Here is a 144,179-nt window from a genome sequence, read left to right as displayed (position 1 = left end):
TATTCTACCAACCTTTTTATCTAATAGTTTTTGTTAATTCATGTTAATTGCCTTCCGCGAGTAATAACACAGCTGTGATACAATAATGTTTGTTATTGAATATTCATTAGAAATTGTATGTGTTAAACAACACTTCCCACATTTTAGCAGACTAACAATTCAAGACAACATTAATTTAACAATAACTCCACACAAAAGCCCATGCTTAATATATATCGCAAAATTTTATAATTTCAAAGAAGAAGCTTCTTAGCCTCTGATCAAACTTAAAAAGAATTATGAGATATTAAATCAACTTGACAGAAACAATGACCTATGAAAGGAGAGTTTCAGTATTTTGTGGGCAGCAAGACCATACAAAAGAATCATATACTGAATAAATACGGTATATAGTTTTGCTTATGGGAAAAATAGAATGTTGATAAATTGCAAGTTCACTGACAAAAAGGAGATTTATTATGTCAATTTATTGTTTATGTCCTTCTATTAGCACATATAAAAAGAAGCACATTTAAAGCTTGTATAGTGTTGATAACGACACCTGTTGCAAACTGTTGCTACTAATTAAATTGCATTTTGTGGATCTGCTGTGTCTAATATGTGACACATTTATTAACAGCTGCCGGAATACTAAAAGTGAAACCAGTTTGAAACTGCACTACGGAAATTGGCTTTTAATGCAGTAATACTGAAATTTAAATAGTTTACAACAACCTTATGCATGTTTATGCTTTTGGTTTTTGTCTATGCGTTATTGCACATTTGTTCCAATGATCCACTTTTTCTTCTCCCTTAAAGTTTTTCTCTGAAGAACAAATGGTTTAAATCATCATACAAACAATAGCTGTATCACCTTGAAACCCACTGAAGTGTAAGTCTGGATGAGAGACCTCCTGGGGGTGCTCACCCTGCAGTCTGTGTGGGTCCTAAAGTTCCAGTATAGCGATAGGAACACTATTCTAAAAAGGCGCCGTCCTTTGTCTGAGATGTAAAACTGAGGTCCTGACTCTCTGTGGTCATTACAAATCCCTAGGTGCTTCTCACAAAAGAGTAGGGGTGTTACCCCGGCATCCTGGCCAAAGTTCCCATTGGCCTTTACCATACGGGTTCGTAATAATCCCCATTTATGAACTGGCTTCACCACTCTCTTCTCCTCCCCGCTGATAGCTGGTGTGTGGTGAGAGTATTGGTGCACTATGGCTGCTGTCACATCATCCAGGTGGGGCTGCGAACTGGTGGTGGTGGAGGGGATCCCCATTACCTGTAAAGCGCTTTGAGTGGAGTTTCCAGAAAAGCGCTATATAAGTGAAAGGAATTATTATTAATAGCATTCAATTTAATAATACACCTAACGACTGTTGAGCAAAGCAGCTTGCATTCACTGCATTCCCTGTGCTAAGGCAAATCTTTTAACTTTTCAATGGAGTTCAAAATATGACTCAATTCAATTCCTATTTTCTCTACAAGAAGCAAAAGGGTACAGTTAAAACAATACAGAAGTAACGCTGAAAATAAAAACAGTCATCAAACATCAAAAGCAGTCAGCAAACAACATTAAAGAGCCACAGAGTAATAAAAAATCTATTTCTTTCTTCATACAGAATCATGTAGCATTTTTTTGTTTTATTTTGGAGTAGACTAAAAAACACAGATGACACACTCACTTCCTATTCCACGCGTATTGAATAAATATCGAGGTCTCTGCCACAGTGGTAATTCCATGCTAAACATTCTGAAGTATGTAGGAGAATGTATGAAGGAGAGACTATTTAATATATGTAGATGAAGCTGACTGTATGATTTTTACTTTAATAAAAATGTGACAGGCCAGCCTCTCCATAGAGGCTCATGAGGGATGACCAACGGACAAAAAAAACAATGGAATGGTAATACTATGAAACAAGCATTTATTACAAGTCAAGGTCAGAAGACACACACATTACAGTATCTACCAAACCTAACACCAGTGCTCACTGTGGAACACTTTATATGTCCATGTGAGAATGAACCTCTCACTCTTTACTCTCTAATTATTTAACTAATTCCCCCTTTTTGAATTTATATACAAGTAATTGTAGCTCAAATGACCTCTGGTGGCAAATCAGCTGGAACTAATTTTGCAATGCTGCTGGCCCATGAAGAAGGCAGGCCTGCTTTCCAACCACAGATACTCGGTGATTTCCGGAAACGGACGGAGATTACAGAGAATAAAGGGTAAAATGGTGGAGAAAAAAATGTGGAAAATCAGAACAGGGCTGGACCCAGGCAAAGATAAAGACTTGTTATTCAGACAGTAATAAGCCACAGGGAACATTCAAGTAGGGCAGTGTCCTGATAAATTTTAGTAACTGGAGTTCGAGATTAGAAATGAGAAAGCTCTTTTGTTGAGGATGCAAGGAGATCTTAGTACTATCTGATAGGTCATATAACAGAGTATCTTCCTCATGCCAGTTGAGGCGTTTTATAGGCGGTGAGGTTTGATGAGATGAAGAGCTGACTCGGTAGAAGGAGGGGTGAATCGCACGCAACCCGAGCATGTAGAAATCTGAGTGAGTTCTCTTACGGCTACCGTGGGCTGCGAACTTTCGATTTTTAAGAACTTTATTTTCTTTTCAGAAATAAATACATAGAATCACAAAATAGAAAGCTTTGCATTAATATACATACTTAAAATAGCATATATGAACACATCTCATTATGTTTTGAAACGGTAACAGTTACATAGCAACAATTGATCTTGTTCAGGTGCAAGATTCTTGAGGTACAGTCCTATGCCCTCTATCTTCCACAGATTTTCTGCTTCCTCCCTCCCTTCTCTCCACAGATACATTGGTGTGAAAAAGTGTTTGCCCCTTTCCTGATTTCTTATTTTTTTGCATGTTTGTCACACTGAAATGTTTCAGATCATCAAACAAATTGAAATATTAGACAAAGATAACACAAGTAAACACAAAATGCAGTTTTTAAATGAAGGTTTTTATTATTAAGGGAAAAAAAATCCAAACCTACATGGCCCTGTGTGAAAAAGTGATTGCCCCCTAAACCTAATAACTGGTTGGGCCACCCTTAGCAGCAACAACTGCAATCAAGCATTTGCGATAACTGGCAATAAGTCTTTTACAGTGGAGGAATTTTGGCCCACTCATCTTTGCAGAATTGATGTAATTCAGCCACATTGGAGGGTTTGAGCCTTAACTGCTTTTTTAAGGTCATGCCAAAACATCTCAATCGGATTCAGGTCAGAACTTTGACTAGGCCACTCCAAAGTCTTCATTTTGTTTTTCTTAAGCCATTCAGAGGTGGACTTGTTGGTGTGTTTTGGATCATTGTCCTGCTGCAGAACCCAAGTGCGCTTCAGCTTGAGGTCACGAACAGATGGCTGGACATTCTCCTTCAGGATTTTTTGGTAGACAGCAGAATTCATGGTTCCATTTACCACAGCAAGTCTTCCAGGTCCTGAAGCAGCAAAACAGCCCCAGACCATCACACTACCACCACCATATTTTACTGTTGGTATGATGTTCCTTTTCTGAAATGCTGTGTTACTTTTACGCCAGATGTAATGGGACACACACCTTCCAAAAAGTTCAACTTTTGTCTCGTCAGTCCACAGAGTATTTTCCCAAAAGTCTTGTGGATCATCAAGATGTTTTCTGGCAAAACTAAGACAAGCCTTTATGTTCTTTTTGCTCAGCAGTGGTTTTCGTCTTGGAACTCTGCCATGCAGGCCATGTTTGCCCAGTCTCTGTCTTATGGTGAAGTCATGAACACTGACCTTAACTGTAAGTGAAGCCTGCAGTTCTTTGGATGTTGTTGTTGGTTTTTTTCTGACCTCTTGGATGAGTCGTCGCTGCGCTCTTGGGGTAATTTTGGTCGGCAGGCCACTCCTGGGAAGGTTCACCACTGTTCCATGTTTTTGCCATTTGTGGATAATGGCTCTCACTGTGGTTCGCTGGAGTCCCAAAGCTTTAGAAATGGCTTTATAACCTTTTCCAGACTGATAAATCTCAATTACTCTGTTTCTCATTTGTTCCTGAATTTCTTTGGATCACAGCATGATGTCTAGCTTTTGAAGATATTTTGGTCTACTTCACTTTGTCAGGCAGGTCCTATTTAAATGATTTCTTGATTGAGAACAGGTGTGGCAGTAATCAGGCCTGGGTGTGGCTAGAGAAATTGAACTCAGCTTTCCAAAGATGTGATAAACCACAGTTGATTTATGTTGTAACAGGGGGGGCAATCACTTTTTCACACAGGGCCATGTAGGTTTGGATTTTTTTTTCCTTTAATAATAAAAACCTTCATTTAAAAACTGCATTTTGTGTTTACTTGTGTTATCTTTGTCTAATATTTCAATTTGTTTGATGATCTGAAACATTTCAGTGTGACAAACATGCAAAAAAATAAGAAATCAGGAAGGGGGCAAACACTTTTTCACACCACTGTATCTGAGATAATAGCTCTCTCGGGTAATAGACAGGGCCAGGCTACTTGCTGCCTTGACTGTGACCTCGATGCCTTTGAACAACCCTATGTTCCTAAATCTCCACAGGGCGTCTTTCCCACTGTTCACCACAGCCCAAGTCCTGTCAAACACGTCAGAAGGAAGTGTGACAGGAGAGATGCCGTATACAGATGCAGCCATTCAAAGTGCGCAGTACAGACACGTACCGCAGGTAATTGGCTGCGGTATCGCGTATCATGACGCAAGATGACGTCCATAAACGATATTAATTTTGGAACTTAAACATACAGTATATGGCTGGTCTCGGTACTTTAAAGAAAACATACACACCAGTATTCCATTTCTCCCTAAACATTTTAAGCATCGAAGTCTTTAACTAACGTGATACCGCAGTCAACAAGCATACTTTTAGAATTTGATTAAAAGGGAATATAATATGGAATCTCGTATCTCAAGAAATTAATAACGATATAATTATATTCATATATTTTTAACAAGGCTCGCCAGCTAATGTGAATCGAAACCTGTCTTGATAGCTTTTAAAGTCGTGCATGTGTAAACGACAATTGAAATAGAGAAAAAAAGACCTGACTGACAAGATTTAATTAATGCAGATCAGTAAATCAAGGGACAAAACAACCATTGCGCCCGGGTCCTCAATGGGCTTTGACGTGGATATGCATATTATATTCATGTTGCAAAAGAACTGCAACGGACATAAAAACTCCCTTGCTTTTAACAGAGCGTTCCAGAATTTCTAACTACGAAATGATTTAAACTGTGACACTTATCATTCAACCAGAGCTCGAAATATCACAAGGATCCTCTAGAGCACAGCAAGGACTGTATTAAAAGAATCGCGTATCTCAAGAAATTAATAAGATATAATTATATTCGTGTAATTCGTATAATTATATAATGCCAGCGAACTCTTGTTTTTATGTCCACTATAACAGACAATCTCCTTTGCTTTTGACCGAGCGTTTAATAATTTCCTAAAATGAAAATGATTTACTTCATTTCCCTCACGGGATCAATAAAAGTATCTATCATCTGTCTAAACTATGGGACAGAATTCTGGGGTCTCCCCATACCAGAGATTATGGTAGGGCTTCAGAATGGTGATTTAAACTGGCCCTGGTGTGTGTGTGTTTGTGTCTGTCTGTCCTATGATGGACTGGCGCTATGTCCAGGGTGTATTCTGCCTTGTGTCCGTCGCTTACTGGGATAGGCTCCAAATCCTCTGTACTGGATAAAGAGATTAGAAATGGATGGAAGTAAAGGCACTGTGTGGATGGAACTATACACAGTGTTAGAAACCCACTATGAAATGGCAGCATCTCACTGAGAATAAAATATTTTATAGTGCTGGCTTAAGGAAACAGCCTTTCCACCTCTCTTGCACATCAGTATCCATACCTAGTTATTTAAACAAATTGCCTCTAATTATAAACATCTTAATATGCTGGCTCTGTGGATCCGCATCAGCTATGTTTGCCCATTCCTTCAATTCATGTGCATCCAACACACAGTTCAATGCTAGCAACAACACAAAATCTAAAATACAATCTAAAATACAATCCTCATTTCAGTATCTATGTAAACATACAGTCTGTTAACTTCATCATCTTCATCAAAAGTATTCCTAACCCCATTAGGAAGTGTTCTTGTTATCAGTGTATTCCTCAGCTATCCCAAAATTATCTTCTTCTTACCAACATCTCTAGTCTTTTATCCTGCAATAACTCAGCCAACACTTAAATCTCCAAAAGCTGCTTGTGTTAATTTCTTGAAATCACAAATATCATGTGTAAATACTGGCCATGTAATACTCTGCATTGTGGAATAATAGTTTATTTTAAAGGGAACTACAGAAACTAAGAACTAGAAAAATCAAGAAAGGCTTTTTTTTTCTAGAATTAATAAATGCACATCCTGTTCACTGGGGAAATTAAATCCACACTGAGCAATCTTCAATATGTTCAGAATATGACAGCGAGAATCCTATCAGGGATGCATTACACCTGTTTTCAAGTCCTTGCATTGGTTATCTATCAGGTTTCGAGTCAACTTCAAAATCCTCATCCTCATTCAGTACCTACTGTACAGTATATGGCTTATTATCTGTCTACTCCCCACCTTTGTCCGTCTGACTCTGGTCTTCTAGCTGTCCTCAAGAACATCTACATTCTGTGGGTGACAGGGTCTTCTCTAGCTGCACCCCAGAGCTCTCAATTTGTATTCCCGGTGATATCAGTCACGTACCCTGAGTGCATTTAAATCTAACCTCAGAACCTATTCTTTTCAGAAGACTTAGTGTCTGTATCTGCTTCATTTTCTAATTTTGGTAGCACCTCTAACTGCTTGTCTTTCTTATATGTATTTACTTTGTGATCTGTGGTCCTTTTATCTGTTTTTATATCTACTGTATTGCTTTGAGATGCCACTTTTAAAGGTGATATATAAAATAAAGTTTTTTATTATTGTTATAGAGAAACATGATCAGTTTTCCATGGTTCAGATAAAAAGATCTAAAGCATACTAGTTTGTCACTCTTCTCATTCCCTTTGCCAAATAACTTTTCATACAAATCTGATCAATCTAACTGCCTGTTTTCTGTGCTTTCTCTATCCTGCTAGATTTGCAATTATTCTGAAAATTTTCTTCTTGAAATAACTCATTTCTAAATACCTTTTTTCACTATTAACATCTTTCAGCAACTCTGCAACAAAATATACACTTAGCACAGTTCATCCTGCTACCAACATTGAATAAAAAAAATCTAATGATTTCTATATTTATGTCTTTATTTAGTGGTTTCATTAGTGACAAAGGCTAAACTTTCTTGGAAAAATGTATTTTATGTGTTGCGGAAAAAACTGACTTGCTTTAACAAAGTATGTTTACAAATCCTTTCACCTGGCAAACTACCTGAATGCCCAACTATCTGAGAAGCCCTCCATGAAACCATGGTTGCTATTAATTCATTTAGGGCTCATTGACAGAATTGCTGGGATGTGTAGTTTTTAATTCCGTTTGAATTATAACTGTAAGTACTGTTTTCATATTTGGCCAGGGCTTTAAAGAGAAGGTGCGCCAAAATATTTCGGTGCCGTCGACTCCGCTTTAAAGGTACCCCCGTGCTGGAAGAATTTGACCTCAGAACGTTTGCCCAGCGTACTGTTAAACCAACGCATTAGCATGTTAAAGCGATTCTATTGAGGGAGTAGCCCAGCTACCACTTAACACTGTACTTCCTACTTTGAATACCTGTGAAACCGGTTTAATTCGTCACAGCCAGCACTCAGGCAGAGAGGGGGTTGAGTAGTGGAAGCAGGCGAGATTTCCAGCGAAAGACACCTCCCCCTCAAAAACCTAGTAAGCAGTAATGCTTTAAGTTGAAAATCGAGGTAGATTTTGAGGATGATAAAGAGGGTAAACTGGGATGGGAGGAGGGTTTGGTTTTGCATAAGGGCAGAAGATTTCCCTTCTGCTTTGTGTAAGGATGGTATCAAAAGCAATCTTAAGTGGTGAGAAAGCTGTGCTTAATGTGCTCAATTAAGGGACTTAAAAGTAAAAGGAGATGCTTCATATTGCTTGACTAATTTTAAAAACTAGGTTATAAATGCAGACGCTCCCTCGGTGCGCTGCTCTGGTACGCCGGCTCTTACACAGTGCCTGTCGGCCGTAAGCGTTACAATATACATACCCAACACTGCTTGTACCCATCTGTCATGCAAATAAAACACCTTGAATTGAATTGAATTGAGGGGAGAGGGGGGGAATACTAAAGCCAATACTGGCTCAATACCCTCAATGGGCTTTGACGTGCTAATGCGTTGGTTTAACAGTCCGGGTGTGGCAAGCTTCCAATGTCAACTCGACTCGATTGGAAGACAATGAACGTATTTTAGCCCTAAATGAATTAATAGTAAACACGGTTTACATAAAATACATTTTTCCAAGAAAGTTTATAATAATACGATCTATAGTTGAAATCTGAGCCTAAATATAAAGGAAAAGCATTTTCAGAGAGCAATCACGCTGTGTTTATGTAGAAAAAGCGATTAGGTTTATGAGCAATCTACCTATTCGCTTAAAACGCTATATAAAATAAAGTTTATTTAGAGATGAATGATCAGTGTCGCAGTTTAAATAATTTTTGTAGGAGGGCTTGGACAGATTCCAAGTGCATTTTTGCAATTTACGTTGCATTGTCCAATGTTCTGTTGTAATACAGGCTAGAATACAGTTACAGTAGTCTAAGCTTTATCAGCCTATTTAAAATAATTTTTTTGAATCCCCGGTGGAACACACTCCATAAGAATCAGCGCTTTTATACAGTATATCGCCTTTAAAGACATATATTTAAACACGCGTTTACGATTTAAATCAAAACGCGATTCAAATCAATATAAATGTATATTTTGTAATGCATAGGTGACTATTCATTGTTATTAAAAAGACTTAAATTCGATCATTTCGTGATACAGTATTTAGAAATATAAATTTGTTTGGTGTGAGTGAGGTTTTATTTAATCTCTGACCAAGGGAAACGTTTCATTTTTTCAAAGAAATGTTTGTTAAAAAATAAAGTCATAGTTCCATGGGATTCAATCACAGACCATGTAACATGGGAGTCAGGAAACTAACACACAGCGCCACCGGATTTAATAACACAATAAAAACGCTATAAAATAATGTGACTAGGCACAGAAAAAGTTTACAGCACAGTACAATAATAAATGCTGACCATGACTTTAGAAGCATAAATGCAGAAAATGTAGAAATGCATTAGCCTGATTATGATTAAAAAACACAAAATGAAACACGCGTTTGCGATTTAAATCAGAACATGATTTAAATCAATATAAATGTTTATATTGTAACGCATACTGTCCAGCCTCCATTTCTCTATAAAAATTTACTCTGTTGCACACACACACACACACAATAGAAGCAGGAACCGCTGTCAGAAGGGAAGAAGGTGACTATTCATTGTTATCAAAAATGACTTAGAATCGATCATGTTGCGATATTTTGAAATATAAAAGTCAATTGATTGTCCATAATATCGCTATTCTATTTTTTCGAAGAAATGTTTGTTAAAAGAAGAGTCCTGCACCAGCTGGATTCAAACATACAACCTGTGCATTGTTAGTCACACACACCTAGACCAGTAGGCTACAAGATAACTTGCATGAACAGGGAGGCGAAACAGCCCTACACAGCCCTGTCGCAGTACACAAATATAATCATACATTTATTAAATTCTTTAGATACGCGATTCCATATTATATTCCCTATTAATCAAATTCTAAAAGTATGCTTGTTGACTCCGGTATCACGTTAGTTAAAGACTTCAAAGCTTAAAATGTTTAGGGAGAAATGGAATACTGGTGTGTATTTTTTTCTTTAAAGTACCAAGACCAGCTATATACTGTATGTTTATGTTCCAAAATTAATATTGTTTATGGCCTTCACACGCGTTGCAGTATGCTCCTATTCTTTTTATGCTCAGCTACTAAGATTTCCCTTCAGTGGTAAAATTAGATATGAATATTCAATACTTAAACGGGCACAGTTAAGACATTAAATATACATATACATACTGTTTATGTTCCTAAATCAATCTCTTTTATGAGCATGTGAAAGACATGGTGAATCACTGTACTTTGCATGATTGGAAACAAATGCGTGATTGCAAAATGCTGTGGTGTTACTTTTACAAAGACGGTCAATGAAAAAAAGAATGTTGACCAGGGCAATACTTTGAGTTTACACTTACAGCTTGTCCAAGGTCATTCATTATTAATACTATTAGTAATATCTTCGTTAAAGACTGATGGCCACAGCTCAAACATGAGAGGTTGAGCTTTATTAGCTCCACCTTGCAGAAATTCCGGATACTATTATTTTGCTTGTCGTATTATAGGAGAATTTACGGTAACTAGCGGTATTTACCGGTAACTCGCGGTATTTACCGGTAGCTTGCGGTAGACTGCGTACAGCGTACCGGAAAATAATGCGGTATCGCCAGCGCATTTTGAATGGCTGCATCTGTATAATGAAAGCAGCGGTCAGGGTAAAGTGCTGCCCTGGGCATGACAGCTTCTCTACAGGAATGTCCTCCCAGGAAGACCTGCCAGTGCCCTCTTACTCAGGGTGGAGACATTTTGCCAGGCTGACTTTCAACTTTGACTCAAAATAGGGTTCATGTGATCCTACAATTCCTGAATTCCCTGAGATGTGTGGCTTTATGAAGTTGATTCTTAATGAAAGAAGCTGATGTGTAAAACTGAGAATAAGAGTTTTGTTAAAGTAATGTTTGTTATTCTTTAATGCCAATGTAAAGATCAAATCAAATGATTTTGCCAGTTTAGCACAGGCATAATGTTCCTTTAGTACACTCATTACAGTCACTGTTATTTGTTTAAATTAGTCCTATGTTATAGAGTTAGGGAGCCGTGTGGAAATGTTGTGGGTACTGAACGTATCAATTTGTTTTAAAACCAGAAAAGCCGAGCTCAAATGAGTCATTGTGTTTCTTATTAAGAAAGTCCCGTTTTGTGTCCAATCTTCATTCAGGTATGTGACTGATAGTTTCCACTGTCTTGAAGTTCATGGTTCACTTGACACTTCACAAGTCTGAAGAAACTCCATTGACTTTCTCAGTGTTCTTGAGGATTTTGAAATTTGAATCAGGTCCCCACTTTTTCTTCTTTCGTTTCAAACCTAAACAATTCACTCATTTTGACCTGTCAGGTTAGGGCATTTTTTCATACTCTTGTACTCCTGTCAGGGAGGAAACAACAAAACAACAAAATAACAAAAGAGAACCATCAAAAACTAATAAACTGAAGGAAACATCACTTCACAGCTTTGCTTCAGTGTTAACCTCTTCCCTGAACTGGGAGCCTCACTCCAGCCTGATTTTCACTTTAGAGAGCATTGGCTTGACACACTGAAAGGGGATTTTAAACTCTGCAGGCCTGCATCACTCACACTTCACCCACCTTCAAGAAATCTCAAATGTTTTGATGATCTATTTACTATTTACCGAACATATGATATCAAAGCAGTACATTATTACTATACTGTATATGTACTATATAATAAGCGTGGTTAGTACTGTACGTTAGCACATTAGAACTGTAGCGCCCTCGCTGGGTGCCTTAGCGGATGCGCACCCGGGAAATGCATGTGCCACAGTGCAGCATGAGAACCGCTGCCAGGGGACTGTGGGTCCGCAGGCTGGCTGCTAGGTGACCCTGGCTGTGCAAATAGTGATTAAAAAGGGATATGTACAGTACATAATTGTGTTGTTGTTTACCTCTGTTTCTCCCTAAGAGTTGTTTGCACCCTAACCTTGTGTACCTGTTCCCATCGATGTCCTTGTGTGTTCAACCCTTGTTTGAGCCAGATTTTATGGTCTCTGTTGCCTGGTTGCTGGTGGACGGAGGTCTGGAAAAAAGAGAATGTAAGCTCCCCAAAAGCTTGTCCTGGTTATTTCCTGCACGAACCCCATAGTCACTACATTACTTAACACAGGATTGACAACCCCTGTTTGAAGGTGATTGGGGTAAGTATTTTCTGTTTGAGTAGGGAGCTGCATCTACAAGCATTGACTGCAAATAAATAGGTAACGATTAATTCTACACTGAAAAGGAGAAAGAAAAAACAACACTTTGGCAGTTTGCTTCAGGCATGAAGAAAGCTGGACAGCAGGTTTCTCTTTTTTACTTTTCAACATGGAATTAACCTTTACTTTTACCTATTACTTGTTGTCAGTAATCAGTTATTCTGTAAGCACCCTTCCAGTTCATAGTTCCCTAATAACACACATAGTTATCTCATGCCAGGTATTCACTAGCATTCTACAAGCAGAGTTAGTGAAATAAATTAGTGAGATAGATTTGAGGGCTGGCATTTTTTTATTTTTGGTTTCTACAGTGAGCAATGATACTTGTTCTCTAGGTGGGAATGATATTGAAGGGTTCTGAAACATTTAGTTGACTTGCGATAGTGTGGAAATGTTTGTCTTCAATTACACGAATGTAAGCAGTGAAGCATTTGAAGATCAGTGTGCTTGGCAGATCAGCTAGGTATTATGCAGCCTGGATTTCTAGGAAAGGCTGCAGAAACACAATGACCACACCAGCTCCAGCCAGCTAGGTGAATTCAGTGAATACTTGGCACACTATTCCAATTCTGTGGTCAAATTCAGAGGACAGGTTAGCACCAGTTGAGGAATAAAACAAGAAACGTTTAAAAAAAGAGGCTGTCATTCAGCCCAACTAGTCCATTTTCTAGTAAACTGATCCAATGATTTCATCCGAATTAATAAAGATATTTAATGTTCTCTAACAGAATACTGTATGAGCTCTGTTGTAGCTACAAAAGTGACTCTTTAGGTAAGCATTTTACATTATCTGCAAAGTATTTTGCAACTTTTTACTGTAAATCTGATATCTACTGTATTTGACAGATAATGGTAATGACAGAGTAAAACTTTGGAGAGCCTGTATCTTGCCCACTCTTAGGCTACCCTACAGCAACATATTGTGGGTCATATACATCAGTGTCAATAGAAACACATACAGTAAGGGGAGGCAGAACAGCAATCTGCTTGAAGTGGACATAAGAGAGAGGTAAGATAAGATAAGATCACTTTATTGGCCATATACAATTTCTTGTATTAGGAATTTGTCTTTTTGTATACCCCAGCTTGCTCTCCATGAGGCACACAGACAGGGAGAGAAGCTTGTGGTCAGAGCACAGGGTCAGCCATTGTACAGCGCCCCTGGAGCAGATGAGGTTAAGGGTCTTGCTCAGGGACCCAACAGAGTAGGATTCCTCTGCCGGCCGTGGGATAAGAATGGGCAACCTTCCAGCCATAGGTGCAGATCCTGAGCCACAGAGCCACCATACCACCCTACACTGGACATTTTTATGTTTTCATGCCCCGGAGGCTGCTGGGCCAGCCAACCCATTAGGACCACTAGGGTTCCCAGCATAGTCCAAGTGCTTTTTTATTGTACTTTAGTAAACCAAGCTTATTCTCTTGAATGACCATTTATGTTGCAAACTCAAATAGGAATGCATTTACATTGTATTTTCTGTCACTGATCTGTACAAATGTTACTATAAATTATAAAGTGACACGTGACATGTAAATTAAAGAAATTAAAAGAAAACACTGAAATGTCTTGATTTGATAACCATTTACTCTCTTTCCTATTATACTCCAAAGCCCAGATCCATCTGATTTCTTTGTGAGCTCACAGAGTGGTCAATTCTTTTGGTTCTCCCGAACGTCCATTACAAACTTAATTTGTTACCATAATTGTTTTTCTTCTTCAATTCCATGAAATTAAAAGTCTACTTTTTGTACTTTAAAATATAGATGTCAAAACAAAATAGCTACATTTTCAGTGGCAGATCTCATTCAGTTTCTACATAACAAAGGAAAAACTGAAATGAAAGAGTAGAAACATGGAAAATTTCAACAACTTTTGTACAGCAGCGTATGTATTATCCCTTTTATTTTTCTTTTATATTAGAAATGGTTGTTATATCATGTACCGAGTTTCTTTATATAGACACGACTTTACTGTATGCTGGTATAATGCAATATACAGTATGTGTTCTAAGTTGATATGTTTTCTGCTGGTTGTTTTGTTTAAAAGTGTCCTGGAATGAAGGGTGGCACAATGACACAGTAGCTATTACTGTTGCCTCACAGCCCTGGAGCCCTGGATTCAGTTCTTGGGATGTTATACTCATGGAGTTAATATGTTCTCTGGGTACTCTAGTTTCCTCCCACAGTTCAAAAACATACTGTATTGATAGGTTAATTGACCTTTGAAAAAACTGGCCTTGGCATGAGTGTGTACGTCCTGCGACTAGCATCCAATCCAGGGTGTATCCTGCCATGTGCCCATTGCATGCCAGAATAGTCTACTCCTGTATTGGTTCACGCACTTAGATAATCGATGGATTCCTGGAATGACACCTGTGGGGGTACTGAGAAAAGCCTGTTATACAGAATTAACCAGATACTCAATATCCATGGCTAACATCGTAATAATTGTAGCCTAATTGGGGTTCCTTAATTTTGGAATTAAAATTTATGAGGCACAACGAATACTGTTATACAGACTATAGAGTTCATCATGTAGCATATAAAAAAGTGTGCACTTGGTTCTGGCTACAGTAAAGATGGCAAAGTTTAAAGTCGTACTTATTGACACCCCCAATCAACTTTGTAAAGCCAATGCTGTAACCCTACTGTACTACAGATGCTACAGTACTTGAACTTCAGTCTAAACTTAAAAACTTTGGTGTGATATTTGAGTCAGGCTTGACAATCGACCCACATGTGCAACATATTTTCAAAACATCATTCTTTCACCTCAGAAATATCACCAGACTACATCCTATATCATCGCAAACTGTTGCTGAAAAGCCAATCAACACATTTGTCTTCTCCTGAATTGACTAATGAAATGCTCTACTTGCTGAATCCACATTGAACATACGCCAGTATCTCCAGAATTTGGCAGTCAGAATCCTGACCAGGTCTACAGCAAGTGATCACATTACTCCTATTCTGGAGTCCTTGCACTGGCTTCCTCTGTTAAGAGCGCGTATTACAGAATAAAGGGGATCCTGGGTGGAGAAAATAGATTAAAGTTAGAGTATATACCAGCAGCCGAAATCCAAAAGACGTAGTCGATTATCTTGCTCGGATCCTTTTTGATTCTCTGAGGAGAAAGAACATATCCTAGGAAGGGAATCGTGGATACATGAAAAATACATTTTTCAAGTTTAACATTTAATCTGTTCTTGATAAGACGGGAAAGGACGTCTTGGCCATGAACGAAGTGATCTTGAAAGCTGTTGGAAAAAATGTAAATCATAATTTAAAGAAATTGACACAAATCTTTGTATGATATCACGGAAAACATTGTTCTTAAAATTCTGAAAAACTGCGGGAGCATTACCCAGATATTCAAACCAAATATTTGCTGTGTCCATGGGTTGTGATGAAGGCGGTTTTCCATTCGTCACCCTACCTGATACAAATGAGATTGTATGCTTCACGTAAATCTAATTTAGTGAAGATGGTGGCGCTGTGTATAGATTCTAGAGCAGCAGTAATTAAGGGTAATGGGTATCGATTCTTAATGGTAATTTCATTAAGATCGCGGTAATCTCCATCCTTTTTTTTAACAAAAAACAAGCTAGAGGGTGAATAATGCCAGCTTGGAGTGATTCCTGGTTATACTCTTCCAATGCACGTGATTCTGTATTTGACAGTGGGTAGATTTTCCCCTTTGGAGGAAGAGTGTTGGGAAGGAGGTCAATAGGACAGCCATAAGGACGATGAGGGGAGGGTAGGGTTAGGGATTTTTGTTTATTGAAAGCTTCCAAAAGAACACTAATAATGTGGAACTCTAGACACTTCAGATTAGAGAGGTCTCTGAAGCCTAGCTTTAAAAGCAGACGGCAGCAATGAGATAGACAATTACAACCTCAAGATAATAGTTCATTACGTGACAAAGATATTTGGGAATCATGCTGATGTAACCAAGGGTACCCCAAAAGGAGGGGGTGTGAAGGGGACTCCAGAAGAAAAAAACTGTATATTTTGAGATACTGCAGAATGAGTGAGGTGGTCTGCCAGGAAATTGGGCCTGAAGAAATGGAAGAGCCGTCAATAGTCTGGACCCAGAGAGGTGGATTAACTGGGAGTAGAGGGACATTCCAGGACAAAGGATGAGTCTAAGAAGTTCCTGGATGCTCCAGAGTCTATAAAGGCAGAGAGGGGCAGATGATTATAATTCCAGGAGAGAGTGGCCAGAAGATAGAGTGAAGTTGGAGTATTGGTAATGAATGGAGATATACTCACCCCTGATTGTAAGGTAGGCTGGGAATGTTGCCTTCTCTGAGGTTTGACAGGAAGCCCAGAAATTTGACAGCAATAGAGGCAACGACCCTCCAAGTGATGTCTGGTCTTCTCCTCTGGAGTGAGTCTAGAATAGGCTATTTCTATTGGTTGTTGAGGGGACACATAAGAAGCCGAAAAAGTCTGTGATGCTGTGAAATTCCATGACCGTGATATTTCCAGTCGCTTTTCGCGAAACCTGTTATCCAAGTTGATGATCTGAGTGATTCCTTCCTCAATGGTTTTACTAGTAGGAGGCAAGACAGTTAAATGATCTTTTAATTTCTCTGATAAGCCTTGTCGGTATTGAAAAATAAGAGCTTCCCAATTCCAAGATGTCAATGCTGCTAGAATGTGAAACTAGGCTGGGATCAGGTCGATTGAAGACGGTTCTAAGGTATTCTTGAAAAAGGCCAAAGTCATGAACCATGAGTGTATCTTGCTCAATTAAGGAGGTAGCCCAATCCAATGCTCAACTGGTGAGCAAAGAAACCATAAAGGCAACCCTTTCTTAAAGGCTGTCCGATTGGAGTTGAAAAAACAAAGTACATTGTGCCAAAAACCACGGCATTTAGATAAGTCTCCATCAAATCTTTCCAGGGTGACAGGAGGAATAGGTGGAGAGGAAGGGCTTGGTATATGAATGGGGGGGAGGGCAGTGGAGGAGCGGGAGGGGTGGAACGGTCCTGTGGGGCTTAAGCCAATTGTAAGTCTCACAACTGTCATGATAATTGGCGTAATTCAATTCAATTTATTTTCATATAGCACCTTTCACAACAAGGTTGCCCCAAGGTGCTTAACAATGCAAGTGACCATACATGTTGTGAATACAGAACAGAAAAGACCAGAAGACAACAGAGGAGAGGAACCAAAAACCTCTGAGTCAGGACAAAAAAAACTCTAGGGGTCCAAGGTCAGCTGGCTGCCCAACCCCTTTGGACATGCTAACATTATAAAATTTTTAAAAAGAAATAAATGAATGGGGGTATAAATCCACCCATCCACCATGTCTTCTGTATGTCAGTACTCCACGCAGATCTCTGTAGACCAGCAAAATCTTCCTACACGATAGCTATATCCATGATGTCCCTCTTGGATCTATGGCGGCGATGCAGCATCCAACTCAGGTAGTGCCCAGCCCAGGTGCCATCTGGACATGTGAGGAGGAGAATAGGATAGTTTGGTCAGAACAGATGTATCTGCCTGGTAGGCCAACATGGAGACACACAATGGCATGTACAGAAGCGCCAGCGGCCATAGTTGCACCAGGCTATGATGTAAGGTGTGAGTAAGCTAGTCTGAAGTAATAGGTTTTCGACTGGATTTGAATACTGAAATTGACTCGGCATCGCAAATACGGGGTAGGAGACTGTTCCATAAGCTAGGGGCCCTGTAACTAAAGGCTTTACCACCATCTGTTTTTTTATTAATGCATGAAATAAGAAGACCTGCATTCTGTGATCTAAGCAGGTGACCTGGATGGTGTACATTAATAAGTTCCATTAGATAGACAGGTGCCAGACCTCCGAGAGTAAAAGTAAGTAAAATAATTTTGAAGTCTGCCTTGTACCTGACAGGAAGCCAATGAAGAGAGCTAAGTATGGGGGTTATATGGTCGTACTTTCTGCTCTTGTAACAACTCTAGTTGCTGCATTCTGAATTTGCTGTAAGGTGTTGAAAGAGTGATAGGCGATCCTTGATAGTAGGGCATTGCAGTAGTTTAACCTGCTGTATACAAGACCATTTATTAATTTCTCTGTGTCTTGAGTGGAGAAAAACTGCATTAGTTTTGCAATATTTCTTAACTGTAGGAAGCATGTTTTCGATACTGTTTTAACATGAGAGTTAAATGAGAGCCTTGTGTCTAATATGACACCTAGGTTACGTGCTGAGTCTTTGAGGCAAATTTTTAAATTCTTTGAGTTAAGTGCTGAAGTTATAGTAGACCTATCAGTATTGTTGCCTCCAAACAACAGAACATCAGTTTAATCAGAGTTAAGTAACAAAAAGTTTTCACACATCCAAGTCTTTACGTCATGAATGCAATAAACTGAAGTGATAATAAAGTGATAAAAAGAATTGTCACTAGGTGTAAAAGAAATTTATATTTGAGTGTCATCAGCATATGAATGAAAATTAATATAAGTAATATTTCATTGTCCCTTGAGGGAATTTTTTTATGGACACCCAGCACTCCTGTACATTTAAATAGAATAGAATACAAAAAAAGAGAGAAGAAAAACATTGCACATTTTAATATTACAAAAAATAAGAACAATATTGCACATTATACTATTACAAAAAAGTTTTTGAAAATATTGCACATCATTCTATTGCACATGTACAGTATAGCACATAACGTAACATTAACAACACATCACAAAAACATATTGCACTCAAGTGGGTTGTAAGAGTCAAAATTGTGTTTATCCTTGACATTTGCGTTGACAGCTTTAATGGAGAGTGGAACACAGGAATGTTTGTATCTGCTTGAGTTACATTTGGGAGCCCTAAAACATTTGCCAGAAGGAAGAAGTTTATATTCAGAGTTGAGGATGTGGGAAGGATTTGATATAATGTTTCCTGCCTGTTTGATTAGGGATTTTTCAGATTGTCTACAGGGAGAGGTTCTGTTTCACTCCTATGACTTTCAAAGCTGTCTGGATGAGGCAGATAATTTACGATTTAATATGAACTGATAGATAACCAAACCACACTGAAATACCATAGCTGATAATGCTCTCGATTACAGAAAGGTAGAAGAGTAGCATTACTTCCTGTCAAACCCCAAACACTCTTAGTCTTAACAGGAAATATAAGTGCTGCTGAACTTTGGCACAAACACTCTCAACATAAGTAGACCAGCACAGGTTACAGTCTACTGTATATGTACACCTGAGTATTTATATGAGTCAACCTGAGTGATAAGTTACTACCTGTGAGTGATCACCAACTGTTCTGGGATCAAAAACTATTTCTTTTGTTTTATTAACATTCAAAATTAGGCTGTTGTTGTCACACCATTGCACACATTTTTGGATTTCTGACATGTACACAGATGAGCTGCTACCTCTATGCATTAAGCCAAGAACAGCTGTATCATCTGAGAATTTGAAAATGAAGTTGCTTTGACTACTGCTTGTACAATTATTTGTATAAAGTATGAACAGAACTGGAGAGCTCACCCAGCCCTGAGGGGCACCTGTGCTAGTAGATTGTGACTCAGAAAGAGTTTTGTTGACCCTGACATACTGTATGCAGTTTGTTAAAAATGAATGTTACCATTTTATAATGTTATGGTTAACAGACATTTGCTTCAGCTTACTAATCAATAGATGGGGGTGCAGCAAATTAAATGCAGAGCTGAAGTTCACAAACAGCATCCGAGCATAGGCATTGGGGTCCTCTAGGCATTTTAGAATAAGATGCTGTTAATTGCATCATCGGTACCCCGCCAGTGTTTATATGTAAACTGATGTGGATCCAGTACAGTGTTCACTTCTGAGCACAGCACGGATACCATAATCCTCTCAAAGCATTTAATCACAACAGACATCAGTGCTACCGGCCTGTAGTCATTGTTATCTGAGGGACAGGGCTTTTTGGGTATTGGCACGATGATTTCTTTTTTCCAGAGCACTGGAGCAGAGTGAGAGTCAACTGACTTCTGAAAGATAGGACACCATGCTGGTGTTAATTTCTCTGCACAGTTTTTTAAAAGAGAGGCAGTGATGCCATTAGTGCCTGTTGCCTTTTTTGCAGATACAGTATGTGTCTGAAAGATTGTGTGGTCATCTGCAGACTTATTACAAGCCTACCAGCACTACTGTCAGCTGTAAATGTATCTAACATACTGTCACATGCACCAGAGAAGTCTCGTGTCTCAAACCTCAAAAGTCATTCAGGTCGTTTGCTTTAGCCAGCTCATCCATTGTATGGAAGCTCTTGAATTGAAAAATTCATGTCAATATGTTTTCATATTATCCTACCTAGTGGCAGTATGTAGAGAGAGAGAAATAGCAATATTGGTCCTGGCACTGATCCCTGTGGTACCCCAAATTGAACTGGTGACATTGACAAAGCAGTACAATTATTAGATATTTGAACATAACGAAAAAGATTAGTTAAATGAAGTTAACCACTTAAGTACGGTTCCACATAAGCCAACCTCAAACCCAAGCTTATGTAACAAAACAGAGTGTTCAACTGTGTCAAAGGCATCACTAAGATCTAGAAGCACAAGCACTGTTGCATTCTCCACATCAATAGCTAACAGAAAATCATTTTTTAGACTCTTGTTAATGCAGTTTCAGTGCTGTGGCCTGGGGGGAAACCAGACTGGAATTTCTCAAGTATATTATTTGAGTCCAAATACGATTGAAGTTGGGCCACAACTATTCTCTCAAGAATTTTAGATAGAAATGGGACGTTTGAGACAGGCCTGTAGTTGTTAAGAACTAGTGGATCCACATTTGGCTTCTTAAGGAGTGGTCTAACAACCGCTACCTTAAATTGATCAGGTACAACGCCTGATGCAAGGGAAGTTTTCATCATAATAATTATAGGTCCTGCCAGTACTTCAAGGGAATCTTTGACTAGCTGAGTAGGAATGGAATCTAGCGGACAGATGGTTGACTTAGTCCTAATAATTAATTTCTTGAGTTCCCTTTCATGAACTAATTGAAAAACACTAAAGAGGTGCTCATATTGTTTCTGTACCAGACTTATTTGATTGTGTTTGAAGTCTGATGGTGTTCATTTTATTGTTAAAGAAGTTAATGAAATCATCACTACTAAAGTTTGATGGTGCTATAGAATTGGTCTTATTTGTCTGATTGGCTATTGTCTTAAATAGGCAGTGAGGGTTATTTGTATTGCTTTCTTTAAGTTCAGAGTAGCAAGCTGAACGAGCTCTTCATAGGGCTTTCTTACATTGTTTCAGGCTATCAGTCCATGCTGACTTTAATACTTGTAGACCAGTAGACCTCCATTTGCGCTCTCATTTGCAGCACTCGTGTTTAAGGGATCATGTGTGATAATTTAACCATAGAGAGTGTCTAGTGGTTTTGACTACCTTAGTCTTTAATGGGGCAGTTTCATCAAGGGCCTGTCTGACCACTGTATTATAGTTATGTGTGATTTCATTAACATTATTACTGGAGATAAAGCTAGCATTGTTCATCGTGTTCATGAAATTTAATGAAGTACCCCCATTGATGTGTCATGTTGTAATCGTCTTCTCCTTGGCAGCTATCAAGGGCAGCTGAATCTCAAAAGTAATTAAAGAGTGGTCAGAAAAAGAGTTATTGATGGGATGGACCAGTACATGATGAATATCAGCTCTATGAGTGATAATTAAGTCTAATGTATGCTCGCATATGTGTGCTGGTCCTGTTATATGTCGACTACAACCTACAGAGTCAAGGAGAGACAAGAAAACTTTACTGAAAGTGTCTGTCTGTATGTCCATATGTATGTTAAAGTAATCTAATATCACAACTTTGTCTAAATTAATAACTAAATCAGAGAGCAGTTCACCAAATTCAGCAAGAAACAATGCATATGGTCCTGGGGGTCTGTACACTAAAATAATGTATGTAGATGATTTGGGTGTCATTTTAAGAGGCATTGCTTAAAATGGGTGAAAGTTATTAATAGTTTTTAATTAAATTCTTACAAACTCACTGAAGATGGCTGCTAGGTCACCTCCATGCCCTGAGCAACAAGCTTGCTGTAAAAAAGTATAGCCATTAGGTGAGGCTTCAACTAAAGGAATAGTGTCAGTGGGTCTAACTCAGGTTTCTGTTACTAGGCAATGGTCAGAGTTGGTGTCAAGCACCCTATCATTAACCAGAACTGATTTGCTGCCTAGTGAGCAAACATTTAACAGTGAGCATTTTATGGTAGTTTCTTGTTTTTTCTGATTAAGGTTTACCAGTGGAATGGAGATTAAATTGTCAACACAAAAGCCCCTAAAGGAACGCCTGAATTATAATCTAGGTCTAGTGATAGTTGCAATACTATTCACACTCATATTCTGGATAGTTATGTGATTGATGGGATGCCGTGTGGTAGAGAACCTGGGTCGGAACAGGAGGTGAACTAGAGGTGGGAGTACACAGTACGCGATTTAAGATCACATGGCTGAGGCCTGGGTGGTACTCTTACTAGTCAAGCAGGCAGCTTCTCTGCTATATTTTGGGATAGAATTAATGATCCCCTCTGGTTAAGGTGAAGACCACCCCGTTTATAAAAGCCAATGCGTGTACAGTAGTTGCATGACGGCTTGAGACCATTGATGAAGAAGTCCATGCATTGAGTCTAACTCTGCTTATATACTTACGGCTCAGTATTATGTTACGCTCTGTTAAGAGCGCATATGATAGAGTAAAGGAGATCCTGGGCGGAGTATCGAAAAATAGATGAATGTTAGAGTAAAAGACGCAGTCGATTATCCTAGTCAAGGGGTCCAAGTGCCAGAACAGGAGGGAAACAGAAATGTCCAACCCAGGAACCAGAAGTCGTAATGAAAAATCCAAGTCCGAGGGTTCAAGTACCAATGAGGAGGAAAACACAAATGCCGAAACCAAGAGCCCAAATCCAAAAGACGTAATCGAGAATCCAAGCCGGGGACTTAAAATATCCAAAAAACCATAGAGAAAAACAAACGCCGAAACCAAAAGGCCGCAGTCAGGAAAATGAAGTACTAAACAATGAAAGCTCTAAGAAGGAAAAAAAACAATACTGAACAGTGAGAGAAGTGCCAGAGATTACAAAAATAGGAAGAAGCCGGAGGTGTGGTGCTGAACAGGTAAGGTGATAAGTTAAGTGTCTAGGCGAGGTCTACGCCTTCTTAAAGGGACAGAGGAGGGATTACGTAAAGCTGAGGATATATTGCAATGTATTTAATTTTGGTTAAGGTGGTTTTCAGTAGTTCATCATCACCAACTTTTTTATAATAAAGATACATTTTCAAAAGTAGTTCAAGTAAGTTGATGCGTCACCATCCATAGGCTGCAAAGGAACAAATAAAGGTTTATTCCATGCTGATTCCATGCTTCAGGTGTGGCCTGAAGAAGGCTCCACAGCCAAAATGTTGTGTTTCTTTTCTTCTCTCTTCTGCATGGAATAAACCTTTTAGACCTTTTAAAACTTTTAGAAACTGAGACTTGAAAAAATGTATGTGTCTTCCAGAACTGCATTTAAAGGGCACACATTGCCCTTTATTCATGAGATTTTTTTGGATCCATCCATTCTGTACATGTGATTCCTTGATGCTTAATGGGGTGTTAAATTGCACTTAAACAATTTAAAATCTACTGAAAGAGCAAAAAAATATAAGGCTTAGTAAATTCAATTTTTATCCAAAACCATCTGTAACCTTGGAGTCACCCTACATTATAATTAATAAATGCATTATTTATTAATACTTGATAAATGCATTAAAGATGAACAACATGCAAATTGTATTTCAAAAACAAGGCTCAGTACTAAGATTAAATCTTATTTAGTATTTTCATAACTTTAGTCATGTATAATGACTCTGCAAAGTATATTTTTCCTCCACTTTTTCAATTATGTTATATTCTGTTATCCCTTTCAAAAGTTCTGGGTGAATTTCACAAGGACAAGCTAGGAATAAGCACATCATAGCTTTACAGTGATATTTACAGCACATTCCAGCAAAACAAAAAAAAATGGGGAGAAAAACTGCAATCTTAGCAAAAACAAAACGTATTGTAGAAATATAAATGTATTGGGAAATGTAAATGTAATATACACAGTACAGTGTTACAGTACATCAATATACTGTAAATAGCAACATTGAGTAAAACAGGCAATGCCAATAACATGTGCTGGAAACAGATTTTAAATTTTGCTTTTTTATTTTAAAGTTATTTAAACATACTTACTGGTTGTCTGTTCACAGGATAGTTTCTGAGGTTTGATTTCTGAGCCAGAGCAGCTTTTGTACAGCTAGGGAGGTTTTGTACAGCTGTGTTTCACTGTGTGAGAGGTCTTGCTTCATGCTGTTGACAATAGTAATCTCCTGCATCTTCTGCCTGGATGCTGCTGATTGTTAAATTGAAATCAAAGTCATATCCAGATGCTGAGAACCTGTCAGGAACTCCAGTGAAGCGTTTGGGACCTTCATAAATCAGAAGTTTAGGTTCTTGTCCAGGTCTTTGGTGGTACCAGGCCATGTCATCATCTATCGCTGTCACAGATTTACAGTTGATTTTCACTGTGCCTCCCAGTGGAGCAGACAGAAATGTTGGAGACTGAGTGACCACAATTTCACCTCTTGACTCTAGAGAAAAAATGACCAAAGTGAGAGAAATCAAGGTGAAAACAGGAATCTCCCAGCCTGTCTGCTAGCATCAAGAACACACACAGAAACATTAGGTTCACTATATTTTTTAAAATCCATAGAATCCATAGTGACCAGCTCTAATCAAGGAGTAACAAGACCTCTTACCTTGAGCAAAGAGCACTAGCGTGCAGACGATCATCCCCAGTGAAGCCATGTCATCTGTGTGTCTCAGTGACTGTAACAGGGAAGGACTGTCAGCTTTAAATCCTCCTGAGCAATGCAACAGAGCAGTGATTACTGCTTCTGTTTAGAGCAGTGAGGCAGCACAGGTATGCAAAGCACTTTCCTGTATACAAATCCTGTCACAGACAATTAGAAGAACTCTGAGCTGTGTTCACAGCTGTAGCCTGGTATAGTGGGATAGTTATACTCACAATCTACCACTGCTCACTAATTAAACAATATCGCTGACTTGTTACTCCTCATTTTTTAAAACAACTGGTCTTGCATTACATTATATTAAGGGTTGCTCTGTCCTTGGAATGGAAATTAATGAGCATTTTTTAATACATTATTATGCTTTATTATTTTGCTTTGTAAATGTTGCAGATTTTAAAAATATAATGTATATCACTACAGATGCAGCCATTCAAAGTGCGCGGTACAGACACCGCAGTACAGATACCGCAGGTATGATGACACGCGATACCGCGGTACGTGATTGGTTGACCGACAGGGGCACTCGTGGTCCGTTGGTCTGTCGTAGAAAGACTTACTGTAAACGTCTTTACTGTGCCCGTTGTAGATATTGAATTTTGAAGGGAAATCTTAGTAGCTGAGCATAAAAAGAATAGGAGCATACTGTAACGCGTGTGAAGGCCATAAACGATATTAATTTTGGAACGTAAACATACAGTATATGGCTGGTCTTGGTACTTTAAAGAAAAAAATACACACCAGTATTCCATTTCTCCCTAAACATTGTAAGCTTCGAAGTCTTTAACTAACGTGATACCGGAGTCAACAAGCATACTTTTAGAATTTGATTAAAATGGAATATAATATGGAATCGCATATCTAAAGAATTTAATAACGGTATGGTTATATCCATGTACTGCGGCAGGTCTGTGTAGGGCTGTTTCGCCTGCCTGATCATGCGAGCTGTCTTGTAGCCTACTGGTCTAGGTGCGTGACTACCAACTGGCAGGTTGTGTGTTCGAATCCAGCTGGTGCTGGACTTTTATTTTAACAAACATTTCTTCGAAAAAATAGGTAAGTGATATTATGGACAATCAATTGACTTTTATATTTTGAACATATCTTCCCTTCTGATAGCGGTTCCTGCTTCTATTGTGTGTGTGTGTGCAACAGTAAATTTTTATACAGAAATGGAGGCTGGACAGTATGCGTTACAATATAAACATTTATATTGATTTAAATCGTGTTCGGATTTAAATCGCAAACGCGTGTTTAATTATGTGTTTTTTAATCATGATCAGGCTAATGCATTTCTACATTTTCTGTATGAACCAGCTTAGAGGTTCATACAGAAAGACAGCTTGTGTTTAAATTGAGTGTAAGGTCTTCCAATGAAAGGCGGGTGCCTTTTGCCGAAGTCGGGAGACATTGGGGGCTTGCCACACCCGGACTGTTAAACCAATGCATTAGCACGTCATTCCCGCATTCGGGAATGTAAGTCAGAGAAAGACAGTCTCACGTTTGATAATTATATTTTCTTTCTTTTCTTTCTTTCATTATTTCTTCGTAGCCTGCAGAGCACACACCGCCTCAGGACACTCCATCCCGGCCTCTCAGTTCACCACCGCGCAGGAATCTGTTGATGCTGTCCCTGCCGGCTATCTCCCCCCAGGAAGCACAGCGGAATTCACAGATGCCAGTGGGACGAATAATTCTCCCAGATGTCCAACTGCTACCCATCACCCAGGAGATGGAGGGGGGGTTGTACTTGCAGTGCATCGGCATAGACGGGAAAGCAAGAGCCGACCGCTACGCCGCCCTCGTGTTTCGAAATCTTGTGACTTTTGAAATTTACTGGGGGTGGACCACGTCTGTAAATTTCGATGGGTCCAAAGGCAAAAGTGCCTTGCAATCTCCGGGAAACCATTAGTATGATGGTGAATCGGAGATTCTCAACCCTTGCTGCGGAGAGTTCGTGATCGGATCAACGAAATGCTTCGGAGGAGGAGGCGGTCTTTTCCTCTTGTCTAACAGTCTGTCCACAAACAAAACATTCCTGTTAGACAAGAGGAATTGAAAAAAAAACAATGTTGTCAATGAAAACCGGTGTGTGTGTCTCTCCCTGCTGGATGTCCCTCTCACAAACTGCTGAATGAATAAAATAATTTTATTGAAAACGAGTTTGCGATTGTCTGGTCTTTAAATTCTGGAGATACGCGATTCCATATTATATTCCCTTTTAATCAAATTCTAAAAGTATGCTTGTTGACTCCGGTATCGCGTTAGTTAAAGACTTCGATGCTTAAAATGTTTAGGGAGAAATGGAATACTGGTGTGTATGTTTTCTTTAAAGTACCGAGACCAGCCATATACTGTATGTTTAAGTTCCAAAATTAATATCATTTATGGGCTTCACACGCGTTGCAGTATGCTCAGGCACTAAGTAAAAGGAGATGCTTCGTATTGCTTGACTAATTTTAAAAACTAAGTTATAAATATAAAAATTGCAGGCGCTGCTCTGGTGCGTCGGCTCCTACACAGTGCCTGTCTGCCGTAAGCGTTACAATATACATACAGTACCCAACACTGCTTGTACCCATCTGTCATGCAAATAAAACACCTTGAATTGAATTGAATTGAGGGGAGAAGGGGGGGATACTAAAGCCAATACTGGCTCAATGGGCTTTGACGTGCTAATGTGTTGGTTTAACGGTCCGGGTGTGGCAGGCTTCCAATGTCAACTCGACTCGATTAGAAGACAATGAACGTATTTTAGCCCTAAATGAATTAATAGTAAACATGGTTTACATAAAATACATTTTTCCAAGAAAGTTTATAATAATACGATCTATAGTTGAAATCTGAGCCTACTTTAAAAATAAAGGAAAAGCATTTTCAGAGAGCAATCACGCTGTGTTTATGTAGAAAAAGTGATTAGGTTTATGAGCAATCTAATTACCTATTCGCTTAAAACGCTATATAAAATAAAGTTTATTTAGAGATGAATGATCAGTGTCGCAGTTTAAATATTGTGAGTCAGGAAACTAACACAGCGCCACCGGATTTAATAACGCAATAAAAACGCTATAAAATAATGTGACACAGTACAGCACAGTACAACAATACTGACCATGACTTTAGAAGCATAAATTACCTTACACTCAATTTAAACACAAGCTGTCTTTCTGTATGAACCTCTAAGCTGGTTCATACAGAAAATGTAGAAATGCATTAGCCTGATCATGATTAAAAAACACATAATTAAACACGCGTTTGCGATTTAAATCCGAACACGATTTAAATCAATATAAATGTTTATATTGTAACGCATACTGTCCAGCCTCCATTTCTGTATAAAAATTTACTGTTGCACACACACACACAATAGAAGCAGTTATTAAATTCTTTAGATACGCGATTCCATATTATATTCCCTTTTAATCAAATTCTAAAAGTATGCTTGTTGACTCCGGTATCACGTTAGTTAAAGACTTCGAAGCTTACAATGTTTAGGGAGAAATGGAATACCGGTGTGTATTTTTCCTTGTGATATTTTAAGCTCTAGTTGAATGATAGGTGTCGCATTTTAAATAATTTTCGTAGCTAGAAATTATGAAATGCCCTGTTAAAAGCAAGGAAGTTTTTATGCCCCGTTGAAGTAAAACAAAATGCCTGACAAAGTATGGCTTGGACAGATTCCAAGTGCTTGTACAAATGTGCTAAAGAAATTATACTTTGAGTATACAGCTTGTCTGAGTAATATCTTCAGTAAAGGCTTTGATGCATAAATATTTCTGATAAAGGTAGGTTGTGTACTTCTGTCCAACTGAGCAATCTTGCTTTCATAATATATACCAACATTTTAATGACTGATGATTAACATGCTGTAATACACAGTTCAAAATTAAAGGCTCAAATGCTGTACATGAGAGGTTAAGCTCCCCCTGGCGGTTTTACAAGGCGACGCCGGATAGTTAGTCACGTGACACACGTGACACGCGTGATACCGCGTGATACTGTGACACGCCCACCGGGGTATGCCGTGAAATACCTCACCCATTTTGAATGGCTGCATCTGTATATTAAGATCAAGTGACATGGACATTATGATTTCACTTGGCTAGCTTCTTCGGGGAATTTTAGGATCAAGGTAAAAAGAACAGTACCTCTGTACAGAACATTACAGTTGCCAGGAAATCCATGTGGAATGACTAAGACAAAATGTTAATAATTAACTAATTAAACAGATAAAATTGTAGAGCTGCTGAATCGCAGTAAGAAGTTACTGTTGTTACATTATAGTTGCTGCTATAGTTGCTTGTAGTTTATCCATCCATTTTTTACCCATCACTGCTTCAACCAGGGTTGTGACTTATAGGTTATGAGTAAAAGAATTTGCTTTTAGGATAAACTTTTATTTTACGTCAAAATTAGTCACAACTTACTGTTACTGATTACTTCTCAGAATTATTTTTCCTCAGCTAGATTTCAGTTTTTAAATGTGACTTTTATCCCTCTTGTGGCTGTAATGCATCAAAATTTTAAAATACTTTCCCCAATTCTATCAATGGTACCTAACCATACAGTAGTAAAATATTTTGGGATGTATCTGAAAACCTTTTTTTAAATGTGAAGTTTTCCACTTTGTACAAACCTTTAGTTCAAGATTTGTTTTACTAGCATTTATTAAATACAAATTGTACAGCAGTTTAATCACATGTTTTTCACCCAGGTTTAAGGGAAAATTGAGAATAGATGTATGTTCCTGGCTAGCTAAAATTTATATATGGCTCAGGAGTCTTTCTCCTTCTCATAGTTTTCATGTTCTCACCACTACTCCAACAAGGCTGTTTTGTAACTTCACTTGCAATCTTCAGCTTTGCTGACTGCTCCTGCAGAGGGCTGCTGTGCCACATACTTTGTGCTGCCTGGTCACAGCCCTATTGAGCGGAGCACCATACTGTATACAGAGAGAACTGCACCTGACAGCCTATAACACTGCAGCATCAGACTCATTAAGAATAGACTGAAAATAAATCAAATTACTGTCCTGCTACCATTTCTGAACCACTTGACTTTTGAACCCCCCATGCAGCATGTACTGTATGGTGCCTTTAGGCATAAGGACATTTTTTTGGATTGTTTTTTTACGCCTCAGAACAAAACCACACATCCAGTATCTGCTTCACAGGCAAAAAAATACTCTTGGAAAATGGTGACTAATAGAGAATATTCCTCCAACTGTGGTAAAACCTGGTGAGTGCTTTCAGACTAATAAGGGAGGGTAAAGTTCTGTGCCAGTATTCAATGTTGTGAAAAACTTGATATACATAAAACAAAGACAAAATGAACGTTTTTTATGCTCTGTGTCTCTGCAAGCCCCTTCAATGTTGAGACTAGAAATAATAAGCAGGAGTTCCGTTGACTTCGCAGGACGTAAGGATAGGGAGGCTGACTAACTGGGGCAGAGTCACCTCAGGAGACAGGAATCCTAGAGAGCAGCTAGGTATCTGGGAGTGTCTTTTCCCTGATGGCACCAAAAAGACAACAATTTGTTTTCTGCAGGCTCCAGGCTGTAATCTCACCATTAAGAGATCCTACTCAGAACATCTCTAAAACAGATATGAAAATAAGAGAACCTATTCATCTATTCAAATAAAGCAAAATAATAATGCATATGCATTATTTAGAGGGTGACTGTAGAGGGAGAATAACCAACTAGGCCAAACGAATGAAGTCCATTTTCTACTTGAGTAAGAAAACGTTTGTCAGAAAGCAGTTGTTGTGACCAGGAATGTGCTTTCTGTCTACCCTTAAACTGACTGGTGTTGGAGGAGGATCTGAAAAGGTGCTAACTGTAGGCAGGAAGAGTAACAGAATATAAGGATCTGTGTGTAATTAAGACAGTTATTTCTCATTAGTGTATTCTTCTGCACACTTAATACTTAAAGAAATTGTGTTTAAACCAATAATTGCCAGTTAGACAAACGCATATTTTAGGTCCAGTTTAGGACCAGTATATGTTTAAAATTAAGATTTTTATCCTTCATGAACATTTACATACAAGAGAGAATAGTATGCCTTGCACTGTGGAATTGTCACATAGATTATCTATAAATACAATACAACAGGTATTTGTCTCTTTGCTCATATACAGCATTTAATCACCACTTAAAACATTCCTTACACAACAATCTGTGGGTTCTGAATGAGGGGCACAAGATGATCAGAATTGCAAATCCAATAGATGAGGCTGTGGATGACCCTAAAGTATTTATTGCTATATTTGACTGCTTATTCTGAGACCCTGTCTCTAAGCTCCAGCATTGACTACATGGGACAATGGTACACAGTGCCTCTTATTCCATCGCTCTTAGAAAAGATCAGTAAAGCTAAACTTTTCACTAAAATGAACCTGAGGGTGGCCTACAATCTCATCTGGATCCGAGACATTGGGTGTAAGTTAAGTTGGAAAAAACTGAGGTGGCCTTCCTGGGGCACATAATCTCCTCATCGAACCATGATATGGACCCTGAAAAGATTGCAACAGTGCTGGATTGGCCAGCACAGTCTACAGTACCTTGTTCACTGGAGCACCTCTCAGTCCTTTCCTTTCCAGGCAGGTACCCAAATGTCCTATTAATCTAATACTATTTATTCCCAAGATCCCACTCTGGAAGTGCTCTTAGTCATTAGTCTGCATCAATCTGACCACAGACAGTGTTCCTGAGTGATCTTGCCTACAAGTGCCAGCTTGTATTCCAGATCCTGAAAAAGACTTTGCTCCCTATACCTTGAAGCACTTCCAGACACTCCAAGTGGCTTTTTTCAGCCTGCCTCTAGAAGCCAACTTTTCTTTCACAGGACTCAGCTTTCCCTGAGCCTTCAGCTGCTTTGGTGAGCTCCAGTTGAGCCTCCCCTTCAGTCCTCTGAAAACGCCTCAAGACTCACAAACTTACTGTACATGCTTGGGATCTAGCCATTAACCCTTTGCAGCCTCCTGCATCACACAATGCCACTCCAGCCTCTAATCTCCAGATTCAATCTGTATTCCTCTGCTGCTGTTATGGTGTCATAAAAATGTACAATGCAATGCTGAAACTAACACGCATTAAAAGGATCTTGGTGTCAACATAGATTCTATGTATTCATAAATACAACACGAAGAAGCAGTAAAAAGTACAAAGAATGTTTAGATATATAGTGAAACTTGGATTTTTAATGCAGGAAAGGTTTTACAATGAGTAAAAATCCTTTTTAAAATATTGTGTTCAATTTAAATCACCATACCACAGAAAGGATATTTATAGTCTTAGATTTTTTTTTAATTGAGCAACAAAACTAATCCCTGGTCTCAGAGGATTGTCATACACAGCTAGATTAAGGGAACTAAATCTCTTAAATTTAAAGCAAAGATTAAAATTATACTGTATTAATTATACTGTATACTTGAGGGGTATAGGTTCAGTAAAACCAGGGATTATTTCACAATCAGTAGTGAAACATCACAGTGTCACAAAAGGGGAAAACTTCTGAAACAGAAAATAGCAAACATTTACTTTACTAGTTTAAGTTTTAACCTCCAGTTCTTTTATTTGCTTTTAATATTAAACATTGTAGACACTACTGTTGTAACAGAAGAAATAAGGTTCTTGATCCCGAGATGAAGTAAAACAGATGAGTTTATTGCATGCAAGGAACAATAAAGCCGAAGTCTTGTTTCCCGCAAGAAACAACAAAACCGAAGTATTGTTCCCCGTACTGTTACAAACTTTTGGGTTATATACAGTTTTCTTCTCCGTTTCTGACGTCACTCGGTCTGATGGTAAAGAGGGGGGTTAATGGTATTTGGCCAGTTTACGATGTTCTGGGCAAATGGTCAGTTTAACATTACACCCAGGGGGGTTCCTAGCTGGCATCTGCAATCCTTATCAGTTAACCCCCTTTCCTGCCATAAACCCCAGCCTGTGACTTGGAAGTCTAAACCCCCTACAGAAAAGATTAAATTCAAACCCCCGTCTTCACATCTTTCTTCATTCCCCCCTTATAAAATATGGCATACGTCAGTGTAGCCTATTTTTATACATACAATGTCAGGGCAGATCTTTCCTTTCTTGGCGAACAGGTATGTATTGCCATGACATTGTACGTTCCACGGTTATGGCAAGATGTGATAAATGTTTTTGTGCACGTGATGATTACAATTATACATATAAACAATACTATTCCTACAAATAAACACTGTAAAAAAGTTCCGCCCCAGGCCCCAAACACAGACTTTACCCAAGATCCAATTCCCCAATTTTCAGTATAATAGTCCTGATATTTCTGTCCCTCATTGTAAATGTGTTGGGCCAGATCTGAGATGTGCTCAGAATTATCAGGGATATATGTGCAGCATTCAGTGCCAATTACTGCACAAGTTCCTCCTTGGGCCGCCAGTACATAATCTAAAGCTAGTCGGTTCTGCATGGCCACTGTTCTGAGGGCTACCATCTCATCATTAACAGCCTTCAGACTAGATGAGGTAGAATTTGCTAATTCTTCTAAAGTCGAGGCCATTTGAATTAACTCTCGACTCAGAAAGTTCATGCCGGCTTGTGGAAATATTATACCTAAATAATATTCCCAATCAGCCAATTTTCTTTGTGGTCTGTGGTTAGGTCCGAAGGGGCTGTGGGTTTGAACACGGATATGAGGAACCACATATCCTAAATAACATGAGCCAGACCACTGGGCTGGCAACCATGGGTAGGCTCGTTTTCCACAAATGAAATATGTTCCGTTTGGCGCTCCCCATGCCTCTGAAAATAAGAAACTTATACCGAATTGTGGGGTGTGCCGATCCCATCCTGGAATTTGGAAGGTAGAGGTGGATATATTTGCAGCGATGGTAAGGTTGCAACGACTCCATCCAACCAAGTGCAGACCATTAGTGTGCTGAAAACATATGTTTCCCTCACGTTCCTTATTTAGAGTCAGGTATGGTGGTGTATGGCTTCTGTTATATTTAGGAGCGTAAGAGCCTGTGAAACTCGTGGGCTCTAAGCCTCGCTCCTGTAGATATTGTAATGTTGTGCAGGTTAAAGTCGTGTTATGGCAACCCCCCATAGTTGGTCATATGAAAATCTCCTAAATTATCCCTCCAAATGATCATGCCTATAACTTCCTCGCGACGCCAAGTAATGGCTCCCATAGGAAGTCCTCCCTGTACATATTTGGGTAATGCGGCACACACCCAGCAGGCACTTTGGTTGGTTTTCTTAGCTGTCAGATAGGAGATGCCTAAAAAGGAATTAATTCCATGTTCTCCTTTGTGGGAGAGATGATCATTAATTCCTGTGGAACATAGTCCTACAGCAACAATTATTGTTATAAACAGAAATGATTTCATTCTGAGTCTGTAAATGGGGATGAGGCTCGTCGGCAGTGTGGCGCGTGGATCCAGCGATCTTTTCCTTCCACTCGAACCGCAGACTCGGTTGTCAACAGGATCTGGTAGGGTCCGTCCCACCTGGGCTGGAGAACCTGTGAAGGAAATTTCCTGATCCACACCCACTCTCCTGGGATGAGGTCGTGCCCTCCTTCAGGTGGTGGTCCCCACGCCTCCAGGACCTGCTCGCGGGCTCCTTGGGTGGCCTCTGTCAGCTACTTGCAATAATACAAAGGAATGGTTGATCCATCTGAGGAAACCCCAGTCTCAGCACCTGTAAGAGAACTTGTTTCAAATTATTAAAGGCGGCTTTTGCTGCGGGAACCAAGGCAATCTTGTCCTTGTACTGCACTCCCCCCTTAAGCAGATCTGTTAAGAGTTGTGCTCACCCTGTAAAAAACATTGTACCCAGGCCCTGTTAAAATTCCACAATGCTAGACACAAAAGGGCCTTATCATAACTGCTTCTATTAGACACTCTAAAGCTGAAGCAACTCAGACTTGTGGGTTTCCTCGTCAGGGGAAGCACTCAGAATACCATCAACATACTGAGTGATCACAGCCAGTTGAAGCCACGTGATACCCTGTTCTGCATAGTCATTCTTTGTAATGCATAATATTTCAACCCAATAGATCCGGGTTTAAACCACCCATTAAAATCTGGTACTCGGCAAGTAAAACTTGCTGTCCCAATACTCCTGTGGCCTCCTGCCATCTTCCCCTATACATTGCTCTATAGTACACTGTTGAACAGAGGAGTGAAACAAGCAGGACAGTAGTGCTCCAGTATCCCCTAACAGAGAAACCAACACTCCATTAACAGTACATTTTTATCCACTGGACTGGGACAGACTTAGGGAGGCTACAAGGGATTTACAGGATCTAATCGTTAGGTAAACAGATTTTCTCACAAGACGTTATTCTCCCCAGTCTCGATTCTAAACCTACAGCGTTTCAGCATGTCTGGTTTCGAGACATTCAAATAAAACCAAATTGTTTCCACTATTGCAACTATTTTTATAAATTACAATTGATAATAATTTATAATAATACAAAAACTGTTTAACTACTTTTACGTCCACCTGTACTGTACTTATACGTTTCAGACGCTCTTATATTTTCCAATCTCCTTAAGTTGATTTTCGTCAAGTCTCTGTAGTTACGTCTCTAGCCAGTCCCGCTGGCTAAACACACTCACACCGTCATTTAGTATACCAAAACTCACAGTTACACACATACATGCCGGCACACAAATTCATAAAACACACATACACATCGAGAATATATTTTTCTCTTCGTAATACAATGTGCTGTATTCTTGTTTTACTTCTACATGAATCCTTTTAATTCCTGAAGCGCACTCCAGGTTCGCTGCATTTCTAATTTCGGGTGCGGTACTTTAGCCCACCGGTCAATATCTTACAGTTTTGGATTTGATCGTATGGGGGAAATCAGGGAAGGTAGGCGCGATTGCAGACCCCCTCGACGGGGTGCGAGACAGTGTTAGAGTGGCGCTGTCATCAACGGCGCCAGCCCCTGCTACATCAAGTCCTTTCCCACTTCGAGTGAGAGTACAGATCTGCGGGCGCCCTCCCTCTAACAGGGGAGACCCTGATCCGTCTTTATCACACTTATACCAAGTGTTATCCCAATCAGACCCCCCTTCTCCATATGGCCACTGAGGGAATTGATCCCAATTATTTTCGTTTCCTGCCTGTTTGTTCCCCTGTGGGAGAGCAGGATATAACTTAGTCGCTGGCTGCAGCACATTAACCAGTGCAGCGTGACCAGGAGTTAATTCCTTCTTTAGTTTCTCATTCTCATGTACTGCCTCTTTTAGCTTTTTTTTCCAATACTCTTTCGTAGCGAGTAAAGTATATTTTCTTCCGGGTTTTTATTTTCCCCGTAAACACACTTTTTTATGTCACATCCCAATTTCTTTTTTTTTTTCATGTATCTGCCACTACTGGTGCCGGCCGTGCACCAGGGTGGGAGCTACATGCTTGTGCTTTTGCCAATCAATACTCATATATGCTTTCTTTACAGGCGTCTTCGCCCCAAATTCCCTCTGACAAACTCAGCTTTTTCCATATTTTTCTCCTTCTTTTCCGTCAAACTTACACTTTTCCGATATTTAAATGGACCCTTCCACCACTTTCTCAAACCATCAGTTAGCGCACATGTTCGGTCTCTTTAAGATTTACTTTTGTCGTGTGTGAGGTAACAGCTCATTCAGTAGGGGGATGTTTTCACTTGGAAAAACCTGTGCATTCCTGCACTCATTCAGCTAAGGGCGTCTGTTACCTCCAGATCTAAATGCCTCTCTGAGACTTTAGAGAGGACTTACACCGCACTGTTCACAGGTAAGAAACGAGACCTCGAAAACCCCCTTTCTTGATCAGTAATTCACCATCCCCAGAACGCCAGCATCACTGCTTTTGCCCCGGGGTGGACTTACGCACTGAGCTCAATCAGGGCGATTCTCGGGTCTCAACGTCCCCCAAATCCTGCCACTTAATGCCCCGCTCCCCACTATGAGGTGCGCCCATGCCAGTGTCGCGCGTGTGTATATGTATTTCACAAACAAGGAAAACACCAAAAACATACATACATATATCTCCTCCACTCCTGCTTCCTTTAAAACCACGCCACGCCAGAAACCACGCCACTCCAATCTGTGCACGATCAAGGCGTAGCTAATCTCAGGACCCCGGGCGTAATCAAAGCCCACACCAATCCTGGATTATACGTGCATTTAATGCACCACTCAGCTCCAGAACCCCGGGCGCAATTAAGGCCCACACCGATCCCGAGCCACAGAACTCCGGGTGCAATTAAGACCCACACCAGTTCTGACCTTCAGAACTCCGGGTGCAATTAAGACCCACACCAGTCCTGAACTACATGCATTTAATGCACCACTTGCTCTAGAACCCCGGGCGCAATTAAGGCCCTCTCCGATTCTGAGCCTCAGAACTTCGGGTGCAATTAAGACCCAAACCAGTTCTGACCTTCAGAACTCCGGGTGCAATTAAGACCCACACCAGTCCTGAACTTCACGGTAAGGGTCCAAAACCCGTTCAAAACTCCACGTGCAATTAAGGCATACACCAGCTTCGAACGCCTGTACACAATACCGCGGAACCCCTGCCAGACCAAATTCTGGGCTTACAGCAACCAACCCATTACATACACCGGTGCCTTCCCCGGGCCAGAGGAATTCAGAAACTCACGTTTACTCCGTCATCTCGGGCGATTCTCGCAGGGAGCAGAGATTTCCCAATCGGTCAGAGAGAGTCGGGACTTTTAAATAAAAGAGGAGTCCTTACCTCTTAGTTATGTGCGCGCTGACCGTCTCTCCTGCCGATGGGAAGTTCTGCGCCTTCTGGAGGATCCTGTCGACTACGCCAAATTTGTTGTAACAGAAGAAATAAGGTTCTTGATCCCGAGATGAAGTAAAACAGATGAGTTTATTGCATGCAAGGAACAATAAAGCCGAAGTCTTGTTTCCCGCAAGAAACAACAAAACTGAAGTATTGTTCCCCGTACTGTTACAAACTTTTGGGTTATATACAGTTTTCTTCTCCGTTTCTGACGTCACTCAGTCTGATGGTAAAGAGGGGGGTTCATGGTATTTGGCCAGTTTACGATGTTCTGGGCAAATGGTCAGTTTAACATTACACCCAGGGGGGTTCCTAGCTGGCATCTGCAATCCTTATCAGTTAACCCCCTTTCCTGCCATAAACCCCAGCCTGTGACTTGGAAGTCTAAACCCCCTACAGAAAAGATTAAATTCAAACCCCAGTCTTCACATCTTTCTTCACTACTAATAATATTCTTGTAATTATATTCTAAAATAACAAAGAAAATAAATGTTTAAGATAGGTGATCTTTTGAAACCAACCCAAAAATGTATTTGCATTTCCCTTAAATCCCCCTCCCCTCCTTCCCCTCTTTGAGGATGTGGAGGCTGAGACATCCTGCAGAGCGAGAACTGAAAAAAGCAGCAACTTTTGTGTTAAAAGTCAAATTAAATCTGTCTCCAGCATAATACTATAACCACAAGATTAAAACAATATGCAAATAATTGCATTTTTGTAAAAAAGGCTTTAACTAGTATCTCTTAAAACTTCTTAGCTAAACCAATTTTTTTATACTAAAGAGGTAACGAGTTTCTCATTGTATCCTTTTTAAATAAATAGACAATTCGAAGAATGTTCAAAGTTTCAACTCACCTTTCAAGCTAAGTATTTAAAAAGGTTAGACTTAGCAACTTCCTGAAATATAAATTCATTGTTGTAAAATCTATTTAATACATAAACATGGAAAGTACCAGGAAATTAGATTATATGTTTTATTTTTTGACATTACAAAAATGTTGATCTACTTTAAATAGTTATAAACAAACTTCCAAAACAATATTGGAAATTCTACCGTATCACACATACTTCAATACTATTTGAAAATATTTTTGCTACCTAAACAAAATGTAAAGAAAATATCTTCCATATTTTATTTGAATTGAAATGTTTTAACAATCATAGATCCACTAATCCATCCATTTCCTAACTGCTTTATCCAATACAGGGTCACGGGGGAGGGGGCGGAACAAGGCAGGACATATTCTTGACTGGATACCTGTCCATCACAGTGTACACACAACACACAAACACATATCACAGCAGGCCATATTTCAGAAAAGCCAATAAATCTACCAGTATGTTTTTCAACTGTGGAGGAAACTGAAGAGCCTGAAACAAACCTACTCAAAAATCTGGAAAACTCCACACAGATAGCACCCCAGGAAACAAACTCAAGACTTTCTCTCTAACATTGTCCCTCCTGCATATGGAGTTCCCCCCACACCATAAGCAGCACAATAAGTTAAATTCACCGCATTTCATTTCCAAGAGTTTTTTTGCAAGGTTTGACTTCACCCTGTGACGTTGTTATATTATTAGATGAATTATTGTATTATTAACATGAATCCCATATTATGACAAGACATTTGGATGTTTTGAATATATTGATGGACCCACAATTTAATTTTAAATCTGAAGTAATTTGAGAAAAATGATTACTATTTCCTTTGTTTCTTGTTGATGTGAAAGCTGCACTGATTAAACTGTGAATGTAATGCTTTGAAATGAGATATTAGAAATAAAATAAGGGGTGCTGGGCCTTGATATTATGAGTGATTTGGGCAGGTGGTTAATGAAATGCATGTCTTTTTTTTATTTCAACATATATTGTATATATACTGTATCTACTTTATAATGTGCAGATATACTGTGATGTAACATGTAAGAAAGTTAAAAACAGTTGTTAGAATATAATAATAGTTATTACAGTATATTCTAAATAATGCAATTAACATGAGAAAGTTAAGTCTGGTTTGGTAAAAGTTTGGTTTTTGTTAGTTCACCATGTGTTCATCACACTTTACTGAACTTTACTGAGAACAGATTGTGAGAACTGGGGAGAACACTTTGAGTCCAGGATGGTTGGGATCCTGAATGTTGGGTTAGACTTTATTGTGACAGCAGATGGTGTTAATCTCCCCGATTGATGGTAAATCACCACCTATAATCCTCTGTGCTGTTGCCACAACCCTTTGTAGTGCATCTCTTTCATGCATGGTAGTATTGCTGTACCACATAGTGAGGACACTTTCTATGGTGTTGTGGTAAAAGTTCATGAGGAACTGCTTCCCCAAACCGCATTGCTTTAAGCACCACAGAAAGTGCAAGTGCTGTTGTGCCTTTTTCAGACTGGCTACAGTGTTGTGAAACCAAGCCTGGTCAGTGGAGATCTGAAGGCTGAGGAACCTGAAGCAGCTGACAGTTTCCACTGCTGTGCCATTGATGCTGACTGGGGCGTGACTCCCTCTGGGTCTCCTGAAGTCCACAATGAGTTCCTTTGTCATGTTGACATTCAGAGCCATCTACCTCGCTCCTGTATGCAGACTCATCATTGTTGTTGATCAGCCCAATAATAGTGGTAATAGTGAGGTATTCCAGATTAGATGAGAAAGATTTTGAGAGAATGTCTATGTCAGTGCACCAAAGGTTATTAATCATGAAACACACTTCACCTCCTTTATCTTTGCCGGTAGAATCAGCTGTGCGGTCCATTCTGTAAAACGTGAATCCAGCAAGTCGTACAGCGGCATTGGGAGCGCTAGGGTTTCAACCAAGTTTTAGTGAAACAAAAGACGCAACAGTCTCTTAAGTCGTGCTGAGTGTTGATGTGACAGTGAAATTTGTTGATCTTACTGTCCAGCAGTTGCACATTTGCAAGCAGGATGCGAGGGAGGCCGGCAGGCACGTTAACACACTGCTCCTCTTACCCTGCTTCCTTTTGCATTCATGTCCCTGTTTTCTCTGTGCTTGAGAAGCAAAGCCATGTACTTTCAATTCCACTAAGGCTTAATCAAAGGCTCTAAATCTAAAATCTAAAATCATATGTGATGGTTGCTCACATATTTTTTGCGTTAAAAATGAGACAAAACACAAAAATAAACAACATCAATGAGAGAGCCACACACAAGACATTGCCATGGAACAGCGCCATCTTGGACGAGAAGGTTTACAAGCAGCATCTTTGTTTAGCTTGGATTTAGTCAAATTAACGCAATAATAAAAGGGGAATGTCAAGGCCCATAAAAGGAGACACTATATGTCACGAAAGAAATGCAGTGGGTTTCCTGATTATGTTCGTAAGCTCAACAATGTCAGTGCGCCAGTCACAAAGTGATTAATTGGAAGAGTGGCTACGTGATTGATAAGAAGTCTGTCAGATGGACAAATGCCTTGATCTCAACCTGGGCTGAAGGGTGAGCACTCGTGAGAGTGCTACGGTTATCCCTGGCAACCACAGGTGGCGTCCCGCTTCCTTCTGGGTTGTGACAATGAGAAATTCATTGAGACAGGTCATGCTGTAGTCTGAGTTATACTTTACTGGACCATCATGTTCTTAAGATTGAATATACATTTATAGATTTAATACACAGCTTAAATTTGAAGAACAGGGTTAGAGATAGATAGATAGATCACTTTGTTGTCTACGTTTTCGCTTACAAGGAATTTGACATGGTGAGTTGCTCATACACTATACAAATACATACAGACATGCCATATATATACAGACACAATATACATTTCAGAAACTCAAGGAAAATATTGCATTTCAAGAATGTGTCAGAACTCTACCTACCTGTGATAACCCCATATATATATACATATTTGTAAATTATAAATAAACTGTCCATAATGAATATCCATATACAGATAATAATATTATTAATGCACAAAATGCCTGATGATCCCAGAGAGAGCCATTCACATTCCTCTCTGACGAAAGAGAACCTGGGCCCCTGCATGCTTGCCCCAACTCCTGAGTCGTGTGACTTGGGGCAGAACTGCGGCCCCCTTGATTAAAACATCAAAGATATCAATTGAAGGGGAAAAATGAAAACTTACATCATGTGGAACGGAATCTCTGATGCTGAGAAGTACTTCTCTCATAAAGATTATTCTGTTTGATTCTCCACAAACAACTTAAACACGCAAAACAAGTAAGGGCAGCACACCATGGCAGCCGATCGAGGTACCATTTTGAAGAAAATGTTATGTTGGTTACAAATACAAAATGTTAGCTACAAATATTTATAAAAAAATATAAAAACAGCAGGATCTGGCAGTGAATTAATTATTGTTAATTTGGTTTATGCTTCTTTTAGCATTAAGGATAAGAAATGGGGTGCGGACAGGTTTTCTTTTTGGACTGTGGGCTTACATGTTAATGTTAACTGTGGACTTTGTCTTAGCAAAAAGGTTTGATATCCCTGGTCTGGTTTTCACTGTACTGCAGGGTCCTGGTAACATGAGGAAAAAAAAACACTTTTTTCTCCTAATTAGCTCCTAAATGGCACTTTCTACCTCCTGTGTAAGATTTTTTGTGTATTGTTCAATTATTTTAATGGGAACTCATGGTTAAGTGCATGACATAATGGAAGAAGCTGTATACTGTATGTTAATTCCAAAATTGGTCTTAATAACCTGAATATTCTCAAGGCTGTGGCAGCAACTAATAGAACAGTTAAAATGAACCTCAAAATGTTTACATTTATTTTGTGTAAACTATTAAAAAATTGTGGATGTGGCATTATTTTTTCTTCAAGGTACACAAACTACCTGCTGATTATACAGATACAGTGCAAACTGATGCATCTCAAGTATACAAAATGGACTGATTGTGACTCAAGAAACTGTCGTACAAATTTTGTTGATCAACACTAGTGAGTTATAATTCAACAGAGAATGTATTACAGCTTTGGACCCAATAATCAGTGGCATATACTGTGGACAGTTTTGACAAACCAAAACCTTATGGAACATGTTTTTACAAAGTGACAGATGGGTTTTGAAGGTACATTATCTGGATTGAAGCCCACAAAACACACAGTAATCTCAAGACAAAAAAAAAACATGAAAGCTGGGAGAGTCGCTATTTGATTAAGCAAATTGAGTACACAACTTTGTAGCTATCTGCTAAGAACTTGGCATATTGTATTCTAATGCTTATACCTCCGTACTAAGGTACTGTATTTCTGTCATGCCCTATGCAGTGGCAAAATATGACCCTGCTGAAAACCAGGGCAACCAACTAAATATGACAATGAAGTATCCATGCCTTACTTACACATTGCATGACTTAAAACAGCATTTAAAGAGCAATAAAAACAGTTTCAGATTGTTAATAACTACTTTTTATTCAAAAAATATGTTTATTTTCCAAAACTGAAAAAAATAGTATATACAGTAGTATAGTGGCATAGTGGGTCTTCTATACAGGTGTGACAGAAAAATCAAGAGAAGGTATAAAAGAGGTCTTGTGATCAAGTAATAAAGACCTCACCAACCCTTAAATCACCGTGTCCTCTGAAATCACAATAAGGTTAAAGTGATGATTAACACAATCATTAACAATTCAAATTCAAGATAGCAATGAAGTTGATCTGAGTGAATTAAATTCACAGCTGTTATCTTTTAATGAATTTATTAGAAAAAAAGCAATACAAATAAAAAACCTCTAGAGAGAATAAGGAAATAGCTGAAAAGTAGAAAATTGGAAAAGTCAAAGGTATTAAGATAAAGGTTAACTTCAGTGTTAGAAAACTTGAATTGTAATTTGAGGCAAAAGACACAGAGTTACCGTAATTACTTATCTGGGTAAAAAATTTACACTATCGAGCATTGAACCCAAGCATTGAACAAAAGCACAAAGTAAATACGAAACATTTCTTAGGAGGTGTGTAAATTAGATAAACTTGATATGTTTCTAGTGCTTTGTTTCTGGAAAAGAGAAGCAGTGGCATCACCTGAAAGAATTCTTCTGTGTGAGGCACGGTGTACGCCGGCTTTGGAGCTCATCTGGTGCTCCTGTGGAGTAAAAGTATGTTGGATGCTGGGTGGAGAAGATGGAGCCATGTATCAGACACTGCTTTCCTGGTCCATTTGAGCTTTTTGCCACTTCTTTGTCACTATCGTCATCCCTCCTCTAGAGGGTGCTCCGACCCTTTCGTATTTTAGTTTTATTACCTTTTGTAAATTTTACCTTCTGTAAATTTTGCACTGCGACCCTCTTTTTACCAAATTGGACTCTCCTTGGACTCGTTTGCCATCGCCACGCACCCCCGAGCACCGGATCACTGCCGTCACCACAACCCCTGTCTGTAATCCGGACCTGTTCCAGCTGTGTTTTCCCTGTTGTCCTTCTCCAGTCACTTCCGGATTATACTGTCCGCATACGGTCCTAAACAATGCACTGTACGGGAGTCAGGGTAAACTCACGTGATGTCTTCCTTGGGTCTTGACTTCAGGATAACTTTCTCAGAACCTGACCTCCAACTTCTATTTTCTGGCTTGCTGATTTTATTACCCATAAGACAAAGGTATTCCAAATGTTTTGCCTGACAGAGTTCTTGTTTGCCTGTTCAAATCTGAGATTGCATATCTCACCCAAAGGAATTTTTATTACGTCCTTCTTTTTCTGTCTTTCATACAGGTTGGATATTTAGATTTCTAAACTATTCGTGTTTTGCCCGTTCATTTGATACCAAATAAACGTAGCACATTTTTTCCTTGAATAATTATGGTGTATCAGATTGTATTTTAAACTTATATTTGGGCTCACCCTTTTGCAATGGAATGAAGTAGGCAATGTGGCAACACATCCAGTATTTTGTGAGGTCTTTTACCAAAAAAATTAAAGATGCTATATTATACTGATTTATTGTACAAGCAACGTGAGGCGTGGATCCTCATTTTGCACTTAGAGGGAGATCACTCATTATTTTAAGATCAATTCAAATTTTGTATTCTTAATATTTTTTTCTTTATATTAAAAAAACTCAGTATGTTACAACCAGAATTCCCTTTTTTCATCTGTTTTGTTATGAAAAACTCATTAATTTAAGTGATATTTTTGGGGTTATGCCTTGTTTCTTAATTTTTAACTCATTTGGAAATGCATTTCATTGAGAGAAGAATTCACAGTTCCTGTCACTTTGACGAGTCACAGGGAGGATAGATCCACCATTATTCAGAGATGTTCCCTGAAGTGGGGTTGGCAAGAAAACATGTTTGTTAGCAAGAAATGAGCAAAGATACCCCAGATCAGACAGTACGACTTAAGAGTATGTAACTCTTGTTCCTGATGCTAGTAACGCTTTTATTTGGGAGAAGCATTTCACCTGACAAAAATAACATAAAGAGATATGCTGAGGCTTGTGCCTGCACATTTTGGATAAGAATCCAAAAATTCTCAGATTAACTAAAATGAATACTCATTAGAGTGTATTATTATTATTTTATTTAGGTTCAAGCAAGAGCAGCGAGTAGAAATACACATTCATGGATCTTTATACACAGACACAGAGAGAAAGAAGATGTTGAAGTGAATGACAAAATAATTTTGTGATTTCTGTGTATAAATGTTATTGTTCCACTAAAATGATGTGATACTTAACGCTGTAGTATTGTCAAACCGTAAGTTCATCAATGAAGTTTGTGAGGGAAAATGACATCCCAATTTTCACCAAGCTGTTCTAAATAGTAATTATTATGGACATTTACTATATACTGTATTGTATATCATGCAAACGCCTCTTTTTGCATTATGTTTCATGTGTTACTCTTCTACACCATCTCAACCTTTGTAGTAGCTTTTTGGTTGCCTTCTCCTTCTGAATTGAGTTCTAAGGCTCCTTGTCCAATGGCCAGGAGGTAACCAAGTGGTTTAAGCAAATATACTTAAATATTCAATAAATATTTACAAAAAAATAAGATTTGTGGATGTCATTATTTGTTATGAAATGAAAATACCCCTTTATAAAAAACAGGGATAAAGTCTAAAGAAAATATTGCGTGACAGCTCAGCCAAGCTATCACAGTTCTACATAAAATATAAAGTGTACAGATCCAGCCATTCAAAATGCGCGAGGTACACTGCATTAAAACACGATAGGCGTGGCGCAATATACCGCATCATACTGAATGTTAATTGGAAATATGATAATAGTATCCGGAAGCACCTTGTAAAAAAGCTTAACCTCTCACGTACAGCATTTGAGCTGTTGCCAAAAAACGCCCAGTTTTGAATCGTGGTCACTGCTGAGGGGCAATCAGCCTTTTCTAAGTATACGGAGTAAGAACATCACTTGCTGTTATTGTAAAAAGATAAATGTTTTAGTAATTTAACATCACTTGATAGTTATATTAATATGGAATCGTGTAACTAAGCAGCTAAAGTATCACAAGTGGATGTTTTGGAAACATTTTGAAATGATTTGTATCTGGATGAATTATTATAAGTGATGGGTTTGTGATTTAGGATTTCTTAACACAATTCTTTAAGTTAAAGGAGAGAAAGGGGTTATATTTACACTTCTTTAGGTAAGCGATTCCATATTATATTCCCTATTTAGCGGATTCTAAAAAGTATGAGATTTTTTACTGCAATAAAGAGCGCAAGTATTCATAGAAAAGGTTAAAACATGGAATCAGAGGGTGTTTCAGAATTTAAACAGAGGTCTGGAACAACCTGTCTAAGAAATAGACGTTTAATAAATTGAAGTTTGTGAAAATAGTGACAAATCACCCCGAACAAAATACAAGTTTAAAATACAAGCAGTTTGAAATTATTAGTTGTTATTGATAAATTACTTAAGTTTGAACATGTTGTGATATTTAGAAATACCAACAAATTCAGTACAGTGTCAATAATATTTACTACTTTAGTTTTTCAAAGAAATGTTTATTTGTTAAAAGAAAACTCATGGTAAGAGCTGAGTTTGAATCCCCAACCTCCAGCATACAAGTCACATGCCTAAGGCATTACACCAACACACCACTTGACAACTTTCAGCTGTAACTGAAAAGCGCAGGCAAAAGTCTGGACAAAAGGCAAAAGTTCCAGGTGATCGCGGGTGAATGAGTCAAATTGATGCACATTTACAAAGAAAGTGTACTACTGTGATAATTTGAGCTATCTGAATATAATTATATCATTATTAGTTTCTTTCCATATTATATTCCCTATTAATCAAATTCTAAAAAGTATGCGGTTTTTTACTGCGATAACGAGCGCAAGTATTCATAGAAAAATGAAGTATGTAAATATAATATAGTCAGAAAGAGCACTTGAAAACTTTTCCAAAATAACCACTGTATGTAACCGAATGAAAGACTTTAATGCTTAAAATGTTTATGAAGAAAGTGGAATGCTGGTGTGTATTTTTTATTTAAACTACCAATACCAGACATATACAGTTTACATTATATGTTTATATTCCTAAATTAATATCGTTTATGACCTTCAGACACGCTATGCTCCTCTTCTTTTTATGCTCAGCTACTAAAATTTACCTTAGTTGTCAAATTCCATATTAATATTCAATACTAAGTGGATTTAAACATGCACAGTAAAGAGATTAAATGAAACTATTGTTTCACTAACAACAGATGCATCTTGGGTGCCGCCTGTCAGCAATTTTGGCCAGCCAATCACGTACTGAGGTATAACGCACTAAACTGTAGATAATTCCGTGTGGTACGGGGTTGTACCGCACATTTTGAATGGCTGCATCTGTATACGTAAAAAGGCATTGGTTTTTTGTAGCACAAGGCTGAGCAGGAAATATGTTAATAAGCTGCTAGTACAGTACATTATTCTGAGATCAATTTAGGATGGGATGGATGTCTCTACCATTGCTTAAAAGGACATGGTTAGCATGGCTGCCAAAAAGGAATAGCAGGGTTGGATGATCTGTGATGCTCTCCCTTTTATTCCCACTGTGCTGTGATATAGACAGTTATATAAACCTTATATAGGGATTATTGGTGGGTTTTACCAGACAAGTACCATATGGATGTTTGAACAGATATACACTGTCAGCTGTCTGTTCCTAAAATTAAGCACATTGATCCAAAATGCCAGCCCACTTGCCCATCTCAGCTTTACACTGGATAGATATACAATGTTTCAACCAAACAGTCCCAAATTTTACAAAAATTAATATGATCTGGATCTTGGATTTAGTTCATGCCTAAATGTGTACTAATGTGTCAGCCTTTACTCCACGATATATATATACTGTATATATGTCCATTAAAGCAATTTGCATGGTGCTTATCTGTAGTGAGTGGTTTGGTGGTGAAGTGGTTAACATTACTGCTTTGCAGTGCTGGGTCCCTACGGTCAATTCAAGACCTGGGGTGCTGTCTGTATGGAGTTTGAATGTCTTCTCCCTGTTCATGTGGGGTTTCTCCCACAGTCCAGTCAAATGGCTTCTGGGAGAATTAACCATGGTGTGAATGTGTGTGTTTTATGCTTTATGCCTGTTGCATACCCTTTTTATGAAACAGAAATCTAAGCCAGTGTGACATCAGTGAGAATATAGGTTCAGTCAGTAGGGTCAGACTGGTGTTATTTAATTATACTGAGCTGATATGCTTATATACAGTAGGAAGCAGTCACAGAGACTATAGACTAGTAGTGCAAATAATGTCTTGCATAAGGTGCTCTTAGTGCAGCAAAGAGAGACTCAGACAGACTAGATTAACACTATATACAGTATATAGAAGAGACAGGCTCTGCTATGTACAGTAAATAGTAGTAAGAATAAAAACAGCAGACTTTTAGCAATGTAAGCTTAGGTAAGAGAAAGAGTAAGAGGGCTTTTTTTTAGCATTGGACTTATAAAATATAAAATAAAATAGCTCACAATACCTTAGCAGCAATAAAAGGTACAGTTTTAGTTCAGTTTAGAACCATATTATACTGATTATTTTTGTCCATGGAAGAGGAAAAATCATACCCAAAGAGTACAGACAATGGTTCACAAACCTGGAGGGGATTAGAAACTAAAGGGGTTATGAAAACATCAGATGTTTTCTATGGAAGGACTGATAGGTAATACATACAGTACAGTACTACATGAGTTAACAATTCTCATGGGTCCCTGTGATTCTTGGGGTGTGACCAAGGTTGGGTCCTGGAGTGTGTTTGTGACTCTTGGATGAGTTTAAGAGAGTTTGGGTTACAGTAGCCTCAGAGCTGTGAACCCAGCACAGGTCAACAATAACACCACAATTTCAATTTGTGTTGCCTGGAAACTATGAGTTACGGGCTATTAGTGGCCATTGTAAAGGTTATCATGATGCATACACCACTAACACGTAGGGCCCTGTACTAACCAGACTCCTTCTCTTTTTCTCTCAGTCCCTCTTTCTCTAAATGCTGTATTAAAGTACAGAAGTCAACACAGTCACTATATCCTTTAAAACTTCCCTAATGTTCATCTTTCTTACTTGCCCTCTTTGACTTTTTGTTCATAGGTGCCTTGTCCCTTGTATGCCCCTACATATCCACTGGTATCATGCAGCTCCTCTCGGCCAGCCTTGCCCTTTCCTTTGCCCGACTCATCGAAACGCTCCTTGTGAGAGCCAGTGAACTTGGAGGTGTCTGTGAGTCTGTCCAATGCACCCGTTTTAGCTGTTTTCTGAGGGAAAGATAGAGAGAAACAGGATATGGTAGGCTGTCAGTAATAAAAGTGATCATGCTACACAAGTGTTACAGTGAGGGAAATAAAGTAGGAAATAAAACAGCTAATGATAAGCAGGGCATGCTAAGAGGCTTCAGGTCAAAATTAAGATAATTTCACTTTATTGGCCATACACAATTCCTTGTATTAGGAATTTGTCTTTTTCATATATCCTAACTCACTCTCCATGAGACACACAGACAGGGAGAGAAGTTTGGGGTCAGAGCACAGGGTCAGCCATGTATACAGCACCCCTGGAGCAGTTGGGGTTAAGGGCCTTGCTCAGAGGCCCACCAGAGTAGGATTCCTCTGCCAGCCACAGGACACAAACCGGCAACCTTCCAGCCATAGGTGCAGATCTTTCGCTACAGAGCCACCTTATCACCTTGAGTGATTGTAGCATACAGTACAGGTGATCTGTAGTAAGCTTAGGAAATAGCTAAAACAAAAAAACATTACTATTTAAATTAAGCATTTACGTTCAACAGAGCAGGCAATACCCAGTGTTTATTTTGAAAAAGACCAAGATCTGTATAGCAGGCCAGCCTTTAAGGGAATGGAGTAGCAGCTGTCAAAGGTCCTCTGATCATTGTTATTTTCACTGACCATTATTATTTCATTTGTGAGAGCTAGTGTCCTGATAATCACAGGGACTTAATGAGTGGTGTATGAGTTATAAACAGGACTTGCACAGTTAGTGGCAGTGAGGTTTGGAAACAGCTAGGGCCAGTTTTGGTGCTGAGACAAGGGGTTTCTCTGAGAGTCCTGTTGTTGTAAGTCTTTAAAAACTCTGCAATAAAGCCTCCTGCTCATCTCCCTGTTATGTGTTTCAACTTCGATTCAAGGGTAAAAAAAATTGCGTTTCAAATTACAACCATTGTTTCTCCATTTTATTTAGTCTCTTCAATGATTAAGAGACCTGTAGTAGTGTGAGTAATGGATGAGTTTGTAGAAAATTGTGAGGGAGGAGATATTCAATTGTTCTCAAAATCACCCAATGACATAAAACCCCCCTATAAGTGAAAAACCCTGCTCACTGTGGGGAATAGTGTAAATGAAAAGGCTTGACAAACCTCACTCTGCCACTCCCCTGGATAAAGTAAAATGCTTATTGATACAGACACCAAATTTCTGCTCTCCAGAAAAGTCTGCTAGGGATATTGATGTAGATCCTGATTTGAGAGACACACTGTGTCTAAGTTGCACTGACACTCAGTATCTTGGAACTCACAGTGCTTCTCATAGTGACAGGCTACACTCTCGCTGACACTTACAGTGACTCCTACATTGGCTGGCTCCTTGCCCATGATCAGCTTGTACATTTCTTGCAGGGCCTCCTCCTGACTTTTGCCCTTGAATCTCTTTGGCGCTAGCTCAGCCAAAGCCAGTGTGAACTGCTCAAAGGTGATGACCCGAGACTTGGACCTGCCAGGAAGGAAGCACAAAAGTAGTAACACCCGCTGTGAGGACACTAGTAAAATTCAGTATCTCACTGAATCATGGCCCTACCCCCAGTTATTTTCTAGTGTTCGGGTTAATAACTTAGCCTAGATGTGTCATGCCCACCGGTTGGATCTACAGTATATGTTATTCTAAAAATTCCACAGCTCCTTTCAGCAGAGTTAGCATCAAATAGAGGACTGGCCAATCTTACACTGACATTCAAACTTTCATTCAAACTTCTGGCTCCTGAAAGAGGACCAGATTTCCTGTTGCTTTAAACACCAGGATAACCCTGCAAGTTTAAAGGTCTTCCAATCCTTGTGGTTCTCAACAACGTGGTGAACCCACCTGGGACTCACAGTGTCTGTAACTGGCATGCCCGACTGCCTTTATTATGAGCATGGTGAATGTCTATACTGACCTACCGTAGATTAAAATGAATGAAAAGGAGGATCAAACATTTTTTGAAACAGTATCACAATATTAATAAATGTACTCTCTAGTCCTGCACAATTAAAAACAGTGTCTAAGGACTTCTATTTTAAAATCTAATTATACAGTATCTCTATATTTCTATAACCACATTTCAATTGTTATAGGAACTATTATAACTATAAGTATTGCATGTAAATGTTGGGGTATGTAAATTTTTCCTATAAATATCAAGGTCAATTATATACCAAAGTGCTCACATACAAATTCAATTTTTTCTGTTTTTTTAATACTACTTCAAAGGTATCGTTGAGAGTTAAAGGACCAAAGATTGTTGCACAGTCCTGATGCTCTAATGGAACTCAGACATGCATCTCTCTTTAGTTACATAGGGGAGGTGGATTCTTATGGGAAGGTAGTTCTTAATTTACATGGTTTTGATTTATATAACATAAATCAAGAATGGCAGTGCCTGTATCAATGTGGATCTCTACATATGTTATTGTAATCTGTTCCGTACTTTACTTTGGAGAAGACAATGTCAGCATCAGTGCTGGTGACGGTTTTGCCATCGATGACCTGGCAGTCCTTGCACAGCTTCACAAAGTTTTTCCCAGTCATCTCATTCCCTGTAGCTTTGGTATCTCCATGCACCGCAAACTTCTTAAAGGTGCTCTCTACTTCTGCCAGGTTCGCCATGCTCTCTGCCATTGTCTCTATGACTGCAGATAGAAAGACACATAGCAGCTATAAAACAAATGACTGGCTGAAACAAACAAAGTTGCACATATTCCACCCACAAACATAAAAATCTGTAATTGAAACACATTGCTTTTGAGGCTATTTTTAATTCTGATATTACAATTTCTAACCTTACCAATGTGGAAATACAGATATACAAGCAGTACTGTATGTCATAAGTAAATTAATTATAACCCCCAACTTGTAAAGATTTCTAACAAGAATATACCTGAATGGCCGGTATAGTTAGAGGCACATTAATTATTTTATCTCTGACATAGTTTTGTGAAAAGAATAATAATTCAGACATACTTGGTTAAAATATTTTTAACAGTGAAAATACACACACTACACACAACATAAACATACAACATACAAGTTTCTCTATGTACAGTAGACGTTTACAGAGGAGTGTCCCAGAGGCCTAAGTTTCTAACCACCCAGGAAAATCTGAGACTCATAACAAGTATTCAACAACTCTAAACACCTACAAATGCCAGAATAAGAGATAAGATACCTTCTAATCTAAATAATACAACCTGTGGTTAATTCTCTCTGCCGAAAAAACCCAGATGCCACAAAAAAAAAATGGGAACCTACTGTATCTCGTTATTCTAAAATGAACCCAAGAAGGAGAGGACATTTTTAACTAAGGGGTTTTTCACTCAGGAAATCCAAATTTCCTAAAAACTACAGAATAGCAAGCTTTGTCCTTTGTCATGGAAACAGCCAACAGCCAAAAACACTGAATCCATATTCTGCTGATCATGTCCTCATCCGTGTGCTGTGCTGACAGATTAGCATTTTCCTAGTGCTGGCAGAATTCCTGTGAAAATGATTGTTTTAGACCAGTTCTTCTTCTTCCTGGCCAGGTTGAATAGACTTGTCCTGGACTGAAAGTGTATTTACACCCACATAGACAACACTGACAGCTACAACTACAACTGCACTGTTACCTGCCCTAGCAAGGAGCCTGTTGACTCCATGATATCAGCCACCTAAGTTCCAGGAAGATAAAGTGTTGACATTTCACAGTTTCTGAGGCAAATCTCAGTTGCAGTGTTCCAGAGAATGGAGTCTCCAATAATCACCACTTCTCTTATGTCAGGAGATTCTTGATTCCTCTAGCTTAGGATTCTGAATCTGAAATTTCCCTTATTTAGTCTCTACAGAATACTGTGTATCTGTTAATGATAAGTTCAAGTTTATTGCCTTATGTATCTGATGTAACATTGTGGGAGAGGGTGGAACTGCAGCAAGCACTGGTAAAATGTCAACGCCCCTGCTGAGCGGTGTGAGGTTAGCAAGAACTAAAAATAACACAAAGGTGAAAATTATCAAACAAAACAGTTTGTTAATCAAGGGGAGCTGGCGTGGAGCATATGGTATTTAAACCCAACACTGATGGTGGGTAGGGAGTCTTGTCTGTATGGGGCTTGTTTTATTATGTTCTGGACATTTTTTGGTTTTGTAAGTTAAGAGAGGATAATTATTTTCCTTCTCTGTTTAGAGATCTGTTTAGAGCACTTGTGAAAATTAAAAAAACAACTTTCTTTTGTTTAATATTTTTACCTAACCCTTTCCTATAACAACATGATCATATCTGATGTACTTTCCAGGTTGTTGGTGCAGTTTAACTCCACAGATTAAGTAGTTTACAGAAAAGTAGTTTCAATTCTGCACTAATGACAATGGTTTGGCACATCATTTTGACAATGACACATCTAGACAACGTGAGGAACACATTAAAAAATGCAAAAAAAAAATGCTCTGAAATATTTGTGTAATTTAAGTTAAGGGATGTTAAAAGTCTATAATGCATAAGTAAGGCCTCGTTTAGAATACCATGTAATTTTGGTCACCATGCTACAGAAAAGATGTTGTTGCTATAAAATCTGTCCCGTAAAATACAACCAGATATTTTCCAAGACTCAAGGAATGTCCTGCATAGGGTGAAAAAACTTAACCTTTTTAGTCTTCAGCAGAGAAAACCATAGGAGGACTTCACGTGAGTATTCGTGTGAGGATCATATGGATCCTGAAGGCTTGTAAGGATCCTGAAAATCTTCCTAATGTTTCAGAGAGAAAATGTAAAGATTTTGTAAAGCTGCAGTGAGTAAACATTTTTGAGAGATTTTTTTGCAAACCCATAAGCAGCTGAAATGCCCTGTGATGATAGAGAGGGACTGAAGAAATCGGTTCGCAGTTCAGAAAAGAGCCAGACTTTTATTTTAACTTTACATTTGTGCCCATCATCGTAAACAACCAATATTTTAGTGTGACGATTGTAAACCCCTCCTCTTAAGGACGCTCCAGCCCTTCCTTGCTCAGTATTCATCCCCTGCACCTGTCTCCGGTTCCTGCCCCCCGTCCTATAAAAGCCAGGCGTTCCTGCCAATCTGGGCTTAGCTTTGGAAGATGGACGCCCGGAAGCCCGCCTACCCACCTACCCGCGAGTCCAGGAGCGACTCGGCGGCATCGGGACTGGAGCATCTGGTCCCATTACCCCCCTTTTTTTTCCCTCACTCCTCCCCGGATCGTGTTGTCTGCATAGGGTTCTGAAAGAACACTTCGTTACATTTAGTTACTCTTAAATCATGGTGTCCTGTTAATGCAAAAGCCTTGAGTTCTTGTACTCAATTCCACATGCTTCTATTATTAAGGCAAACAGTAAGGATTCTAATATCCAGATTTGTAATTAAATTTAATTAAAAAATGAATATATTTTCTTAGTGTTACTCAGGGCTTTTCGGGCCCATGTTTGTAGTGTCAAAGCACATTATTAAACCTACAATTAAGTTTTATTATAGATTTCTAATAATGTTTCTGTTACTTTGACAAAGCAAGTTGGGCCTCTGTGTAATGAGGTGCAATGTATGTCTGTACTTCTGTAATTCTGTATCAATGCAAGCATGTTGCCAATATCAGACTGTCGGATTTGTAACTAATACAAATACTGAAATACTGAAAAAGTGGAACATCAAGAACATAGTTGTTGTCACCCCCTTTGCTTTGAGTACACCCTTCCCTGCAGCTGCAGAGAATGGTTTAGTTAAATTAACTTACTTGCATGCCTATTCTCAGTTGTTTTATTAGCTCCAGGCTTCAGTGTATAGAAACCAGTATACCAATGCTATTAAGAGCATTGTGTCATGGTTTTTCTGTAAGATTACATTTTAAGAATGTTTTGATGCTTCTTCTGAATGCAAAAGATTCTATACAATTGCACACGCCCCTGTTTTGTATCATTAAAGCAAATGTGCTGCTTTCACTTCTAATTGTACGCCATTTAGACTTACAATTTCTCTGTGGTAACTGTTCTACAACGCAAATTATATTGAGTAAATGCATGTAGGAACCAAAGATTTTAATTTGATTTTCATTCTTCTCATTTAGATTTTTACAAAGTATTTACATACAGAAATAAAATATATTTCCAATGAGAATTACTCAAAGACTCGCAGATAAAATTGCATCCCAAGGTGCTTCCACCAAGTACTGTACTGACTCAGAGGAAGTCAATTATTAGTTACTAACGTTTTGCTTTTTCTTCACGGGTTGCATGGTGTCAGAGTGGTTAGCATTGCTGACTCTTAGCGCTGAAGCCCTTGCTCCAGAACCTGGAGTGCTCTACTCAGCCTAGAGTTTGTATGTTCGTGCAGATTTCCTTTCATAGTACATAAACAGACTTTTTGACCAAGTGGCCTCTTGGAAAACAGACCCTGTTGTGAGTGTGTACATGACTGTGTGTGTCCTTCAATGGACCAGTGTCCCGTCCAGGGTGTACCCCACCCATTGCTTGTCAGGATAGGTTCCAGCTTCACTGCAACCCTGAACATTTTTGGATGGATTTGTTTTTGCAGTAATTGCTCCATGTAACTTCTTTCACCCATAACAGTGATTGGTTTGAGCATTCCAGGTTTGGTTAAATATATTAACTTTAAAAAAGTTTATATGTAATTTTTATTCAACTAAATTAGACATCATTGGGTGGTGTTGAATACGTTTTCACACTAGAAAAGAAAGAAACTAGTGCTGTAAAGTATGTAACGTTAAGTAATGTTAAGATAGTTTAATGAATGCTATTTATGTATTGTAAATAAACGTATGACTAGCATATAATGTACAGAAATGTGGACATTGACAAAATATGTTAAGAACTTTAAATGAAAGTTACAAGCTTTACATCGTGGTATAAGATGAGTTTGATGGTGTATATCATCCTGTGTGCTGTGCAAATCATGAAATATTGTAACATGACATATCTTATTAATTTGGAAAGAATACTAATATAATTAAAATGTTTTGTTGCTTTTTCTGTTCAAATCCCACAGCTGGCAGAGAAATCCCACTCCATTGGGTCACCGAGTAAGTCCCTTCACCCCATCTGCTCCAGGGGCACTGTATAAATGGCTGACCTTGTGCTCTGACCCCAAGCTTCTCTCTCCCCAGCTGTATCTCTCATGGAGAGCAAGCTGGGGTATGTGAAAAAACAAAGTCCTAATGCTAATAAATATATGTATAATAATATATGGGTAATAAAGAGATCTTATCTTATGTATGGGTATCAAAACCAGAAAAGTTTCACTGAGAGCCAAATTACAGTACTGTACACTGTTCATTCTCTAGAATCGATAAAACTATGCTGCTGTTAGAGAACCTCCCTATCTAAGGTTTTCCTTGTTTAAATTTGACCCAAAATTTCTCCTATAAACTTTATTGCATAAACTATTTGGATGCAGGCAGATGTTATGAGGTTGGTCCAAAGAAAAAATAGGGGGTTCCCAGTCGAAATAAAGCCTGGAGCGTCAGCGCTGAAAAAGAAAAAAGGAAAACAATTCTCTCTCACACCAAAATGGAAACCGTATCAAAAAAGGGAAAACTTCTTAACGAAAATGATTCTCCTGAGTCGCAGTACCAGGGAATAAAGATTTACTAAGGGAACTACGATCTCTAGATTTGGGCTCTAATGATGGAGCAAAGATTCAGTGGTCTGAACAGACTTAACTTTATAAGTCATCTGTCCATAAATTTCTGATAAATCATCAAAAGAAACTTATTTCTAGTAATAGTTGGGGGAACACAAAGCAGGAATACAGGTAAGATCTCCCAGAATGCGACACCTTTCCAACACGGGACAAAAAGAATTTAGAGATGCCAGTCAACCCAGCCAGCATCGTTTCAAGATACAGCCAGCAGCTGTATCGCTCTGCAGCTCACAACAGGCAGCCCACTGATGCTATAAAGGTAAAAAGGCGCCTTTCTTTGGATGAGATGTGTAACTTAGGTCCTGACTCTTTGTGGTCATTAAAAATCCCAAGGTGTTTTTCTAAAGGAGTGGAGGTGTTACCCCTGCATTCTGGCCAAATGTCCCCCTGACCTTTAACAATCAGGGCCTCCTAATAATGCCCATCTCTGAACTGGCTTCATCACTCTGTTCTCCTTCCTACTGAGAGCTGCTGTGTGGTGAGCGTTTTAGCGGACTATGGCTGCCGTCACATCATCCTGTTGGTGCTACACAATGGTGATGGTGGAAGGGAGTCCGTAATTCCTTAAAAACACTTTGGAACTAAAACATTTGCTCATGGGTACACCTGTAGTGCCCTACATAGCATTTAAACCCACAACGATCCAGTTACAAGTCCAGCCCTCTGATCACAAATTTCTGATTTCTACACTGACGTGAGTCGTGTGACAAATAAGGAAAAACCATCAGGGTACTGAATCAAAACATCAACACAGATCACATGCTTCCTTATACAGTATGCTGCTCAACAGGGCCGTTATCTGTTTTTGTAAGATCTCACACTAAACATACTATAGTTTACCACATAATATATAACAAAACACATATGATCCTCCATATACTGTACCGTATATACCTGTAGGGCAAAATCCTATGTTAAAAACAAAGCTGTTTAAGCCGTGGGACATGAAATTCAGTTCTTATTCTCAATTTCCTAGGAGATTCTATTAAATCTAGCAATAACAATAACAGTACTCAATTCCAAAGCGTAGAACCCATCTACTATTTGCATGTAATCTTATATTGTACAAAATGCTCCGTGCCTTACCTTTGTTGGGGCTTATAGCTGTTGTTGTTTGCGCCTGTTTCCTTTCTGGAGAGAGGGATGCTGAGTGTTGTCCCTGCTCCTATCTGCAGCCTCCTCCCTGTCTGTGTTTGTGAGAGAGAGAAGGCACTGGCCAGCACTGTGAATGACATCACTCTCAACCCCCCTCCCCCCTTCCCCCTTCCCCCTTCCCCCTCTCTTTATGCAACACAAAACCACACCCTGTCTCTCTTTCTCAATTTCAATTCAATTCAAGGTGCTTATTAGCATGACCGATGGGTACAATCAGTGTTGCCAATGCAAATAAAAATAATGAAATTCACATGACACAAAACAAAACATTAAAGTAAAGAAAATCTACAGACATATTACAGACATTTACAATAAAGACATATTATAAAATATTCACATATACTGTAGACAGATGGAGCATTATTGGGAGACAGACTCACTGTTCCTCAGGCTGTGACAGGAGATCACACACTGAGCTGCCAGTTCCCTCCTCCCTCTCCCAGTTGGCTTGAGACCCGTTGTGATTCTGGCAGGTGTGGGAACTCTGGGATTAGATTTCTGAATTTAGGGAAGAATGTTTCTCTGATCCCAGAGTATCTGTCATAGTGCAGTAGGAAGTGCGAAGTTTCTCTCTCAAACTAAGACTGAAGCTCAGCTGGTCCTGCTACAATATGTGACACAGCCTGCACATCCACCCACTCCCTCTCCCCTCTCTCAGGGGGGAAGCATATGCAGTATGTACAGAGCATCTTGTAAAGGCAATAGGAACCAATTGAAAGTAAATGTAGAAAATTGAAGGTGATTTATTATCAGCTGATTATTCCAGAAAGTTATGGCAGCTGCATTTAGAGGTCCAGAAAGAATATCAGTGTGATTTTATTGCAAAGAGAGTTTTTTTAGGCCAACACCATTTTAAAACCTGTGTAGGTTGCATACAGCAGCTTTATCGAAACGAGCCCAGAGTTTGGATAATTTTCTGTTCTCCATAAATGAATTACATTTTAGTTTGTGATTGCAATCCGGTGTCCTTTTTTAAAACTTCAGTGTGAAATACTCTCTGGGGTTTACTTTGTTTTTACTCCATAGGAATTTGTACACGTGGATCAAATTTGTTTTAGACTATCATAATACAGAAACCAGGAGTGGTTCTAGAATGGTGAGATTAACAAATCTGCTGGAAAAAAGTCCAGACAAGTCGAACCTTCCACAATTTAGGACCTGCTTTCCACCACAAATGCCTAGGAAGCATTTCCACCATGCTTAGAATCATAAGCGTGGCTCTTTTTTATTTTCAAACTGTAATCCATTTAAGGCTCATACTTTGTGAGTCTGAATCTCCAGCACTGGAAATCATTACAGAACTATCTAGCTGTCTCTGTAGTATGCCGGCCCTCAGAACCAGATGTGTTGCCAAAAGCAATCTTCATCTGTGTGAATACATGTATTGTTGATTGATGCATTTACTGTAGAACTTCACTGGAATAGCCAGGGTCAACAATGTGTGACCAACCACAATGATTTTGTTTTGCAATCTAGACACAAAGTTCAGATTATTCCTTATTCAAGAAATCTACAGAGACCCCACTATTCCAAATACGTAAGATCCACGGACATAAATTAGAAAACACTTACAAATAAAGTGCAACAAATGTAGCACATGCAAATGCTTAAAGCCTCCTTCATAGTATTGCATGCACATACATGTAGCCTGCATGAAAAGCAAATTAGCAATGTGTTCACCACCTAGTGTCTCAGTATGTCAATGAAAATTAAGACCACTCTGTTATACTGCTTGATCAAAGTCAAACCAGCAGTAGCTGTATGTTTTAATGGTTCATTACAATTGATAGATTATAGCGTACTGTAAGTAGATATATGCCCTCATCATATATATAAAACATACATTTTAGTTAAAAACTAATGTGTAATTATCATGAGTATTTAGCTATGTATACACATGACAGATAAAGTAATAATTATATCTTAGTATCATTCTGCAAATTTGACTACTGGTCCAAATAATTCAAACCTTCTGATTCAGAGCCCCCCACTATTCCTGCATCGTATACACCTGTCTCCTGAGGGCATAGGCCTCATCCTCGACACCTCCCATTTCCTGAGCCCGGGGTCTTGAGGATCTCGCCCCGTCATCCTAGGACCTCCATGTTCTCAGTGTGTTTGTGTTTTCCCCCTTTCTTTGGATTTTAACCTTGTTGCGTCAGAAGATGGATTTATTGTTAACAGACTCATGGACTTCGCCCTGACCTGCCTTCGGACTTGCTCGGATTTGGATTACATTCTTTGTCTCGCCCGCTCACTGTTTCCCGGACCGTCACTATTATTTTGTGCACCACTAAACCCCTGTGTGTTTTCCCATACCACGCCTCCTGTTTCCTCCAGCTCTTACTGTATCACATAGGGTCTACAACAAAACCCGACAGGGACTACAGACCCTGTCCGTAACCCTATACTAAGAATGGAGTTAGGTCTCCAATCTGTGAAAGCTCTGCAACCTGTTTCAGTGGTTTGTAGCGAGTCTGAAGATGATCTTGATATTGTACTGTACAGGCTAAGAACCAGCTTAGTACAGAGCAGCATACTAAATCCGCAAGTCTGTTGCAATGACCCATAATCTTTATGCAAAAAAAATTAGTCTGAGTTCAACCCTTTGTGTAGAAAGATATATAAACAGTAGGGCGGCATAGTGGTGGACTGATTAGCATTTCTGACTCACAGCCCTCGGGCCCTCAATTCCATAGTCCAAACGCATACTGGTAGATTAATTGACTTCTGGGAAAATGGGTCTTCTCTGGTGTGAGGGTGTGTTTGTGTCTGTGTGTGCGTTGTGATGGACTGGTATCCCTACACCACCTGTGTCACGAACGTAAGTCCCTCCTCTTAAGGGCGCTCCTGCTCTTTCCCATTTTGCCTGATTTTCCTGCACCTGACTCCTATCCAGCCCCTCCCTATAAAAACCAGACACTCCTACCATTCTGGGCTCAGCTTTGGAAGATGGACGCCCGGAGGCCCGCCTACCAGCGAGTCCAGGAGTGCCTCGGTGGCATAGGCTTCGCAACAGCATCCTGACCATCTGGGTCCAGGGCTGGGAGCGCCTGGCCCCATTACCCCTTTTTATTTCCCTGACCCTTCACCGGATCCCACATCGGCTTTTAACTTTTGTCATGTCTGTCATGGATGGATCACGCAGCTCTTGGACTATTAAAAACAAGTCCAAGAACAGTTAATCACTTTTTGCTTGTGTGTTTTACTACCGCCCTGTTGCACTCACATCAGTTATCATGAAGTGCTTCGAGTGGTTGGTCAAAGCATGCATCACCTCCTCACTGCCTGACACCCTAGACTCACTGCAATTTGCATACCGCCAGAACAGGTCAACAGAAGATGCTATTGCCACTGCCCTCTCACACCTGGCAAAGAAAGGAACATATGTGAGAATGCTGTTTGTTGATTACAGCTCAGCATTCAATACCAAAGTGCCCTCAAAGCTCGTCATCAAGCTCCAGGACCTGGGACTGAACACCTCCCTCTGTAATTGGATCCTGGACTTCTTGACTGAACGTCCGCAGGTGGTGAAGGTGGGCACCAACATATCCTCTACCCTGACTCTAAACACTGGAGCCCCCCAAGGCTGCGTGCTTAGTCCTGTCCTCTACACCTTATTTACCCATGACTGTGTCACCAGGCATAACTCAAACTCCATGATCAAGTTTGTAGACGATACAACAGTCATTGGCCTGATCACAGATGGTGAGGAGTTTGCATACAGGGAGGAGTTTGAAACCCTGGCAGTATGGTGCCAGGAGAACAACCTCTCTCTGAACATCAGTAAGACTAAAGAGATGATTGTGGACTATAGGAAACATCAGGGTGGAGACCACACACCTATTCACATCAATGGGACTGCAGTGGAGAGGGTGAGCAGCTTTAAGTTCCTGGGAGTTAACATCTCAGAGGATTTAACCTGGACCCACCACACCAACACCGTGGTCAAGACAGCACGGCAGCGCCTGTTCTTTCTCCGCAGGCTAAAGAAGTTCAGCATGCCATCACATATTCAGGCCAACTTCTACAGGTGCACTATTGAGAGCATCCTGACTGGTTGCATTACTGCCTGGAATGGGAGCTGCTCCGCACGTACTGTATTGCAGAGGGTGGTGAAGTCAGCGCAGCTTATCACCAGCTGTAAGCTACCAAGCATCAAGGAGATCTACTCAGCTAGATGTCTGAAGAAGGCCAGGTCCATTCTCAAGGACATCCCAGTCACAAACTGTTTTCCCTCCTACCGTCTGGTAAACGGTACCAAAGCATTCGGTCCAAGTCCAACAGACTACGGAACAGCTTCTACTTCCAGGCAATAAGACTGCTAAATAGCCAACCTGTAGCTCCTAAGCAAATCACCTGTAATGGCTACATGGACACTGCACTACATGTATATATTGCATACACCATGGACACATAACAGCTCTACTCACATTGAGTTTTATTCAATTTCAAAACTGTAACCTCAATTTTGTGATTTTTGTGATTCTTGTAATTTTTGTGAGCTCGCAGAAAAAGACATTTCATTGCAAGCAACTACTGCTGTACGCTGTATTGTTGTGCATTTGATAAATAAACTTTGATTTGATTTGAAAAATTTGCTTTTTATTAGGCCAAAAGCAGATACATGTATTGCATATAATGCAGGAACAAAACAATATACAGTATACCACTGAAGTGGTAGAAAATAAGATTAGTTTTAGTTTTCATCGAGAACAAAAATACAAATGCAAAAATAATTTGATTCATTTTAATATATTTATGTTTAGATTTTTTAAATTACATTTAAACCTGAAAAAAATACAAATTTAAGATTACCCAAAAACATCATTTGGTTTTAATGCTAAGTGAAATATTTTATACTTTTATATTTTTTTTATCTTTACACTGACCTTTTCCCCTACTGCCAACTTTCTGCAAACTAGTAAAATTCTTCTGCTAATCTATTAAATTAGGACAAATTAATACGTGTAAATTTCAGAAAACATGTCCAGGTACTGTAGATGTTAATTGTCATTTCAATGTGACAGGTCAATCAGAAAAAAATAAAAGCACAACAGTGTATTAATTCAATTGTGACTAAAGCAGAAAATATGTTTTTACTTTGTCACACCCTCTGCAGCCATAGGGCACTCCTACTCTGCCCTGTCTCTTGTTTCCGGTGCTTTGCTGTCCTTCCGGTGTTTCTCTCTCTCTGGGGGTATATATTTCGGGGCTTTCATTTGCCTTCGCTCAGCATTGACGTTCGGAAGTCCTGAGACCCGCCTAGCACCAGGTCACCCAAATTCTGCTACCTGAGAGCACAGGTTTCTATACAGCATTTCCTGAACAGCTCAGCCCGGGCTAACCCCCGTCTCGCCGCTACGCATCGGGTCTTTTACACTCTCCTGCCATTCCACGGTTCGTCCCTTCCCACATCCGTGACAGAATTAATTTGGGTAGGCCAAAATAAATTTAGGCACATCTCAACATTCTCCATCACCAAGCCTGCTTCTGAACTTTCCATTTTGAAGCACAATATTTTAACTATCACAGACTGAACAAAAATGAGTGTGGGGACTACAAGTGTCATGGACTATATTGACTTTAATTCTGCACCGAATGATCAGCGTCTCCATAATGTTTGATGTGTCCTTTGGTAGACACCTAGCCGAGCTCCAGACCGAGAAGGCTGCGCTCCAGAATAGGAACAGACAGTGCATCATCATATACGCAGCCAGTCCATCAATGAGCCCCAGGCAGCTAGCTCAGAGAAAAAGTCCTGATCCTTGCTAGGGGGGATTCACCCAGTCAGGAGGACTCAGATCATTGGAGAGGGAAGAATTTAAGGGGACACAGATTTCTGCCTTAGACATACATTAGAACTCAGACACAAGAGACTCTAGATTAGCAGAGGAAGGCCTTAGCATTGTCTTCCTCCCCTTACTCAAAACTGGGCCCAGAGGCAAACAGGGTGGAGGGGGGACATGACGGACCTTATAGTTCAGGATGGCTGGAACCGAAGAGGATATCAGAGCACAGAAGAACAAAGTTTATTCACTGTGATAGATGGAAGCACACCATGTCTCTTATTGAAGCTGGTTTTAGAGATAGGAGATACTGGACTGCTCCCACAGAGACTGGATTTTAATTAAAGGTTTATTCCATGCCATTCCATTTCGGGTGTGGAGCTTCATCGGGTGTGTCACACCTGAGGCTGAAATGTTGTGTTTCTTTTCCTCTCTTTTCAGCATGGAATAAAGCTTTATTGTGTGTAGGATGACTGTCTTGTTTATGTAAAGTATTAAAAGTGATTCCAATACAAAGTCCTTACTAATTGCCCAGTTAACTTGTAGGGTTTTGGATGATTTGTGCTTGTCTTGTAATCAGATTGATCAGAGTTACTGTATATACTTGCATTCTGATGCTAAATTTAATTTGATTTAATTTGTATAAGCAGTCATGTCAAGGATTTATTTTAAAAACCCTCCATAAACATGTATGATTTCACATTCCTAAGCCTGTAATATGATGTTAATATAATAATAATTTAAAAATTTATGCAAGTGAAAATGACTGAGGAATGAGGGTTTAGAGGGTCTTTAATTATTCCTCTCCATTTGGTTGCAGAATCATTTGCTGATACATATAATGACACTGATTTTTATAATTAGTATAGTACTTGGTGTACTTCACCTACAAAACACCTACAGTAACTAGGTAACTAAGGAATGGGAGGTTTGCCATCTTGAATATCTTGAATATCCTTTTCTGGAGTTCGGTGGAAATTTGAAGTGCTGTGTTCTTTAAATCAGCCAAAAGGGAGCTTCAGATTGTGAAAGGAACCCTCATATAAAATATTTTTTTTTAGTTTGTAACACGTATCTAGAAATTAAAAAAGGACTAAAACATCTGGTTCAGTTGTGTTTTTCTGCTTAGCACTTCCAATGTGGCGTACGCACCACGTCATTGTATGATTTATTCGGGAAGAAACGTGCTTGGACCCCCCAGGACAACCGCCCTCCCCAGCAATTTTCTCTTAGGACCACATAAGGATGAAGATCTTTGTCTTCCCAAAATTTTGACACCCACTGAAAATTCCTGTATTTCTTCGAGTGATCAAACTTTGAAGAATAGAACCCGATCCAGGCATTATGGAGCCGCTCCCTCCAATTTGTAAAGGACTTGTCGATGTAGAGCCTAGCACAAGCATAGCCATTCTCGGTGTAGAGTTGTAGATAAGCCTTGAAACCTGGGATTTGTTTTGGGGTTTCCCTACAAGCCTCATCCAGCTCCTCCCCATTGAACAGTGAATGTGTCTTGTCTTTGAGCAGACGTATTTGCAGACCAGGATTCATGTCCACTGCAGTTTGGAAGACACCTCTTTGTGTGCTTACATTGTGCCACGCCAGGCGATCGCCATTGCTTTTGCTGTCGTCTGCGTACAGGCCCACCCACTGGTCATTCTCGGCCCAGGGCAGGTGGCTCCAAGTCATTTGTGCATGCCCATTGCTGTTTGTCTTGACTTCCAGCCTTGTGCCCTTAGAGAACAATTCCGAACATGTTTCACTTTCAGAGTCTTTCCCCGTGGCACAGTAACGGAGATCAAAACTGAAAAAGTTCAAAAAACTTTCCAAGGTGTGGGACTGTATTTCAGCAAGGAGAGCATTGCTGAGCTGTTGAATGGCAGCTGGGGAAGATATGTCGATAAGATAGACTGCCTTTACTCCCCAGTCAGTAGAATCAAAGGAGATTATCAAACGCTCACAGTTTGCCTTCTGAAGCTCCGACACTGAGAAGTACTGACTCCTGACATAGAGATAATCCTGTTTGATGTACCAAGGTAAGGCCCGGGCCCCTGGGTGATTCTGGGTGTCCAGGTCTCCCACAACTTGATAAGAAAGGCTGTTGTTCAGGAGTGGTAGTCGGAGCTGGTGATTATGGTACTCATGGAAACCAAAAAGCCTCATTCGAGGATCAAAAACCATGTCCACATTTTCATTGTCTGTCTTTATTGCACTCTGTACAAACCAGTGCAGGAGCTTCAAGCCATGGCGAGGAAAATGGTGTCCAAACTCCGTCTGGTTTAACTCTTCCAAAGTGGTGAGAGTTGGGATCTCATGAGCAGTTGAAAACCAGGCGAGGGACAGCAAAAAAACTAAAACAAGGAAAACATAGTGCTGCACCATTCTGTGGGAATCTGAGAAAAGGAATAAAATACAATCATATTCAAGGCTCACAATGAACCTATTTTGTATGGTCAATAAAATGTTGTCAGAACAGCAAATATTAGCTGCTAATACTGTATATGTTGAGTGAGCAAAATACGTAACTAGGTAAAATAGATATTGTTTTATTAATTTCTTATTTTATTTCCCACAATTAGGATATAACGTCCTTCAGAATTAATACCCTGAAATCAGTCTATTATTCAGTCATAAATAAATACGTACAGTGTATATATATATACTGTTATTATTCAGTATAAATCAGTTTGCATATTATGGTTTTAATAATGTTAATCAAGAAAGTGTGTTGTGTATCTGGTAGAAGATCCTGCAGATTTCCTTGCAGCTGAAGTTTTTATCTATACATTTAGAGGTATGTATCATTTTGCTACAGTATACCCATTTGATCTGTGATGACCAGTTGTGATTTTTCCACTCCTTGGCTTGTAGGAAATGGTCCAATCTGTACTGATCCTCTGGTATATGGAACTGAGTTTCCTTGACAGGATATAAAAAAACAATTGACTCAAGGCGGGTATGTCTGTTCGTTACAGAAGCAAAGGCATTTTTCCAAGACATTTTCAAATATGTACACATCCCCCATTTTACTATTTTTTTATCCCAATAGAAAAATGGAAAAATCCCACTAAATCCTAAACTAAAATGTCTTTTAATTTATTTATTTCAGAATAGGTGGCTGTCAAGTACAGTATGTTATTAATATTATTGACTAACATATTCTCTAATGAAATGCAATGTCACATGTACCTAGTTCTCCTTCCCAAGATGATGTACTGTAGACAGTAAACATATTAGGAGAGTTTAGCCCAAATTATTATTCGAGGACATTGTCGAAACATTAGTCATACATATCAAAAACAAACAGAAAGCAAAAAGTATAGAGACAGAATCACAGAGGTGAGGTACACTGACACAACCATGATCACAAACCACAACGTTGGTGCTCCTTCCCAGAATGTTTTCCTTTTATTCCTTAAGAAACTATGCATTAAGGAAAAATATCCCTACAACTTGCATCATCTTGACCACCTGACTAGCCCAGATGCACCTTATGGAACTGCAATTTTAACCACCTTCAGACTAAATTAAAATAATTCACCACCTGTTAACTGGGTCAGGCTGTAGCTTTCAATAGAAGTCACACTTGACACACTGTTTGTCTAATGACAAAATCAGCTTAGACCGGTGTCAGATACAAAGCGTACATCAGTGCACATTTTGCACCTAATAGAGAAATCAGGGGTTAATGAAGTGAGCTGATTTATCTCATAATAAACAAACTGAGACAGAAAGCATCGAACTCCCAGGGAACTAGAAAATTAGACAATGAGACAAACTAGCATCTTAGTATAGTAGATGACCCCTCCTCCTCCTACTGTATAAACTCTTTGCCCTCCTACCACCTGGGAAAAGATATCGCAGTGTACGCGCTAGCTCAACCAGACTCGGTAACAGCTTCTTTCCGCAGGCTGTCCGGCTCCTCAACACTCTGGAATCACTCCAATTCCAGAAACAGGGTTTAAATCCCCACAGTGTGTTGTGTACATTGTATTATGTATTTACCTTGTAATTTGCACATCTGCACTTTGCACAATGCGTATCCTGTCTACAATGTCTATGTCAGTGTCCTGTCTGTCCCATCTGTATTTGCACCGTGGACAAGGAGGAACAATATTTCGTTACACTGTATACTTGTATATGGCTGGAATGACAAATAAACATGAACTTGAACTTACTTTTTTACCTTATTGCTACTGAACTCTTGGTAATGTGATTTAGAGAACTAAAATACAGAAAATTGACAACTGATGCTGAAAACGTGACTTGACTGTTTTTTTAAGTTAATCTGACCAATTGGCTTCCTGCAACGTGTCAGGTGACAGAACAGCAGCCCATTCCCCCAGAGGAATCTGGGGAATGTGGTCCTTATGAGGTGGTGCTCTCACAGTATCCAACAAAAATAAAATGCAATAAAACACAACTTTTTACTCCATCAGTGCTTCCTTGTAGAACAACTAGAAATGCATGGTGACAAGGAGCTAGGGTCTTATTGGATAGCTGTGGCACTTACCTCATACTGACCATTGGTACTGTTGTCAAGGCAGACTCCCAAGAAGTAAGTACTGGATTTTCCTTAAATGCAGTAATTACCTCTTGGTGAAAATAAGTGACTTTTTACATGCTGATTAACAAGAAACAGCAACTACTGTATGCACCTGAGTCACCAAACTACCATAAAGCATAATGAACTAATCCTTTTGTTTTTCTTTTTTAGTATCAGCAATAACCATATTTTTTTTCTATTTAGGAGGCATTTCTCAAATCATAAACCTTTAAAAAGCATTATACTATTCTTTGCAATTTGACAAGAGATTACTACTTTTGTTCATTTGCACCACTTTGAAGGATTGATTAAAATACTGTAAATTGAAATGGAGCTTCAAGCTACACATATTTTTGATTTGAAGACAAACTTAAAAAAAATAGGAAAGTTATTTTAAGATAAGAGAGAGATTATTTTGTTTTATGAAGCTTTATAAACCTCACACCACAGCTGAAGAAACATTAGACATTGGTTTGAACACAGACAGGGTACCAGCTTTGACAACTGAATCTGGAGGTGTTGTTACAAACGTAAAATAAAGTCATTTTGGAGGCCCCGTTCACACAGCAGTGTATAAACAGTATGTACCACAGCCAAAAATAAAATAATAATTGCTGACCTCAAAGTTGTTTTACATTAGGCAGTTCAGCAAGGTCAGCTTTGTAAAAGCATGGTCTCTCATTTCATGTTTGTTTTCTCTCCTGTATATCCAAAGCTAGCACATATTGTTAAAAAGTCAAACATAAAAATTCCAATGATCAATAAAACAGATGTTTCAATATATTTATTATTGAAGAGTTATAAAGTAGATCAGCAGTTTCCAAAATGCCAGACTGAACACCACAGCCATCAAACTACTTTTGTTGAAGTACAACTGTCATTAAGGCAGCACAGATTGAAAACACTTGTACTTAAACAAAAGTATCTCTATGTTTGTGGTGTTCAATCTGGCATTTTGGAAACTGCTGATCAACAGTCGGCACACACATACAAAAAGAAAGAATTCCATGTTAACTGTGTAAACAAAGGTTTGTGGATCAAAGGGCAAATTCCCTGAGTTTGTTGAGAAGGTTTTATGCAGTCTGTCAATATTTGTGGTTCTGTACTTATTCGAAATAGGGGTATGATTCATTCTACAAGTCAAAAAAAGTATTGAAGTACAATTAGCTGCAGCTCAGAGTGACCCAGACATTTAGAAAACAACTGCTCTCTCTTCTTCACTCTATATCCAGTTCCTAATATCTGGTCAGCATTTGTCCACTCACTTCATTCATTTAGAGTTGACTCACTCCATTAAATTGGCTCCATTAGATTGTACATTAGGAGCTCATGCTTTTTCAGTGTTAGCTTCTCATTTTGTAATATTCTTTCTGACCGTCTTAGAAATGTGAGAAATTTCTGTTGGTATTAAATCTTGCCTGGAAACATGTACATGGCCTTTAATTCTTAATCTTTTTCTTCCAATTTCTCTAAATTGTAAATGATCTTTCTTAATTGTGTATTCTCTGTACAATAAACATGTTTACAGACAAAGGGAAGCCATTCAGCCCATCTGGCACTTGTGTCATAGAACAGGATTTGGTCAACAGAAAAGTGCCCCTTAACAGAAAAGGCGAAAGAGTTCTGAGACTTTGAAAAACTGGAAATAAAAAGAATATTTTTAGTCAATAGAAGAAAATTAATCTGGGGACCCTTATTTGCATCTTAGAAGTGATGTACTGGCCATCTATGTGCAGGGTCATGTTGAGAAATATTATGAATGTTAGACCTGCCCGCATCACCAATTTGAAGCCAGCAGGTCTGCTCCAGTCTACCACAGAAGAAACACCTGGTATCACGCTCTCTACAGCTAGAGGGCGCTCCTTCTCTGTCCTGTTCCTAGTTTCCCTGTGCTTTTCTTGTCCTTCTGGTGTTTCTTTGTGTGGGGCCATATATTTCCAGGTCACCTTTTCCTCCTCACTCAGCATTGAGGTTTTGGATGTCTTGAGACCCGTCCAGCACCAGGTCGTCTCTTCCGTGGCCTGCGGGCATTGGTTTCTACCCGCCATCGTCTGACCTCCTGAGCTTGGGCTATGCCCCTTCTTGCCGCTACGCATAGGGTCTCTACAGCTCTCCTGATCATTTCATGGCTTGCCCTTTCCGACATCCGTGACACCCGGATTGGTGCTAGGGATCAAGCAAAGCAACTCTAGCTTGGTTGGGCAACTCATGCTTCTTGTATTTGCAGAGGGAAGGAGAGTCTGATCAAGAATTCATTGCAGAGAACACAGCTAAGAAAGAAACTGTTTGGTACAAATTATGAAATGGCTTTGTCTGCATAGTGTGTTTCACTTTGTGTATATATTGCCTTTCTAATTGTGAATTCTATTTCTTGTCATCTGATCAATTAATCTCTGTATAATTGTGAATTTCTACTTTTTGTTATCTTATCCATTCATCTCTGTATCTTATTTCACATATTTAATTTCATAAAAAATGAAACATCCTGAGCTACATCCTAACCCAGCAAGTAACGGGTGGAAAGCATGTTACAACCTGGATGGGACTCCAGTCCATTACAGGATACACATAGACACACAAGCCAGGGACAAATGTAAAGAAGTCAATAACCTGTGTGTCTTTGAACTGTTGTAGAAAACCAGAGAACCCAGAGGAAACCCACACAAACACAGTGAGAACATACAGCACAAACTCCACACAGATTGTACCCCAGGTCCAGAACTGAACCCAGAGCCCCAGGGCTGGGAAGCAGAAATGCTGAACACCATGCCCCCCTGCTGACCTCCTGTACCATAAAGCAAACTAAATAATTACTTTCTAAGTGACAGTAAATCGTTAAAAGAAAAACTCCTAGCACTTCTGCTCACCTTGGAAATCTTGTCTATTTTTTACTTCTGTCTTAATCAAACAAAACCCTTTGATTCTGGATTAAAATAAACACAAATAACAATGTTCTATGCTAGAATACAACATCCGTTGTCATTAACATTGTTAGCAAACAGCAGCTCATTATTGAAGACGACCACAACCAAACCGTAATATTTACCAGTCTGTTCAGTGCAAGCTAATCCGTCTGTAGTGATCCTGCATTTCCAAATACAGGAGTCAGTCCAGTGCACTGCAGTTTAGGCCACAGTCCAGCCACTCAAAGGAGAGGTCACATGTGACTCTGTTCTTTGACCATTGCATTTTGTAATGTAAATATTGCTTAACTTTTAACATTTAAAATCCCAATTAGAGAAATGATCTTTTTCTATCATTTTAAACTATAATCATATAGGTATTTCATTTATTTCAATAAATAATTTAAAATTGCCTCTCTGTTCACAAACCTACTTAATACACATATACAGTAAACTAAATGTGCACAAGCACTTAATGTGGAATTTTCTGTACTAGTATTAAAATGATTAGATGCTCATTTTTCATTGTATTTTGGACAATTGTCATAACAGTGAAAATTCAGCAATATCTTCCACAGTAAGTCTACATCCATGCAAATCAAAATACATTTTTGGTGTTTTTTTGTCACTATAGCCATTACTCCCTTCAGCAGGTAGAAATTAAATGTTTTTTTTCTCTTGGACTAGGAAATGCTAGTTTAAAATACAAATTAGGTTATTAAGAATGGAATGTGTAAAGGGAAATGCAGAAATAAAATGTACCGATCCTGTACCATGATCAATACATATGCTGTGTAACATTAAATCAACCATTTCAAAAGCATGTAATGATATGTGTGTCAAACACGTGGACTTGTGTTTTATTGCAGTACCTACAGTACACATAATGTAATGATGTGTTTACAATGTAATATAAGGAAGGAGTCAGAAAGTAGAAACAAGGAGATGCAGATGACAAGAATTGGCTCATTAGGGAGAAAAAAATGACAGTTAAAAATAATGAGAGAAATTGATTTGAAAGGTTTTTTTGCTGTTCTAGGAGAGGGAGGTGGTGAAAACAGCTGCTGAAGCAAAACAGGGAAAGACACTCCGACCAGGTGCAATCCTACTAAAGAAAAGACTGGTGAGACCTGCAGGAGGGTTATTTTGTACAGTACCTTAGTCATCCATCCATTCATTTTCTAGCTGCTTCTTCCAATTCAGGCTCGCAGGGGAATCAGAGCCTATCCCAGCAAGCAATGGGCACAAGGCAAAGTACACCCTGGACAGGCGCCAGTCCATCATAGTACTTTATTTATCTAGTTTATCTTAACCTGTGATTGGTAAGCATCCAATACAAAGTGTATTACTTTTTCTTTAGTATGATGAATAGCTGCTGTCTCTCCTTCAATAAACGGCACATTAGTGCTATGTTTCTTGATGTGATGGTAGGATTTCTGAACCAGGGTGATCACAGTAGTGCTGAAATCTAGAAACCTCTTGACAGACCTGTAGACCCATTTGTGCAGCGATTATCTTGAATGCAAGATGGAGAGCTACGTACCCATCAACAGCTCCAAGCCCAACACCAAGAATACACAGATACTCTTGCAGTCAATCAAGCTGCTGACAGGGTCAATCTTACAGAGTTCCTACTATCAAGCGGTCATGTCAGATCCGCACTCTGAAAGCACAAGATGAGTCTAGATGATGACCTAGAGGTCTTTCTTGAGGTATCTGTAAAAACTGCCAGGGCGTTGTGTGGTCAAGTAAAGAATGGATTTGCAGTTGGCACATTTCCTAACGGGTGAACTACAGAAGGCTGTCCATAATGTACCAGCCTGTCAAATGAGAAATTGTGAGATGCTCAATTGAACACGAAGGAGAAACTTCATCTAAATGAAGAAGGGAATTGAAAGAGATTTCTGTGGGAGGGGGGACATGTTGGAGGTGTGGACAGATAGGCCGGGTCTATACGGATTACCCTTAGATGGAGTTTAGCAGTGGAACTCAGCTGTCTGATCAACCCTCCTCTGGTTCAGCAGAAAAGTACACAATACTGTACTTGATTCCTATAGTAACCAATGCAAACAAAAAGATGTATGACTAAAACAAAATATGAGCCTTTAAGGTATAGTACATGTAAATAAGTAAGTTAATCTCTAGTTTCATTACCACAATTAGATTAGAATTAGATGAAGTTCTCTGAAAAGAATGAAAGGATCATGCTGAAAAACATGTAATTTGTGTCTTGAACTGAGATTACAAGGAGATCCGATTTAAGTACAGTATATTGTAATGTGAGTGACTGGGGTCAACACCGTGATATACAACTAAAAAACTTTAATGTACAGAAAGAGCAATTCCCAAACTAGTAACTCTAAAATAAAAGGGAAAACCTTTTTAGGGAAAACCTAGTTGTAACACAGTTCCTGTTACTTTACATTTCTTCGTTACCTTGGCAACTGCGTGGTTTCCCCCACCCCTCCTGGAGATATGCAGTCCTAACCCCAAGTGTCTCCCTGTAAAACGTCTACTTACTTTTAATCATTCATATGTTCTAATTCTGTTTTTAACATTTTTATTTTATGCATCAAACAACATACCGGAGCAAAACATGTATCTTTATAAACCTGCTTTGCCAGTTTTAAACTGACTTTGTCCCCTGCTGATTATTTTCTTTGTCTAACCAGAGGGTCACTGACATGCAAGGGAAAGCTGGTGCGGAGCTCAAGCCTTTGCCATCTTGTTCTGATGGCCAAAATGTGCCTCTCGAACATGATCAAACAGACAACCCCAAATGCAGAAAACTCCATGCACTCTTCTAACAGGGTTCAACGACAGGAATGACTCTGGTCCGGCATTGCGGCGGCCTCAGATCAATACCCCAGTTTAGAGATCTGTTCTTTAATTGTATCGAGGCTTAAAGGACGAGAATAAAAAGTCACGTTCCTCGCGAAAATAAAAATTATGCCCTCGTCTGAGGGTCAAAGCAAATGAAAAAAAAAAGTTCAAAACACTCAGAAACAGATTGATATCTTTATTTTCTTACTACTCATCTTATTAAGGGCGTAGTCTTTTTTTAAAGCACTTTGTACCCTCGTAAACCAGGAACATGGAGGTGCAAGCTATGCTTTTGATGTGTAAGTATTTGGCGTATGCTAGTCCCTGTTTTATGTTGCTGCAAAATATGAATATTAGTATTAATTAAATAAAACCAGAAACTAGATATTTTAAGCTTTTGGTTCTATCACCCTTCAGTACGTAACTGTAATATTATTTGAATTGTTATTTGAATTGTTTCGAATACAAGTTGGTTTGGATAACGTTAGTATCTTTAACAAGCTGTGATTTGATCTTTTTGGTATACAAACAATTTTAAAAGTTTGAATAATCTGAAAAATGTTCTAAATCTGTGTGAATTAAAGGGTGCTAAGTGTTTTATGCTAGTCAAGTCACTCACCGAGGAACATGCCTCAGCCTTGTGGTCTTTATGGTTTTCCCTGCAACATGTTATCATTTTTAGGTGTTTTTTTAAACAGAAGGCTCATTAGAGTAAATTTTATTAGAATAGTTTACCAACCAAATCTCTGAAACAATGAGCTAAATCCATTTACTAGTACTATAATTCTAGAAAAATCTATGCAAACAGAGCATTTTGGTCATCCTTATCACTAACACTGTTACGTATATTAATCATAGTAATGTGCACTAAACGTGATTTTATTAATAGTCTTTCTCAAGATGATATCTTTATTATTTTTTTGTCCTAGATACTTGCATTTTCTCCACATTCCCTGTGATAGATAATAAGGGGTTGATGACTTTTAAATCAATTTTGTTGCACAGCAACAAACTGCAAGTTTAAAGTTCTCATAGCATTTTCATCTTTTAAAAAAAATCTGGTTCCCGATTAGAAATGCTGAAATGCCAGCTGTGTGATCTTTCTTACAGACTTAAAAACAAATAACTAACATCACGAAATAACTTGTACAGAAATGTTTAATTGAATCGATCTGTAGTTTAGAAAACTGAATGTAAAACTGAATGAGGCAACTCAAACAGTTGTCAGGATGCTTTGTGATCTCCGACTTGCAGGTAAGAACCAAACAACTAGTGTTTTGAACACTGCTGAAATCAGATTAATTTCTATGGGAAAGGAGCATAACCAGGGATAAATCCACCCAAAATAATATTCACTTTTTAATCTTTTAACTTTAAACAGGTCTGAAGAACTTGTTCATATTTCATGTACATGCATTTACTATCATTTTTGTTACTTAGCTTATTTGTATACGTTTTGATTCAATAAGAATCATAACCATGTGCAGATTATAGTCCATGAGCATTTGTATAATTTACCGATATTAAGTTTTAATTTCCTCTTACTTGTCATTGTGTGCATAACGTATGTTATGTGATCTTTAGTTCAATGATCCATTCCATAGCAAACAGGGTCATGTGTATATCTATGTAAGGTAATTAGGAAATTACCTATTTACCTATCCTAAAAGGAGTTTGTGCGTTTCCTGGGATTTGGAATTCTGTTTTTTCTATGGTATTAAACTACCCTACATGAATTTTTAAAGCACTGTTTGAATTTGCTTTTACATCAGTAAACATTTGTTATTTCATAGCAGTTTCTGCTAAAAGGGCAAAGAGCTATGAAAAAAATAGTCTCTCTGAACCTAGGAAAAAATTATGCGATAAAAAAGGTGAGAAAACCTTTTACTCACAGTAACTGACAGTTTGCCTCTTTTATTGCAGCATAAGGTGAAATGGTATTATAGGACTTTTGAATGTGCTGGTTTCATTCCCTTTTGGTTAACTTCAAACAATCATGTTACCCAGCTGGGCTGACTGGAGCAATTAGGGTAAAGCATAATATCTAGCTAGCTAAAGGATACCAGAGAAGGATACACATTGCACACATGAACCCCTAACAGACTGAGGGTATAGATCCCTAATCATTCCTCCCCACATCAGAGTTTAAGATCTCCACTCATCTACTAAGTCTACTGAGGCAGATCCAATATTAAACAATATGATAAGCCTCACATTAACTTGACAAAATGAACAAAATACTGTTTAAGACCAAAACCTGTAGATAATGGCTCAGTTACTCAAGTTAAAAAAAAGAACAGTTTTATTAAATCTTGTTTGAAATATACCTCAAGGTTGAGCTCTCAGCGTTAAGTAAGTTTTGCTGTTGTTAAGTTTGACATGCTTTTTAAAATCATGTGGTAACAACCTCCCCCGTCAAGGGCTTCCTGTTCTATAGATATCAGTAAATTTTCCATCCGCAGAGGAAATGCATCAGCAAAGATAGCACTATTCCATGAATGTGAAAAGCATTCTTCATTTAACCACAGTGTTACATTTTCAAATGCCGTTTCAATTTTTAATTTCCACACAACTGTCTGCTGTGATTACTCAAGTGTTTCATGAATATCAGACACACACAGTTTCCTGTGTTAATGTCAATCCATGAGATCACATGGCCTTGCAACCTATCCATTGCAAACAGCTTAATCATTGAATTAATGATAAACAGGTTATAGAGTATATAAAATGTAAGACCACAGTAATATTAATAATGTGAAGCACAGTGGTCCAATTAACTGAAGTATTCCGTTTAGATTTGGGCAGTACATTCAATCAGTTCAAGATTATACAGTAGCTGATATGATTGAGTGCAACATATGTGAAGCTACTACTTAACATACATCATTATTTAAGTTTTCCCATAAAAACAATTGTACACTGCATTTCCCATAATAAATTGGGACATGGAATAAATTGTGACATCACATGCTTTCTTAAATTCAATGGCACAGTGTAGCAATGAAGTAATAACTGATGGGCAGACAAACAACAAATATTTTTCATTGTAGGTTACAAATACATTCACAAAATATTCACTATTACCATCTCCACATAGTTACAAACCTGTGAGTTTCAGGGAACCTGCCTTCTAGAACATAGAACTCTGTCTGCAACAGAGGCCCAAATACCAGAGGAAAAAAAAAGCTACAGTAATTGTGATTTATCCCAAAAAATATCCCACTCCGGAATAAGTCTCTCTCTTAAACTGATGGTGAACAAACAGGAATTTATTTTTCTACTTAAAGTTATCAATCACTAATCACAAGAGAGGGCTTGTTTGCTTGTTTGCTTGTTTGCTTGTTTGCTTGTTTGCTTGTTTGCTTGTTTGCTTGTTTGCTTGTTTGCTCTCAAATTACCTGAGATTCTGGTCTTCTCACTTCTTCCTGCGCTATTTACGCCCTTTTAATCCTTTCCTGGAGCTGCTGATGTCACGATCACTAACCCCGCCTCTTAAAGGCGCTCCAGCCCTTCCTTGTTTTCTCCCATTACCTGCACCTGTTCCGTATTTCCGTTCCCCCTTAAAAGCAGACGCCACTCCTGGTTGTTCATTGAATCTCGTTTTGTGAGAACTTGGGGGGCCTTGCGGCGTCTGGCTCCGTTATGGTTTTAACCTTCTGTTCCCGATTCTCCGTCCCGCTGGTTCCGACTCGGTTCATGCTTTTATTCCCTGGATGGATCTCCTGGCTTTGGAATCTACTCTTCTGTTTTGAACTCCGTTTGGGCTTTATTTGTTTGTTCGTCCTGGATTCACTTTCCCCAGGACGCCTGCTCAACTTGGACGCGCTCCCCTGTCTCCAGACCCTCTCCTGCATGTCTTTACCCAGTGTATCTTCACAATTCCGGATCGTGTCGTCTGCACAGAGCCGGAAAGAACTGTTTCGTGACAGCTGACATGATTTAATTTAATTCACATTAGTGCACCTGTTTGGCTCCGTTTCTGATACGGATATTTAATGCAGGAACTGCTTTAGCTTTGTAGTTGACTGACACTTATGCCAATATCTCCAGGAGCACCAGACCACCACCCACAGGCCAGATAGGGCAGTTTTCCCACATAACGTCTTCTTACAGTGCTATTTATTACAGTATATCAATCTACCCATTACACAGGACTCGTGGTACAACAATGACTATAACTGCCCCTCAATTCTCCCTTCTCAAATCCTCTTCTGGACTAAGGACCAGGGCTCAGGACCCTGTAAGTGCAAGTGTTTGTTTGAGATCTTGGGTGAGGGCAGAGCTGACACTCTGGGTTCATTAATGAACTGCCTCTATGCAACAAATCTGTTTTCATCTCTCCAAAAGGACTGAAATGAGAAAACATTTAACTTAACATAAACATCTTAGCAACCACCATATTTTCCAATATGTTTGACGTTACACTTAAGTGTGACAAATGTTATCAGCAGCACAGATTGCGTGTTTTCCTATGAAATCAATAAGCTAGCCCTGCAAAAGAGAATGCAATAAATAAACCAAGTGAATCATGTTTTCCACCCCAAAGAGCATTTTGGAGGGAATTATAGAACAGTCTGATATGGTTTTTGTAGTTTTTTTAACTTGATTGCTTTGTGGCTTAGAAAGCTATTGCACATGCAAGTAATGGCAACGTCTGCCATAGGTTGTAGACCCCTCCTACAGAGTGACTTCTACTATTGTGTAACAGTGTGATGGGAGAGATGCCATGGTGAGCACCATTAAAAGTCAATGCCCCGGCCGAGGGTACGGTAGCACTGGTGTGAGGTTAGCAGGGACCAAAAATAATACAAAAAGAGGTGAAAAAATTAACAAAAGGCAAAAAGAAAGTGTATTGCTGTGCCTCGTGACCTCCAGGCTGGACTTACCCTGTTTAGTGGGGTCAAGTCTGGTAGAGCAGGGCACGTAAGGCCAAAAGAAAAATTTGGTGAGTTAAAAAAGACAGCTGGGACTACAAAGGGGAGGCGTTGCCCTTCTACCAGAGCTCCGTCTCCACACTGGGCACGCCCCCGCATAATGCGACAAGGTACATAGAAGAAATATTTTTTCCATCAGGATAGAACAAAATCTTTGCCTTGTTGACGAAAGTTTACATTTGGAGTATTAATCTGAAGGTGAAGTGGTATTGCTGGAATTCATGATATCTGAGAAATAATTGGCCATGGCCAAATTGGCCATTTTTCTTCTTAGAAGGTGTGCAAACAGTTGTTTTCCCCCCACTCCTCTCCTTTTGGTCCACAGGACATGTTCCTCACACTTGAGAAGTTTCAATTAATTCTTTTTAAAAAGAGAGGAACATTTAGATGTTTCAGCAAAGAAAATGTCAAACAGTTCCTCGAAGCAGACTGGGAGTGATTTTTAAATTGATTCCAGGCGGTGATCATGAGATGCTAATGACTTTCTATGCTACCAATACTCATATCATTGAGCTACTTGTAGTTCTCATTAACCATCTTTATTAGGATCACTTGAATGTACTCATTGTGGGAATAGATTAATTGCAGAACAGTACCGTTGCAATCCATGTAACCAGGTGTGCGGTTTTGTTGGAGGTGTTTGTAACCATCGGTGAGCTTAGAAGCTAGTGAATTACTCTGGTTAATCATAATAAAAGATAAAAATTAACAGAATAAAACAGAATACAGCAAAAATAATGAGAGAAGAGGGAGAAGAAGGACAGAGGAAAAGTAACAGAGAAAACAAACACCATATCCATACTCTTCCATTTAGCTTGTCATGTACTGTAGGAGAACCTTGTTCTGATCTATCTTGGAGACAATATAATAATAATGATAATAATAATTCCTTAGACTTATATAGCTCTTTTTTGACACTCTCAAAATGCTTTACAGCCGTTGCATCATCCAAGTGGGGATTGCACATTATTGTTGGTGAAGGGGAGTTCCCATTACCTTGGAGACAATCACTCCAAGCGCTTTGAGTGGAGTGTCCAGAAAAGCACTTATATAAGTCTAAGGAATTCTTCTTAGTATTATTAAACGTTGTCTTCAGAGTTTTGAAAGACATGTACAAGATTGTTGTTCATTCTTTATTGACTGTCCAGTGATTTCTTGTGCTGACAAGTGTGGCATTACACGGGGCCCAGTGTGGGGGCAGAGCTCTGTTAGAAGGGCAACGCCTTGCCTTTGTAGTCACAGCTGTCTCGGCTTTTAGATGATGAGCAACAGCTGTGAGGGTCCTATAAAGGCACCCTAGATGCCCCCCGGAAGGGACAAGCAGGGACACCCTCGGAAGGGGGAGTTGTACACCAACAGTCCCGGAGGGGATTGCACCTGTGTATGGCAGGTCTTTTTCTTTTCTTTTTGCCTGTCCCATCTTGTATTTTCACCGTGGCAAGCACACACACACACCTTTTTTCACGCACTAAGTTTTTGTTTTGTTTTTGCCTTACGCGCCCTGCTCTACCAGACTGGACGCCACCAAATAGGGTCAGTCCAGTCTGGTTGCTGCTGTGCTGGCAGTTCTTTTCTTCCCAGGCTGTACCCCGTTAAATAGGGTAAGCCCAGTCTGGAGGTCACAAGGCACAGGGGTACACTCTCTTATGTTTTTGTCCCTGCTAACCTCACACCAGTGCTTCTGTCCCCTCACCCGGGGCGTTGACTTTTTACTGGTGAAAATATGTACACACATCGTCACAGTCTTGTTTGGCTTAAATTGTTCTCCTCAATTGTCAATTGTGTCCACACCAGTATCTCTAGTGAAAGAGATTTTTGCAGTTTCCTGTTTTACTGGAAAGAAGGAGCCAAAATGAAAAAAGGATGTTCTCTTCCTTCACAGCAGTTTAATTAAAAAAATGTATAGGTTGTGTTTTCAGGTTTACTTAAATGGTTTAAGTCTTACCACACTGATCACTGTCACTTTGTATCTCTTGGCAGTTTCAGTTCTGAAATTGGACTCGCTAAGTGTGGTGTTCCTCAGGGCTCGATACTGGGACCTCTACATTTCAGTATTTACATGTTCCCACTCCGTCAACTATTAAGATCACATGTTCTAAATTATCATTTCTATAACTATAAGGCTCTGCACTATCTGAGTTACTGTCATACTATTCCTCACCTTGCAACCTTCGTTCATATAATTCTGGTCTCCTGTCTGTCCCCCTAGTCCATCTACACTCTATGGGTGACAGGGCTTCTCCTGCTGAGCCCCAAAGCTCTGGAATTCTATCCCTAAGGATATCATAGAGCCACCTTCCCTGTAGCTCATTCAAATCTAAACTCAAAACCTTCTTCCTTAGAAGGTTTTATATTTAACAGGTTCTATGTGTCACGGATGCTGGAAAGGCCAGTCGTGGAATGAACAGAAGAGCAGTAGAGACCCTATGCGTAGCTGCAAAAACGGGACAAACACAGAGGTTTGCTCCAGGCTCAGGGGGTCAGGCGATGTTGGGGATGAGGCCTATGCCCTCAGGACATGGATGTGGGGCAACCTGGTGCTAGAAGGGCCTCGTGACATCCGTATGCTAATGCTGAGCAAGGAACACTGGAGACACAGGCACTAAATAGGAATCGGAAACCAGACACACCGGAAGGACATGAATAATCACATTGAACTAGGAATAGGAAAGAAGTGGAGCACCATCTAGGGGCTGAATGTCGACCGTGCAAGTACCTCATGTAGAATAAGCCTCACAGCACAGGGGGGAGGAAAAAACTAATTTAACTGTCAGGAAACCTCTGGGAGTGCACGCTGAGAGCAAGCCCCTCCTCCAGGATTATAGTAAACTTTATTGACATGTGGCAGATGGAGCCGGAAGTCTCTCGTGGACCATGACACTGTGTCCCCCTTTGCTTTCCTACTGTATTACAAACCCTCATTGTAGCTGTGTAATTCTGCTGTCCCCTCTCATTGTACATTTTTTTCATTTTTTTCTATAAAGCAATTCTGAGAAACCACTTTTGAAAAATATTATATTGTTATTAATATTATTTAAACTTTAATTGAGGTTTTATTCAATGTGTTTCAGTGCTCTCTGCAGCCCTCTTCCCTGGACTATCTCAAGGTAAGGAAGCAGCAGACATTTCATACTTACAAGCACAGTCTGATGTATTTTCCTTGATCCCATAAATATTGAACTATAAATATATACCCATGACTAAGTGAGTTGCTCATAAAGATATCATCAAAGGCTGTAATCTAAAAGTGGAGCCCTTCATACATTATACTGTATATGGTTAACCCACATAATATGCAAGTTATCTCATACAACAGAGCACTTTTTATTTTGGAAAGGTCTAATCCAGTCAGTCTACAAGTTACCGTTAATTGATTTTTTCTATAGATTAAGAACACATTACATTTTAAAAAGGAAGGTTTTGTTCAATTAAGGGGATATATATATATAAAATGCATAGTACACATATAGCACCACAGGAATTTAATACAGTACCTCAATGCTGCAAGGCAGCAATGCTGACCACACTGCTGCCCTAAGCAATAAGAAGTGTATATTTTATTTTTTATACATCAAGAATTTCTTGTCTAATTAATATAAATATATTTTGTAGAGTCCACACTCAGAAAGTAAGACAAACCAATTAGAATTACCAATTTGATTAGGGAGAGTTCCTCTATGTTATGACAATATATTTGTTTTAAAGATGAATATCAAATGATAACCAATTAAATAAGTTAAATAAGTGAAAATTGTATATCAGTTTAGGAAAAGATTAGTGTTTTATTTCTGCTTTATTAACTTTCAGTGTAGAAACAACACTAAAGAAAATGACTGGATTTGGGGGCCCTGTGGCTACTCTATTTCAATGTGTCGTTTTAAATACTGCTGCTTGTACTAGAGTAAAGCAACAGTTCGTAGGTGGTGAGGTGAACTTCAGAGTTGGCAGGGGAAATGGGCGGAGTGGTGATGAGCAGGAAAACAGTCCAGAGTAGTTTTCAGAAACATGGCCAAGTTCTTTGGCAAAGGGATCATGGTCCACAACACAAAGGAGCAAATCCAGGAGACCAAAGTCTGAGTAAAGCAAGGATAAAGAATTCAAGGTGAAGCAAAAGTAAGGAACACAAGATCTAGGGAACTAAACTAAGGCTCAGAGCAAACTATATAACAGAGCCCTGAGTAAAGACAAGACAGATTTTAAATGGCGTGATCCCTAATAGTGCAGATGTAGACACAGCACAGCACAGGTGGAACAGACTTCCTGTGTGATTGTGTTATCATGACAGCCAGCAAACTGACAGTTGAGTAAAGATTCTATATGTTGCCATAGTAATGTTAGCTTACTCTGCAATACCCCTGCAGCTGCAAGGATAACACCTTTAAGATTTTTAAGAAGCTGTGAATCTTGATGCAGGTGTTAGTTTTGTGTTATCTCTTTCAGATGCTCAGAGGACTATACTGACCACAGAGACTGGCTGGACACAGTTTTTTACTGAAGAGACATTTTTCCTGAAATGTGTCATGCAGAGGGATCCAGCAAAATGGACAATAAAACGAAAAAAAGATGGAAAAGTAGAAACGGCTTGTACTGCATACAGCTTGGAAAATATTCAGAAGTGCTCTTTCATATCCCCCTCTGTGTCCCACAGTGGAAAGTACTGGTGTGAATCTGAATCAGGAGAGTGCAGCAACACCCTCAATATTACTGTGTACAGTAAGTCCATCCATTTATTTTCTAACTGCTTTACCTGATAGAGAGATAATACTTTATTAATCCCGTAGGGAAATTGATGATACCGGGTTGCACTAGAGCCTATCTTGGCAAGCAACAGGCAAGGCAGGATACACCCTGGACAGGACGCCAGTCCATCGCAGGAAAAACACAGACGCAATCATGCACACACTCATACAAGGGCCAAAGCTACCAGTATGTCTTTGGAATGTGGGAGGAAACCGGTGCACCTGAAGGAAACCCATATGAACACAGAGAGGACATACAAACTTCACACAGACAGTGTTCTGAGCCTATGGCTGAAAGGTTACTGGTTCAAGTCCTGTGGCTGGCAGAGGAATCCTACTCTGTTGGGCCCCTGAGAAAGCCCCAGCTGCTCCAGGGGTGCTGTACAATGGTTGACCCTGTGCTCTGACCCCAAGCTTCTCTCCCTGTCTGTGTGTCTCATAGAGAGCAAGCTGGGGTATGTGAAAAGACTTTTTCCTAATGCAAGAAATTGAATATGGCCAATAAAGTGATCTTATCTTATATGATTTGTTCTTGAAGAAACAAATGTTAGAGTCTAATATGATTTCCTAATGTGATCCATTAATTAGGCTTAATTAATTTGGCTTAATGGGAATAATTATGCTGCCAAAGTAATTCTTCATAATTTAAAATCTAGTCTAGTAGAAGATGTACACACTCCAGGGTGCAGAGAAGCTCAGGAAGGAAGCAGGAATCAGAGTGATGGATAAGGAGGATGGCAATGCATGGAGGGAGACTGCAAGTGCCCCATTCCATTGATTTGACTTTGGGACTGGCGTTTATAATAACATACTTTATTTTATACAGCACCTTTAAAAGTAGGTTCTAAAAGCACCTAAAGCTCAGAGAAAAAAAATGACAGGAGATACAAAGTTAGTACAAAAAGCATGGGTTTTGAGTGTGTTGTAAGATGTAAATTAATTAAGTAAAAGCCCTTCTGAATAAGAAGTGTTGGATTCCAAATGCTTAAGGGAGGTGGCTTTCTGATATCCTTGGGGATAGAATTCCACAGCTTTGAGAAGACCCTGACACCCATAGTATAAAGACAAGTTTCTATCCAAGCCATTCAGAGTTTTATAAGTGAGCACGAGGATTTTGAAGGACTCCAGTACAGGAGTAATGTGATCACTTGCACATAACCATTTCAGGATTCTGGCTGCCGAATTCTGGACATGAAGTTTGTTCACTGTGGGTGTACAATTCTAGAAAAATGGGTTGACTCATAATAATTTCTTACATTTATATAGCACTTTTCTGGACACTCCACTGAAAGCACTTTACAGGTAATGGGGATCCCCTCCACCACCACCAATGTGCAATGGCAGCCATAGTGCGCCAGAACACTCACCATTAGCTCTCAGTGGGGAGGAGAGCAGAGTGATGAAGCCAGTTCAAAGAGGGGGATTATTAGGAGGCCATGATTGGTAAGGGCCAATGGGAAGTTTTGCCAGGACACTGGGGTTACACCCCTACTTTTTTCAAGAAACAGCCTGGGATTTTTAATGAGTACAGAGAGTCAGAACCTCGGTTTTACATTACCTGTTTACAGTATAGTTTCTCCATCACTATACTGGGGCATTAGGACCCACATGGACCGCAGGGTGAGCACCACCTGCTGGCCCCACTAACACCTCTTCCAGCAGCAACCTTAGTTTTTCCCCAGGAGGTCTCCCATCCAGGTACTGACCAGGCTCACACCTGCTTAGCTTCAGTGGGTTGCCAGTTGTGAGTTGCAGTGTGATATGGCTGCTGGTGCCTAGTTTTTCAGCTATAGTCAGAGACAACTTTGGACATAATCTTTTGTACATGGGGGTTAAAATGTCCAGCCTGGATCTAATATCACCTCCAATTGCATCAATTTAGATTGAAATTCCTGCACAGTGCCAACCAGAGATAGGGCTACTGCACTGGATTTATTAAGCTGGTGTTTATGGTAGAAGGACCCCACTCATCTGAGTGGCAGCTGTGGGGAAATTTGGTATGACTAGAGCTGCTGCCAAGACCATATAAGCTCTAACGTCTTGCTCAGAGAAGTACCTATAGTATGGTGAGACCACAGCGGACATCAGAGGCTGTGACATGAGGCATGTCAGATATCTCCAGCCCAGGGAAGAAGATGGAGGGAAGACGGGGAATCAGTCAGAAGTTACCAGAAGTGCAGGAGAAGCACAACACAAACCCTGTGAAGCATAAAGGGAATCCAAGAAGAGAAGTGGAAACAAGCAAACAAAGTGTATAGCTAGGTTGAAAGACAACACAAAAAAATCCAACTACAGTATCTACCTGTACCAACTGTGCTAGATAGGTCAAATGATATCCACTGGATCGATTTTTTACTGTACAAATGTATACAAAACTGTGGAGTGTACAAGGTAAACTAATAAATACTGTTTATGGAATCTTAATATGTGCAATGCAGTATGTACAGAATGTGCAACCCATGCTACAGTATGACTCACATGAAATAGGGTGTTATCTGTAGGACATTTAATTTTTTTACAATCATTTCAGATTCTACCAATTTATTTTATTTTCAATACTGCGCATTTCCGCTAAGCTAAATTGTTTGTCATTTGTTTCTACAGGTGGAGATGTCATTTTGAGAGTTAGTCCACAGCCCTTAAGCAAAGGAAGCACTGGGAATCTAAGCTGTGCTGTGCGACATAACCCTAACCACACTTGTGGTTTTCCCTCAATTCAAAATGTTGTGTATTTCAGAAATGGACTAATATTACACAACCAGAAAAACAGCACTCATGATGAAGGACATTTTAAGTGCAGAGTTAATTATACATTAAAATGTCAGAAAAGCAAGACATCATACTCTGTGGAATCACCTGACATCCTGGTGTCGATGACAGGTAGGCCCATTCATTCACTCAATACACATTCACAGGAGGTGTAATTACCCTTTTTCACTCTGTATTTTATAAAATACTTCTATTAATCAGGCAGTGCTGGCCTTTATTCCATGGCGTCTCATGAGGTTGCAAAGGAGCAAGTAATAGGTTTATTCCATGCTAAAAGAGGAGAAAGGAAATGCAACGTTTCAGCTGTGGAGCCTTCTTCTGCTGAAGAGCCTTCCTCGGGTGTCTCTTGAGGTTGTCATTTGTGGTTCAATGGTCCTGTTTTGTCTCAACTATGAGGTTTCAGTCTGTCCTTGTTTGTTGTGCCTCCATTCTCTGTCAGATTACAGAGCTGGGCCCTCCCTTGGCTCAAACAGGGGTTGTTTGTCAGTCACAGGGAGCTGGGGGTGGAGTTTAGGGTATTTAAACCCAACCCTGGTGGCGGGGAGAGGAGTCTTGTTTGTGTTGGGTTTGTTTTATTGTGCTCTGGACATTTTTTTGCTACAGATTTTTTCCTGCCATTATGGGTTCTTTTTTTTCTGTGACCATGTGGCCATCTCACAATTACCTGCAAGGTGGTTGATTGCAAAGTCCTCCAAAAGTATTGGAAAAGCAAAGATAAAAGTGTTATTTTTTTGTTTACAGATACAGTAAATACAAGATAATATACAGCTTATTTTGGGGTAATCCCATGTCTGCATTTATAGAGACTCATTCCTGCCACCAAGGAATAAAAAATTGTGAGTTATCTCATAATAAGGATAAAGCAATGATTATTTCACTGTATGAGCAACCTGTTACACTGTGCAATGACAGTACCTACAGTACAAGCTATCAACAGGTTTATTGAAAGCGTGGGTTTAGTGTTCCTGACAATGTGCAAAGCTGCAAAATACACACGGACGTACTTTCCCCTGGGGTTTATTCATAATGAAATGATACAGTATGTACCTCACATGAAAATAGTTTTAACCATGAGAACACTCACACATACCCTAAAACAAGAACAAGTGTACCCTGAAATGGATTCTACTATTTAAAACTGAACGTCAGATAATCATAAAGTAGGTATTGTATGTCTATTTCCATGACATCTTAGGCCATATGCATCTCCCAGATGGAAGCAGTTTAAATTCACTATTGAGGGCCTGAGCCACACTCCATAATGCTCCTGACCTTCTTTAGAACGCTCTGTATGGGAGTGGTGCAACTGTGGTTAAGGATCTGTGGCTGTAGCTGGAAGGTTGCTGGTTCAAATCATGCACTCAGCAGCAAAATCCCACTCTGTTGGGCCCCTGAGCAAGGCCCTCCACCCCAACTGCACCAGGGGTGCTCTATAAATGACTGACCCTGCACTCCAACCCCAAGCTACTCTCCCTGTCTGTGTGTCTCATGGAGAGCAAGCTGGGGTATGTGAAACACAAATTCCTAATGCAAGGAATTGTATATGGCAAATAAAGTGATCTTATCTTATCTCTGTTTGTAGAGGGCAGTGAAGTTTATTTGACATCCCTCAATTAAATTCCTGCTTATTCTCATTAATTTTTGCAACTTATTACAATTAATGGTACTGACGTTGCCAAGCCAACTAATGTGATAGTATCTTAAAACACTTTCAGTAATTATTTTTAATATAAATGGAATAAATAATTCTATCTACTTTGAAAGCCCATTCCTGCTGTGAGCATAGAAACCTCTGGGGAATGAGCTGGTGCTCCAGGTCACCTGCCCATGTGTTGGAAGATGTTACTGTTCAGACACCAGAAAGCAGAGACTTACTGGGTCAGTCGGCTTGAGTGACATCGGATGTCTGGAGGACAGAACGCAGTACCTCACATGCTTCATTCACCTGAGGGAGAAGGACTAAGGAATCTGTCAGTTTGAGAACTTTGGAAGTGTTTTGTGTAGTCTCAGAGCAAGATTTGAGTCAGACTTTAGTTTTAAGAAGAGTCTCAAGGAGAGTCTGATGGTGTGATTGTTTGTTTTGTAGCTAGTAAGCAGCTTAGCTGCCCAGTATGGTAAATAAGGACTAAAAACATTTAGAAATCTAGTCAAGAGCTCAGAAAGGAGATTAGACTTTTGGTTTTGGGTGTGGTGGTGTATTGCATTTTCCCTGCACTGTTGTCACAGCTGTCTCTGTGTGTCTGTTCCCCTTGACCCACCTATTTTAAAGATCTTGTTACTGTACTCCCAACAGGCTGTCACACTACCTTAAAGTAAAGTTTTCAAAGAAAAGGTTTGGCTTTTTTAATAAATGTTTACATATTTGAGTTTTTTTGTCTAATACCAGTCCCAGGTACATTTCATTGACAGCTTCTACACTCTGACCATTAATTACAATAGTTTGGAGTAGTAGTTTCAAAACATTTAAGCATGAAACCAGCAGCCGTATCACCTTGCAACTCACAACTGGCAACCCACTGAAGCTAAGCAGGTGTGAGCCTGGTCAGTACCTGGATGGGAGACCTCCTGGGAAAAACTAAGGTTGCTGCTGGAAGAGGTGTTAGTGAGGCCAGCAGGGGGTGCTCACCCTGTGGTCCATGTGGGTCCTAATGCCCCAGTATAGTGACGGGGACACTATACTGTAAAGAAGCCCCGTCTTTCGGATGATCTCGTAAAACCGAGGTCCTAACTCTCTGTGGTCATTAAAAATCCCAGGGCATTTATCGAAAAGAGTAGGTTTGTAATCCCGGTGTCCTGGCCAAATTTCTCATGCTTCCTAATAATCCCCCTCTATTAATTGGTTACATTACTTTGTTCTCCTCCCCCCTGGAGCGACGTTGGAGTATTCTCGGTTGCATTTAATGGCAATATCAGCTTCAAACCACCAAATGGAGATGGGCGTGCCGACAAGCGGACCCTGCTGATGCGGGATTAACGCTAGGATGAGAGAGACTCTGCTCTCCTCCCCACTGATAGCTGATGTGTGGTGAGTGTTCTGGTGCACTATGGCTGCTGTCACATCATCCAGGTGGATGCTGCACATTGGTGGTGGTGGAGGGGATCCCCATTACCTGTAAAGCACTTTGAGTGGAGTGTCCAGAAAAGTGCTATATAAGTGTAAGCATTTATTAATTATTATTATTTATCATTTGATAGAACTCATCACACCATTTATGAAAATCACTTATAGTGGGCCCACAATGATTTTCTAGGCCTTTTAATAAACCAATCAGCATCAGCCATAGTGCGCCAGAACGCTCACCACATACCAGCTATTAGTGGGAAGGAGAACAGAGTGATAAAGCGAATTTATAGATGGGGATTATTAGGAGGCCGTGATTGGTAAGGGCTAAAGGGAAATTTGGCCAGGACACCCCTACTCTTTTAGAGAAATGCTGTGGGAATTTTAATGACCACAGAGAGTCAGGGCCTCTGTTTTTTTATGCGTCATCTAAATTTACAGCATCTTTTTACAGTCACTATACTGGGGCATTAGGACCCCCACAAACCCCCCTGCTGGCTCCACTAACGCCCCTTCCAGATGCAACTTTAGTTTTTCCCAGGAGGTCTCCCATGCAAGTACTGACCAGGCTCACACCTGCTTAGCTTCAGTGGGTTGCCAGTTGTGAGTTGCAGGGTGATATGGCTGCTGGCCAAGAATTGTGATTTACAAGATGTAAAATGGGGGGGGGGGGGTTCTATGAGTTCTATGAGAGTTGGTGTGCTAGAAAGAGATTAAAATAAGATTCTTACTAATGTCTTGGTTGGTCAAAATGCTGATAGACAGGTTTAACCATTTGAATATTTCAGTATCTGCTCCTCTTCTTTTTTGTGTGTAAACTGCAGGTGGGCAGTTTGGTTCTGTGTGTTCTTTGTAATGTGTTTCTGCACTGTTCTCTCCAGACTTATGGCATCAGAATAAGATTTCTTCCACAGAGAGGGGTGTAAGTTTAAGGACATCTAAAAAAGTGGACTAAAAATGTCACTTGAATGATATGCATATTGTAGAATATGGTCGCATAACCCTTTGCACAATAATTGCATCACATCTGTGACCTATTGAACTCTCACTTTTTATGTAAAACTTTGAGATGCTTTGCTTATAAAAGGCATGCTAAATTGAATGTAAATCGAGAAATTATTTTGGCTAGTCTAAGATTTCCAGATTTATCTTCCAATTAAATTGTTTGCATTGGCTGTCTGTTTTGCATCATCATTATGCTATATGCTGTATACAGCGCTGCATATACCACACAATAAGTACAGAACCTTTGTCTCCTACATAAGCAGACAAAATGCTTCATTAAATGTCTTCTGTTACCATCATTAGCTACAGTACATCCCCAATAAAGAGTAAGCCAGTTCCTGTCACATGATTGTAGTAGTTTTTCCTGTATGAACAAATAGTCAAACAAGTAAAGTATGCTGTAATGATATTACAGACTAATTTACATGTTAAATAAGGGGAGTGCACAAGTTGAGAAAAGGGAGTTCAGTTGTGATCTAAGGTTGGTGGATCTTGTGCGGGGTCAGTTGTACAAAGAATAATCCAAGTGCTCACCTAACCAGTTCTTCCATTGTCTTTCTACAGAACAAATCCCCAGTCTGAATCTAACAGTACCTTCAACACCCAGAGTGACCAAAAATCAGAGTAAGTTTGGGATTTTCTTGTAGTACAGTATATCATATTAATAGCCAAAAGGATTATAAGCCACCCTTATCTTGTTAACTCAAACTCAGAAATTCAGTGATTTGTAAAGCTGCTGGAATCCAGCTCTTGAATAATGGAGTTGCTCATTCTTAGCAAAAATCTGTCCATCATGTATGTGTGGCAGAAGCTGGATAGGCAATGATTGTCTTCCTCTTTCCTTACACAGGTGAATCAGCATTTGTCCTCAGTCTGGGCCTGGGTCTGGGTATAGGTTTGGGTTTTACTTTCCTGGTCATCTTCATAATACTTTTACTGAGACACTTCAGAAACAGAGGTAAAATTCTCTTATGGAAATTATTTTCACATCTTTTTCATATCCTAGTCAACATACTGTATGACTGTTGATGCATGTAAATAAATTACTGAACTCTATACATCAATTTTATTCCATATAAAGAATTTTCCATGTATGCCATATAAAGAACAATACATACATTATCAGAAAACTGCTTATTCCTGGGGTGGGGCTGTGAATTATGACAAAATGTCTGTGAAATATGAGGTCATCTACTCTATTATTTAATGCTTTCATTTTGCTTTTTCATTTGACACCATTGACTTCATTTCAGATTCTACCTCCATCTAGTATGGTCAAAGGCCATTTTCTCCAGGAGGTGATATTTATAATGCATTTCTTCATATTTTCTTTTACTATATCATTGAAATACTTCTTCTGTCCTCATCTCGTTTGATACTCTTGGTTTTTGGGAGAAGAGAACTGTCTTTGGGGGTATGAAGGCTAAAATTCACACAACATGAGCAACACAGTGGTGCTGATGGAGCAGATGATTATAGCTTCATAGGGGCTGAGAGACTCTAACTGAGTCTCCTGCTCTCTGGCCTGACCAACTGCACACACCCATTCAATTTAAAATGTACTTGTTGTTACAAAACAGCAAAGAAGACTAGTCCAACAGTTCACCATGGATTGCGTTCCGTACTTCCCTTCCAGGGAAGACTGCAGACTCTAACCTACTGTCTTCCCACACACTATTCACTTTTGCAAGCAAACGAGCAACACTGAGCATGTGTGTCTGAAATCCTTTTGCCATCCAGATCTCACCTTTTCCATGGATATACAGTAGTATACAGTGAGTCAAGTGCATTTCTACTGTCAAGGATTTCTGAAAGGGGTGAGCAGTGGGACCCCTGTGCGAAGCTTGAGGAAGGTAGTATGAGCAAAAGTAAATCCAATATTCCAAATCCAAGTCGTTAGGCAAGAGCAAAGTCAAAAGTAGGAGAACCAGGTCGGGTAGTCAAAGGAGTAAGGTTGAGAATTTTTGTTTGATAGTGCGGGGGTAAAAACTGTCTCTGAGTCTGGTAGTCTGGGCCCGAATGTTCCGGTACTGTTTTCCAGATGGTAGCAGATCATAAAGTCTGTAGCTGGGGTGTGTGGGGCCTTTGATGATGCTTACAGCTTTCCTCAAGCACCGTCTGTCATAAATGTCCTGGATAGATGGGAGGGCAACCTCAGTGATGGACTGGGCAGTTTTCACCACCCGCTGTAGGGCTTTGCGATCAGCAGCACTGCAGTCGCCATACCATACTGTGATGCAGCCTGTCAGTGTGCTTTCTGTAGTGCATCTGTAAAAGTTAGTGAGGATCTGGGGACATATCTTAGCCTTCTTCAACCGTCTTAGGAAGTACAGGCGCTGTTGTGCTTTCTTGATCAGGCAGGTGGTGTTGAGAGACCATGTGAGGTCCTCAGTGATATGGACGCCTAGGAATTTAAAGTTACTGACCCTTTCCACTTCAGTCCCATTGATGTGGATAGGGGCATGTCTGGTTTGCAGTTTCCTGAAATCAACGATCAGCTCCTTGGTTTTGCTGACGTTGAGGGTGAGGTTGTTGTCATCACACCACGTTGTAAGGAGATTGACCTTCTCCCTGTAGGCCCTCTCATCATTGTCTGTGATCAGACCTACAACTGTGGTGTCATCGGCAAACTTGATGATGGAGTTGGTGTTGTGTTTGGCCTTACAGTCGTGGGTATAGAGTGAGTAGAGCAATGGACTAAGCACACACCCCTGGGGGTTCCCAGTGTTCAGAGTTAGTGTGCCGGAGGTGTGGTTTCCAAGCCTGACAGCCTGAGGTCTGCCTGTCAGAAAGTCCTGAATCCAGTTGCAGAGGGTGGTGTTGAGATCCAGTGCACTGAGTTTCTTGACTAGTTTCTCTGGGATGATAGTGTTAAAAGCTGAGCTGAAGTCGATGAATAGTAGTCTTGTGTATGTGTTCTTTTTGTCCAGATGGGATAGGGCAGTGTGTATGGCAATGGAGATTGTGTCATCTGTGGATCTGTTGGACCGGTAGGCAAACTGGTACGGGTCCACTGTATTTGGAATGGTGTCCTTAATGTGCTTCATGACCAGCCTCTCGAAGCACTTCGTGATGACAGGTGTTAGTGCCGCTGGTCAGTAGTCATTAAGACATGTCACTGTGGTTTTCTTTGGTATTGGGATGATGGTGGTTGTCTTGAAGCAGGTGGGGACTATGGCTTGGGCCAGAGACATGTTGAAAATGTCTGTGAATACACCCGCCAGTTGATTGGCGCAGGCTCTGAGGACGCGACTGGGTATGCCGTCAGGTCCTGCAGCCTTGCGTGTGTTAATTTTTAGCAGAGATCTCCTCACCTCATCTGCAGACAGTGAGAGCAGCTGGTCAGTTGCGGAGGGTGCAGCTCTGATGACTGGTTCTGTGTTGTTGGCTCCAAACCGAGCATAGAAGGTGTTGAGGTCGTTAGGCAGGAAGGCATCATGGGCAGGTGCTCAGATGTTCTTCCTCTTGTAGTCTGTGAGGGCCTGCATACCTTACCACATACACCTTGGGTCATTAGTGGTGAAGTGTTCCTCTAATTCCTGTTTGGGCGTGTTTTTTGCATGTTTAATACCATTGTTAAGATTGATCCTGGCTGACCTTAGTTCTGATTTATTGCCGGATTTGAATCCTGCATCCCTTGCTTTGATTAGGGTGCGAACCTCACTGTTCATCCATTGTTTCTGGTTAGGAAAAGGTCTTATTTCTTTTGTGAGTGTGACATCTTCAGCACATTTCCTGATGTAGCTAGTGACTGACGATGCATATTCCTGCATGTCGGTGTATGATCCCTGTGTGGCTGCCTCTTTAAACACACTCCAGTCAGTGCATTCAAAACAGTCCTGCAGGACCGATTCAGCTCCTTCAAGCCACACTTTCACCGTCCTGACCACTGGTTTCACTCGCCTGTGTAGCTGTCTGTATGCCTGGAGGAGAAACAGAGTGATGTGGTCTGAGTTTCCACAGTGGGGGAGGGGTACTGCCTTGTAAGCGTTCTGAATCTTGGTGTAAACATGGTCCAGAGTGTTTTCTCCTCTCGGTGGGAAGGAGACATGCTGAAGGTGTACAAATTGGCTAATTCACCTACCACCCCTCCTCAGGCATTGCAACATGCAGCAAGACTGTAAACACAAATGTCTTCAGTTAACACTGTATCAGATGAGAATATGGGCTTTTGAGAGCACTGGGAAGCCTAATAGCTAAACTGGCCAGTTCACGAGCTGAGGTTAGACAGTTGAAAACAGTTGATTATAACAATCTATGGGAGGATTACAGGGGGCTTCTCCACACTAGCTTGGCCTTGATCAGATATTGATCAGACCTCCACTGCATTTGTGTGGGTCATTGTTAAAGGACTGTAGTTGACATTCTGATTGAGACAGGCTCTCATGTGTCACGTATGAGCTCTGACTTTAAAATGACTGTACCTGCTTTGAAAAAAACATTCACTGGCTCAACAGTATCTTCTAGACTGAGCAGTCAGTTTCAGTTCAGATTTCGTTTCGTTTATTTGTGATATGCACAAGTGCAATTAAATGCTTATTTGCATGTATGCTCCAATACAAATACATTAAGAAACTACCAAACATAAACAAAGAGCATCAGCAGCAACAATAAGGTTATATACCTTCCAACCATATAACATGCAAGTGAGCACAAGCAGTGTGCAAAAAACATCAGAGTCAGTGGTAGGAGTACAGTTCCATAATCTGACAACATGCAGGATGAAGCTGTCTCTGGATCAGGAGGTTTGTGCTTGTATGCTTCTATAAATCTTACCAGAGGGAAAGGGAGAGAAACGTGAGAAACCAGGATGACTGATATCCTTCGCGATACTCCCAGCCTTCCTGAGAGAGCGAGTTGTAAACATGTCCACAACAGAGGGTAGTTATACTCCAATACTGGACTGGGTTGACCTGATCACCCCCCATAACACATTCGGAGAGGCAGCTTGTATTTCTAGTTTGTTACAATATTGCCTTTTAACATCCCTGATAGCTCTCCACAAATTATACCTTAGATAAGATAAGTTCACTTTGTTAGCCATATACAATTTCTTGCATTAGGAATTTGTCTTTTCACATACCCCAGCTTGCTCTCCATGAGACACACAGACAGGGAGAGAAGCTTGGGGACAGAGTGCAGGGTCAGCCATTGTACAGCGCCCCTGGAGCAGTTGGGGTAAAGTGCCTTGCTCAAATCGAATTAAACCTGCACAGACAGGCATTAATCTATGTTTGAAAGCAGAAAATAAACTGCTTCCGTTGAATGCCGTCTTCAGTTGCCGCTGTCATAATCAGCCAGCATGACACTAAGAATATATTTTTGGCATGACAACTCCCCCCCTCCCAAGTGTGTGGGTAGCAGGATAGATAATGTTGTCTTATAGCAATGCTGTTCCCACTCACGCCATTAAGTGCCCACACTGCAACTGCACAAGTTCTAGCTCAACTGAGGAAAATACTGATCACCATCTCCTTTAAATGCTGGAGGCAGTTCAATTCTAACACACCACAAATTGGTATTCCCTGCAAGAAAATCCAGTTCCTCTGAGAATCCAAGAGGACATAAAGTCACAGTTGCCACAACAACTGCAGGTACATAATTCCCTTTACTGTTATGGTCTTATACTATCATAGGAATCTGCAGGATGGGTAGAAAAACTGCCCTGATAGTGTCATGACCAATCACCAACTGTGATTTCCTAGCAACTACAAAACGAATTCCTTATTCTCTTACTCTTCTCTCTCCATCGATCCCTGCAATCTGACAACATTACCAATCACTTAACTCCAAGCAGTCAGGACTTTAACTTTATTTAAGATGCTGGCCAAGACTGAGTCATTATGTAACAGAATTCTGCCAAAGAGTTTCTATGCAACAAAAACAAATCTTGCTGCTAAACTGGCAAACCAATGATTGGTTATGACACTATCAGGGCAGTTTTTCTACCCATCCTGCAGATTCCTATGATAGTATAAGACCATAACTGTAAAGGGAATTATGTACCTGCAGTTGTTGTGGAAACTGTGACTTTATTGGGCAGTGTGGTGGCTCTGCGCCTGTGGCTGGAAGGTTGCCGGTTCAAATCCTGCAGCTGGTAGAGGAATCCTACTCTGTTGGGCTCCTGAGCAAGGCCCTTCACCCCAACTGCTCCAGGGGCGCCGTACAATGGCAGACCCTGTGCTCTGACCCCAGGCTCTCTCCCTGTCTGTGTTTCTCATGGAGAGCAAGCTGGGGTATGTGAAAAGACAATTCCTAATGCAAGAAATTGTAAAGGGTTAATAAATTGATTTTATTATTGTTATAATTATTATTATTTTGCCTTATCAACTAAATTAATACAGTTGAATTATTTTGTCAAAGTTCTGAATATCAGAGCAGATTCAGTAAAGTTCAATGGCTAGGATAAATCAAGGTCCACCCAACCAGATTACTTGAGGCAGGACCCTAGTCAGACACTGTGCATGGACTGTTTAAAAAAAAAAGTTCAGCAGGCTGTTTACTTCCTTGGAGAGCTGTCTCCAGCCACAGCTAAGTGAACCTCTCCCTCCCACTCTCTCTGCACAGTGGGACAGCCCTGGTACAAAGCCAGCCAGCTGAAGGAGTCTGGAGCATTACAACAAACCCAGCCAGCTCCATCTTCAGGGAGAAGATTGAAACGCTTGAGGACACCTTTGGCCAGTAAGTTAACTACAAAAAACATCTCTAAAGCATAGTCAGATTGCAATTTTTAAGAGTTGATTTACTTCTCTAAACATGTTCAATAAACTTTAGCTCCCAATGGTAAATTTACGCATCATTGAGGATATGAATGTGATCAACTACATGAAACTTAACTTAAACTTAATGTAGACATTAACAAACATTCTACTTGATATACTCTATTTAAAAACTGATATTATTAACTTTTATCTTAATCACTGAGTGAATGATCAACCATTTCTATTACAGCAAATTGATTTACAAATACACTACATTTTATTACTTTTTGGTTTGCTGTGGATGGTTTAAAATTGTATATTTTGAATCCATGTGAAAGACTGCTTTTTGTTGTGTTTGATTGGTTCCAAACAATGGGTGTCATAGTGGTTAGCATTGCTGCCTTGAAGACCTGGGGTCCAGGATTCAATTCCTTGGGTGCTATCTGTGTTATGTTTTCCCTGCATTCACATACAGTATGTTTCCTCCAGGTGCTCTGATTTCCTCCCACAGTCCAAACACATACTAGTAGGTTGATTGGCTTCTGGGAAAATTGGCCCCGGTATAAGCTTGTTTGCGTCTGTTGTCTGTGTGCCTTGGCCTGGCATCCTGTCCAGGATGTATCCTGCCTTTCACCTGCTGCTTGCCTTGCTCTGGCTCTGTACTGCAACCTTGTACTGGATAAAGCAGATAGTATATGGATGGATGGTTCCCAACAGCCATCCAAGCCCTCATTTAGCCCTCATTTACTGATTTCTAATCATTTCAAAAACCCTCTCATTACTGCAGCTGCATTCTCAAACAGCAAAGCTGGAAAGTCTTGAAGGCAAGGTGGCAAAACTGGAAGACCACTCATAACTGAATAATATTCATACAGTGGTTTTACCAGAGGAAATGGAATGTGAATTTTTACACTGGCATAGAAGGCATAGGAGCTGATAGAGAAGAAAGGGGATTTTCTTTCTTTTTGAAGGGAACTATGTATGGAAGGACTTGGTTTTGCATTGATTTTTCATTTTTGTTTCCTTGCTGTAACACTGCCGGTCTCCAGGGTCTGCCAGCATCTAGTCTGTCTAGGTTCTTTCCACTTATGCCTGCCACTAAGACTATCGGATAGCCTCAAGGTTGTTCTGGTAAACTGTTCGGCATCCTCAGGAGGGAAAGGCGTGACCTCGCCCAGGCTGTGTTAAGCAGGGACGAGGGAGTACTGACCTCTTCTGGGGCAGTAGAAGGCAGTGACAGACATACCTGGTGCAGGGGAGCACATCACTGCCGAAGGGGGACCGGAGAGTGTGTTCCAACTACAGGGGGATCAAACCCCTCAGCCTCCCTGGGAAAACCTATGCCAGGGTACTGGAAAGGAGACTCCGCCCGGTAGTTGAGCCTCAGATCCAGAAGGAAGAATGTAGATTCCGTCCTAGCCGTGGGACAGTGGACCAACTCTTCTCCCTGATGCAGTTGCTCTACGGGGCTGCATGTGTTTTGTGGATTTGGAGAAGGCATATGACCATGTCTCTTAGCATGTGGTGTGGGAGGTGCTGCAGGAATATGGGGTATCGGGCTGACTCTGTGACAGTGTGAGGAGCTTGGCAATCCAGGAGAGCCTCAGAGTAGACCCACTGCTCCTCCAGATCGAGAGGAGCCAGTTGAGGTGGTTTTGGCATCTCATTAGGATGCCCTCCCGGTCGGCTTCTGCTGGAGCTGTCTGCAAACATCACCTCCCTCATCAACCTGATTTTGATTCCTATCCCTGTTTCCTGTCCCAGTGCTAATCTTCTGAGGTGTGACAAATTAAAAGACTAGGTTTCAGAGCAGTGTCCTGTCTGCCTAATGAAATGTTTTGTTAATTGAAAACACTTTTTTCTTGGGCTATCCTCAGACAGAGTCCCAGCAGCTTGCAACACTGAGGTTGTGTACGAGAATGTTGTAGCATTCAAAGGTAAGACCACTTGCAAAAATATACTCTATTCAGACTAATATGTTGTAGTGGTGGTTTGGTATTATTATAATTTATGTAGCATTGCTGTGGTTAAACGTGTTGTACAGTGTTTCAGTGTCTAACTAATGCTATGAGCTCCTTCCAAATAAAACAGCTGGCTATGGAAGTTATTTTGTAATTAATGAAAAAGGCTACCTTTAAAGAAATTTGCTACATTTAAAATAACATGGAAAAATTAGACATCAAAAACTAAATGAAAATAATAGAAGTTACTGATTAAATTATAATGTATAGTTTACTAAGTAGTGGGTGGAGTGATGGCTGGAAGGTTGCTGGTTCAAATCCTGTGGCTGGCAGAAGAATCCTACTCTGTTGGGCCCCTGAGCAAGGCCCTTAACCCCAGCTGCTTCAGGGGCACTGTATACTGTAAATGGCTGACCCCAAGCTTTTCTCCCTGTCTGTGTGTCTCATGGAGAGCAAGCTGGGGTATGTGAAAAGACAAATTCCTAATGCAAGAAATTGTATATGGCTAATAAAGTGATCTTGTCTTACATGGAGCTTTATAGCTGTGATACTAAGACCTGTACAGTAATTGTAACCTCTAATAACATTCATACTTTAGATACCTTCTTAGCCACAGAGCCACAGCTCCACCCTATGTATTAAACTATTATACTCCTACTGGGAACAGATGATCTGAGTGCTGCACAGAAGTGAAACAGGACATTGAGCATCTCCTAGGGAATTGTTTGAAACTCACTGGTTCACAAACGGGGAGCTAAGTCTGCAGGGGAATGAGATAGGAGGAGAATCCGCAGATCAGCTACAGTAAGTTGCAAGTACATAGAAACTGCTAAGGATTGCATTGCTGGGGGTCCCATTTGACTCACACTGTGAGAACGTGTCAAGGTGACTCTGCCCACCTGAGGCTGGGGAAGTGAGCTTCACTTACCCCTACAACCAAAAGAGAGTCCCAATGCATAACAAAAAAAAGACAAACAAAGATAATAATGGAAAGAGAGGAGCTGAGGGGTGGAGTCTATGTGAAGGTCACTCAGTTTAGAGGAAAAACATCTAAGGCTAAACCCATGCCCCCACTGCAGGCATGCTAGAAACAGACAAATGGACACCTAAAATATCTGAGCAAGAATAGTAAGTGTAAAAGTTGACAGCAGAAGAGGACCAGAGGTCTAAGGCTTTGACTTGATGGAGGTCCAGCTGATCGCAGATGTGGCAGCTCCAACTCTGGAGTGTACAGCTGGTTGTAGAGCCGTATGGACTAAAATTGACATATGTATTGAAAAACAGTGTTTGGTTAATCCTGCTTGAAAGGGACAAATTAACAATTGCTATTGGATGTTCTGAAAGAGAGATACAGCATTGATAGAGCTTGCAGGAGGGTCTAAAATAAATTACATTTGGTATATATATCGTGTTAACAGCTATACAAAAATTTTGGATTTTCTCTTACCAACATATGAAACATTCATTCTAGATTTGGTGTCAGCCTTTTATTGCTGAAACACCTTCTTTTTCAGGCAAATGGCTCTTAATGGCTCACTGCCAAAAGGTATGAGGACTCTGGGAAAAAGGCCAGCGTCCACAAAATTTTTGTTTTATAGCTGTGCCTTCCTGTAGCTTTGTCTCTGCATAAATATTGAAAGCTCCTTGTTCTTCATTGTTGAAATTCACTACCTGACAGAGAAACCTTACAGAAACAGGTGTATTTATTATATTCTTGTAAAATGCTAACCACTATTATTGTACACAGTAAGAGAACACTTAACCACTGTAATTGGTTCACTAAGGTAATTTTGTGCACCTGAATTAACTTAGATTGGCCATAATAAAAGGTTTGAATACTTAGTCACGACTTTTCAATTTTTCACATTAATTATTATCTATTATGATTATCTTATTTATCTAATTATATCTTATTTATCTATTTACTTTTCTGCTGTTTGCTTTTAATGTGTGGAGCAGTTTGTGTATATATTAATTCCAAATATGATTTATACTGTAAAGTATAGAAAAGAATAAAACAGTGGAGTTTGTAGTATCATAAATGAGCAAGGCTCCTGCCCATCACCAAACAAAATGCTTGGTATTCTGAAGATTTTCAAGAAAAGCAACCCATGACAGCTGCCTTTTTTTTCTTTCACCTATAAAACTGTTTATTTGGAAAAATATTCACTGAATGCCGTCTACAAAAGTGTATCTGTCATTTGTAATTCAATACTCAGAGGAGATCATTGGAAAGGGGGTGAATACTTTTGCAAGGCACTATATACAGTATAGTTAGTGTTTTCTCTCAATAGGTCGCCCCATGGAAGAGGCCTCAGACGAGATCGTTTATGCTGACCTGGACCTGGATCTGGATCTGAATCGGAGCACTGCACATTCCATGAGCAGGATGGAAAGAGGTTTGTTTACTTCTTGTATTACCAAGGGAAATATTTTGTTTTCTTTGGTCTTCAAATGATACAGTAAACTGATTAGGTACGCGCAATTTTTATGATTTAAGACAATGAGAGCAGCTCTCCGTGTGTGCCTCGCTCCTCCAGTGCTGGCCCATGTCACAGGAGAACTGGGCGGCTGCCTGGAGGAACGCTACGTGTTTTTCAATCGCCACGGTCAAATCGAGCGGAACATTAGATATAGCGTCCCTTTCTGTTATCGATGTGTCAAAAAGATGGCCAATCATTATCAAGTACATAATGCTTCTGAAAATAGAAATAGCAAATAAGAGCAGGATAAGCGATCTCAAAACAGAAGTTATTGTAATAATGTAATAATATAGTATTTAAGTCGGTTTTGAGCCTGTGAGATTCATGTAAGTAGCGAACGGTAGACGTGACATATTTTCAAGATAGACATGTAGACTACTGGGGGTGTTTTAGCAAAAATGAACAGATTCACGTTTTCTGCAATTGTACACCTGCCGCGTGTGTCGCCTGCCTAAAAACTCGGCGCTGAAGCGCGAAAGCGAATGTGCAGTACAAAAGACTATTCAGTGATCGACTTAAAACGCTTCGTTTTCCTTGCGGTTTCTACTGTTTTTCATTGAATGTATTGTAGCCCATCGGATTGCTATTTGCTACATACACTTATACTATACAGTATATAGTAACGCGACGGGTTATGCGAGGATGGAGACAAGAATTCAGGCTCTTGTTAACGGAGACACGTGTTGCTTTATTAATCGGACGTGCGTCCAGCCCAGCAACCACAGAGAGAGAGAGGCAAACACGGTACAACACACTGGGGTCAATTCGGGTACAGTTACACAGGTAATTTGGTACATGTATAAAAGGGGTACACCAGGGAAACTATTTACATGAGTCCGGGCGATTTCGCTACTGTGTACACCTGTTCCACAATGGGTCAGCTGCACTGGCCACTACTACTCCCGTCCAGCCCCTCGCCTTGCACCCCAGCCGGGCGCTCCTCGGCCGCAACACCTGGGGAGGGCGCTACACTATGAAGGGTTGAGGTTTTAAAGTTTACACCACAGTCTGGTGGAAAGCCCCTGAGAAAAGTATTTCAGTATTCAGTTTAACATTAAAATAATAATATTTATATATTATTTGATAATGATATTTAGTAAGCTCAACAGCATCTAATTAGTGAAAATGTGTGTTAAATCAATGAACCGATGTTTATCAAGACAAACAATTACATCCTGAACTGCTGCAGACACATACAGTATTAAGGCAGTCTGCCTTTTACACTTGCTCTGTCACTTTCATTCATATAAGGTTTGAGGAGTTAGGATGTTGGTATCAGTGCAGACAGAGCCGAATTCCACTTGCAATATACAGATGCAGCCATTCAAAATGCGCGGTACAAACCCGCGGTACGGTAACCTACCCACAAGCCACCGCGGGGCACCGCGGTAAGTGATTGGCTGGCCAAAATGACCGACAGGGGCACTCGTGGTGCATTGGTTGGTAGTGAAAAGATTTAATCATTTAATGTCTTTACTTTGCACATTTTAATCTGCTTAGTTTTGAATATTTATATGGAATTTTACCACTAAAGGGAAATTTTAGTAGCTGAGCATAAAAAGAAGAGGAGCATAACGCATCTGAAGGTCATAAGCGATATTAATTTAGGAACATAAACATTACTGTATGTACGTAAACTGTACTGTGTATGGCTGGTCTTGGTAGTTTAAAGAAAAAAATACACACCAGTCTTCCATTTCTCCCTAAACATTTTAAGCATGAAAGTTTTATGAAACAGTACCCAAATATGCGATTGCTGTATAGAATGAATTTTAATTTAAAAAAATTATTTAACATGAAAATTAAGCTGTTTACATCTTCCGCCTGAGAACAGTCACCCGTTGCTACCCAACGCAGAAACACAGCCACTAACTAGCAAAGAGAGAACATTAGCTAGCCAATATGATAAAGAAATAAATTATTATTTTGTTTATTTCTTTTGCACATTTATTTGAACATTTCCATTGATTGTACAAGCACTTGGAAACTGTCCAATCCCTAGTTCATCAGGCTTTTTCTTTTATGCTGCGGGCATTCTCCCGGTCTGGCGCCGGTCTGTGTCTTCTAGGATATAATGCCAGCGAACTCTTGTTTTTATGTCCACTATAACAGACAATCTCCTTTGCTTTTAACCGAGCGTTTAATAATTTCCTAAAATGAAAATGATTTACTTTATTTCCCTCACGGGATCAATAGAAGTATCTATCATCTGTCTAAACTATGGGACAGAATTCTGGGGTCTCCTGATACCAGAGATTATGGTAGGGCTTCAGAATGGTGATTGGCTGACACCATCTGACACTCCTCTGATTGGAGAAAAAAGACGTGCTGGTTTGCTATACATACAGTACTGTACCAGGAAGAGGATTTCTTTCTATTCGAAACGTGTATTTTAAAAGTTTAAGAAGTAAAAACCTTACAGCGTACACAGATTTCTAAACTGATCAGGATCGTTATCTTTGTCTTATGCATAATAATGTTCACCGCTCTGTCCAGCAAATTAATAATAAACTTTATTTTATATAGCGTTTTAAACAAATAAGTAATTAGATTGCTCATAAACCTAATCACTTTTTCTACATAAACACAGCGTAATTGCTCTCTGAAAATGCTTTTTCTTTTTATTTAGGCTCAGATTTCAACTATAGATCGTATTATTATAAAATTTCTTGGAAAAATGTCTTTTATGTAAACCATGTTTGCTATTAATTCATTTAGGGCTAGAATATGTTCATTGTCTTCCAATCGAGTCGAGTTGACATTAGAAGCTTGCCACAATTAAAAGAAGCAATTAAACACAGCGTAATTGCTCTCTGAAAATGCTTTTTGTTTTTATTTAGGCTCGGATTTCAACTATTGATCGTATTATTATAAACTTTCTTGGAAAAATGTTTGCTATTAATTCATTTAGGGCTAGAATATGTTCATTGTCTTCCAATCGAGTCGAGTTGACATTAGAAGCTTGCCACGCTCGGACTGTTACACCAACACATAAGCATGTTAAAGCGATTTCATTGAGGAGCCTATCTTTCTTAACTAGTAAGTACTGTACTTCCTTGGTTTTGGAGGGGGTGGTATCTTTTCCTGGAAATCTTGCCCCCTTCTATTTTGAATAAAATTATAATGTTTTTTATTATTGTTATAGAGAAACATGATCAGATTTTCCCCGGTTCAGAAAAAAAGATCTAAAGTATACTAGTTAAGAAAAATAAATCTAAACGGGGAGAAAGCTGTGCTGAAAGTTTATTAAGATACTTAGAAGACAAATATATCAATTTATGTTGCATTTGTCTGGTTGTGAATCAAAAAACATATATTTAAACCAGAGTTTGCGATTTAAATCAAAATGTGATTTAAATCAATATAAATGTTTATATTGTAACGCCTAGGTGACTATTCATTGTTATTAAAATGACTTAAATTCGATCATGTTGTGATATTTAGAAATATACATTTGTTTGGTGCGAGTGAAGTTTTATTTAATCTCTGAGCCATACTGATTCTTATGGAAGCCAGTTTCCGCCAGGGAGTAAAAAAAACACACTATGGTATTCTCTCCAATGCAGTGCAGTTAAAAACATATCTCTGATGCTGTTCCTAAATGAATATCATTTATGACCATCAGACGCTTTATGCTCCTTTTCTTTTTTCCAGTGGATTGAACAGGGAGAGGCATTTCATGATGTACTTTTCACTGATGAAACAACAGTGGCTCTGGAACAGTTTTCAACCATGTCGTTTTATAAAAAGGGGAGATATGTACGCGTTACTGAAGCTAAAAGTTTAGCCTTTGTCACTAATGTAACCACTAAACAAATGACATATAGAAATCCCTACGTTACAGACTGTATATGGCTGGCATTGTTAGTTCAAAGAAAAAATACACACCAGTATTCCACTTTCTCCCTAAACATTTTAAGCATCAGAGTCTTATTTCGGAAACGTTTGTACGTGCTCCTTCTGACCATGTTACTGTTTACTGTGACTGACCATATTAAGTTTAAGTGCCTGTGGGCACTTTTCCTGTCCGTTGGGGGTGGACCGTCTTTCATTAGAAGGTTAGTCTGTTCTACTCTGAGAATGTAGAGGGGGTGGAAAGTAATTCCGTGTCGCATTAACTAACCTCTTCAGTTTATTCCGCCAGACAGTACATGAATATAATTATATCGTTATTAATTTGTTTAGATAAGTAATTCCATATTATATTCCCTGTTAATCAAATTCTAAAAGTATGCATTTCTTAGATAACAAGCGAATTCACAGAAAAGGTTAAAAGACTATCACTTTTCACAAAGTATATAATCCTAATATAAGTCTAAATCCTAATATAAGTCTAAACAGTATCAGCTTTATTTACAGGTTGCAATTTAAAAAAAGTCAAAAGCTGCACTCAAAATGCAATTTAGAGCTTTCTGGCAAGAGGAGACACCCAAATTAATAATATAACATGCCACTGTTTGTGCATGAACAAAGTTATTCTTGTTCCCCGGCAGAACACATTCCATAAGAATCGGCGCTTTTATATATCGCCTTTAAAGGTGGCTTCTCAAAATGCTTTACAGGATAAAAACAACAATAACAGCAACAACAATATTGTATTTCATTGCACTTTGACAGAGTGCTCTTAGAGTTTGATTAATAGGGAATATAATATAAAAATATAGTACTAAAAATAAGATACACTCTACAGACATTCACAACAGCGACTGTCAGAAGATAGGACACAGCGGCTCAGACACCCACTGAATGGAAAGGGGCACTTTAATGTTCTGTATGGCTAATACTAAAGCCAATACTTTAATATTCTTTTCAGTATGTTTAACAATAGTGGGTACTGGCCTAATTCGGCCCTGCTCCCGTTGTTAGGTGTTAATGTGTTGTTGTTAAGTGTGAATTTGTACTTGTTTCCCTGAGGTCTGGCTTTTTTTCTGGAAAACCATAACTCTGGTCTTGTACAGATTGACTGTCACCACCCAGGTCTGACAGTGCTAATCCAGCAGTGCCAGGTTCTGCCGCAGCCTCTGTTCTGTGGGCGACAGCAGGACCAGGTCCTATGCAAAGAGCAGGAACTCGATTTCTGTAATTAATGCAGATCAGTAAATCAAGGGACAAAACAATTATTGCGCCCGGCTCCTTAATGGGGTCTGACGTGCTAATGCATTGGTTTAACAGTCCAGGTGTGGCAAGCCTCTAATGTTTCCCGACTTCTGCAAAAGGAACCTGCCTTTCATTGGACGGGAAAGCAAAAGCCGACCGCTACGCCCGTGTTTCGAAATCTTGTGACTTTTGAAATTTACTGGGGGTGGACCACGTCTGTAAATTTCGATGGGTCCAGAGGCAAAAGTGCCTTGCCTTGCAATCTCTGGGAAACCATTAGTAACATAGTAACATGGTGAATCGGAGATTCTCAACCCTTCAGGCGCTCTTTTCCTCTAGTCTAACAGTCTGTCTACAAACAAAACATTCCTGTTAGACAAGAGGAATGTAAAAAACAATTACTTTTTGTCAATGTAAACCGGTGTGTGTGTCTCTCTCTGCTGGATGTCCCTCTCACTCTCTGCTGAATGAATAAAAGCATTTTATTAAAAAGGCATTTGCGTTTGTCTGGTATTTACTTTGGTCCTTTTAACTGTTTTTCCATCTACTGTATTGCTTTGAGATGCCACTTTTAAAGGTGATATGTAAAATAATGTTTTTTTATTATTGTTATAGAGAAACATGATCAGATTTTCCCCGGTTCAGAAAAAAAGATCTAAAGTGTATACTAGTTTGTCACTCTTCTCATCCCCTCTTTGCTAAATGGCTTTTGAATAGAGTCACATGAAGAGAGAGGTGAAACAGCCCTACACAGCCCTGTCGCAGTACACGAATATAATTATATCTTATTAATTTCTTTAGATACGTGATTCTTTTAATACAGTCTTTGCTGTGCTCTAGAGCATCCTTGTGATATTTCGAGCTCTGGTTGAATGATAAGTGTCGCAGTTTAAATAAGTTTCGTAGTTAGAAATTATGAAACGCTCTGTTAAAAGCAAGGGAGTTTTTATGTCCGTTGCAGTAAAAGAAAATGCCTGACAAAGTAGGGCTTGGACAGATTCCAAGTGCTTGTACAAATGTGCTAAAGAAATTATATTTTGAGTTTACAGCTTGTCCAAAGTCATTCATTATTAATACTATTAGTAATATCTTCGGTAAAGGCTTTGATGCATAAATATTTCTGATAAAGGTAGGTTGTGTACTTTTGTCCAACTGAGCAATCTTGCTTTCATAAAATATACCAACTTTTTATTGACTGATGATTAACGTGCTGTAATACACAGTTTAAATTTAAAAGCTCAAATGATGTACATGAGAGGTTAAGCTTTATTGGCTCCTCCTGGCGGTTTTACAAGGTGATGCCGGATACTTTCCAGCATGACGTCAAATGACGCGATTTACCCCGTGATACTGCGTGATACAGCGACACGCCCACCGGGGTATACCGCGAAATACCCCACCCATTTTGAATGGCTGCATCTGTACTGGCAAGTGTGCTTGTGTCTGAATTAAACTATGCTCTGTATCTCTGGAGAAGGCAATCCTACTAATAGCAATATGGACAAAGTCAAAACAATAAATATTTTCTGTTTCGAACGCGGGTGAATATGCATTGATTTAAAGTGGAGATAGTTCAAGATTGGTAGCTGGCATCATGTTTAGCCAGTCCTGAATGATATTTTAAAATAGGCAAACTTTCACTGTCAGATTACTTTTAATGAAAACAGTTGCAATGTTCTACAAATATTTAAAAATAAATAAATTCTAAATATAACATGAAAAAACAGTGGTCTTGAAGAAGCTCCTTATAATAAAATATTTAGCTGTCTATATTGACATACATTCATTTTCTAGATGATGTGGGGAAGTGGTACAAAAGACAAATAGAATCCTTGGATATAATGTTATTGTTGTACTGTATAACTGTAAAATTGAGCAACTCACTAGTAAAACTGCATTTAGAATATCGAATAGGGTTTTGGTTATCATATCACAAAAAGATCTTGCTGGTCTTGAACAAATCCAGAGAAACATTAAATAAGCTTGAATCGGACAGCCCTGTGCTAGTACAGCCTTTTTTACCTGCAGATATTGTTATGGCCTACATTGTTAAGGATTGTAAAGTTTTGCTTTTTGAATGTATGCCTTTGTTTTATAACTTGATTTGTGTCATTTTTCTAACTCCTTTCCAGTTCTAATTTAAGTGTCAAATGAATGATTAAGAACCTGATTCTTATTACTAATAAAATCATTACTTCTTGTTATTTACGTGTAGATGTTCGAGTATGTATCTGTGTCAGCATGTGTAGGCTGCAAAGGAACAAGTAAAGGTTTATTCCATGCTGAAAGGAAACTTAGTGGCTGTACTGGCGGGGCAGAGCAGTGGCTCTGTGGCTAAGGATCTGTGGCTGTGGCTGGAAGGTTGCCAGTTCAAATCCTGTAGCCAGCAGAGGAATCCTACTCCACTGGGCCCCTGAGTAAGGCCCTTAACTCCAACTGCTCCAGGGATGCTGTACAATGGCTGACCCTGTGCTCTGACCCCAAGCTATATTTGTTACCTGCCTGCAAAACAAATTTCTCAACAGGGCTAATAAAAGGGAGTAAAAGAATCAAGACAATGAGATGTTTCATTCATTAACTGTAACTGGATCTTCCTTGGTTAAGGTGACTTCTAAATCACCCAGGATATCTTGGTTCCAACACAATGTGATGTACAAGATGTATCATTTTTACCCACATTACCTTAATACTTTTATGATAAATTTAACACATTTCTTAAAAATGAACAATAGCAGGATTACGTGCATAACATTCCAAATGTCTTCTCTTCTTTAATCAGCTACAGACAAGGAAGAGAGAATCCAGCCCAGGCCAGGTGAACCCAGGAGATGGAAGCAGGATCAATCTCACTATGCTACCTATGCAAACCAAAGGCCACTCCACATTGCTTCTGTACATCGAAAGCTGTCCTGGATTTAATGACTATCCAGCACGATCTCAGCATCTCCTAATAAACAGTCTAATCCAGGCTGCTCATCTTTCTAAACATTTGTACATTTGCAATGCAATCTACCATTTATGGTGTGATACAAATACACAGGTAACCAAGATTATGTTTTGAATTTAGTTTATAGATTGTCTGGTAGTTAAATGAATCAGTGGAATCAAAAGATGTGTACTGTAAATTTGTGAATATATACTTTGGAGAAAAACACAGACAATTCAGTATAGAGACAAAATACCTTAATTATTGAGAATCCCTTCACCTTCCTATTAAAACCAATCCAGCCCATACTTGTACAACCACAAGAACACCTTGTCTGATCTTGCCTGAACTCAAACTATAATCATGAGTTTCAGCCCGGGACATGTCATTGTCAGCTGATTGAGACCTGGATTCACCATATTTTCTCATTCTCTGTTGTGTATGGTCACAAGGTTCATAGAAAACACAACTGGCCATTCCAAATTCAGTCAGTTTAATAAAAAAAAGGTAGATTATATTTTAATAAAAGAATGATCTATGCTTTCTGAGTTCTGTTGCAAATGCGTACCCCATTTCCTGCTTAAACATTAATTAAACTATAACAACTGGACTTTATTATTTTTAGTTTTTTTCAACTAAGCACCATACCATTAATTTGCCATATTTGTGTTTAAAAGTTCTATTCAACTAGGCATAGATATAATTAACAAGTAAAAGGTTTATTCCATGCTGAAAAAAGAAGAAAGAAAACACAACGTTTCAGCCGTGGAGCCTTCTTCAGTAAGCAAAGGTAATGTAGCGGGAGAACAAAAGCTGGGAGAGAGAAGGAGCAGGGGACAGAAAGAGAGGCCAATCAAGAGGTGTGAAGTCAGAATAGGTGTATAGGTGTAGAGAGGTGTGAAATGAAACCTTCAATGAATAGAGAGAATTTAGAAGAAAAGTAGTCTGTTGTTAAGAGAAGGGGGAAGGTGTGATCCTAGCTGCAGGATAATTTTGGTTTCTGTAGTCTTTCTGATGTATGAGTTCAGAAAACCGTCTTTGAGAACACAGACGGAGAGATTAGAGTGGTCATGGCCGTCAGAGATGAAATGAGAAACAATGGGCTTGGAGAGATCTTTAATCTTCACAGCCCTAACATGTTTTCTGAAGCGGTCTCCGAGTCTCATAGATATAATTATCTCTTGAATTCCATTGTAAAATTATATTAAAATTTACGTGCCAGTTTCGATCTGCACTACAAACATAGCATATGCTGTTCTATCCTGAACCTACAGAACTGTAGTGTGTTCTGGCTTTTATTGTACTTAATTTTATTGTACTTAATTTTATTGTACTTCGCCAGCAGCCATATCACCCTGCAACTCACAACTGGCAACCCACTGAAGCTAAGCAGGTGTGAGCCTGGTCAGTACCTGGATGGGAGACCTCCTGGGAAAAACTAAGGTTGCTGCTGGAAGAGGTGTTAGAGTGGCCAGCAGGGGGTGCTCACCCTGCGGTCCATGTGGGTCCTAATGCCCCAGTATAGTGACGGGGACACTATACTGTAAACAGGCGCCGTCCTTCGGATGAGACGTAAAACCGAGGTCCTGACTCTCTGTGGTCATTAAAAATCCCAGGGCGCTTCTCGAAAAGAGTAGGGGTGTAACCCCGGTGTCCTGGCCAAATTTCCAATTGGCCCTTACTAATCATGGCCTCCTAATAATCCCCCCTGAATTGGCTACATTACTCTGCTCTCCTCCCCACCGATAGCTGATGTGTGGTGAGCGTTCTGGCGCACTATGGCTGCCGTCGCATCATCCAGGTGGATGCTGCACATTGGTGGTGGTGGAGGGGAGTCCCCATTACCTGTAAAAGCGCTTTGAGTGGAGTGTCCAGAAAAGCGCTATATAAGTGTAAGCAATTATTATTATTAATAACCTTAAATTTTGCTAATTTGGTGTTTTAAAGTGATATTATAATTTAAATACGCAGACAGTTGATTTCTAGGATCAGAATCGGACAGCCCTGTGCTAGTACAGCCTTTTTTACCTGCAGATATTGTTATGGCCTACATTGTTAAGGATTGTAAAGTCTTGCTTTTTGAATGTATGCCTTTGTTTTATAACTTGATTTGTGTCATTTTTCTAACTCCTTTCCAGTTCTAATTTAAGTGTCAAATGAATGATTAAGAACCTGATTCTTAGTACTAATAAAATCATTACTTCTTGTTATTTACGTGTAGATGTTCGAGTATGTATCTGTGTCAGCATGTGTAGGCTGCAAAGGAACAAGTAAAGGTTTATTCCATGCTGAAAGGAAACGAAAAGAGACACCTTTCGAAAACATGGAATTCAGAGTGAAATTTTTTCACTGAGTGGCTGTACTGGCGGGGCAGAGCAGTGGCTCTGTGGCTAAGGATCTGTGGCTGTGGCTGGAAGGTTGCCAGTTCAAATCCTGTGGCCAGCAGAGGAATCCTACTCCACTGGGCCCCTGAGCAAGGCCCTTAACTCCAACTGCTCCAGGGATGCTGTACAATGGCTGACCCTGTGCTCTGACCCCAAGCTTCTTCTCTGTGTGTCTCATGGAGAGCAAGCTGGGGTATGCAAAAAAAACCAATTCCTAATGCAAGAAATTGTATATGGCTAATAAAGTGATCTATACATACTGTATAGATAGTGAAACAAAATGTGAACCCCTTACGTTGTTCTGTTTTCTTGTGTGTTTTAGACCTAAAATGTAATTGGATTATTATAATAATCTTATAAGAAGGTAGAAGACAATTCAAATATACATACAGAATCAGACAAAGAAGGCAGGTATCATAAACGATTCCCAAGCAACTTGAGAGAGATTGAGCAATTCTACTAAAAAGAATGCACAAATACTGCACTAAGCCAGTGGGCACATTTTACCCACAAAGATTTGCAGCTTCCACCAAACATTGAGTTCAGAGGTCTAAATATATTTCACTTTTACTCTAGTTTTTGCTGGCAAGTACAAAAAATATGTAATTGGGTGTTTGTAATTTCACATAATGGAAAGTTCTGAATACTTTTTCAGGCACTGTATTTGTAAATGAAGATGTGGTTCTCATGAGAGATTTTACTTTCCTTCTTTAGAATAGTTACAAATAGATAATGGATGTCAGCAGAATTGAAATAGGAGCCAATAACTGCTTTCTTACTCCTTCTGTCGGAACACCTCTGAGTGGAAATGCCTGTATTGATCAATTTTTTAAACAATTCAGACACTTAGGAAAAAAGAGGAAAGAGAAACATGAAGTAATTGTGATCATAATGTTCTTACAACCTAGTGGATGCCAGGAAATTGAGAGGGAGAAATAAAATAATTAAAATCAAATGAAACTTGAGCAGCAGGTCGAACTTGAGGCACGTCAGTTCTTTATTCTCTGGCACAGCTCTAGCAAAAGAGTAATAGATTAGAGTCAAAGATGAACAAATAAATATGTTTTTAGAATAAAATATCACAAACTAAACAAAACAAAATAGTTTCCTATTTCACCTCTAATGGCTATGATGATACTGATCTCTCCGTCTGCATTCTCAAAGAGGGGTTTCGGAACTCCAATTGCAGAAAGACATCCAAAACCCAAATAGTCCTGAAACTAGGATCCCACCTCACCCGTTCACTTCACAACAGACTCATTTCCTTTTAATCCTCTCTATTCATTTGCAGGTTTTGACTTCTCATTTTTCAATTTCGCACCACCTGAGTGTCGATTCTGTTTCTCTCCTACTCCCGCCTCCTCTCCACTACCGGCTTTTGTTTATTAACTTCTGATTTTCCTCTCTCTCTCACACCTGAAGGTTCCACAGCTGAAACTTTGTGTTTCTTTTCTTCTCTTTTCAGCATGGAATAAACCTTTACTTGTTCCTTTGCAGCCTACGCATGCTGACACAGCTAGCTACCGACACTGATGTGGCTGTCTCTATTCTATCTAATTGCATCTCTGACATAAAAATTTGGATGACTCAAAACTTCCTTCATCTTAACTGTGACAAGACTGAAGTCATGCTTATTGGTACCCCCCATCAACTTCGTAAAGCCAGTCCTGTAACCCTGTCTGTAGATGGCTCTGTACTTGAGCTCCAATCAAAATTGAAAAACCTTGGGGTTATATTCGATTCTGGCTTAACATTCGACCCACATGTACAGCATACTGTCAAAACATCTTTTTTTCACCTTAGAAATATCGCAAGACTACGCCCTATGCTATCATTAACTGTGGCTGAAAAGCTGATCAACATATTTGTATTCTCTCTAATTGACTACTGCAATGCTCTGCTCCCTGGGGTATCTAAATCTACTCTGAACAAGCTGCAGTATGTCCAAAATTCAGCAGCCAGAATCCTGACCAGATCTAGTGCAAGTGTTCACATTACTCCTATCCTGGAGTCCTTGCACTGGCTTCCGGTCAAATTCCGCGTAGACTTTAAAATCCTCATGCTCACCTACAAGGCTTTACATGGCTTGGCACCTCAATACCTGTCTGAACTTTTATCGCCCTACTCCCCACCTCGCAACCTCCGCTCTTCAAATTCTGCCCTCCTTACTGTCCCCCAAGCCCGTCTACATTGTATGGGCGACAGGGCCTTCTCCTGCTATGCCCCCAAGCTCTGGAACTCCTTGCCCAAGGATATTAGAGAGTCACCTTCTCTAAACTCCTTCAAATCCAGACTCAAAACCCTCCTTTTCAGAAAAGCCTTTACTTAACTGGTTCCGTTCTTCACCCCTCTGCTCTTCTTAATACCATCTTCCACGGTCTCCTCTATTGTTATTGTTGTATTGTTGTAATTATAATTGTGTCCTGTCTTGTGAAATTTTCTTATTTATTGTTGTAGTCTTCTTATTTATTGTTATTGTCATCCTGTAAAGCGCTTTGAGAAGCCACCTTTAAAGGCGCTATATAAAATAAAGTTTATTATTTATTATTATTATTACTTGAACTCTTTGATTATTTGTGTTTACTTTTCCTACAACTCAGAAAACACCTTAAATTCTACTCATTTTTTGAATTGATTACCCCTTAACTCTTAACATATTGGCATATTTTTAAACATGTACAGGTAGAGCTCAAAATGAAGGTTTGCAATTTTAAGAATGCATACTATGAAGGAATGAGTCTAAGCTTATAGAATGATATAACAGATATGGGATCAATGAAAAATGGAAGGAAAAGAACACATTAATCTCATAAGCAAACCAAGGAATGGAAAGCATTTTCCCAAATAAATCAATTTAAATCATACATGATAATAATACATTTTATTATTTAAAAAAAAACAGATCCAGTTCAGGAAATGAAGAACAAGAAGCATCCATCATGGATTAATTAGCATATCAGAAAGGCATTAAGCAACTGACAAAGAAATATTGCAATGGAGGTTACTTTAAATATTTTTCTGGATTTTAACAGCATGATTTAAAGGATGTCAGGGATTAGGGCAGGAAACTTTCAGATGATGACCTCAGAATGGCTGATATGTTAAATGCCTTCTTACAAACCCATTTAAGAGAAATGCACCTAAGAACGCTTTTTTTCTCGATCTCTGCTGTCCGTAAACTGTGGTTATTTAGCATATGTCTGCATCTGGTGATGGCTGGTGATGACATCACTCAGCGCACTGCCGCCATTCCTGCCAACCCTGTGCGACAGTGGAGCACCCCTCCCACTGCACTCCTTACTCCGCAGCGCGTGGGAATGTGCAGTTTCCACACCTGAGGCTAATCAGGTCCACTATTTAAGATCCCCACACGGCCACAGACTTTTTTCACCCTTAGAACCAGAGTATTTGCAAGCCGGTGTTACGGATTCAGCCAGTGAAACCGAAACCAAGTAGTGAACCCACTTGCGGGAGCCGACAGAGATGAGTCGTGATCCAAATACCGTAGCCGAAGGAGAGAGCCGAGAGTCCAGGGGAAGCCAGTGATCCAAACAGGGAGAGAGTAGCCAAAGCCAGACCGTAATCCAAAACCATAGACGAAGGAGAGAGCCGAGAGTCCAGGGGAAGCCAGTGATCCAAACAGGGAGAGAGTAGCCAAAGCCAGACCGTAATCCAAAACCGTAGATGAAGGAGAGAGCCGAGAGTCCAGAGGAAGCCAGAGAACCAAACTAGGAGAAGGCAACCGAAGCCGAGCCGTAATCCAAAAGACGTAGTAAAAGGGGAAAAACCAAAGTCGGAACCAGAACAGTATGAGGAGGTAGAAGGCGTAGCGCAACTAAGTAGCTTGAAAGGGAAACCAATACTGAGCGAGGGGGTAGGGAAAGACTAATGCTTAAATACCAGATGAGACGGAGGTGTGGTGGTGAAAGCGTACACTGAAAGGTGGACTGATGAACTAAGGCTATGCCTTCTTCTGCCTCTTTCGTTGCCGAGAGGCAGGGATTGTAACAGCTGGCTACAAAGGATTATAGCAGCCATATCACCCTGCAACTCACAACTGGCAACCCACTGAAGCTAAGCAGGTGTGAGCCTGGTCAGTACTTGGATGGGAGACCTCCTGGGAAAAACTAAGGTTGCTGCTGGAAGAGGTGTTAGTGGGGCCAGCAGGGGGCGCTCACCCTGCGGTCCATGTGGGTCCTAATGCCCCAGTATAGTGACGGGGACACTATACTGTAAACAGGCGCCGTCCTTCGGATAAGACGTAAAACCGAGGTCCTGACTCTCTGTGGTCATTAAAAATCCCAGGGCGCTTCTCGAAAAGAGTAGGGGTGTAACCCCGGTGTCCTGGCCAAATTTCCCCCCTGGCCTTTACCCCATCATGGCCTCCTAATAATCCCCCTCTATGAATTGGCTACATTACTCTGCTCTCCTCCCCACTGATAGCTGATGTGTGGTGAGCGTTCTGGCGCACTATGGCTGCCGTCGCATCATCCAGGTGGATGCTGCACATTGGTGGTGGTGGAGGGGAGTCCCCATTACCTGTAAAGCGCTTTGAGTGGAGTGTCCAGAAAAGCGCTATATAAGTGTAAGCAATTATAATTATTATTATTATTATTATTAATTATTATTATTCTTCTGGTTCGTAGTCGATCTTCTTGTATACCAGAGAACAGACGCCTTCCTAGACTACACACCGCTCAAAGATAAGAAACGCTCTGCCAATGCTCAGGCAGCACCTTTTAGAACCTGACACTATCACACCTGAGACCATCCATTCTGGTCTCTTTACATGCTCGTTTCTTCTTTCAGCGTTCTTTCTTAGTCTGCATCTGTTTGTCTTGATTCTGCTTCCTCCTGTTTTCTTCCCTATCCTGTCTAAACTCACTGCTCTGAATCTCACACAACATTCTTTCCTTCATGTTCATTAATTTAATCGGGCCTTCCTCCTGCACTGTCTTCTGATTCCGTTCCCTGGCATCCAATTTAGCCCCAGGTGCAAAGTAAGAGTTCTGATGCCATCCCCTCGGCCAGGGGTCTATCAGGCATCCTGCCTCCGGCTGAGTCAGCAGTCGTCCTCCGGCTTGTATGCCATTATCCCCGGCATTCAGTTTGGCTTCGGTTTCCTCCCTCTCGGTCCCTGCTGCACCTGATGCCATCTCCTTGGTCCCTGATCTGTAGGGTATCCCTAGACTCAGCCCAGCCAGCTGGCATCCTACGATATTCTCTGTTCCCTGGCATAGAAAAATATTGACTCCATGGCCTCTTCCATCTGTCCTTTGCTCCAGCAACCAGATAATCTTTTCAAAATTCCCTCAAGACAGTTGCCTTTCACTGTTTTGGACTACCAACACAATCCTACAGTGTATACAGCAGTTACAAGCCGATCAGACAAGTCACATTTACATTCAGTGTATCAAGAGCAATTCCACCATCAATCTGTTTTATCTCTATTCAGTTCCTGCATTAGGCCAGTACTATTGCATTATCCAACAAAAAACTGATGCTTCTTTTTGCAACAAGTAATTATTTGGCAGTGCAAGTTAGTTGCTTCGGAGTTCATCTCAATTTAAAAAAAAGTCACACTTGACATTGAGGCAACTGGTACAAACACAATAACGACATTGCTTACACCACAATAGCTGGAAAACTGCCAAAATTCACATCCTGCTAACCAGCTTACAGCCACAAATGGTTTCCGTAGGTATCTCCAAACTGCTGCTTCTGGGTCAGTACAGCACCTTGTCTGTTGTAGAATTAAAGCTTGAGTCCAGAGCTGGTGCCCACACTCGATAATATACCTGCAGTAGCTACTCGGGGGGGGTACCGTCTCCACATGGTTCCCTACACTGTCACTTGCTTAATTTGCTTAACACAGTGGTTCTGAAACGTTTTGTACCAATTACCACCCCTGATCAAACCAAAGCATTCAAGTACCACCTACAAGTCATCTTCTCATAGGAATCACAGAAAATCTAAATGTTTTTCTATCAAGCACTCTTTTCTGTGCTCACAAGATTGTCAGTGTCCCAAAACCATGCACATTCTCCTATCTCCCTATTTGCTGGAGAACATTTTTTAAATAAAATTGGCCACTTTCGTTCGTAGCACGCATTCCTATACAATGGTATAGAATCACATCGTAGCTCTTGTGTCCACTCAAGAATTAGTGTGCGTTGTATCGTAGTACGTAGGCTGCGTATTTGACACATCAAATTTTATTAAAATAGAAAATATGAAAGCCCGTCACAATTTTTCAGTGCATACAACAAATTTCCAGAGTCATCTGGCGAACCACCTGGGGGCGCTCCGCCATAATTTGAGAACCATGGGCTTAACACATGGGTAATGTTTATCAGCATCTTTCAGAGTCTGCTGGCACCCGTGTCACTCAGCAGTTCGTTCCCGACACTTACCTCTTCAAGCCACACCTGGGGTTTGCAAAGTCGACAAATTAATCTGCCCCAGCATCTCTTTGGAGACAGCCACACTGTTTCCTCACTACAGCTACTTTCTTTTACAATGCAACACCTGTTTAAACCCCAGAATAATGTGCTCAACTCACAACCTTAGTCCCTGTTATCGTGGCAGTTCCCGTGCAACTTTGGAACACATTCTCACTTCCACATATCTGTCACAATTGTAGTCCCTCCTCCTTAAGTGTGCTCCGGCTCTTTTCACTTTGGACTTAATTTTTTGCACCTGCCCCTTGTTCCAGCCTCCTTTCCGTTCCCCTCAAAAGCCAGAGACTCAGTCAGTTCCGAGCTCTGCATCTGATTTCCATATCGTGCAAGCCCAGGTCCTGATGAGTCTGGCCCCGTCATGTTTTTCTGTCTCTGTCTCTGTCTCTGTCTCCGTCTCCGTCTCCGTCCTGGGTTTAATCTCCTGGATGGATCGCCTGGCCATGGATTTATGCTTGTGTTTTTGGATTCCCAGTCTGAATTACCTTTGGATTGTTTGCCTCGGCCACACCTTCCCCGTGCACCAGCGCAATTTGGACACGCCCCCCTGTTTTCATCCTCGTATTCCTGCATGACCTTTTTCCCCAGTGTTTCCTCACTACTTCGGATTGTTCCCGAAGTTCTTTCCGTCCGCAGAGGGTCCGGAAAGAACTGTTCATTACAATATCTTGCACTCTCTGCCTCGTGACTGCATCCATACAGTATCTGTCTTTCCACCTTCCTGTCAGTTCCATTTTGCACATTATGAACTTTTGTCTCTGGCAGTCATGTAAACTGTGCCATGTGGATTATACCCCCTGGGCGGTCTTTTATTTTACATCTTCTCAAACGTGGATCAGTGCGATCTTCATACCACTCTTACTTGCAAATTGCAAGGCAGAAGTTCAGCTGTGGTTTTTGTTTTTAACAAACTGGAAAGAGTTGCCGTTTTGTTATGATGAGTCCAGAGAGTTTTAACAGTCACAGCCCTTCCATTTGCTTCGGAAGCTATTATCAGAGTTAGAGGTTAGCAACTTTGCTCTTACTTCCTCTTCTATGTTATGGAAAATCTTAACATTCTGTAAAAACACTTTAAGTCCACCTGCATCAGCCCTTAAGAACCTCTGCTCCATCATCTTCAGCTTTGCGTCTCTCAAGGAGCATCTCCAGCAGGTTCCTCTTTTCGCTAATGAAAAGTCTCCTACTGTCTTGTAACTGATTTCTCTTTAATTTGCAAGATGTTCACACAAAGTCTAGATTTGCAGCAACCTTGCAGCTGGTCATCTGGGGCCTATCGTGATTACATAAACCTATACAGATAACCTTAAACAAGCACTCCTCCAGCCTTCTATCCACCTGCAACAATGGCCCACAGTTCAGGCCTTACATAGCAGAACACATCTCTCATCTTCTCTATGCTTCCCCTAATTCTTCATTGGAGGTATGGAATCCTGCTTGCTTCTTCTTGGGGGTCCTAGTCTCCTCGTCCTATGGCCCTCAACCAAGTGGGTTAAGCCAGATGTTGACCAAAACACTTTCTAATCCTTTCAGTACACTTAATTCTGAGGTGTTGTTATTCTTAGTGAAATGGAGTTTAATGAAATGAAAGTTCTGAATAGAGGACAATAGCCAAATTCAATCCAGTTATAAATATAAATATTCTTTACATAATTCCCTTCTCTCCCTTGCATATGTTTTTTTGCATCCCACCATCATCCCATCTCCAGCTTTGCAGCTGCCTCTTTGTCGCAGTGCATGGAAGTCTCAGCCACCTCATCCGATGGCCAGGATGTCAGCCCTATGCCAAACTGCATAATCCTTTCAATAAACATAATTATTGGGTGCTGTTATTCCTTGTGAAACATAGGTAGCATTAAGGAATCGATAAGAATTTCTCTCCAAGGTGAAAAGTTATTACATTGTTTGATATTCAAAATTTCTAGTTCCAGGAACATTGAAAACTTTGAACATTTTAAAACACATAACTCACTCACGCACCTGTTTAACTGTCAAAAGTAACAATCTCCTCTGTGACCATACATGTTGTGAACACAGAACAGAAAAGACCAGAAGACGAAGGAGAGGAACCAAAAACTTAGTAAGGAGAAAAAAAAACCTCTAGGGGTCCAAGGTCAACTGGCTGCCCACCCCCTTTGGGCAAGTTAATATTATACAATTAAAAAAGAAATAAATGAATGAGTGCATTAATCCAACCATCATGTCTTCTGTATGTCAGTACTCCATTCAGATCTCTGTAGACCAGCAAAATCCTCCTAAACGATAGCTATATCCACTATGTCCCTCTTGGATCCATGGCAGTGATGAAGCATCCAACTCAGATGGTACCCAGCCCAAGCACCATCCGGACATGTGGGGAGGAGAATAGGATAGTTTGGTCAGAACAGATGTATCAAGAGAAAATACAAGAGAAATATAACAAAGAAAATGTTTTCCCCCCTGGACTCTTTGGACTCTTTTGCCATGGCCATGCCCCCCGAGCACCAGTTCACCGTTGTCATGCCCCCTTGTCTGTCAACCTGCCCTGATCCTCATCTCCCCCCCGTTGTCCTACTCCACTCACTTCCGGATTATACCGTCTGCACAGGGTCCAGAACTATGTTTGGCAGGAGCCTTGACCGGCTCCCGTTACAATATTATCATAACATCACATTTCTTTAGAGGAACAAGTAAGTTAAGATTTATTCCATGCTGAAAAGAAAAGAGACACGACATTTTGGCTCTGGAGCCTTCTTCAGGTGTGGTCTTCATCACAACTGAAGAAGGCTCCACAGTTGAAACTTTACTTTTCAGTAAAGTTTACAACAATAAACCTTTAATTGTTCTTTTGCAGCCTACCCATGCTGATGCAGCTTCCTCCTGCAAAAATATATCAGACTATGCCCTTTTGTTCAATAATATTGGCTGTAGTGTAGTCTGCCCTGATATTTTACTTTAAGAATTTTATTTCACCAGTGATTTGGAATCAAATGAGGTTTACCATTAGGATCCCAGTACCACAGTTGGTACCACAAAGGACCATGTATGCACTCTCCTCTGAAGCACTGCCATAGCCATCTGGCATTATTTTATTATCTGAGACTAATAGTACTTAAAACAGAGTTAGAAACGTCTGTGTGTCTGACAAGTTAAAATGTTAGCTGTTGGTAACTTGAGCCTTCTCAATACTGGCTTAGTGTTCATCCAATTAGGGAATATACAGTAGGTGTCACCTGGCTGATAGCTTCCTCAGAATAAATGTCTGTACTGGCTGAGCCATCACTTATTTATATGCTTACAGTATTTATACAGTATATGCTGTGAAAAAGAAGAAGAAGTATTTATACAGTATATGCCAGCACTGATATTACCTAGAGCAACCAAAACTATGATTAACATTTCTATACCACACAGTCTGTCTATAATGTATTCAGATACTGTGGCTTTTGCTTAGATGAAGAATTCTGATAAGTTTTATTCAAATTGGATGTTCTGTGAACTGCCTTGTTCTCCTGCTGTATGTCGAAAGAATAGTTAGATATACCTAACTCACGTGGCCCTCTCTGTCAATGCAAAAGGCTGGCACAGCAACTGATCATTTCTCTGTGCTAAAAGTTTTCATTATAGAGTTTCCTCTAACAAATAAAACCTCCTGAAATGCAGGCACCTAAATGCAAATAAGTTTAAAGTCTTAAAATTCCAGTACCTGTATATGAAAACAGTTGAAACTTGCTGGATCATGAATTACTTGCTATAAAAAAATTAGAAACCAGGAGCAATAAATAACTTCTAATTGCAGGATTGTTTTATTCCTAATGAATTATTAATGCATACAGAATATTCCTATATCCAAAGCAATAATGTTAACTGCAGTGTACTTGTACTAAAAGGCAGTCTTGGATATCCACAGTTTATGCTTTTGTCCATAACAGAAAGGATCCGAACCTGGAAACATTTCATAGATTTAATTTCTACTTAAGAAAACCACATTTTGAGTTTGTGCTACTGTGACATGCACAGTCAAACACAAAGTTCACTGTAACATTACTTTTTTGACGAAAACAGAAATTCAGCTATAATCAATAAAGCACCTAAATAGAAATTGCAATCCCACCAAACACCTCCTGAACCAAACCAATCTTTCGCCAATCTGCCAACCCCTAGTGATGCTTCACTCCAAGTTTTGTCCAAAAGCTCTGAAAAATGCAACCAGCTACAATAGAACCACCTGCATCAGGCACTCTGATCGAGGCATCAGCAATATGCCACATCACCAGGATGGCAGAATTTTCGATGTCACAGATGTCAAAAGGGCAAGCCGAGGAATGACTAGGTAAGCAGTAGAGACCCTATGCGTAGCGGTAAAAGGGGGCAACACGGGGGTTAGCCCAGACTCAGGGGGTCAGACGATGTTAGCATAGAAACCTATGCCCTCAGGCCACAGACAGGGGGCGACCTGGTGCTAGGCAGGGAGCAGAGCAGACACAGGAAGTAAATAGGCAACACAATAAGACACACCAGAAAGACATGAATAATCACAGGGAACTAGGAACAGGACAGAAGTAGAGTGCCCTCTAGGTGTACAGGGCTTGACACTTCATCAGTTTCAATGTGGCAGGGGAACTAGGGCCAGGGTACACCTTGGACAGGACAGCAGTCCATCGCAGGGCAGACACACAGACACAAACATGCACACATTCACAACAGGGGCGGAAACTAACAGCTGTGCCACTGTGCCGCCCAGACAGCAAAAGTGATTGTGATTTCCCCAAAATCACGACTAAAGTTGAAAATAATAGGTGACAACAAAAAATACTTTTTTTATTAGCTTCAAAGACCTGAGACTTCACTAGATTAATTGACAAAGAGTACATTTTATTACTCCTGATGTACTTTTGTGACCATACAGTATAACAGGCACATAACATGATTAACAAAATGACAGAATTAATTAGTTTTGTTTGCAAACACACTGTTTAATTAGAAGAGCAATGAAAATCTTTTTTTTGGTATATATACTGATGGAAAAAAGAAACGCAACATTTTCTGGAATGAGAATACTATAGTTATACTGTAGCTTATGTAGAATCACAATCAGTTGTCAATTTGTTTTAAGCTCTCTGACCAGCAATACAGCTTATGCAGTGAGGCATTGCAACTTACCAATCACAGGAAAGCGGTGCACTTTAACCCAACAAGGTCCAGGTGGAACTATGCCTGATCAGGTCGCTTTTAAAAAGGCCTTAATTCAAAGCTTAGGTCACTGCAAGAAAAAGTGCACTTGGTCAGTTTTCTGTACATTCCATAATGCCCCGAATGTCACCAGAAGCAAGGAAGAGGGCCATTGGCATGCTGCAGGCAGGCATGTCATGTGGCAGCATTGCCAGATACTATGGAGTAAGCTGCTCCACTGTGTCTCGACTGCAGAGAAGTTTTCATCAGACTGGCAGGACAGATGACCTTCCAGAGCAGGACCGACACATCAGACTGGTCCATCTGAGAGATCATTTCAGATCTGCCACCTGTACTGCTGCTGAAACTGCCAGCAGACACAATGCCCACATCAGTGACAGGACAGTGAGGCTCCGTGCTGCTGACCTTAGAGCAAGGCGACCTGTCAGAGGCCCTCTGCTCACACCTCCTAGACGTCACACCCGACTGACTTGGGCCAGACAGAGGCTGCGAGGGACTTGTCAGCAGTGGCATTAGGTCCTCTTCACAGATGAGTCACTCTTCAGCCTGTTCCACACAGACGGGAGGGCCAGAGTGTGGAGGAGGAGGTATTGCATTTCTTTTTTCCATCAGTATATATTCAATAAGTGGGAATATATCACTTCGAATGTATTTTGGAACAGCAATACTTACTGTAACTTCTAGACTTTGGCAACCAAAGCATAGGAACAATGTCAGTCTCACTTTCTCGTTATTATCCCTCATTACTAATTGATTCAGTTGCAGCTTTAAAGCTCAGATGGGAATAATTCTTTAGGATTAAGTTTCCACTGATTAGCAAATTGAACTAATTCAGATTATATTAAATGCAGAGACTTGAGACTTTACTAGATTCAGGATATTTTATGTTCGTACCTTGCAACAGGTGAATGAACATAGACAGGAATGCAGTGTTAATACAGCAATCTATTCATCCCTTGTGTACTTCATGCAATTCAGGGTCACAGGGGAGATGGAACCTATCCTGGCAAGCAGCAAGTAATAATAATAATTATAATTGCTCACACTTATATAGCGCTTTTCTGGACACTCCACTCAAAGCGCTTTACAGGTAATGGGGACCCCTCCACCGCCACCAATGTGCAGCATCCACCTGGATGATGCGACGGCAGCCATAGTGCGCTAGAACGCTCACCACACATCAGCTATCAGTGGGGAGGAGAGCAGAGTAATGAAGCCAATTCATAGATGGGGATTATTAGGAGGCCATGATTGGTAAGGGCCAATGGGAAATTTGGCTAGGACATCGGGGTTACACCCCTACTCTTTTCAAGAAACGCCCTGGGATTTTTAATGACCACAGAGAGTCAGGACCTCGGTTTTACGTCTCATCCGAAGGACAGCGCCTGTTTACAGTATAGTGTCCCCGTCACTATACTGGGGCATTAGGACCAACATGGACCGCAGGGTGAGCGCCCCCTGCTGGCCCCACTAACACCTCTTCCAGCAGCAACCTTAGTTTTTCCCAGGAGGTCTTCCATCCAGGTACTGACCAGGCTCACATCACCTTGCACCAAGTAGAAAGCAGGATACAGTCTGGATACCAGTCCATCACATCACACAGACACAAACACGGACATGCACACGCTCACACCTATGGCCAATTTCCCCACAAATCAATTAACTACCAGTATGTCTTTGGACTGTCGGAGGACAATGTAGGACCCACATAAACATTGGGAGAACATACAAACTCCATGCAGACAGCACCCCAGGTCTGGAGCTGGACGCAGTGCTCCAAGGCAGCCATGCTAACCACTGTTCCACTGTGGTGCCCTACTGCAGACATATAGGGTTTCATTCTACATTGAAAAGTAGCTACAGAAATATTTACTCTCAAATTAAATACTGTATACCAGTGATTGTGATTCCACAAGTAGGGCAAACTATGCACCTTCAAGATAAAAGGAAACTTTGGGGTTAAATTGTGTGAAACCTGGAAGTAAAGACATAGTATTCATATGAAAAAAAACTAGAAAGATTACAGAATACCTTATAAAGTTGTGATCATTTCTCATAAGGGTTACTCCAGTACTGTAAATAAATTAAACCATTATACAGTATACAGTATACTGCTTACAGTAAACTATTCAATTTAATGTGACACTGCTTGCATTCATTCACTGCGGAGTGTCACATTTCCATCCTGCTTTGCAGACTGGGTTTCTGTGTGTGTTTCATGCTTCAATGCCAAAGCACATCCCTCCTGGCTCGGCCCTGCCCTCTAACGAGACAGCACCCAGTCTCTTCAGATCAGTCACTACTTGTCTCTCAGACCAGGCCATCTGTGGATATGGGCAATGTTCACATGTGGCTGCAGAGATCAGAGGAGAATGTGAACAGAATACTGAGCCGACCTCATTGTATGAGCCAAGCTGCATATGGTAAGAGAAATTACCCCTTATAAAACCTTGCTTTGATATTCAAGATAGTTTTAGCCTGGTTCTTGTCATTAGCCAGTAATTGTGATTCCATAAGTAGGGCAAACTATGCACATTAAAGATAAAAGGAAACTACGGTAACTTTGGGGTTAAATTGTGTGAAACCTGGAAGTAAAGACATAGTATCCATATGAAAAACAAAACTATAGGAAATCTTACAGAATACCTTATAAATTTGTGATAATTTCTCATTAAGGTTACTCCAGCACTGTAAATAAAGTAAACCATGGCTGTTTTTGTGATATGTGTTAGTCTAATTCTTTTATAAGTCAGCCATGTGCTTTTTCACAGACTTTGGCTTACTTTTATTAAATGTAAAATTGGAAACATTCCCTTCCACAGGGTGTGGCCAATACCTCAAACAAGCCACCCTGCTGCATTACAACAGTTGATTCGATCAATGATGAAAACATAGGAAAGGTTTCAAATGAGAATTTGTCCCACTTAGCCAATTTGCTAGTTGGTAAAAAATTGATCCAAGGATCATTCACCTGTTGCTTCAAATAAGCCAGGGTTTTGTTTTCTGGCAACATGGTTGGAAAGCTACTTCCATAAGGTCTTGTGTTCTCAGTTTTAAATTCATTTTGCATATTAATAGCAAGTTACCATGTGAAATTAAAGCATCACCCTCCAATGAATCTGAGTGAGATATCTCTCTTTACCTCACACTCCTACATTAAACCACTAGATTGTATCTAGAGATTTTACTGCAGCCCTTTACCTTTCACAATACAGAAGGTCCCGTTTAATATCAAAATATAGAAAAATGTTTGGGATACTCACACAAACTTGAAATATTCAAAGGTCTCCTATAAAGACTGCCAACTAGAATTATTATCATCATGTCATGTCCTGAAACTAGTCCGATACTGTCAGAGAGGGGGACAAAAACGGCAAAAAGAAAGCTTGATTCAGGTTTCCAGTTTTCAGTTATGCTCAGAGGCTGGAAGATGGTGATGCAGATGCAGACAATGGGAGAACTGTCCTAAAAGCAAATGAACTGCACAACTTTGCACTCTAAGGCAAAACACTGCATATTATCAGTAAGGAGTGGCTGGAGGCTAAACTAGGCAAACTAAAACCTCAGGTACAATATAAAGATATCATGCTGCGTACTGGAGTCAAGGCAGTTGTGATAATAACTGTATTGTTCACTGCTGTATTGCTTTCCTCTAGACTGTTCTTTGTCTGAGAGTACAGACTCCAGAGCCACCATGTACAGACAAGTTGTTATGTTCCTGGGGTTGCTGTGCATGCTGTTAGTGATTGCTAACATTCTCTTAGCTGTCTACCGTGAGTAGATCATACAGTTATTTGTTTCATAATAAGGACATCTTAAAAACAGATGTATAAGTTAAAATACTAATGGGTTAAATCCTTTAATAATCTAAGGAGAGGAGTTCTATGTGGGGCTTGGATATTTACAAGATCTCTGACAAAAGTCAGTTCAGAACTCCTAAGAAACATGTAAAATAGCTAGCTTTGACTTTAAGCTAATTAAACTGTAGTATTTTTGTAAAAGAATAATTGCTTACACTTATATAGGGTTTTTCTGGATACTCCACTCAAAGCGCTTTACAGTTAATGGGGACTCCCCTCCACCACCACCAATGTGCAGCCCCACCTGGATGATTCGACGGCAGCCATAGTGCGCCAGAATGCTCACCACACATCAGCTATTGTGTCCTCATCACTATACTGGGGCACTAAGACCCACACAGACTGCAGGGTGAGCCCCCCCTGCTGGCCCCACTAACACCTCTTCCAGCAGCAACCTTAGTTTTTCCCAGGAGGTCTTCCATTCAGGTAATAACCAGGCTCATACCTGCTTAGCTTCAGTCAGTTACCAGTTGTGAGTCGCAGGGTGATATGGCTGCTGGCATAATACACCAATTATTAATTTTAATATACCAAATTTTGCCATTCCACATGGAAGGTGGCAGCCACCATGATTGAAAGTAGTGGGGAAAAAGCTGCTCTTGACACATGTGCATGTCTGTTAACTATACTCATAACTATGGTAGTTTGCAGAGTAACACTTTGAAAACTGTGTCTCGGTTTAACAGTTTTTGAGAGATCAGGCTGTGATCTCAATCCCAAATACTTTTGGCGTAGGTTCACTTAATATTGTTCCAAACAGAACTTTAAAGAATGGGATCATAAAAGTTGATGCCTTTTAGGTTATGATTTCAGATCCTGCTAACAGGAAATCCTTTGCGTTGAAAGACTTAGGCTGCAAAGGAACACATAATAAGTTTATTCCATGCTAAAAAGAGAAGAAAGAAAACACAACGTTTCGGCCATGGAGCCTTCTTCAGGTTTGAGAAGGCTACACCTGAAGAAGGCTCCACGGCTAAAACAATGTGTGTTCTTTCTTCTCTTTTTAGCATGGAATAAACCTATTACTTGTTCATTTACACATACTGTACTGTTAAAACTGTTACATTGAACTGTTAACAGTTCTGCAGGTCACCAATAGATTCCAGACCCAGAACTTGTCACTGAAAAAAAACTGCAGTCAGATGTCTAAGAAATACAAGAAGCTCAACAACACCTATAATGAAATGTTTCAGAAGTACCCAGTGCTGATTAAATACTGCCCTGTCAGGGATATGACTTCAAATGGTAAGTTGGCTTCTTGTTTCCCTAGCATCAGAGTGATGGCTAAATTATAATTGCATGGGCACACAGTCTGCCCGAATAGAACAAAATTATGTTTTGGCTTCCAAAAATCAAAATTATTTTTTTTTAATTTAAAAAAAAGAGAAAATAAAATTTCTGATGTGATTAAAAAGAGAAAGTTCAGATTTTGAACAAAAAGCAACTGCTCTGGCGTAGTTTTGGGCAACAACTACAATGCAGCAGTAGGCTATGCATCAAGTGCATATTGCTACCATAATGGTCCTACTGCTCAGTGGAACTAACCCTAAACTGAACCTTCTGCTAGGTGAAAGGAGGATGAGACCTGGGGAAACGGTGGATCAGTACTGCAAGCAGGTAGATGGGGGCTGCGGCAGACTAGGGGCCCAGGAAAGAAGCATAGTTCAAGTTCATGGTTGATCACGGGAGAAATCAAAGACAATGAGTCCAAAACAGTCCAAAGCACGAGGGGAATCAGATGAAACAAGATCGAAACAAGTCGGGGCCAAAGCCAAGATAAACACTGAGGAGATACAGTACCAAGCCTGGGGGTGATCTGGGAACAATGCATCTGGCCTTGTAACTATTGCCCAGGTTGGTTTGCATCAAACAAGGATTCAGGAGCCAGTCAGGAAAGAGACTACAACACTGGTACTGGGGATGGAAAGTTGACAAGATGAAAACAGACAACACTAGCCAAGGCTTAACAGACAAACGACTGGTAGGGAAAGCAGAAGTTTTAAGCAAGGGAGGGAACACCATGTTGTCCATTGGAAAACCACAGACAGTTTAGAGATGGGAATAAAGGGGAAGGAAGCAAACAGGAAAACAGGGAAGGAGATATCAGATGCTTTTAACTGGGGAGAAAGGAGCACTGAAGATTTGATAACTTGAGGAAGCTGTGGACAAAAAGTGAAAGAGGAGTGAAACAAGAAGTAGATAAGAATGAAAACATTTAGAAAACACAAAAAGCCAAAATAAAAATAAGAATCTTGAAAAGGACACCAGGACTTATTTAAGGAAGGGAAAACCGTAAAGCAGTAAACAATATGAGACAGGGTTACTGCAGCAGAGGATAGAGGAATGGGAAGTGGTACAGTATGTCCGACTGTCCAGGGGTCCGAGCTGGAGCTGAAGAGGGTGTGACTTCATTTTGAGATGAGGACATCGCAGTAAAGTGTAATACACAGAAAAGGGAAATAAATACACACACATAAAATTAATGAGGAGCTTTCCACAGAGAATAGCTTAAAAATTAAACGGGAATACACACTCTCAATCCATTGTAATTTATTTTAACTCAGTATTTCTGCACAAAAAAATCCTTCATCTGGACAAATACATTGGACTCAATGTAAGATTTATATTATTTGACATTAAGTAACTGAAAACATAGGAATTGTATTAGCGTTATTTCCCAATTAAATATCTTTGAAAAAAGAATGAAGAATGATTTCATAACTGTATCATTTAAGTGTTATGAACACTGTTTACTTGCCTGGGTTTTTATATCAAATGGAGTTCTAATGAAAATTCGGGAGAGATTAAAGCAGCCGGACTAGGTAAACTCCGCTGCTGCAATACACACCTAATCCTGACGTACTTTAATTCCTCAGTTTCCCATATATACAGTACAGCACATCATCCTCTCCTCTTCCTCACTCATTTTGCATCTCTCCTCCACCCCATCTCCACCATTGCAGCTGGCCGTTGAGTGCCTTTTCACCGGGCATGGGCTCCTACCCTCCCCATCCTATGACCCATGCTGTCACCCAGCCGGGTGGGTTAAGCCAAGTTTCCACAAACTCTTTCCCAAAATCTTCAGCTGGCCTCATTCCTTGTGAAGTCAAGTATCTGTCATATCTGGCTATTTGGTGTTTATAATGCAATTGATTGATTCACTAATTGCTTAAATGGGAAATAATCTGAATCTAACATTTCTCAAGGTACAGTATGTTTCCTGCTAATTTATGTTAGCTGATATCAGATCAAGGCTCTTTTGTGCTGAAATGTTTATAGAGTTTAATAAATTACAATGGAATTGAGGTGCATGCTGCTGTTCCAAATGTTTTTAAGTGAAAGACAAACCAAAACTTGATTTTGAGCACATGAAACCTGAAGATGGATTGTTGGCTGTGAACATTGTGGTGAGACTAACCACTTGGAGATCTGCTAAAAGATTCCCAGAATGATAGAACTTCCCCATTTGGATGCCTGGAAATAACAGAAAGGTTGGAACTAGGCTGCAAAACAGTTGATAGGAGAAGAGATCTGAGCCCAAGGGTGAGCAATTTGTTGTCATGCAAACCGTTAGTGAGGTTGTAGCCAACAGGGAAGGTCATATGTGTAGCATGACTAAATACAAAGCAACAAATACTGGGAAAATATTAGAAACCTGATACTTACACTTAGATGAACAGAAATGAGCACTGATAGGGATAGAAATGTATTTTTAAAATTCCCTTAAACTACATATGTATACTACTGGGGAGACAAAGTGGTAACTGTTAAGCATTAATGTAATTGTTAATGTAAGGTTGAAGATATGAACTTCATCATAACCTATATCATGCTGAGAAGTGCTATAGTAGCTTCATTATTGCAGCCCCTTTCTTTGCTCCCCAGGCATTCCTGTGGGAAAAGGCCAACAGACGAAGTCAGGGGGACTCCTACTGGATTGGACTGACAGGATTGAAGGGCAATGATGGGGACTGGCTCTGGGTTGACAACACGCCTCTGAAGAATGATGTAAAGTAAGACCCATCAACGTGAAAATAGAAGTAGTGGTTCAGGATCTGCAGAATTCATTTGACAAATCAAAAGAAACACTAATAGCAGCGTGAATATTCAATAGGTCAAGTATGCCACTTAATAGAAAGCCATCTTAACATAAAAGACATTTGTAAGCAGTGAGTGCTGGCTTAAACCTTGTCTGGAGATTGTTGAAGCTGACAGTGAACCCAACGAACAAAGCAGTTATTTGCAAATTATATTTCACTAGGAACGACAACAACAAAGATCAAAGCGTGATGAATGATTATGGAGCGGATATTGGCTTAACCCGCTTGGCTGAGGGCCGACCTCCTGGCCAGAGGACAAGGAGGCCAGAACCCCCACACAGGGTAACCAAGGGGCAGCTGCAGAGGTGGAGTAGGGGTGGAGGTGGGATGCAAAAGGCGTACACAAGGGATAGTAGGAAATCACGTTGGTATTTATAGCGTTTGGTAGAGGAAGAATGATGGGAGTGATTGCTAATCGCTGACAGCTGAGTACGATTGAGCGTGGCTGTTGTCATCCGTCCCGAACTTTCATTATAAGCTCCATTTTCTCATGAAGGGACAATTTTGTAACTGAGGCATTTAAACATGAAATGTAATAAATCAAATCAGCATTTTATTGTCAAGTTAAATGGAATCAAAGCCAGATATAAGCATCTGTATTTGGTCGCAGTTCAGTGCTTGATCTGCAGCAGCAATTCTGAACAGATGTACAGTATAATACATCTTAAGAAGGAATTAATTTAAGATTTTTTTACATAAACCTTTGACACTCATACAAGCACAATGGGTCAAATGGTCATCTTTTATTTGTTATATTGTTGTCTTTTAAATATGATTTTGATTTTTCATTTTCATGATTTTGAATATCATGCATTATACACACACTATTGTTAACTACATATATTAAGTATAATAATGAAAATATCAAGCTACAAGATTTTAGGCTTTCAGTTACAGTAAGTCACCATGAGCAGTAGCTGCTAAATATCTGCATTTACAAAAAAAAACACCCAGCAACAGAATTATTACATTTTTAACTTAAACTAATCTTTTTCTATCTTTAACTCAAAACCAAGAACATGAGGCACTTCTTTACTAAAGTATTGTAGAAGTACGCAGCAGGCTACCAGAAATGTGGCTGAAGCTTTCACCTTGGCTTCCTTCACGAAACGGCTCTGTTGAGATCCTTTGATCAATCAGCTAGTAAGAGACCAGCTGAAGTAAATGATCACCTCTCATATAAAACCTTTCTAATGTTTTGATGTTCTTAATTTGAGGAGGTGAGGGGGCTAAGGCAGTTTTCAGTGAGGCAAAAGAAGCGAACAGAAGTCACCCAAGACCCGTGATAAAATCTATGCTGAAATAATGATTTTAAAGCATCAAAAAGCTCCCTGTCTTTACTAAAGAATTTAACCCGAAAAAATGGAAAAAAAATAAAGTATATACTTACATAACACTTTTCTGGACACTCCACTCAAAGTGTTTTACAGGTAATGTGGACTCTCCTCCACCACCAATGTGCAGCAGCTCTGTGAAGTTGGCCCCCCTACAAACAACACAAATGAAGAGACCTATCTCATTCGTTAGTGCTGCGTGTAGCCATTACTCTAATACTCTTTTCTGTATGTTTATCAATAGTGGGTACTGGCCTAATTCGGCCCTGCACCCGTTGTTAGGTGTTTTTCTCTGGACATGGAGGATGTTTCTACAGATCTCCATGTGCAGAGTTTCTGTGGGGTGTTTGTCCCATTGAGTGTAATCCTGGTCTGTGAGGGGACCCCACACTTCACTGCCATATAGGGCAATGGGTTGGATTACACTTTGAAATATTTGGAGCCAGATTCTTGTTGGTGGGTTAATGTTGAAGAGCCTCCTTCTTATTGCGTAGAAAGCCCTGAGTACTTTCTCCCTCAGTGCCTTCACTGCCAGGTCAAAAGTCCCAGAAGAGCTGATGGTGAGACTGAGATATGTGTAGCTGGATGTGTGCTCCAATGTGTTGTTGTTGAGTGTAAATTTGTACCTGTTTCCCTGAGGTCTGGCTTTCTTCTGGAAAACCATAACTCTGGTCTTGTCCAGATTGACTGTAAGCGCCTAGGTCTGACAGTACTGCTCCAGCAGTGCAAGGTTCTGCTGCTGCATGTAGTGTAAGACCAGGAGCTGCAGACAGAAATTCCTGCTAATTCATTGATATAGATATTGAACAGTTTTGGACTCAGGCTACAGCCCTGTCTTCACGCCTTGGGTGAAGATACTGGTACTCCTGCACCAGTAACAGAGCGCTTGAACTCGGCAGAAGGGGTCACGTGATCACCAGAAAAAGAAGGCGCTCACGAACAAAATCAGCTGGGAAGCTACTTTCAACAGCACAAACCGGCAAATTAATGAAATGGGTTTAATATTTTGTGCTGTTTGGGGGCGTCAACTTCACAGAGCTTTGTGTAGCATCCACCTGGATGATGCGAAAGCAGCTATAGTGCACCTGTACACTCCCCACACATCAGCTATCAGTGGAGAGGAGAACGGAGATGAAGATTTATTAGGAGGCCATAACTGGTAAAGGCCAGGGGGAAATTTGGTCAGGACGCCGGGGTTACACCCCTACTCTTTTTGAGAAATGCCCAGGGATTTTTAATGACCACAGGGAGTCAGGACCTCAGTTTTACATCTCATATGAAAGACGGCACCTTATTATAGTATAGTGTCGCCATCACTATACTGGGGCATCAGGACCCATACAGACCACATGGTGAACACCCCCTGCTTGCCCCACTAACAACTCTTCCAGCAGCAACCTTAGTTTTTCCCAGGAGGTCTCCCATCCAGGTACTGACCAGGCTCACACCTGCTGAGCTTCAGTGTGAGTTAATTGGTGATATGGCTGCTGGCTGCTGGCAAGTGACTGCTGGCAGTAATCACTGTGTCTCCCGTTCTCCGAAAATTGACTTATCTTTCTATATACAGTATATACATAAGAAACAAAATAATTTATGCTGCCAATCATCTCGATTTAATAAGCCGTCATAGTTTTTTTTAATAAATTCAAAAGACTGTTATAAAGCTTTTAGCAGCTCGTCAAGTTTATTAAACTGGTGGTGGTCAGAGTGTGGAATGTAATCACCTGTCTTACAAAAACTCTAAAGGTAGCAGTGTTTATGTCTTTCAGATACTGGGGTCAAAGGGTGTCTAACAGCTGGAACGAAAACAACAAAGAGACATCCTCCACTGAGTTGTGTGTTCGCATGACTCCCAGCCTCAAATACAGGACACTCTGGTACAAATCAGTTTGTAAAAACCTCTTCAAGAGGATCTGTGAAAAGCCAGCTGCTATCGGTAGCCTGTGGTAACCTGAATTTCTATTTAAACAGCTGTACCTAATCAAAGCTCTCCTGTGAGTTTTATCACAGGACTGTCTCATCCTATGCAGAAACTTTAACCAGATAATATTTTCTTACATTCTTTCCATAAAGCTGTGCACTTTATTGTGTTCCCTGAGCTCATGGTATCATGCAGACATGGCTCGTCTTGCCAGAACTTTAGACACCAGTTAGCCCAAGCTGTTGAATCATTACAGCTGTTGTCGCAAAGCCAGACGGTACCAACCAAAGCCTTTTCATACATTATATACCAGATCATGTCTGTGCACGAGTGAACTTATAACAATTGCTAGGTGTATACCGATTAACAGGAGGATACAGAATTTGTTATACTACCTACTGTATAAATAATACTGTATAAATGGCATTCTTCAAAAAGGGATAAGAGAAGAACATAGAGCTTGGTAAGAGCTCGGCATTTTGCTGTTTTTTCCTTCTGTTTTCCTTCACTGTAAATAAAGAGCACTGGGTCAACGCATGACTGTCTCTTGCTCCCCCTGAGAGTCCAGGGGGAGTGAAAGGGATTAAGGAGGGAAACATGGAAAGTAGGATGGATCCGAAGGGTAGGAGGCAAGGCCAGTCTGTAAGTTACAGGGGTAATCTGGGCGAGGACATGAAAAGGACCAATGTACCTGGGAGCAAGCTTGCCAGAAGGTTGCTTAAGAGGAAGGTTACGAGTGGATAACCAAACAAACTGACCGCGTCGAAGTCTGGGTGGGATCCGACGGCGCCGATCAGTTACCTTCTTCTGCTGAGCTGAGGTGCGAAGAAGGGTGGCTTTGGCCTTCCTCCAGAAGGTCTTCAGGTTAGAGATATAGTCCTGAACCGAAGGGACCTCTGTGTTGGGGTTTGGGAGTCAGGGATCAGAGGAGGCTGATAACCTAAGGCACACTTAAAGGGAGACATGCCAGTAGATGTAGTATACAATGAGTTGTGTGCATACTCAGCCCATGGGAGCAGGGACACCCAATTATCATGGGTAGAGGAGATATAAGTCCGTAAATAGGTCAGCAGTTCCTGATTTATGCGTTCTGTCTGACCGTTGGCCTGAGGGTGGTAAGCTGAGGTAAGTGAGACTGAGGCGCCCAGTGACTTACAGAAGGCACTCCAAAACCGGGAGACAAACTGAGGGCCCCTTTCTGAAACAATATCCTTAGGGATGCCATGCAATCGGAAGATATGCTGTACAAACAATTCTGCTAGTTCTCGAGCTGTAGGTAAAGATGGTAGGGGAATAAAATGAGCAGATTTGGAGAAACGGTCTACCACTACCATAATAGTTGTGTGTCCATGGCTGGGTGGAAGGTCAGTAACAAAATCTACTGAGAGGTGGGTCCAAGGACGATCCGGGATGGGTAAGGGTTGAAGTAGACCCGCTGCCTTCATTCGGGAAGACTTCATTTGGGAACAGATAGCGCAGGCCTGGACATACTCCTTGGTATCCTTAGCCATAGTTGGCCACCAGAAGTCTCTGGAGATGAAATCCAAGGTACGGTGGACTCCAGGGTGTCCAGCGAAGCGGGAGTCATGACCCCATTGTAAAACTGCCGATCGGACAGGATGAGAGACAAATAACTTGTCCTGAGGACACTGAGGAGGTACCGTCTGCCCAACCAAGGCTCGTCGGACAATCACCTCAATGTCCCATCTTACCGCAGCCAGGAACTTACCAGATGGAATGATGGGTTCTGGGGTCAATTCGGCCTCAGGGGGGTCATGGATCCGCGAGAGGGCGTCTGCTTTGACGTTCTTAGAACCTGGAGTATAGGTGATCAAAAAATTAAACCTGGAAAAAAAAAGGGACCACCTAGCCTGGCGAGGACAAAGACGTTTGGCCGACTGCAGGTACTCCAGGTTTTTGTGATCTGTGTAAATCAAAAAAGGGTGATGAGCACCCTCTAACCAGTGCCTCCATTCCTCCAATGCGAGCTTAATGGCCAAGAGCTCACGGTTACCCACGTCATAGTTCATTTGGGCAGGGGATAACTTCTTGGAGAAGAAGGCGCAGGGGTGAAGAATCTGTTTTTCTCCATGACGTTGAGAGAGAACAGCCCCCACACCATGGCCAGAGGCATCCACTTCGACTACAAAAGGCAAAGTTGGATCAGGGTGTTTTAGGATGGGGGCTGTTGTGAACAGGTGTTTCAGACGCTGAAATGCTTCTTCGGCTTGAGGGATCCATTTGCGGCATATTTACCAGACGATCCTTTATTTCTTCACTGAGTCCTTGACGGAAAAAAAAAATTAGGACCTCGTTGTTCCAGTCTCCGCTGCTGCTACTTGAAAATCTATAGCATAGTCTTGTACAGACCGGCAGCCCTGGCGGATGGAGGAGAGGCTGAAGGCAGAGTCTTGACCAACCACAGGATAACAAAAAAACCCCTTAAATTTTCCTAAAAAGAGATCATAATCCTGAATTTCAGGAGCCTCGTGATCAAGCAGAGCAGTAGCCCATTCCAAAGCACGGCCGGTTAGCAGTGAAACTATGAAGGCGATCCGGATGGAGCCTGAAAACCAGCGCACACTGTGCTAAGAAGCCCCGACATTTCGTAGGGTTGCCGTCAAACCTGTCAGGTGGAGTTAGTGGAAGAGGTCGAGGGGCAGGTGTAGCAGCTGGCGGGGGTGGAGCCGAAGCGGCAGCTCCAGCGTTGCTTCCTAGATTGCCAATTGGCGGCATTGCAGACAGGTGCGCAGAGATCTGTTGGACAGAAGCCTGGAGCTGGAGTAAGGCTTGTCCGTGCTGATCCAAAGCCGTGCGAATCTCCTGTTGCTCCACTGGGTCCATATTAAAAGGCTCAGTATTCTGTTACGAGTTCGGTAATAGGGACCGAACTAGTGAGTGAACCCACTTGCAGGAGCGAACAAAGCCAAGTCGTAAACCGAAAGCAAACCGTAATCGTAGGAACGAGCCGAGAGTCCAGGGGAGCAAGATATCCGAAAGGGAACGTGTACCAAAGCCGAAGTGTGATCCGAAGTCGTAGTCCGTAGAGCAATCCTAGAATCCAGAGGTAGCCAGTAATCCAAGACAGAGCGAAAGTACCAATCCAAGCCGAGATCCGAAAAGCCGAAGTCCAAAGGGAAAAACCGTAAGCCGAAATCCAAGACAAACACAGAGTAGAAGAAGCGCAACCAGGAAGCTCGATAGGGAAAACCAATACTGAGCAACGAGGTAGGGAAGGACAGGTGTTTAAGTAGGATGAGACGGGGGTGTGGTGGTGAATGGGAAAACTGATAGATGAACTGATGGATAGGGGCTACACCTACTTCTGCCTCCTCCGTTGTCGAGAGGCAGGGATCGTAACATAGCCTGGGACCACCCTATTACAAGATCCTGTTATCACACTAATTTTCCAGTGTCACAAAGGCTTTGTTCATTGACTGTGATTTACCACTTTTTTGCTGCTATTTTAAACAAAACTAGTGTTTCAGAAGCATAGATTGAAATGCTCTTTTTGTTTCATCCATCCATTATGAAAAAGCTGCTTATCCCTGGTAAAGGTCATTGCAATTGTTCTGAAAGTACATCTGCAGCCTCTCAGAATGTGTGGTAATCCTCATTGCTGCATTCGACATACTACAGTACACTGTGTATGTCGCTGTGTGGTTCCCTGGTCAAAGATGATTAACAGGTGGCACTTGTGGTGCGTTAGATATTAGTAAAATGATTGTTACATTTAATCTGTTTCCCTACTGTACATCTTTAAATCCACATAATATGAAATATTAATATGGGATTATGTAATTAAAGGGAAATTGTGGTACTTGACAATACAAAATAACTGAAATATAAGAATGTTTCTGAATCTCATTAACATTATTGTTTTATGAGCATAAATAAAATATAGCAAATAGTCAGAGCTAAAAATGAAAAAATAAAGCACATAACAATATTCCACCTTCTTCATGAACATTTTTAGCATTAAAATTCTCAAATTGTGATAAACTTTAATCACCTCAGAAATATCACTAGACTACGTCCTATGTTATCACTTACTGTAGCTGAAAACCTGTTCAACACATTTGTCTTCTCCCGAATCGACTACTGTAACACTCTACCAATAACAATGCCAAACATTCGGCAGCCAGAATCCTGACCAGGTCTAATGCAGGTGATCATATTACTCCTATTCTGGAGTCCTTGCACTGGCTTCCAGTCAGGTTTTGTGCTGTGTCGACTTCAAAGTCCTCATGCTCACCTACAGTATAAGGCTCTGCATGACTTGGCACCTCAGCACATGTCTGAGCTATTATCGCCCTTCTCCCCACCTCGCAACCTTTGCTCTTCTAATTCTGGTCTCCTATCTGTCCTCGGAGCCCATCTACACTCTATGGGTGTGTAGACAGAGCAGGGACTTCTCCTGTTATGCCCCAAAGCTCTGGAACTCTGTCCCAAAGGATATCAGGGAGTTACCTTCTCTATACTCCTTTAAATCCAGACTCAAAACTTTCTTCTTTAGAAGGGCTTTTACTGAACTGGTTCTATTGTATTTAAGATCACTTTATTAGCCATAGGCAATTTCTTGTATTAGGAAATTGTCTTTTCACATACCCCAACTTGCTCTCTATGAGACACACAGACAGAGACAAGCTTGGGGTCAGAGCACAGGGGTCATCTATTTATACAGCACCCCTGGAGCAGTGGGGGTTAAGGGCCTTGCTCCGGAGCCCTATGAGTCCTCTGCCGGCTGCAGGATTTGAACCTGCAACCCTCCAGCTGCAGGTGCAGATTTAGCCACAGAGCCACCACCACCGCATTTTGTGTATGTTTTATTGTTCTAGTTGGTTGTTGTCATTCTGTAAAGCACTTCAAGAAGCCATCTTTAAAGGTGCTCTATAAAATAAAGTCTGTTGTATTATTATTATTATTATTATTATTATTATTATTATTATTATTATTATTATTATTATTATTAAACTTGGTCACTTACTGTGGCTGTTTTGGAGAAGTTTTGACATGCTCATTCTTACTAGATAAAGTTTATATACTTTATAAAATGCTGTAATCCTTTAATCTTATTAGGGAAAAAATAATTGGAATATGTATATATATAAATATTAATTGATATTTAATAATCAATATATAATATTAATTAAGTGGAAATCAATTTACTAGGGAATATTAATATGGAGTCATGTAACTAAAATAACTTTTTGTTAGATAAAAAACAGTACAAAACAGTATTCCACATTCTTCATAAACATTTTATACAGTACATCAACATGTTTAACTGGGTCATTTGCTGTGGTTATTTAAGAAAAGTGTTGGCTTTGACTACATCTGTTGTAATGGAACGTGAAACTCACATGTGACCTGTGGTGTGTAGCACATATTTCAGATTAACCTTTCTGATGTAGCACTGGAGGGAGTGTTTTGTGATTTGTTGGTACATTATCTCTTTACAGCAGGAGAGAGGAAAACTGGGTGTGGGCTTTTATTTTCACCCTCCTGTTTCAGTACACATTCCCAATAGTCACTGATGCTGCTTTAGTTATAGATCAGCAAACTCCAATTCCCATAAAAGCCACTTGGGGACTTCCTGGCAGCATCTTTGTCTCTTACTAATGCACCTTAACGTAAGACAAGTTACAGAACACATTCATTCAAATGACCACGTAAAAGATTTGTTTAATCTGGTGTGATTGTGTTAATTTACTTTTAAAAACAGTTTTTTAAAGACTCTATTGTCTGATATGTTTTTGTAACTTAAATTTAAATAAATGAACTCATAAAATGTAGCATACTGTGAGGTATAAAATTAATAAAAATGATAATATAGCATATAATTATCTAAGATTATTATATGTATAAGATTTTCCCCACAGGGCTGGGCATTGGCCAGGATTCAAACCCAGGCTTTTCATGTGACAGTCCAGAATTCTTCCACACGTTAGCAGCAGGGACATCTGATGGGTTCGAAGACAACCTGAGGAGAGGTGGTTGAAACCCGTATTGGCATTCAAAGGGAAACATACCTGTAGATGAATTGACCAGGATATTCTGGGGCAGTTCAGCCCAGGGTTGAAAAGAGAAGCTCCTTGAAGAATCTAGGCATGGGTTTGGGATCTAGGGATATGGAAAACTCAGAATCAGGGGGCAGCACATTGATGGAATGCACAGGAAGCCAATGGTCTCCCACATGCAATACGCCCACTGTCATGGTCACACCAATGGTCCTTGTCTGGATGCTCCCATCCAAGTCCTGCACAGTCAGTGCCGGATTGCACAGAACCTGGGGGATGCCAAGTTCCTGGGCTGTCTTCCTGCTACACAGGAATCCCAGATGACGGGGCTCCTCTCTTCTGCTTACTGACAGAGACATTTCTTGGTCACTCCAGGCAAACCAACCGCCAGTGTCCCTTCCCTCAACAGAATGCACAGAGACCCTGCATTGGCTCTTCTTCAGCACTTCTAAGGAAGGTGTCAAGCACTACAGGAGAGTGGGCATCTGAGGGAGGCGGCACAGGTTGTCGGCCCAGGTGTTCAGGTGGAGCCTCCAGTGCCTCTCCTGGCAGTACTGATGGCCAGTGCGGTCAGGGCATCTAAGGTGTGAGGTAGATCCCTCATCCTTCAGCCCTTCAGACAGCCCTGCCTGGAGCAAGGCACAGAGCTCGTTCTCCCCCCATCCACTTTCCATGGCCAAGGTGCAGAATTGTATGGCATATGAGTGGGCAGGCATGGCTCCCTGCTTGTAATGGAGGAGTTTGTGCATTGACTTGGTGACTCACCCTGGATATCAAACACCAGAAGGAATGCCTCTGTAAACCAGGCATAGTCACTGAAAAGGGGGATCTGCCCTCTCCCACAGACACCCAGGCTAATGCTGCCCCAGGAAATAATGGAAGCTATCTGTGCCTGGTACAGATGAGGGGATGGAGGGTGGCTACATGCAGAAAATGATGCCACACTGTGTAAGGAATCCCTTGCATCCATCTGGATCTCCTGAGTCTGGAAGAGGGGAGAGTCTCATCCAGATCTGGGATAAGAGGAGCAGGAATCTGGGCAGAAACTGGAGTAGGAGTCTGGCTGGGATGAACAGCTGGAGCCAGAACAGATGCAGGAGCTGTGATGGTAGTGATGGTCTGCATCATCTCCTGCAGTAGAGCTTGCATATCACCTTGACACCTGAAGAAGACTCCTCAGGTGAAACATTGTGTTTCTTTTCTTCTCTTTTCAACATGGAATAAACCTTTACTTGTTCCTTTACAGCCTACGCATGCTGACACAGCTCCCTACTGTACTTGAATTTCTTCAACTTACTGTAATATCTGTCGCAGGTCCCCAAGCCCTGCTGGATTTGTTTCCTTTGGCTCTGTTATTTCTGTTATAGCATGGATTGCTGTAGCTGATAACTGAGTCTCTCAGGCAGGATGGGAATCCTAATGCAGGAGATCGGTAGTTTCCAGAGAGAGGTGGAGTTTGCCAAGGAGCAGTAAATAATGACGGACATGAAGGAAAACCGACAGGTTCAGGAATCAGGGCAGAAACAGACATGGAAGATGCCACAGGAAAAGTGTTGGCAGATCTTGTGTCTTGGGTCTCAAAGATCAAGGTATTTACTGTAGTAAATCAGGTTCCTAAGTAGCGCATTCTAGTCAGGGCTGGGCATCGCAGGACGTCAGTATGACAGACGTTGAATGACAGAGTATCTTCCTCTTGATGTTTCAGGCATTAAATAGGGGATCTGGACTAAACTAATGAGAAGTTTGGGTACCGGATTCATAGAGGGAAGGGTGAATCAAAGGCGGCCTGAATGTATTTGAAGCAGAGCCCCAGGGGAAATGTGCTCACTCGTAGGAATGCTGTTGGTTCCCAGGACAGCCATGGGCTGTGAGTCACTGCAGTCCAGGAGTGATACACAGCACCTGCAGTTGCAATATGTTTTACAGAACCAAGAAACAAAAGCATACATTTCAAAACAACTTATTTTGAAGATCTTATCTCAGCCACTCCAAAGACTAGGCAGTTGAATTTGGTCCTGCATGTACTTAATGCCCATAATTCAAGGACAATGTGTATTGAGAGCTATGAGTGATATTGTGGAGCTTTATTTAACACAACAGAACAGTTGTGAAGTTGGGGAATATACTATTAAATAATAAAACAAAAAAATTAGAGTCAGCAAAATTAATTGCATAGTGGGCACTCAAGGTTCTTTTTAGCAGAGATAACTCGGCATGAAAGAATGCTTCTGTTCACTTAGGTTTAGCTACCAAAGAAGTCATGTGGTCTTCTGTGGTGGAGGGGCCAGTGTTAGCAGTGGATGTAAACTAAAGGAACAATTTGCTGTGCGGTGGCAGGAACATGAAGAGGACATCAGGAACAGGAAAAAGACTTCACCTGACATTAGTGGACCAGTAGGGATACAAGTGCAGAATTTGTTCCATCCACTACAGTTGACAGTTGTGTCAGATGGTCTGGATATATTTCAGCTGCAATCTCTTGCAAGTGCATAGCCAGGGGACCATTTTCATAATTTTCTACCTTCCCTTACTTCTTAACTTCCCAGAGAAGGGACTCTCAGATTTTTTTTTATTATTTTCAGAAAGTGGTTACAAAATGAGTGCAATGTTTCCTAAACTGAACTAGCTTTTCTTTAAACTGAAAGGGCTTAATTCCACCCAAGCCTTATGGTAGAATTGCCCTTCATAAATTAGTCAATCAAACAACAGGGGAAAGGATTAGAAAATAAGTTTAAAGGCAGTTCAACACAAAGAGCTGTAGATATTATAAAAATCTTTAATAACCACTGAGATAAGAATATATGTGACTTTATTTTATATAAACATACAAGAGCATTTTTAAACTTTTTTTTAAATTTTCTAAACATTATGGCTAAATAAATCATAGAATTAAAATTGCAACATAACACTTAGCATATTATAAAGATACTTTATATGTAAAACAGACTATAGATATAAGATTCAAAGTTCTTTCC

At 40.2% G+C, this 144,179-nt stretch overlaps 3 protein-coding genes and 1 long non-coding RNA gene across 10 annotated transcripts; 1 reads left to right on the top strand and 3 right to left on the bottom strand.

Annotated features, from left to right (window-relative positions):
* Positions 1-13,674: 13,674 nt before the first annotated feature.
* LOC107079965 (uncharacterized) lies at positions 13,675-24,994 on the bottom strand. Of its 2 annotated transcripts, XR_011183748.1 has the most exons (4): positions 24,895-24,994; positions 24,329-24,726; positions 16,380-17,565; positions 13,675-16,279 (listed from the first exon to the last, which is right to left on the bottom strand). It is a non-coding gene; the product is annotated as an uncharacterized lncRNA (long non-coding RNA). The 2 variants fall into 2 exon arrangements; XR_001480859.2 differs by having other exon boundaries at positions 13,675-17,565.
* Positions 24,995-45,217: 20,223 nt separating this feature from the next.
* LOC102698046 (tubulin polymerization-promoting protein family member 3-like) lies at positions 45,218-58,795 on the bottom strand. 4 transcript variants are annotated; one of them, XM_015367892.2, is made up of 6 exons: positions 58,605-58,795; positions 58,156-58,256; positions 54,049-54,150; positions 51,861-52,062; positions 50,740-50,890; positions 45,218-49,423 (listed from the first exon to the last, which is right to left on the bottom strand). In XM_015367892.2, exons 4-6 carry the CDS (start codon positions 52,049-52,051, stop codon positions 49,229-49,231), a joined length of 537 nt encoding a protein of 178 aa, XP_015223378.1. In that variant the 5' UTR covers positions 52,052-52,062; positions 54,049-54,150; positions 58,156-58,256; positions 58,605-58,795; the 3' UTR covers positions 45,218-49,228. The 4 variants fall into 4 exon arrangements, with proteins under 4 accessions (XP_015223378.1, XP_015223377.1, XP_015223379.1 ...); XM_015367891.2 differs by lacking the exon at positions 54,049-54,150 and having other exon boundaries at positions 58,605-58,792; XM_015367893.2 differs by lacking the exons at positions 58,156-58,256; positions 58,605-58,795 and adding an exon at positions 54,532-54,763.
* A 3,981-nt stretch (positions 58,796-62,776) lies between these two features.
* On the bottom strand, positions 62,777-72,669 carry LOC107079964 (uncharacterized). Of its 3 annotated transcripts, none has more exons than XM_069184402.1 (3): positions 72,617-72,669; positions 66,831-66,929; positions 62,780-66,403 (listed from the first exon to the last, which is right to left on the bottom strand). In XM_069184402.1, exons 2-3 carry the CDS (start codon positions 66,832-66,834, stop codon positions 65,139-65,141), a joined length of 1,269 nt encoding a protein of 422 aa, XP_069040503.1. In that variant the 5' UTR covers positions 66,835-66,929; positions 72,617-72,669; the 3' UTR covers positions 62,780-65,138. The 3 variants fall into 3 exon arrangements, with proteins under 3 accessions (XP_015223382.1, XP_069040503.1, XP_015223381.1); XM_015367895.2 differs by lacking the exon at positions 72,617-72,669 and adding an exon at positions 71,603-71,688 and having other exon boundaries at positions 62,781-66,403; XM_015367896.2 differs by lacking the exons at positions 66,831-66,929; positions 72,617-72,669 and adding an exon at positions 71,603-71,675 and having other exon boundaries at positions 62,777-66,403.
* A 1,844-nt stretch (positions 72,670-74,513) lies between these two features.
* Positions 74,514-110,572, top strand: LOC107079967 (low affinity immunoglobulin gamma Fc region receptor III-A-like). Its single transcript, XM_069184304.1, has 10 exons — positions 74,514-74,581; positions 82,288-82,323; positions 83,657-83,929; positions 86,560-86,835; positions 91,355-91,414; positions 91,641-91,748; positions 97,358-97,471; positions 99,369-99,428; positions 101,747-101,851; positions 109,812-110,572. The coding sequence occupies exons 1-10, from the start codon at positions 74,554-74,556 to the stop codon at positions 109,949-109,951; spliced, it is 1,200 nt and encodes a 399-aa protein (XP_069040405.1). The 5' UTR covers positions 74,514-74,553; the 3' UTR covers positions 109,952-110,572.
* Positions 110,573-144,179: the final 33,607 nt, after the last annotated feature.

The sequence above is a fragment of the Lepisosteus oculatus genome, chromosome 26 (assembly GCF_040954835.1).
Source record: "Lepisosteus oculatus isolate fLepOcu1 chromosome 26, fLepOcu1.hap2, whole genome shotgun sequence".
In the NCBI taxonomy this organism is placed as follows: domain Eukaryota; kingdom Metazoa; phylum Chordata; class Actinopteri; order Semionotiformes; family Lepisosteidae; genus Lepisosteus; species Lepisosteus oculatus.
This window is presented reverse-complemented; position numbering and strand designations above follow the sequence as displayed.

Coding starts and splice junctions, on each gene's coding strand:
- LOC102698046 (XM_006641119.3), bottom strand. CDS start 54,574: ATGCTCCAGTCCCGATGCCGCCGAGTCGCTCCTGGACTCGCGG. Junction 52,063..54,531: donor AGTCGCTCCTGGACTCGCGG/GTAGGTGGGTAG, acceptor TTCTATCTGCAG/TCATAGAGACAATGGCAGAG. Junction 49,424..50,739: donor CAGCCAATGTAGGAGTCACT/GTAAGTGTCAGC, acceptor TCTTTCCCTCAG/AAAACAGCTAAAACGGGTGC.
- LOC107079967 (XM_069184304.1), top strand. CDS start 74,554: ATGGAGGTGCAAGCTATGCTTTTGATGT. Junction 83,930..86,559: donor CCTCAATATTACTGTGTACA/GTAAGTCCATCC, acceptor TTGTTTCTACAG/GTGGAGATGTCATTTTGAGA. Junction 101,852..109,811: donor CATGAGCAGGATGGAAAGAG/GTTTGTTTACTT, acceptor TTCTTTAATCAG/CTACAGACAAGGAAGAGAGA.